Below are 143,834 nucleotides of genomic sequence, written 5' to 3' on the forward strand. Positions count from 1 at the left end.
CTTGCCAATATGAAGGAGAACTATGACAAAATGAAATCAGACCTGGCTGCTGCTGTGGCCAAGAAGAAAGAACTGGAAGAGAAGATGGTTTCTATTGTGCAAGAGAAGAATGACCTGCAGCTACAAGTGGCATCTGTTAGTAGACTCAATCGACAGCTTTATTTCTGAATTTAAACAGAGCTTATGTTGACATCCTCCATATTTATTCATTTTTTATTATTGTTTTTTTATGCTTATTTGTTAACTAGGAATCAGAGAATCTGTCAGATGCTGAGGAGAGATGTGAAGGATTTATCAAGAGCAAGATCCAACTGGAGGCTAAACTCAAAGACACAACCGAGAGGCTGGAGGATGAGGAGGAAATTAATGCTGAGCTGACTGCCAAGAAGAGGAAGTTGGAGGATGAATGCTCTGAGCTTAAGAAAGACATTGATGACCTGGAGCTTAACTTGGCCAAAGTGGAGAAGGAGAAACATGCCACCGAGAACAAGGTTCATGAGTGTCCATTTATTTTGCTAATATGTCAACCAGTATCAATAAGAATATAATAATCTATTTGTTAGGTGTCTTGAGCCGTCTAATAAATTCGATTTGATTTGATTTGCATATGTAGGTGAAGAACCTGACTGAAGAGATGGCCTCTCAGGATGAAAGCATTGCTAAGCTGACAAAGGAGAAGAAAGCCCTTCAAGAGGCACATCAACGGACTCTTGATGATCTGCAGGCAGAAGAAGATAAAGTCAATACTTTGACCAAATCCAAAACCAAGCTTGAGCAGCAAGTGGATGATGTGAGACTTTCAAAGTTTAATTAGGAATTAAGATTTTTAAAAGTGATGTGTCTGCTCTTGAAATTTAATTAAAAATATGTTAATTTGCAGCTTGAAGGTTCTCTGGAGCAAGAGAAGAAACTCCGCATGGACCTTGAGAGAGCAAAGAGAAAGCTCGAGGGTGATCTGAAACTGGCTCAAGAATCTATCATGGACCTTGAGAATGACAAACAGCAGTCTGACGAGAAACTGAAGAAGTAATTGTTTAAATAACAATTGTGGCTAAGATTTTGTAATATATTTAGAGTATACATTTTAGGATTAGAATCTTACAACTGATGTAACTTCAATTTATTCTTTAGGAAGGACTTTGAGACAAGCCAGCTTCTGAGTAAGATTGAGGATGAACGATCTTTGGGTGCTCAACAACAGAAGAAAATCAAGGAGCTCCAGGGTTTTTTTTTCAAGTTTTTAATAAACCTTGTTTTTCGTCTTTAAACCTTCCCTTATGTTACATGTAAAAGTTTATATTTTAATCCAATATTCATTTCAAAGGCTCGTATTGAGGAACTGGAGGAAGAAATTGAGGCTGAGCGTTCTGCTCGTGCCAAGGTTGAAAAACAGAGAGCTGACCTCTCCAGGGAACTTGAAGAGATCAGTGAGAGACTTGAGGAAGCTGGAGGAGCCACGGCTGCTCAGATTGAGATGAACAAGAAGCGTGAAGCTGAGTTCCAGAAGCTGCGTCGTGACCTTGAGGAGTCCACTTTGCAACATGAAGCAACTGCAGCTGCACTCCGCAAGAAGCAGGCTGACAGTGTTGCAGAGCTGGGAGAGCAGATCGACAACCTGCAGCGTGTCAAGCAGAAGCTTGAGAAGGAGAAGAGTGAATATAAGATTGAGATCGATGACCTCTCCAGCAACATGGAGGCTGTTGCAAAGACCAAGGCATAATGCTGTTCTTACATGAAAATTTTGTAAATGCAAATTTTAGAAAAAGCATAAAAAATGGGAATACCTTTCCTTGACTATTGCAATTTTAATTAACAGGGAAATCTTGAAAAGATGTTCCGCACACTTGAAGACCAGCTTAGTGAACTCAAAGCTAAGCATGATGAGACTGTTCGCCAGATAAATGATATAAGCAGTCAGAGGGCAAGGCTGATGACAGAGAATGGTAGGTATTGCCTCCAAACCTATTTTTACATTCATAAAAAGTGCAACAACAGGCTTTATTTTTTGTACATAAATTTAAGGATGGTATTTTTTTAAGAAATAATTATTCTGGGCCATACCAAAGGAAGTGTTTAAAATGTGCAAATTTCAAAAAGATTAATTTAACTTCCAACAGGTGAGTTTGGTCATCAGCTTGAAGAGAAAGAGGCTCTGGTCTCTCAGCTGACCAGAGGAAAACAGGCCTTCACACAGCAGATTGAAGAGTTTAAGAGACAGGTCGAGGAGGAGGTTAAGGTCAGTAATTATTTACACTTTAGATTTCATATGAACTTCATAGAGAATTATATGTTCTTAAATTGTTTGCTAAAAAAAACAAAAAACCTCATCTAGGCCAAGAATGCTCTTGCCCATGGTGTGCAATCTGCTCGCCATGACTGTGATCTTCTGAGGGAGCAGTTTGAAGAGGAGCAGGAGGCCAAGGCTGAGCTGCAGCATGGAATTTCTAAGGCTAACAGTGAAGTGGCCCAGTGGAGAACCAAGTATGAAACTGATGCTATCCAGCGCACTGAAGAGCTGGAGGAGTCTAAGTGAGTCAATTATTCATTTTCTCTTATTCATGTCGATTCATAATGTTTTTTATTTGACTTATTTTCTCTTATATACATGATTACTTTGACAATTGTTTAACAGGAAAAAGCTTGCCCAACGTCTCCAAGAGGCTGAGGAGCAGATCGAGGCTGTGAATTCCAATGTGCCTCTCTGGAGAAGACCAAACAGAGACTCCAGGGTGAAGTGGAGGACCTCATGATTGATGTGGAGAGAGCAAATGGTCTTGCTGCAAACCTTGACAAAAAGCAGAGAAACTTTGATAAGGTGTGATCATGTGTATCCCTATTCATGCTATAGCCACTGAAAGGAAAACTTTTAACTTACTAATTTTCCCACATTATCAAACAGGTCTTGGCAGAATGGAAACAGAAATATGAAGAGGGTCAGGCAGAGCTTGAAGGAGCTCAGAAAGAGGCTCGTTCTCTCAGCACTGAGCTGTTCAAGATGAAGAACTCCTATGAGGAGGCTCTTGACCAGCTGGAGACCGTGAAGCGTGAGAACAAGAACCTGCAACGTGAGTATTCACTATTATAAACATCAATTGTATTTGATATAACATTAGTGTATATTAGCCTGGATGAATGACATAACCTACACTTCAATGCTTAAAAATTCTAAACACATGTAACACACTGCAGAGGAGATCTCAGATCTGACTGAGCAGATTGGTGAGACTGGAAAGAGCATCCATGAGCTGGAGAAAATCCAAGAAGCAGGCGGAGACAGAAAAGTCTGAGATCCAGACAGCTCTTGAGGAGGCTGAGGTAAAATAATCATTAACTGGAAAGAGGTCAACATTTGCAATAGGCAGTGCTTTTTTTCTGAGTGAAATCTTCATATATAATAGCACAAGGAGGCAAATGGAACAACAAAAAAACATTCAAAAGTTAAGAAGGGCCCTACATTGACAATTCTAATGTTAGGGAACCCTGGAACATGAAGAGTCCAAGATTCTGCGTGTCCAGCTAGAACTCAATCAAATTAAGGGTGAGGTTGACAGAAAACTGGCGGAGAAGGATGAGGAGATGGAGAAAATCAAGAGGAACAGCCAGAGGGTGATTGACTCCATGCAAAGCACTCTGGACTCTGAGGTCAGGAGCAGGAATGATGCCCTGAGAATTAAGAAGAAGATGGAGGGAGACCTGAATGAGATGGAGATTTTTTTAACTATTTCCATCTCAAAATCTTCACACAAGGATGCCCAGTTGCACCTTGATGATGCTGTCAGAGCACAGGAGGATCTGAAGGAGCAGGCTGCCATGGTGGACTGTAGAAATGGTCTCATGGTGGCTGAAATTGAGGAGCTGAGGGCTGCTCTGGAACAGACAGAGAGAGGCCGCAAAGTGGCTGAACAAGAGCTGGTGGATGCTAGTGAACGTGTTGGTCTGTTGCACTCTCAGGTAAGCAAATCAACAAACTACTTCAACACTGATTTGGGGTGATACTTTATCCATGTTATTATCTGCATCTCATTGAGAATGTGTGTGTTTACAGTCATAAGTAAAATGATACTATTTCAGAATACAAGCCTTCTGAACACAAAGAAGAAGCTTGAGGCTGATCTCATTCAGGTCCAAAGTGAGGTGGATGACACTGTTCAGGAAGCCAGAAATGCAGAGGAGAAGGCTAAGAAGGCCATCACTGATGTAGGTTTACATTGTTTTTGTCAGAACCTTTGTTAGTCCGCAAGTGTGGAGGAGCACACATCACTTATAAAACTGTTAAATTAATAATGATTCATTTTTTTAGGCTGCTATGATAGCGGAGGAGCTGAAGAAAGAGCAGGATACAAGTTCTCACCTAGAGAGGATGAAGAAGAACGTGGAGGTCACTGTCAAGGACCTGCAGCATCGTCTAGATGAGGCTGAGAACCTGCCCATGAGGGGTGTCAAGAAGCAACTCCAGAAACTGGAATCTAGGGTAAGATAAAGCAAGAAAAAACACATGGTAAGATATGCATAGTTGAACTGATGAACGAACTGTGTTGTTAATGTCTAACTGTTCTCCATAGGTGCATGAGCTGGAAACAGAAATTGAGGCTGAACAGAGACGTGGAGGAGATGCTGTTAAGGGTGTTCGCAAATATGAGAGGAGGGTGAAGGAACTTACTTACCAGGTATACTATATTGCTCTCAGATTCAACCAATTAATTAACTGCAAAGCCACAATCGAATAAACTCTTACTTAAATGTAAAATCTCCCATTTACTTTAGACTGAAGAGGACAAAAAGAATGGTGCTAGGCTGCAGGATCTAGTAGACAAACTTCAGTTGAAAGTGAAGCCCTTCAAGAGGCAGGCTGAGGAAGCGGTAAGTTTTAATTTCAGGAACATAAAATTGTTCAAATCATATTTGAATTTAGATCATGTTATGTAACATCCATGTAATTCATAAACAATGCCATCTATGATGGGTTTATAGGGGGAACAGGCCAACTCTTACCTGTCCAAGTGCAGGAAGATTCAGCATGAACTGGAGGAGGCTGAGGAACGTGCTGACATCGCTGAGTCTCAAGTCAACAAACTGAGAGCTAAGAGTCGGGACTCTGGCAAGGTAAATGTGTGTAAGAGCATAACTGATAATCAGTCTGTGTGATATGGCATATAAGTTTCATTTACATAGCGACTAAATATCTTAATATATTCTATTTCTTTTTCCTTTACAGGGAAAAGAGGTTGCTGAATATATTTGCTGACTTTCTCTATTTTATGCCTTTTCTCATGAAGAATTCATAAAATATGAATTCTCTGTTGTCAATAAATGTTGCAGCTAAAATTATCTTGTTTCATTTGACTATTTAAGCATTTTTTAAATGTATCTGCTGTATTAGAGTCTTCAGTTAGTTGAAATTAGATATTAATATGATATGAATGATAATCAATTAAATGGTAGCCATCCATTTTAAGTCTAACTCAAGGCTTAAACCAATATACATAAAAGTGAAAAAATCAATGGCTTTTGAGATCATAGACATCTTTCATAAAATTCTTTGAATTAGGTTTTAAGCTCCACTTAAACATAGACTAATGGTTCAGGCTGAGATTTGTTGAATTTTATTTTAGGGTTTCCTATAAAATAAGATCGACAGTTGGATAAAGAACAATATGGTAAATATTACATTAGTTGTCTGCTTCCTTTTATTGCTCGCCGATTGCATTTAGAACTCATATCTCTTTATTCACTTAGCAAAGCAAATGTGAAGGAGTTGTTGGCATTGTGGCAGATATATTACACAATCGTGAGAACACACTTTACAGTACAGATCATTCCAACACACTATAGACCCTTATCGCGTGACGTACAAACTGCGTTGTAAACGAGGCAAACACGCAGAACGTGTGGCAAAACATAGTCGAGAAACAACGTGTGTACCTATGAAATTCACAGATGAAAACTTAAAATTAAATAGAGAAAAGTTAGAAATTTGGGAAAATAGAAATCCCAGAATATGTTGAAGGTCTAAGCAAGGACGACAGAAAGCATTAAAAGTTGAAACTTACACTAAGCCCTGGAGAAAAACTTCCCCATCCGTTTATGCTTGCTGAAGCTCAGTGGACGATTGATATCACGATGTTGCTAAACATCGGCTGGAGGGATGGGACTGAATACCTCATAGACACACCAAGTATATTTACGAAAGAATCAAAGAAGGCATACAAGTCTTTAGAAGCATATGGTTAATTTGTTGGTGGATATGGGGCTGGCCGACAAGGCCCAGGCCTAGGGCCCAAATTTCCGAGGGGGCCCAAAATTATGGGCTAAGGGGGGGGGGGTATATTTTAAAATAATTATTATTATTATTTTATTAGTGTAAACTACTAATAAGACCCGTTAGCTAGGCGGGTCTGGCCGGTTAGAGATGTCGCCTTGTGGTGCAGTACTCCCTGTATCGAATCCCGCACCGGGCAAGAAAATAACCGGTTACTTTAGTAGCATTTTTTTAACATATCAACAATTTCTATGACACTTGTGTTATGCTCGCGCACCAGAACCTGACCCGTGTGGCGAAACCCAAGACAGACAGACACGAGATGACTTCTAAGTCTACAAAGGGGGGTTTTATTGTGGGAGGGGAATGTATGGTGAAAAAAGGCGTTCTGTTAGTGGGATGTGTGAATAAACTATGTGTGGTGTCCCGTGATTTGCGTGTATAACTATGTGTGAGTGTTTTTAGCCAATGTGTGGTGCGGTATGTAAATGACCAGGAGGTGTTGAAGAAATGTGCGTGCACCTGGCGAGAAAGTCCAGTCCGTGATCCAAGAGGGGTTGTCCGAGAAAGTCCAGGTCCGAGATCCGGGAAGTCGAGTCCGAAAGGAGGGGTCCAGGTAGAGGGACAAGGGGGGAGATCGCAGGAGAGGGGAGAAATGTGAAGGTCGCTGGGGACGAGGGAGACGCGGGGAGCTGTGGAAATCGCAGAGGGAGAGTCTTGGGAGGAAACAGAGACACGAAGATAAGACACTGGGGAATAAACAGAAAGCAAGGAACGCTGGAGGGCTTGTCAGAACTTTACCGCAGGGTTCAGTACGTCGAAGCACTGAGAGACGTTCTGGGAGGCTTCTTGTAGAAGGCTGCCTGATTGCCACAGGTGTGCCTGATGGATGATGGCAAACACCTGGTGCAGTGCAGCGCTCGTCTCAGAGCGCGAGCCGAGCGCTCGGATGTTTCCGGCACGTCCGAGCTGGGGGAGTGGCTTGAACGTGCCGGGGAGGCAGCTCGGGGCGGTGTAACCACAACAGGACCCCCCCTCCTACGGGAGACACCGGGCGACCGTCCGATGGCGTTGGGGTGGGCCCGATAGAACTCCTCCAGGAGTGCGGGGTCGGCCAGGTAGGACCGGGGAACCCAGCTGCGGTCCTCGGGCCCATAGCCAACCCAGTCCACCAGGTATTGGTACCCACGCCCCCGGCGGCGTACGGCGAGCAGCTGGTCGACATCCCAGACCATGTCACCACCGTCGAGGACCCTGGGGGGTGGAGGAGCTTGGACAGAGGGAGACAGGGGGCTGGTGGCTACCGGTTTGAGGCGCGAGACATGGAAGACGGGATGGATCTTGAGTGAGGTAGGGAGATGGAGACGCACCGCCGAAGGGTTGACGATGCGGTCGATGGTGTAGGGACCGACGTAGCGGGGAGCCAGCTTCCGGTTGAGGGTAGGGAGGGGCAGGTCCCGGGCCAGGAGCCATACCCTCTGGCCAGGTCGATAAGCTGGGGCCGGCACTCTCCGCCGGTTGGCGCTGCGCCGGGCCCGCTCTGTAGCATAGCGGCCCGGGCGGTCTTCCAAACGCGCCGGCATCGGCGGAGATGGGCCCTCGTGGACGGGACCGCTACCTCCAACTCCTGATGGGGGAACAGAGGGGGTTGATAGCCCAGGGAACACTCGAAGGGGGACAAACCGGTAGCCGAACTCTCCATGGAGTTGAGCGAGTACTCCACCCAGGGCAGGTACTTGCTCCAGGAGGCGGGGTTGCTGGTGGTAACGCAACGCAAAGCCGCCTCCAGGGCTTGATTGGCCCGCTCTGGCTGCCCATTGGTCTGGGGGTGATACCCGGAGGAGAGGCTGACCGTGGCCCCAATCCCCTTACAGAAGGCCTGCCATACCTTCGAAGTGAACTGGGGACCACGGTCAGAGACAATGTCCAGGGGAATCCCATGAGGTCGGACGACGTGGGAGACGAGAAGGTCCGCCGTCTCGGCTGCAGAGGGGAGTTTGGTGAGGGCAACAAAATGGACGGCCTTGGAAAACCGGTCGACAATGGTCAGGATGGTGTCATTGCCTTGGGACACGGGGAGGCCAGTTACAAAGTCCAAGGCAATGTGGGACCAAGGTCGGCCGGGGACAGGAAGGGGGCGCAGGAGACCTGCTGGAGGGCGATGGAGAGCCTTGCTGCGGGCGCAGGTGGTGCAGGCTGCCACGAACTCTCTGGTGTCTGCCTCCATGGTGGGCCACCAGAAACCCCTGCGGATGAAGGCCGCCGTTCGGTAGACACCGGGGTGGCAGGCAAGATGGCTGGAATGGCCCCACTCCAGCACCTGGGGCCGGACAGAGGGAGGCACAAATAGCCGGTTCCGGGGTCCATTGCCTGGGTCGGGATGGGCGCGCTGGGCCCTTCTCACCACTGATTCGATGGCCCAGGTGACGGCGCCCACCACCCGGGCCGGGGGAAGGATGGTGTCTGGGGCGTCAGGGGACCCCTCGGGAAACAGACGGGAGAGGGCGTCTGCCCTGACGTTCTTGGTGCCCGGGCGGTAGGTGAGGGTGAAGTCGAACAGGCTGAAGAAGAGAGCCCAGCGCGCCTGCCTGGGGTTGAGCCTCTTAGCCGTCCGTACGTAGGTCAGGTTTTTGTGATCGGACCATACGATGAACGGCTGCCCTGCTCCCTCCAGCCAGTGTCTCCACTCCTCTAGGGCGGCGTGGACGGCCAGCAACTCCCTGTTGCCGATGTCATAATTCTTCTCCGCAGGACTGAAACGCCGGGAGAAGAAGGCGCACGGGTGGATCTTCTGGTCCTCCTCCGATCGCTGGGAGAGGACGGCTCCGATGCCCGTGTCCGATGCGTCCACCTCCACGATGAACTGTCTGCACGGGTCCGGGTGGGCGAGCACCGGAGCCGTTGTGAACAGCCTCTTCAGGGCCAAGAAGGCGGCTCCCGCCTCCGAGTTCCAGGAGAAAGGGCGGAGGTTGGAGGTGAGTGCAGTGAGGGGGGCGGCCACACGGCTGAACCCCCTGATGAAGCGCCGGTAGAAGTTTGCAAACCCCAGGAAGCGCTGGAGTTGCGTCCTGTTGGTGGGCCGTGCCCACTCCTCCACCGCTCGGGTCTTCCTGGGGTCAGTGCGGACGAGCCCCTTCTCCACGATGTGGCCAAGGAACTCCACGGAGGCGGAGTGGAACACGCACTTCTCGGCTTTCACGAAGAGCCTGTTCTCCAGCAGCCGTTGGAGGACCAGGCGGACATGCTGGTGGTGTTCCTCCTCAGTCCTGGAGAACACGAGTATGTCATCCAGGTACACCACCGCGAACGTGTTCAGCATGTCCCGGAGCACGTCATTGACCAATGCCTGGAAGACGGCCGGGGCGTTGGTGAGGCCGAAGGGCATAACGAGGTACTCGAAATGCCCTAGGTGGGTGTTGAAGGCCGTCTTCCATTCATCCCCTTCCCGGATGCGCACCAGGTGGTACGCGCTGCGCAGGTCCAGCTTCGTGAACACCGTGGCGTGAGTGAGTGGCTCGAACGTGGAACTCATAAGGGGGAGTGGGTATTTATTTTTCACCGTGATATTATTTAACATTCGATAATCTATGCAAGGCCTCAGGCTGCCCTCCTTCTTTGCCACAAAAAAGAAGCCCGCCGCCACCGGGGAAGACGAGGGCCTTATGATTCCTGAGGCCAGGGACTCTGTGATATAATTGCGCATAGCCTCCTTCTCTGGGACGGAGAGGTTATACAACCGACCGGTGGGAAGGGCGGCCCCGGGAAAGAGATCTATGGCACAATCATAGGGACGGTGAGGGGGGAGGGAAAGTGCACTTTCTTTACTAAATACAGGGGCTAAATCGTGATAAATGGAAGGAACACCAGTGAGATCCGTGGGAGGAGGCACGGGTCTGAGGCCGCTGGACGGGGAGTGGGCGGAGCGAAGGCAGTTGGCATGACACGCAACGCTCCAACCCAAAATCCGCCCAGTAGACCAAGAGATGTAGGGATCGTGCCGTTCCAACCACGGTCTTCCTAACACCAGGGGAGCTGTGGGGGCGTGCAAAACCAAGAAACGGATAGCTTCCACGTGATTACCCGAAAGAGTGAGGGTGAGGGAAGCAGTGCTGTGTGTGATTTTACCTAGTGAACGTCCATCTAGGGCTTGGGCTGTGAGGGGTTTGTCTAGGGGGACGAGTGGAATGCCGGCCTGCCGGGCCAGCGAGGTGTCCATCAAACACTCGTCCGCCCCCGAATCCAGGAGTGCACCAACAGACAGTGAGCGGTTACCCCAGGTGAGAGTGACCGGAAAGAGGTGGTTGTGCTCCTTCTTGGGCTGGGGCTGAGGAAGGGTCGTCAGACTCACTAGGACACCCCTCACTAGTGAGCCGGGTCTTTTTGGGCGAGTCGGGCAGGCCTTGATATAGTGGCCCGACCTCCCGCAGTAGAGGCAGAGGTGGCCATGCATCCTCTGCTCCCTAACTTCCAGCGGGAGCCGTGACCGACCCAACTGCATGGGCTCCTCCTCCGGCCTGGATCCAGAAGCCACCCAGGGTTGCGAGGTGGAGTGTGAGGGTGGAGAGAGCCCACGGGACGCTGACCCAGGGAAGGCACCGGTAGGACGGACGGGGGTTGGTCTATGGGAGGGGCCAGCGCGCGGGGCGCGTTCCTGGCGCCGCTCCCGCAGCCGTTCGTCCATCTGGAGGGCGAGGGTGACGAGCTCGTTGAAGGAGGCAGGGCGGTCCCGAACGATAAGATCTTTGATGGGCTCGCTCAGCCCCCTCCTGTACGCGCTCTTGAGCGCAGTGTCATCCCACCCACTGTCTGCCGCGAGTATCCCTACCTCCAGGGAATACTCTGTCACCGACCTGGCTCCCTGTTGGATGGAATGGAGGCGGCCGGCAGCGTCCTGGCCGTCAGCTGGGTGGTCGAACACCAGATTGAACTCGCGGCGGAAGGCACCATAGTCCGAGGCGAGCTGCTCGGTATGGCCTACCGCCGCTATGGCCCAGCTGAGGGCTTTGCCGGTGAGGAGGGACATGACAAGGGCTACCTTGGTCTCTCCTGTCCTATACCTAGCTGGCTGGTGTTTGAACAGGAGCTCACACTGACCAAGGAAACCCCTGCACAGCTCGAACTCCCCACCGAAGGCCTTGGGGCAGGGGAGGTTAGGCTCGCACCGGGGGTCCAGTGGGGGTTGACTCGGAGGGGGAACGTCGGGACCAGGAACGGGGAAACCGGAGGCCGAGCTGGGGGCAGAGACCGAGGCCAGGGCAGGGTGGTCGCTCATCCTGGAGACCGCTGTGGAGAGTGCAGCGATCTGCGCGGTGAGGGCATCTAACGTGCTCGTCGCGGCCTGGGAGCCGGACTGAAGATCGCTGATCTCTCCGGTGACACGGGTGAAGGCAGTAGTAAGCTCTGAGCAGAGAGAGGCAAGTTGGCAACTGTGACTTCTTACTACTGCCTCTAGGGGGACGGGGCTCAGGGGCGTCACAGGGACCGTCCGCTCCTTGGGTTTGCCTGGGTCCATAATGGCTTCGACGTTCTGTTATGCTCGCGCACCAGAACCTGACCCGTGTGGCGAAACCCAAGACAGACAGACACGAGATGACTTCTAAGTCTACAAAGGGGGGTTTTATTGTGGGAGGGGAATGTATGGTGAAAAAAGGCGTTCTGTTAGTGGGATGTGTGAATAAACTATGTGTGGTGTCCCGTGGTTTGCGTGTATAACTATGTGTGAGTGTTTTTAGCCAATGTGTGGTGCGGTATGTAAATGACCAGGAGGTGTTGAAGAAATGTGCGTGCACCTGGCGAGAAAGTCCAGTCCGTGATCCAAGAGGGGTTGTCCGAGAAAGTCCAGGTCCGAGATCCGGGAAGTCGAGTCCGAAAGGAGGGGTCCAGGTAGAGGGACAAGGGGGGAGATCGCAGGAGAGGGGAGAAACGTGAAGGTCACTGGGGACGAGGGAGACGCGGGGAGCCGTGGAAATCGCGGAGGGAGAGTCTTGGGAGGAAACAGAGACACGAAGATAAGACACTGGGGAATAAACAGAAAGCAAGGAACGCTGGAGGGCTTGTCAGAACTTTACCGCAGGGTTCAGTACGTCGAAGCACTGAGAGACGTTCTGGGAGGCTTCTTGTAGAAGGCTGCCTGATTGCCACAGGTGTGCCTGATGGATGATGGCAAACACCTGGTGCAGTGCAGCGCTCGTCTCAGAGCGCGAGCCGAGCGCTCGGATGTTTCCGGCACGTCCGAGCTGGGGGAGTGGCTTGAACGTGCCGGGGAGGCAGCTCGGGGCGGTGTAACCACAACAACTTGCATGCCAAATAAATATACGTCTATCAATCAGGAATAATTTTTACGCCATAAAAAGAAATAACACAAATGAAACCGTGCTATTGTTCGTCTAACTCCAAGAAGTACATCTCCCAGGAAGCCATACCGGATTTGCGTTCAACTTGTACGTTAATAGAAGTTACAGCAGAGAAACAGTATCCACGCAGATCCGTGCTTAATTTTGGAAAAGAGTTAGAGAATGCAGTCAGGTGCAGCAAAGCGTAATAAAAGAAAACAAGAAGAAGCAGAGGCTGAACGCCAAAGAGGGCTATTTGAAAAATATTTGCCTCCAGCACTGGTCTCGACACCTCCAAGGCCTGAAAGTGCTCCCGCCTCAACACAAATCTGTCCACCTCCACCGTTGCCTGGCTCAAGCGCCACGGAAGACTGCCCCCTGGTGGCAATAACGGTGCCGGAGTCCCCCCTTACCCCGGATGAGGAACATTCTATCGCCTGCGACCAAGATGTGACTTTGCAGTTGAAGGGCTACGGCAGGGACCCTGCTCAATGGACAGACATTAACGAAGAAATAGCATAATATTTCAGCCGGAAAAAGGCGGAGCAGAACCTTGGAGATTTTAGCGCATCAGAAGGGTATTGTAGCGAATTCGGGGGACAATGCAACCACCGGAACTGCCGCGGCCGGGACGCGAACCCGTATCGCCCGCACCGCAGGAGGCATCGCTAACCGCTAGACTAAAGGTTCAGATCCGCGAGCCAGCGGCCAGCGTGTCTTCTTATCCATGCACGTGTAACCCGCACATTGCGTTCGGCCGTCGTCTCCCTACACGCCCTGGGACTCTGCGTTGTGTTTGTTGTAGTATGATGTTTGCGTGGAAAAGGAAGGAGGCGGAGGCTTGGGATCGTGGCTGAGACCTGGACACTTTATTGGCACTCGCTTACACTTCACCTCTCATCAATCAGCTGGCCGCTGGCCTCATCATACTCGCAGCTTCCGGCAGAAGAAACAAAAAAAACATTTTTCTTTCTCAATAAAATTAAAATAAAAAGTGCAAATGTGCAAATAAACACATCTCATATCAAAATGCTACCTTACGGCAAAACCAAAGCAAATGTTATCCATTATAAATTAAATAAGGCACTTATTACCAATAAAATTAAACAAAAAACCATGGATAATCTGCTCAAATAATACTGCATCCTGCGTTATATGCCATGCTAATGCTCAACAGGCTAGCCAACACTTTTTGTCACATTTCTCTTGCCAAATACAATGTTCGACATCAAACTTTAACTAGGTTATAAGCAAACTTGTCTATTAACACCACAGAATAAACAGTTAGACAATATGTGCGATATAAATCAATATGTTTATGATAATGCAGACTGCCAGTAACACTGCTCACCTTCCGGCAGAAGAAACAAAAAAAACATTTGATCAACGTAGCCTTTTGCCCGGGACAAGAATTAGGGGTACGGTGTTGCAAAAGGGACAAACATCGCCATTTGCGGCATTCCCAGGGGAACATACAGCATAGCAGTGCCACCCTGTGGCGGATTTACATTACTACCTTACACACGTTACACTACCCCCCTCCTTCGGGAAGCGCGTCCCCGCGCTTAAGCATATCAGCTCCTTCACGCCTCAGGGCGCATGCGCTTCCGAAGGCCTTACGGTCGCTCCATCCCACTTCTGACACCAATGTAGCGAATTCGGGGGACAACGCGACCACAGGAACTGCCGCGGCCGGGAAGCGAACCCGTATCGCCCGCACCGCAGGAGGCATCGCTAACCGCTCGACTAAAGGGTCAGACCCGCGAGCCAGCGGCCAGCGTGTCTTCTTATCCGTGCACGTTACAGTATTTATGGCGACAAGGCGACTGAAAAATGAACACTTTTTCAGAAGTACACTGTAATATTTGCTAGTAATATTTTATTTGCTAATGTCCCTTACGGCTTTCCGTAGCGCCACAACAAAGTCACGTGATGTACGTAACAACGTCAGTGGGAATCCGGTCGGTGAATAAACGCCCAGCACGAGAGAAGTCGTCCTTGCTTTATTAATGTTATAAGTTAACATAGCCAGAGGGCACAGAACATTACATGGTGTCAGAGTAGCGGAGTTTAAATACCCAATATGGATTCGTACGGCGTTCCAGCTCCACGGATGGACTGGGAATCGGCGAACTTACCTGAAGCATGGAGACGATTTCGACAAACAACGGAGCTAATGTTCAAGGGCCCCCTGCGCGAGAAGAATGAAGAGGAGAAATGCAGCTACCTCCTGCTCTGGATAGGGGAAAAAGGGCGCGATGTGCACAACACTTGGACACTCAGCGGAGAACAAGCCAAGAAGCTAGAAACGTACTACGATAAGTACACCGAGTACATCACCCCCAAAGCAAACCCGATTTATGCCAGATATAAATTTCATGAAAAGATGCAGGGAGAGAGTGAATCCTTCGAACAATTTGTAACTGAGCTAAAGCTCCTAGTCAAAGACTGTGGCTACCCAAATGCCGACGAGATGGTCAGGGACCGCATCGTGTTTGCCACCAACTCACCCAGAGTGAGAGAAAAGCTACTTAGCCAGGGAGCTGAGCTAACGCTAGAAAAAGCCATAGATGTAGCCCGCTCACACGAGCTAGCAAAGCAGCAGCTAAAGTTTATGGGCCAGGGCAGCACACATGAAACGGTGCACGCAATAGGCAGAAAGACTTACAAACCGAACGCACCCAAAGCAGCTAACGCTAACTTCAGACAAAGGGAAGGTAACGTTAGCACCGCCGCTAGGGCATGTAGCTATTGTGGAGGGCTACACGGCGCTAAAGCCACTTGCCCAGCTAAGGGTAAACAATGCATTAAATGCAAGAAGCTCAATCATTTTGCTAAAGTATGCAAGTCTAGCTCCCAGGGACAGACAAAGTACTACCACGGCACAGTACATGCCGTCGGAGAGAACCCAGAAGAGTACACCACTGACAGAGAGCAGGAAGAACTGTACTTCGACAACATTACAGAGCTGTACATAGACTGCATCTCAATAGAGAACAACGGAAAAAGCAACGAGCAGGCTTACGTAGAGGTTGGAATTGGCACACCTCCACAGAAGGTAAAGTTTAAACTAGACACTGGGGACCTTATGGAGAATAACTGGCTCAATCCTATGTCCCCTGATGAGATTGATTTGGTTAGCCTCTCCACTGGCAACATGGCTCCACCTGATGTGACCGTAGATCTCTTGAGAGCTCTTGAGAAAGGAGAAGAGGCCTACCAAGCATTCCAGCAAACAAGGTTAGATGCAGACCCACCACCTGTGAAATTCCACGACAAGATGACCAAGCAAAGTCTGAAAACATTCTCCAATGTCAGCACAAAACAAGCTCATGGAAAGAAAGCACAGGATGTGGTTCTGAAGGCAGATAGAAACCTTTTCAGTCACATGATCCTGGTGGCTGAAAGCAGGAAGGTGAATCTGAAGGATGTCCTTGCCTACCCATTGGGCCCACTACCATGGGTACTGGCAAATGCTGATGGGTCCTTACGAAAAACAAACAAGGCTGCACTTGCCAGAGAGCTTGAAAAGAATGTATCTCCTGCAGAAGACATCCCAATCCCATCTACTTCCATCATTGATGGGATGAGCCTGGTCCAAAAAATGAATGGCAACAACAAAACCTTTGCACAGGTGGCAGAGTCAGCCTTGACCCAGGTCCTCCATGAGGGAGCACAGAGTGGGAGGATTGATGTTGTTTTTGATGTCTATCACCAGACTTCGATCAAAGATGCTGAACGACTGAACCGGGGTGGAGACATCACTCTCCAGTACAAGAATCTTGCAGGGGGACACCACGTCCAGCAGTGGAGAAAATTTCTGTGCAGTTCCTCCAACAAGACCAGTCTCATCAAGTTTCTGGTGGAAGAGTGGAAACTCCCACGATACAGAGCTATGCTGCATGGCAAGGTGTTGTACATGACCTGTGAGGAAACCTGCTACAAGTTGACAGAAGATGGGTGTGAGGAAGCAGCAGAACTGCACTCCACACATGAAGAAGCTGACACCCGTCTGCTCCTGCATGCATTGCATGCAGCAAATGCGGGCTCAAAGTCAGTTATCATCACAGCTGAGGACACTGATGTCATGGTGCTTTGTCTTGGCTTCCAGAAGGACATCACCTGTCCCATCTACCAGAAGTGTGGGACTCAGAACCGCACACGGTTTGTCGACATCACCAAACTGGCAAGTTCACTTGGAGACAGCATCTGTGACAGCCTAATTGGCTTACATGCCTTCACAGGCTGCGACACTGTCAGTGCATTCGCTGGTCGAGGGAAGCTGAATGCCCTGAAGATAGTGAGAAAGCACACTTCCTGCCAAGAGACTTTTAGTCAACTGGGACAGACATGGAATGTGAGTGATGAGCTGTTCCAGAAAATTGAGCAGTTCACCTGTCGGATGTATGTTGCTAATAGCAGCACTGCTGAGGTGAACAAACTGCGTTACCAGCTCTTCTGCACCAAAAGGGGAGAGGTTGAGTCCAGCCAGCTGCCACCTTGTAGAGACTGTCTCTTTATGCATGTTCAACGAGCCAACTATCAGGCAGCAATATGGAAGTGCTGTCTGCAGGCTAACCCTGTGGTGCCAAGCCCTACTGAGTATGGATGGACAGACGATGAAGGCAAGCTGGCCATTTACTGGATGCGCTCCCCACCTGCACCAGATGTGGTCTTGGAAATGCTAACATGCAAGTGTGTGCATTCATGCAAAATGCCAAGCTGCATGTGCCTGTCAAATGGACTTCCATGCACAGACATGTGCAGGTTACAGACCTGCAGTAACCAAAAACAGCAGGATGGTCCAGAACTGGACTTTGGACTTGGGGAGTCAGATGATGAGAGAAACGAGCAGTTTGATGAATGACAGTGTGATGATTCTGATGGTATTACTGTGGTAGTAGTCTATTGATGCACAGGATGTTGATTCTGGACTTGGTTACCCAGAGCTTGATAACAATAATGTAACCATATTCACATATACCCATTACCCTACCCATTACCATTACATATACCCACCAATGATATGGGATTACATGTATCATTGACTAAGTATATGTAAATGTCAATGTTGTTTAAAATATTAAAATAGTTCATTACCTCACTATGGTATTCCTTTGTATCATGTATTTTGATTGTGTATTTAAACAAATGTATAGAGACCAGTTTGTGACCTAACTGGCTTTGGTCTAGTTCTCATTTAAGGCTCACAATCACCTCACACAATGAAATAGTATGGGTATATTATACATTTCCTGAATCTTTACAGTCCTGTGAGTATTCCAGTTTTTGTGTTTTGTGTCCCTGATATTCCTAGATGCCACAGGGCTAAAAGAAAGTATATAGTTTAGGCGAACATTGCAGAAAGATGTGTGTTATTGACGGGTTGAAGAGCTCAAGTGACCTCTATATTTGTGAGAAATATCCACAACAGGGCTTGAATGAAAGCTAAGAAGGTCCCCTTTAAAATGATACCAAAGACAATATTATAGAACATTGAAAAATGTCCTGACCATGAGGCTAAACCAGGATATGCACCAGCGTCTAAAATGCAATTTACTTTAGGGGGTGGTTAACTTCATGAGCTGATAACTGTGATACAGCTGCCACTCAGGAATGGTTATCATACCAAAATATCATCTACAGACATGGATCCTTTCAAAAATTATAAGTAAGTTTTGCCACCTTGTGTGTACCGAAATATCGTCTGGCCCATGGACTAATATGAAGGATTGGACGGTGTGACGGCCATAGTGGACGACATACTAGTGTTCGGCAAGACTAAAGAGGAACATGACCAGCGTCTCAGAGCGATGCTGAAGCGCACAAGGGAGCGAGGGGTGAGGCTCAACCCCGACAAGTGTCACATATGCGTGTTCGAGGTAAGCTACTTCGGCCACACGCTCTCACACGAACGCATCAAACCAGACCCACACAAGGTGAAGGCGGTCAAGGACATGCAACCCCCACAGAACAAAGCAGAGCTGGAGACAGTCCTCGGGATGATCAACTACCTCGCCAGATTCGCTCCACACCTCTCACAGATAAACTCACCCCTCAGACAGCTTCTGAAACAGGACAGTGAGTTTGTGTGGGATGCAGTCCATGACAAGGCGTTCCAGGAGATGAAGAATCTCATTACACAGCACCCAGGTCCAGTACTCTCATATTTCGACCCGCAGAAAGAGCTGCGACTCCAAGTGGATGCATCCAAAAGTGGCCTTGGGGCTGTCATGCTCCAAGATGGCAAACCAATTGCCTATGCGTCCAAGTCACTCAACAGCACTGAAGAAAACTAGGCACAGATAGAGAAGGAGCTCTACGCTGTGGTCTTCGGCTGCAAGAGGTTCCACGAGTACATGTACGGACGAAAAGTGATTGTGGAGTCAGACCACAAGCCTCTGGAGGCAATACTAAAAAAGCCACTGGCAGCAGCACCACCCCGGCTGCAACGGATGATCCTGGCGCTCCAAAAATACGACATCCAAATCATCCACCGCCCCGGTAAGGACATACCGGTGGCCGACACACTGTCACGCAAGTCAATAGAACACCACGACAGTGACCTACAGGAAGGGATGGAGGCCCAAGTGCACACAGTCCTCAGCAACATCCCTGTGAGCGACACAAGACTCACAGAAATCAAGCAGGAAACAGCGCAAGATCCACAGCTCACCGCACTCAGACGAGCCACACTCACTGGCTGGCCAGGCACAAAGAAAAAGTGCCCGCCCAGCATCCAGGAATACTGGAACCACAGAGCAGAAATCTCAGAAATGGACGGTATCCTGTTCAAAGGTGAGAGAATCATTGTCCCCCAAAAGCTTCGCAAGGACATGATACAGCGCATCCATGCCAGCCACCTTGGCGTGGAAAAAAGCAAATGCCGAGCAAGAGACTTACTGTTCTGGCCTGGCATGGGGAAACAGATCGAGGATGCGGTAGCAGACTGCAGCATATGCCAAGAACGGCGCAGCGCAAATGCAAAGGAACCAATGATGTCACACGCCATACCCGAGCGGCCGTGGCAAGTGATAGGCACAGACCTTTTCACATGGAACTCACAGGACTTCATAGTCACTGTGGACTACTACTCCAGATTCTTCGAGCTAGAGAGACTTTACAGCTGCACCCTATCTGCCGTCATCATGAAGCTGAAAGCAGCAATGGCTCGACACGGAATCCCCGAGACTATCATCAGCGACAACGGTCCGTGCTACAGCTCTGGTGAGTTCCGCAACTTCTCACAGACATAGGGTTTCTCACACACCACCACAAGCCCCCACTACCCACAGAGCAACGGCCTCTCCGAGAAGACTGTCCATACGGCCAAACGCATCCTGGACAAAGCCAAAGCTGAGAACAAAGACCCCTACATGAGCTTACTGGAGTATCGCAACACACCGGTGGACAACCTGAAATCACCGGCACAGCTACTGATGAGTCGGAAGCTGCGGTCCATTCTCCCATCAACAGCAAAACACCTGCAGCCACAGATCGCCAGTCAGGATGATGTTCACAAAAGGAGAGAGGTATGTCAACAGCGCCAGCAGGCGTACTACAACCGAACAGCCAAACCTCTGCCCCACCTGCCCGCAGGCACACCAATCCGCTTCCGGCAGGAGGATGGATCCTGGAGACCTGCAACTGTGGAAAGACCAGCGAACACAGACAGGAGCTACCACATCCAAACCAAAGAAGGTCAGATCTACCAACGCAACCGTCAACACCTGCGACAAAGCAGAGTGAACACTCACACTACACACACACACACTTCACAGCAGACTGTTACCAGCGCTAACAACAACACACAAGCCCATCAGCAAGAGCATGCTGAACCTCCAGACACGAACAATCAGCGACAACCAGACACACAGCCTGGTTACACCACGAGGTCAGGTCGCACGATCAAACCAAGACAAATCCTTGACTTATGAATGTAAAAAAAGAGAGAATTTTACACCAACCTGTACTATACCAGCTATGGTTTGAAAAGAAATATTTACAGCGTTCACTTACCTTGTGTACCTACCTGCTGTTTGCAGTTACCAGTAATGAAATGAAAAAAAGATGAAATGTTATTACGGTGTCACATTTAGACAGTGAAGGAAATGTTTTACACTACTTTGTTGCAGTCCAGTTATATAAGAGTTCCACTTTCATATTCTTTCTTATTAAAATTGTATTCGCTTATAAACGTGCTCAACGTGGTCTGTATCTCTGCAGAGAAAGCAGCACTTTTCAGAAAAAGGGAGATGTAATATTTGCTAGTAATATTTGATTTGCTAATGTTCCTTACGGCTTTCCGTAGCGCCACAACAAAGTCACGTGATGTACGTAACAACGTCAGTGGGAATCCGGTCGGTGAATAAGCGCCCAGCACGAGAGAAGTCGTCCTTGCTTTATTAATGTTATAAGTTAACATAGCCAGAGGGCACAGATCATTACAGCTGTCTAGACCAGTTCGGCGGATGAGGACTGGAGGTCCTCCTTGGGGGCCGTCCTGAGCCCAAGCATGACCCAAGGCAGTTTGTCGACCCAGCGGTCGTCCTTGAGGGTAGCCCGCGGCCTTCATCGAGCGATGGAACCTCTCGACCAATCCATTCACTTGAGGGTGATACGCTGTGGTGCGATGGAGCCCCCCCCCCCCATACCCGCGGCGATCTCCTCCCAGAGCACTGACGTGAATTGTGGCCCTCTGTCCGAGGAGAGGTCAGATGGGGTGCCAAAGCGGGCGACCTAGGTTCCGATGAACGCTCGGGCAACCTCAGGCGCTGTTGTGGACGAAAGCGGGACGGCCTCTGGCCATCGCGTGGTCCTGTCGACCATGGTGAGCAGGTATGTGAAACCACGGGAGGGGGGTAGGGTGCCTACCAGGTCCACATGCACGTGGTCGAACCTCCTCTCAGGTACCGTGAAAGGTATCAGGGGCGCTTTGACGTGCCGGAGCACTTTGGCACTCCACACAGTCAGCCCAGTCCCTCACATCCTTTTTGAGTCCATGCCAGACAAGTTTTGCCGCCACCAACCTATGTGAAGGCTTTCTGCCAGGGTGAGACAGCCCATGGACTGCATCGAAGACCCACCGCCTCCAAGCAGTCGGAACGACGGGTTGGGGCTGACCCGTAGAGACGTCGCACAGGAGCGTGGCGCCGGCGTCGTCGAAAGCCACGTCCTCCAACTGCAGCCCTGTGACGGCGGTCCTGCATGCCTGCACTCCTGGGTCGGCGGCCTGGTCAGCCGCCATCTGGCTGTAGTCGAGTCCCAAATGGGCGGCACCAGCGATGGCCCGGGAGAGACAGTCGGCGACCGGGTTGGAATCCCCAGCAACATGCCTCACGTCGGTGGTAAACTCAGAGATGTAGGCCAACTGTCGCTGCTGGTGGGCCACCTTGGCCATCACAAACACCAGCGGTTTGTGATCGACGAAAGCCGTGAACTGACGGCCCTCCAGTAGGAAACGAAAGTGCCTAACAGCGAGGAAAAGGCCAAGCAGCTCACGATCAAAGGTGCTGTATTAGCGCTCTCTCAAGTTCAACTGCCGGCTGAAGAAGGCAAGCGGCTGCCACGCGCCGCTCACCCACTGCTCGTAAACCGCGCCGACAGCGTAGTCCGAAGCATCCGTCGTGATGGCGATGGGCGCTCCAGACACAGGGTGTGCCAGCATCGCCGCGTCAGCCAGGGCGGCCTTCACATCCTTAAAAGCCTTGTCCCTCTCTGCAGACCAGTCCACGGCGTGTTTGGGGGCTGTGCCCTTCAGAGCCTCATATAGGGGGCGGAGGAGATCGGCAGCCCGGGGGATGAACCGGTGGTAGAAGGACACTGTTATGTCTGCACACATCGACAGTGCTGCATTTGATTTGGTGCTGTTCTATTGTGCTGGGATCGATTGTTGATGCCTGCGGGCTCTGGGTTGTTTGATCAGGTCTGCCTTTGATGCTGTGTCAGTCTAAATAAAGAATGCCACGGAGAGGTTGTGTCGAGCGACAGCGCTGTGTCCTGAAGTGATTTAAAAATACAATATTGGCGACGAGGATGGCTGATATCTCTCTCCCACCACCTGCCCCCTTCCTGGCATTACCTGGCGAGCCTCCGGTACCATGGACTCGCTGGCTACATAGTTTTGAAAATTACATCATCGCCTCAGGGCTCGACGACGTGAGCCAGGCTAGGAAGACGGCTTTGTTGCTACACTGCTTGGGAGCAGAGGGTCATCGTGTGCTCGGGACTCTGGGGAACGTCACAAGCTTTGACGAAGCTGTGGGACTTATGAGCACCCATTTCGCTGCTCCACAGAGTGCCCTCCTTCGGCGATTTATATTCCGTCAGCGACACAAACTGCCTGGTGAGTCTGTGCGGCAGTACGTAGCTAATTTGCGAGGGCTAGCTAGCTCATGCAAGTTTGGCGCGCTTCAGGACGAGATGGTTCGCGACCAGCTAATCGAACACACCAACAACGCAAAGGTGCGTGAGACTCTCCTGCTGGAAAAAGACGATCTGCTGCTGTCCAGAGCAATTACCATCGCACTACAGGTTGAGGGAGCAGCTGAGTGTGCTGCTATGCTAAATACACAGCAAGTGGCCACCTCCAGTCAAGCTGCCAACGACTCCTCCCTCTACTCACGGCTGCCCCTCGGGACGCAACCCAGCCAGAGCGAGGCAGGCGCGGACTCCACTGGGGACGTCTTGCTACTGCAACGACGGCGTTCTCGGCCCCGCCCTCAACAGTCCTGTGGTAACTGTGGGTCTCGGTCTCATGTTTCAAGGGCTCAGAACTGCCCTGCCCGTGGCCAGACATGCCGTAGCTGCGGTAAGCACAATCACTTTGCCAACGTCTGTCGATCGTCCCCGGCTGGGTCAGAGGGCCACACCCCCCAGTCTTCAACCGCCGTCATTCACAAGATGAGCTCTGGGCCAGTGTCATTCAAATCATGCACAGTCAACATTAATGATGTGTGCATCCCCCTGCTGTTGGACACCAGTGCAAGTGTGTCTCTCCTGAATGTTGATACCTACAGTCAATTTTTCGGTTCACTGCCACTGTCCGCACCTTCAGCTGTCCTCTGTGGGTATGGTGACTCCAAAATCGATCTGGTTGGCTCTCTCCAAGTGACTGTCCGCTATGGAACCAAGCTGGTGCCCAATGCAGTTTTTCATGTGGCACGCCGTGGGGCCAACCTGATGGGCCTGGACCTGTTCTCCACTCTGGGGTTCTCCCTCTTAGACACAAGGGGGGCAGCAATCCTGACTGTTGCCACACCTTGGCAGCAGAAGTGGCCATCGCTGTTTATGGGGCTGGGCTGCCTCTCCGCCTTCACCCATCAACCTCTCCTCAACCCTGCTGTGAAATCTGTCATCCAACCACTGCGCCGCATCCCGTTGGCTCTCCGTGATGGGGTCTCCGCCGAGCTGCAACAACTGCTGGAAGCTGGCATCATTGAACCGGTGGACGCGTCACCTTGGGTCTCAAACCTCGTGGTGGCTAAGAAGAAGTCGGGGGGCCTGCGTGTCTGCGTCGATCTACGTGCAGTAAATAAGGCAGTGGTCCCTGATAAGTATCCACTGCCCACCTCAGAAGAACTCACTGCTCAGTTCTATGGCTCTGAGGTGTTCTCCAAGCTCGACCTCAGACAGGGGTACTTACAGGTGCCCCTCCACCCCAGCAGCCGAAACCTCACAGCCTTTGTGACACATGCAGGAGTGTTTCGCTACACCAGGATGCCTTTCGGTCTCAGCTCCGCCCCTAGCTGCTTCCAGAAAATCATGGTCTCCGTGCTGGCTGGCATACTGGGCGTGGCCATTTATCTGGACGATATAGTGGTACACGGGCCCACCAGTGAAATCCACGACAAGCGCCTCAACATGGTCTTCGCAGCCCTGTCCAAGCACAAGCTAACTCTCAATGCTGAGAAATGTGTCCTCTCTGTGCCAGCCATCGACTTCGTGGGGTTCCGGCTGTCAGCGAGCGGTGTAACTCCACTACGATCCAACGTGGATGCCATTCAGGCCATCCCTGAGCCCAGCTCGGCCGCCCAGGTCGCCTCCTTCCTGGGTATGACAAGTTACTACCTGAGGTTTCTTCCCCAGTACTCTGCGACCACAGCCCCCCTGTGCCAGCTGCTACGTAAGGACGAGCCATGGGTGTGGTCAAAGGCATGCAGTGACGCTGTGCGTGATCTCAAGACTCAACTGACTTCACCACCAGTGTTGGCTCACTTCGACATCTCCAGCTCCACCTTTGTGACCTGTGACGCATCAGCCACAGCGATAGGGGCTTTGCTGTCTCAAACCCAGAACGGTGTGGAGAAGCCCATTGCCTTCGCCTCCCGTGCCCTCAACCTGACTGAGCAGCGGTACTCCGTGGGTGAGCGTGAAGCGTTAGCCTGTATCTGGGCTTGTGAAAGGTGGCACCTCTACCTCTATGGCCGCTCCTTCACCCTCAGGACAGATCACCAGGCCCTGACTGCGCTGCTGTCCACATCTGGGACAGGCCACAAACCCCTGAGGCTGCACCGCTGGTCTGACCGCCTCCGCCAGTACAACTTCAGCCTGCAGTTCACCCCAGGCAGAGACAATGGTGTCGCCGACCTGCTCTCTCGCTCTGTCTCCACCCCAGCTCCACAGACGGACACTGACTGTGTGGAAAAGGACATTGTCCAAATGCTACACACACCCCTCCAGGCCACTGTCTCTCTGCAGGAGCTGAGGGCAGCCTCCGAACAGGACCCTGTCCTCTCCCAGCTCCGCACCTACATCCAGAACGGCTGGCCTCACAGGGTCCCAGAGGAGCTGGCTGCGTTCGCCCGAGTCAGACAGGAGCTCTCCTGCTGGAACGACACCTGCGTGGCACGTGGGTTTTGCACAATGGTCCCAGCTGCTCTCCGTGCACATGTTTTGAATACGGCGCATGAAGGCCACCTGGGCATTGTGAAACTGAAACAGCGCTGCCGAGACCTGGTGTGGTGGCCGGGGATAGACAGAGATATTGAGGCCCTGGTGAAGGACTGTTCTGCCTGCCTTGTGAGTGGCAAGACTGGCCACCAGGCTCCCCCACCCCTGCAACCTCTCGCCTGGCCCTCTCAGCCCTGGGAACACCTGCAGTTGGACATTTGTGGTGAGATCCATGGAGTTCCCCACCACCAACGCTTCATGGTGGTCGCCTACGATCTACACTCAAAATGGCCTGAACTCACCACTTCCGGCACTGTGACCTCACAGATCATCATCGACTTCCTGGACTCTCTTTTCTCTCGCTGGGGCCTCCCAAAGACCATCACCACTGACAACGGCCCTCAGCTGGTCTCTGCTGAGTTCACTGCTTATCTCGAAAGCAAGGGCATCCGTCATATACGCACTGCGTACTACCACCCCCAGGCCAATGGCGGCGTTGAACGTTTTCACCAGTCACTGAAGAACGGCCTCAGAGCACACATGGCCCAAGGGTGCTCTTTCACGCAGGCCATCCGTCACACTCTGCTGCACTATCGGGCCACACAGCACTCGACCACAGGCGTCTCCCCAGCCTCTCTCATGCTAGGCCGGGAACTGTGCATGCCCCTTGACAGGCTCCGCCCCTCCACACCTCAGGCACCTCCCTCTGGGGTCAGAGCCTCAGTCACTCGTCAGCAGACGCAGATGAAGCAACGGTTTGACCAGTCAAAACGAACCAGGGTGCCAGACATCAATGTGTCAGACTGGGTCAGGGTCCGCAGGCCCCACAGGGACAATAAAATGGCTTCATACTGGTCCTCTCCTCTCCAAGTCACCCGTCAGCTGGGCCCAGCCACTTACCTCCTCAGCAATGGCACTCGGTGGCACTCCAGTCGTCTACGGAAGGTGTCAGCTCCGCCACACACAGCTGGTGACACAACCATAGCCATTCCCTCAGCATGGCGAGACGCCCCGGGGCTTCATGCCGCTCCTACACGGGCCCCAGACATTCCTGGGCCTCAGCTTCCCCTGCCTTCTCCCTCCCCACCTCGGCCTGCCCAGCCTCAGGCCGCCCCGCGACCTGTTCGCACACGTTTACGCCCTGGCCACCTAGAGGACTTTGTGTCAACCTTTCATGTTTGAAATCCTGCCGGGGGGGGGGGGAATGTTATGTCTGCACACATCGACAGTGCTGCATTTGATTTGGTGCTGTTCTATTGTGCTGGGATCGATTGGTGATGCCTGCGGGCTCTGGGTTGTTTGATCGGGTCTGCCTTTGATGCTGTGTCAGTCTAAATAAAGAATGCCACGGAGAGGTTGTGTCGAGCGACAGCGCTGTGTCCTGAAGTGATTTAAAAATACGATAGACACCATGCCAATAAACTCCCGGAGGGACTGGGCCGTGTGTGGGCATGGAAAGTCTGCGACGGCCTCCACCTTAGCTGGAAGGGGGGCCGCCCTGTCCTTGGTGACCCGGTGGCCCAGGAAGTCGTTGGTGCTCAGACCAAACTGGCATTTGGCCGGGTTAACTATCAACCCGTGCAGGCTGAGCCTCTTGAAAAGGGCTCTGAGGTGGGACAAGTGCTCGGACACGGAGGTGCTAGCGACCAGGATGTCATCCAGGTACACAAAGAGAAAAGGCAGGTCCCGCAACACTGAGTCCATGAGGCGTTGGAAGGACTGCGCGGCGTTCTTGAGCCCAAACGGCATGCGCAGGAACTCGAACAGTCCGAACGGAGTTGTCACAGCCGTTTTGGGGACATCAGCGGGATGGACGGGCACCTGGTGGTATCCACGGACAAGGTCCACCTTGGAAAAGATCACTTTCCCAGCCAGGTGGGCGGAGAAATCTTGGATGTGAGGGACCGGGTAGCGGTCTGGTGTTGTTGCGTCATTGAGCCGATGGTAGTCACCACATGGACACCACCCACCGCCAGGCTTAGGCACTATGTGGAGGGGTGAAGCCCACGGACTGCTTGAGTGGCGGATGATGCCGAGGCACTCCATGTTCTCAAACTCCGCCTTGGCGACAGAGAGCTTGGTCGGGTCGAGGCGCCGAGCTCGGGCGTGCACCGGCAGGCCAGTGGTGACGATGTGGTGCTCAACCCCATGTTTGGTCGTAGATGACGAGAATATGGGCTGAGTGAGGTCAGGGAACTCAGAGAGAAGACGGAGAAACACGTCCTCGTTGGAAAGCATGCTGGACAGCCTGACGGAGCCTGTATCGCTGAGTGCACACGCGTGTGAAGCGAAGGTGACGGCGTCAATCAGGCGTCGATTCCTGACGTCCACCAGCAGCCCATGAGCACAAAGGAAATCTGCACCGAGGAGGGGAAATGCCACTTCGGTGGTGACAAAATCCCAGCTGAACCGCTGTCCGTTAAAACACATGTCAATGTGCCTCGTGCCGTACGTATGGTTAGAGCTGCCTTTAGCAGCTTCCATGGGAGGGCCGTGAGCGCCCGACAGGGCGTCCACCCTCGATGCAGGTACGACACTCCTCTGCGCCCCAGTGTCGCATAGGAAACGCCGCCCCGAAATGGAGTCTTGCAGGAAAGTAGCCTGTTGTGCTCCACGCCGACGCCCATGGCCACTAGTGAGCGCCGGCCTTGGTGTTTCCCGACGAGCTGAATTTGCACGGGGAGTTGCACTTTTTCGCCTTGGCCCCGAACTTTGCATGGTAAAAGCACAGGCCAGGCTCCTGTCGCTGACCGGGGGTTGCCGCGGCGACCACCATGGAGTCATCAGGTGGGGGTGGGCAGGGGTGAGCGCGGATGCGCAGTGCTGCTGTTGGCTGGCCAGGAAGAACTTGTCAGCTTCTTCAGCTAGCTTGCGGCAATCGGTAATGCTGGTGTTAGCCAAAGCGGCCCGCACCTGAGCAGGCAGTTGTCGCGGAAACAGTTGGACAAAGAGGAAATCAGGTGTGTGCCGGTCCCAGCAGATTCATCATTTTGTCCATGAGCTCGGATGGCTTGCTGTCACCCAAGCCTTGCAGAGAAAAGAGACGGTGGGCCCTCTCGGCATCAGAAAGTTCAAAAATGCAGTCGAACATCCGAGCGCCGATACCACGTAGTAGTATTTAGTAGCATCATCCGCTATTTTGCGGATAGCAAACTGCGCTTCCGCCTGGATGAACCATGTCATTGCCGATTACTCCCAGAACTCTGGCAATTTGAGAGAAACCGCGTTGATTTCGTCAACCATGTTTGTTCAAAAGATTGTCTCTGATAACTACCAAGAGACAAACGTCGGGGTCACCAGTGTAGAGAAGCTCAAGCAGGAGTCGTGACAACTTTCTCTTTCGGCTACACAACGTGCACCATTTATTCCTTCCACCATTACAACCACAACAAAAAACCCGCGCAGCGGAAGCGTGTCACTGTAAACCCGAACCGAGAAAACAGCAGCTGTAAACTAACGTTCCTACTAGCTCAATAAGGGGAATTATGTATCCCCATAACCACTACAGTATTTTGTTTTTTGTATATTTTCAACAAAAAACTTGAGCAGCTCTCGTATTAGGGGAATTAGAGACAGCCTGCCACTGTGTGAATTGACTGTGCCCCTTGCGACTTTTTTTTTTTTTTTTTTAGAATAAATGCAGATCCTGGTTCCTGGTGTGACTGGTGTTCTTCAGTCTGTGAGCAACCAACCATCTTATAGCTGCTACACTACGTCCCCCTGGCGAAACTCCTCACTGTCAGGTGAAAAGAAGCAGCTGGCGAAGTCATATGTATCGGAGGAGGCATGTGTTTAGTCTGCATCCCTTCCCGGATGGCGGAGGGGGTGGAGCAGCGACCGGGATGGCTCAGCAGAGTGGGGTAATTGGCTGGCTACAATGGGAAGGAAAACGGGGGAAACCCCCCCCCAAAAAGAATTATATATATATATATATATATATATATACAACTTTGTTAAATGAAACACTCAATGATAGAGAAAGTGCTCAACAAATAAGGAGCAAAATAATCCAGTGAGTCAAGTAAATTCTTTATGAGACAGTACAAGCCTGTTTCATGCCATAAGCAGTCATCAAATGGCATACATTTAGAAATGTATGCCATTGTAGCAGTGCCCTGGTCATTTATATGCTTTTTTAAAACAAGCCCCAGCCCCTTACCCATTGGTTGTAATGTTTTCTACCCCACCATTGGTTGCTGTGCCTACCTCATTTGTTGTAATAATTCAAATGTTTTCTCCTCAGATTGGTTGCTGTCTACCAAAATTAGGGGCGTGACGCGGGGCAACGTATACTGTGTGTTTTTTTTTGTTGAATCACATTAGCAGCTGATGAGTGCGCGATGCATGAAACAAGCTTGTACTGCTATGAATTAAGTTTTTTTCCTACATCTATATTGATATTCCGCTCCCCATTAGTTGAGCACTTTTATCAACACCATTGACGGTGTTGTAAGTGCTCAACTAATGAATAGTGGAGTATATATATGTACAGTGCATCCGGAAAGTATTCACACCCTGTCACTTTCCCCACATTTTTTTTATGTTACAGCCTTATTCCAAAATGGATTAAATTCCTTTTTTTCTCATCAATCTACACACAATACCCCATAATGACAAAGTGAAAAAGGTTTTGTAGAAATTTTTGCAAATTTATTAAAAATACAAAACTGAAATATTGCACGTACATAAGTATTCACACCCTTTACTCAATACTTGGTTGAGGCACCCTTGGCAGCGATTACAGCCTCAAGTCTTCTTGGGTATGAAGCTACAAGCTTGGCACACCTATATTTGGGGTATTTCTCCCATTCTTCTCTGCAGATCCTCTCGAGCTCTGTAAGGTTAGATGGGGAGCGTTGCTGCACAGCTATTTTCAGGTCTTTCCAGAGATGTTCAATGGGGTTCAAGTCTGGGCTCTGGCTGGGCCACTCAAGGACATTCACAGACTTGTCCCTAAGCCACTCCTTTGTTGTCTTGGCTGTGTGCTTCGGGTCGTTGTCGTGTTGAAAGGTAAACCTTCGCCCCAGTCTGAGGTCCTGAGCGCTCTGGAGCAGGTTTTCATCAAGGATCTCTCTGTACTTTGCTCCATTCATCTTTCCCTCGATCCTGACTAGTCTCCCAGCAAGGTGATGAGAGGTGCCTGGTTTCCTCCAGACCTGGCGTTTGGCATTCAGGCCAAAGAGTTCAATCTTGGTTTCATCAGACCAGAGAATCTTGTTTCTCATGTTCTGAGAGTCCTTTAGGTGCTTTCTGGCAAACTCCAAGCGGGCTGTCATGTGCCTTTACTGGGCAGAGGCTTCCGTCTGGCCACTCTACCATAAAGGCCTGATTGGTGGAGTGCTGCAGAGATGGTTGTCCTTCTGGAAGGTTCTCCCATCTCCACAGAGGAACGCTGGAGCTCTGTCAGCGTGACCATCGGGTTCTTGGTCACCTCCCTGACCAAGGCCCTTCTCCCCCGATTGCTCTGTTTGGCTGGGCGGCCAGCTCTAGGAAGAATCGTGGTGGATCCAAACTTCTTCCATTTATGAATGATGGAGACCACTGTGCTCTTCGGGACCTTCAAAGCTGTAGAAATTTTTTGTACCCTTCCCCAGATCTGTGCCTCGATACAAACCTGTCTCGGAGGTCCACAGACAATTCCTTTGACTTCATGGCTTGGTTTCTGCTCTGACATGCACTGTCAACAGTGGGACCTCATATAGACAGGTGTGTGCCTTTCCAAATCATGTCCAATCAATTGAATTTACTACGGGTGGACTCCAATCAAGATGTAGAAACATCTCAAGGATGATCAGTGGAAACAAGATGAACCTGAGCTCAATTTTGAGTGTCATAGCAAAGAGTGTGAATACTTATGTACATGCAATATTTCAGTTTTTTATTTTTAATAAATTTGCAAAAATTTCTGCAAAACCTTTTTCACTTTGTCATTATGGGGTATTGTGTGTAGATTGATGAGAAAAAAAAATGAATTTAATCCATTTTGGAATAAGGCTGTAACATAACAAAATGTGGGGAAAGTGAAGGGGTGTGAATACTTTCCGGGTGCACTGTATATGTGTGTGTGTGTGTGTGTGTGTGTGTGTGTGTGTGTGTTATTTAATGATTTTTTTTACAGTATATGACCAAAAAAAAATGTCAATAAGTCATCTTACCTTTCCCTCAAATAGCAAGTTGGTTGTCAGTTTCTTGTAAGTAATCTGACATCATTCAGAACTCAACTCTTGTTATTCACTTACCACAGTATATATGAAGGAATTTGTGATATTGTTGAAGGTATATTTTTCACATATGTCTGTGCTAACAATTTACAGTATTATTTCAAAACATTGGGATGGGGTCACCAGGTCATCACATGAAGGTACCAGTATCACACATATGATATTAAAGTAAAGCCTCCAGAGACTGTATTTTTATTCTTAAACGTTCAAGTCTCATCAGTTGCTGTTATTAAAGAACCTAGTTTGTTTTTTGTTTTTTAGTTCAGTGTTACTATCCTACATTTCATGATGCACAGTGGTTTTTTTGTTGTTTTTTCCTTTCGTGGAGTGAGATGTAAAAATCACTCGCTTCTGTCTCTTTGTTGGGATTACTAATTTTTAATATTCACAGACAGTTGAATCAGTTCATCTGGACACAACGTTTATTGAGAGAGAAACATTTCATCATTCAGCTAAGTGACCTCTGACTGCAGGTATCCCTACCCTTATAAACAAAACAGTGGTATAACAACCTAAATCAATGATCGGTTTCATATGCATATTGCCACAACCATTAAAGTTACAATGGGTCATGTGTACTAGTTACTATTCACAGAGGACTGGGGATTGGGTGCAATCACAGTATTGTAAAATGGCGATAGATTTACTCTTAGCCCCCCACCCCTTTTGTGTGAGCTTCTTACCTGGATAATTCAGCAAGTATAGTGACAATTGTTAAGGTTGTCATTAATTCTATCAAATAAAAATTTACGAGATTAATCTCTTACTGACAGTTGTTTAGGTTGTGATTATTTCTATAGGAGAAGTAAGAGATTACTCTCTTACTAAGTTTTTCTTGTTTTAGAGAACGTCAAGGAGATTTGGATAATGGATGGATGGATGATGGATAGGGAGATTGGTCTTCATTCAGAGCAAGAGACTAGAATTTTAGGTTAAAGGTTTTTGTTTTGAAAAAAGCAAAAACCTGTCAGCATTGTTGAAGGTGCGAGACAATGTTTGAACAATTGAACAAAGTGAGATGGCAAGATGAAATCAAATGACACCATTCCTTCACAATAAGCCATCAAGGAGCCTGAAAGACAAATTCTGAAACTAATATGTAAATGTAATCATCCATCAATCAATTTTATATCATTTAATCCAATTCAAGGGTTTGGGAGGGCTGAACCTTGTCCCAGCAGGCATTGGTTGGAAGGCAGTGAGAAACCCTTGACAGGTCCTCAGCAAAACACACACACACACACACACACACACACACACACACACACACACACACACACACACACACACACACACACACACACACACACACACACACACACATTATTCAAACCTATTACACAATTTAGGGACTCCACACACCTGACATTTGTGCCTTTCGACTGTGGTTCTAAACTGACACAAGTTGGGGAGAACATGAAAACTTTACACTGATGGGATGTAATCAAACCCAGGTCTCTCTTCCTGTGACCACAGGAAAAGTTTTAAGCCACTTATGCTTAAATGGACTAAACCTCCAAATATATTGATCTCTGGAAAATATGGCTGACACAAATAAAACATATTTTGGTAAGAGAGCAGAAAGATAAGGCAAATAACAGCTTCAGATAAGGCAATACCACTGTTGTTTCACTTTTAAAAATGTCTTACATTAAGATCAAATGCTTCTCTGTGATATCAACAGCATCTTGAATTATATCACGATAGCTCTTAATTTATTTTGTTCACAAAATAATAATTCACATCGCAGAATCACGTAAAGCTATCTCTTCCTAATTAAGATAGATGGAATATTAATCATGTTCATTACAGAATAAAACAGGTTGATGAGGTTGATGAACATGAAACGCAGTGACTTAAATGCAACTGAAACCTTTTATAAATATGTGAAACGCAACACCAACATGTCCCTGAATGAATGTGTTTCCTTGGCTTAAGTCGTGACGGTTTTATAAGCATTAAGCGTGCCAAAAAAGGGCTGCCAATTATGGTTGTAATGTGGCAGGCACCACTATTAAACATTGAGCTGATCTATTTATACATTTTGATTTGCTAGACATGTCCGATTAAATTATGAAAACATGAATGGAAAATTTAAAAAGATATTTTACTATTAAATCTCAGTATTTACATAAATATTGTTGTGTATAAAATCTTAAAGTCTTGATAGCATTTTCATTACTCATGTGGCTAAAATAATATATAAAGTGTTTATATAAAATATATGATTTTTTTTAAAATAATGGTTCACTGTAGCACACACTGGGTGTATGTGAAAGGTACATTTTCAACTCTTCAGGGTGTGAAACAGAAAAGTTTAAAGACAATCAAATACATGAGAGCCTTTTAAAGAAATGTCCATATTTAGTTTCTGCTTGCTTGGCAGATTGACCTTGATATAAGGGGGCTCATCATGAGATGAAGAAGCTGCAGGGGATTTCAGACTCTTCCAACCTGTGGTAAGTCAGACTGATGGCTTCAGTTGCATTAGAGAAGAACGTTGATTCAGACTGTTTCTTAAAATGATATAACCAAAGTCTGATGTGAGGTGTTTGATTGCTTGAATTAAAAAGTCATTACTAAAATACATGGTTTAGATAATCCAATGACAGTGTTTAAAAAAGATGAAAATAATACAATTTTGTATATTAATGCTTTCATAATTGATTATTTAGAAAGAGCAAATTCAAAGAAATCATTGTGAAATAATCAAATTAATAAATAATTGTGGCATGTGTGTATATTAACTTTTATTTGGTATGGACAATTACTATATTGCTTAAAATCTAAATGATGGCAAATGATTGTTCACGTTTAGGGTCGACACTTGGGTAAAATTTCTCAGTGATTGGGTAGAAGAAAAAGGTGAGGTACACAAATGTCATAATTCACTGAATCCCTTTGCCATGTCTAGAATACAAAGCAAAAACAAATATTTATGAAATAGGAGAGGAATTCATTTCAGTGGTCTGTCTACAGAAAACTACCACCATGAGTACGGATGCGGAGATGGCCATTTATGGCAAGGCTGCCATTTATCTCCGTAAGCCTGAGAAAGAGAGGATTGAGGCTCAAAGCAAACCTTTTGATGCCAAAAGTGCTGCATATGTGACTGATGTTAAGGAGCTGTACCTCAAATGTACAATCCTGAAGAGAGACGGTGGCAAAGTCACCGTTAAAGTGCTTGACACCCAGGACGTAGGTGAAAGTTCATTTGAAAGAATTAATTAAAGTAATACTTGCAGAACTTTTTTCAAGACAAACTCTCTTTCCATGCTTTAGGAGAAAACAGTTAAGGAGGATGATGTGACCCCAATGAACCCTCCCAAGTTCGACAAAATTGAGGACATGGCCATGATGACCCATCTCAATGAAGCCTCTGTGCTGTATAACCTCAAAGAGCGTTATGCCGCATGGATGATTTACGTGAGAAAGTGTATTGGCTAAAGAACAATATTCATCTAGGACCCATGGACAGCATATGGTAAATGTTCATCTGTCTCTCATCTCTCTTAGACCTACTCTGGGCTCTTCTGTGCCACCGTGAACCCCTACAAGTGGCTCCCGGTGTACGATTCTGAGGTTGTTAATGCCTACAGAGGCAAAAAACGTATGGAGGCTCCACCCCATATCTTCTCTGTCTCTGACAATGGCTATCAAAACATGCTTACTGGTACGTCCTAGTCATAAAAATATATTAATTGACATTGCAATGAATATCTTCTATTTAAATGAAAAACACATTTCTTTCCTTTTCCTTTAACAGACAGGGAGAACCAGTCTATCTTGATCACGTACGTTTCACATTTATTGGCCCTCTATAATACCAACATGATCAAAGACATTGAGTAAATTCTATTAATCTGTGTATTTATAAATCTTTACCCAGTGGAGAATCTGGTGCTGGAAAGACTGTGAACACTAAGCGTGTCATTCAGTACTTTGCCACAATCTCTGTGGGTGGAGACAAGAAGAAGGAGCAAACTCCTGGGAAGATGCAGGTATATTTACTCAAGTAGTTTTCAAACAAATTAGAAACATTCCTGAGGTTAAATATGTGCTGACATCAACATTATATGTAAAACTCCACTTGTAGGGCTCACTGGAGGATCAGATTATTGCAGCCAATCCCTTGCTGGAGGCCTACGGTAATGCCAAGACTGTGAGGAATGACAACTCCTCTCGTTTTGTAAGTGTGGATAACCATAAATATATATTGATTGTTCTGGATTGTATAATGCTTCTGTAGTGGGATGCTAAAAATTATTCTTTTCCTGACAGGGTAAATTCATCAGAATCCATTTTGGCACTTCTGGTAAACTGGCTAGTGCTGATATTGAGACCTGTAAGTATCAATCACATGTGCTAAATTTAAACAATAGAATATAAAACAGAGTTTGTTATCGTGAATATTATCACAGAAACGTTTCATCACTTATCTAAGTGATGAAACGTTTCTCTCTCAATAAACATTGTGTCCAGATCAACTGATTCAATTTTCTGTGATTATTAAAATGAATAAGAGTAAACATGTATTTAATGACAACATTAGTCAAAAATGCAAGCTACGTTGCTTCATTTAATGAAATAATTGTTTGGGTAAATCTTAATCATTACACTGATGTCCATTGTGTAGTTAGAGAAAGTGTGTGTGTAGGATCTTTATCACATTATAGTTTTATTCATTGGTCTTCTCCAATTGAAGCCAATCCATCAAAAATAAGAATAAGTCAACATTAAACCAAAATGGATAATTTGATACATATCCATTGCTGACACAGTCACTTGATGACAACCGCTGACATCAGCTGTTGGTGAAATCAGCCATTACACGCAGAATAGAGGTGAAGTGATACAGTAACTGTGATGTTATTGTAAATAACACATAGATCTCGGCCAATCAGATTGCTTGATCACAATCCACTGTTGTATAAATTATTACAATATTGGTTAGGTAGAGTTTTAAACATGAATAACACTTACAGATCTGCTGGAGAAGTCCAGAGTGACATTCCAGCTTCCAGATGAGAGAGGCTACCACATCTTCTACCAGATGATGACCAACCACAAACCTGAGCTGATTGGTGAGCTGAATAACAGCAAGTAGAAAATGACTACAAACCAAGTAGTTAATTGCTTTAACATTCCACTTAATAATCCCTTCAATCTTTCCAAATTTATAGAAATGACGCTCATCACCACCAACCCATATGATTTCCCCATGTGCAGCCAGGGTCAGATCACTGTGGCTAGCATTGATGACAAAGAAGAGTTGGTTGCTACTGATGTTAGTGATCTTCACTTTAACATCCAAACAGCATTTTTTTCATCTATTTTCTTTTGAGTATTTAACTGTAGGTATCCTGTGAAATAAGATGTCTAATTTTTATTTTTTTATTAAATGTCACTACCTGTTGTAAATGCAGACAGCCATTGATATCCTGGGCTTCAGCAATGAGGAGAAGATGTACATCTATAAGCTGACAGGTGCTGTGCTTCACCATGGTAACATGAAGTTCAAGCAGAAGCAGCGTGAGGAGCAGGCTGAGCCAGATGGCAATGAGGGTGAGTATTACATTTATTCTGGATGCGGATAAGTTCAAAATGATGACATTTCATTAATATTGAAGGTTTTATTTTCCTTGTTGACAAATTTAACAATTAATGTCACAACAATTATTGTTGGGTTAATAGTCCTGCCATAAAATAATGTCTTACCCCGGGTAATACACTGTGGCTTCCCACTGCTCCCACGTAGTTAGGATGGAGAGGACTTATTTCCCCACAGAGATCAACAAAGTCATATTAATAAACCTTAACCATTTAAATGTATTTTATGTCATATTTTAGATGCTGACAAGATTGCTTATCTGCTGGGCATTAACTCTGCTGACATGCTGAAGGCTCTGTGCTACCCCAGAGTAAAGGTGGGAAATGAGTATGTCACAAAAGGACAAACTGTGGCTCAGGTGAGTGCTGTGCCTTTATATGTGCCTGTGCCAATCTGTTGTTGAACTGATTTTAATAATTATCTGTCTCTCATGTTCAAAGATTCCAATTATGTTTAATCATATCACTGGGTTCCATAGGTTCATAACTCAGTGAGTGCCTTGGCTAAGTCTATCTATGAGAGGATGTTCTTGTGGATGGTCATCCGTATCAACCAGATGCTGGATACCAAGCAAGCAAGGCAGTTCTTCATTGGGGTCCTGGACATTGCTGGTTTTGAGATCTTTGATGTAAGTTTAAATTACTCATCTTTCACCTTTAATAGGTAATTTAGTTTCATGATATCAATCTTTACTCTTTAACTATTAACTTATAACAACTAACCATTTCTCGGTTACAGTTCAACAGCATGGAGCAACTGTGCATCAACTTCACCAATGAGAAGCTGCAGCAGTTCTTCAATCACCATATGTTTGTTCTGGAGCAAGAAGAGTACAAGAAGGAGGGTATCATCTGGGAGTTTATTGACTTTGGCATGGACTTAGCTGCCTGTATTGAGCTTATTGAGAAGGTAAACAATCATCCTTGTATTTCAGGCAATGGATATTTCAGTAATGTAATTAATCTTAGTATGCATAGGGCCAAGAATTATCTTATTTTCTCCTTTCATACACTGTAGCCCATGGGTATCTTCTCCATCCTTGAAGAGGAGTGCATGTTCCCCAAGGCTTCAGACACAACCTTCAAAAACAAACTGTATGACCAGCATCTTGGAAAAACCAAAGCTTTTGAAAAGCCAAAACCTGCCAAGGGCAAGGCTGAGGCCGACTTCTCTCTGGTGCACTATGCTGGGACTGTGGACTACAATGTCAGGGGGTGGCTGGACAAGAATAAGGATCCTCTGAATGACTCGGTTGTGCAGCTGTATCAGAAGTCTGGAGTTAAATTGCTGCCTGTTTTGTATCCCCCTGTTGTTGAAGGTACCATATCAGCAAATGGAATTGCTATTTTACATTTTTAACAAATGTTTTCCTTTTTTAACATAGGGTTTTCTTCTTTTTTTTAATTGTAAGACTCCTCTAAGTAATCTGTTTTGTGAGTGATACATTGCATTATTAAATGTATGTATTAAAATCATCCTTATGATGACCTTAAAACATTTTTATCGATGATGAAATTAAACAACACTCATCATAAAAGCTTGTGATATTTAATAACAGAGGTTGGAGGTAGCAAGGGAGGCAAGAAGAAGAAGGGTGGTTCCATGCAGACTGTGTCTTCACAGTTCAGGGTAAGATTTAAAAACTGTTGTTATAGTTAATAATTTGCATACACAAACACACTCCTAGATAGATAGATATTACACAATATGTCTTTATTTTCTGTATGCAGGAAAACTTGGGAAAGCTGATGACTAACTTGAGGAGCACCCATCCTCACTTTGTGCGTTGCCTGATCCCAAACGAGTCAAAAACTCCAGGTATTTTAATTATGATAAATGCTTTTGTCACTGTAGGGTACGGTAGCTTACCATTTTAATAACACTTAAGGGAAAGATGGAATTATGCTTTTATATTTTTTACAGGTCTGATGGAGAACTTCTTGGTTATCCACCAGCTGAGGTGTAACGGTGTACTGGAGGGTATCAGAATTTGCAGAAAAGGTTTCCCCAGCCGAATCCTTTATGGTGACTTCAAGCAGAGGTAATCATTGACATTTCAGTGGTAAGGTTTATTAAGCACAAAAAAGTAAAAAGCATTACCAAGACATTGTCATGAACTGTCTTACAAAAGGTACAAAGTGCTGAATGCCAGTGTTATCCCTGAGGGGCAGTTCATTGACAACAAGAAGGCTTCTGAGAAGCTTCTTGGGTCAATTGATGTTGATCACGAGCAGTACAAGTTTGGACATACCAAGGTAAACATTACTGTCTTATATCATGATGAGGCAATTAAATTGAATTCCATTCATAGCTGAAAAACAGTCGAATATGATATTTGTTTTACCCTCCTCAGGTGTTCTTCAAAGCTGGTCTGCTGGGTACTCTCGAGGAGATGCGAGATGAGAAGCTTGCTAAATTGGTCACCATGACTCAGGCCCTCTGCCGTGCTTACCTAATGAGAAAGGAATTTGTTAAAATGATGGAGCGGAGGTATGTTCCAAGAAATAAATTCAAAAATACAAATTCATGAAATATGCAGTCTCAGAATGATGTTGTCCATAACAATAATATATTCATTCCTTAGGGAAGCCATTTACACCATCCAGTACAACGTCCGTTCTTTCATGAATGTCAAACACTGGCCATGGATGAAGGTGTACTACAAGATCAAGCCTCTTTTGAAGACTGCTGAAACTGAGAAGGAGCTTGCTAATATGAAGGAGAACTATGACAAAATGAAATCAGACCTGGCTACTGCTCTGGCCAAGAAGAAAGAACTGGAAGAGAAGATGGTTTCTATTGTGCAAGAGAAGAATGACCTGCAGCTACAAGTGGCATCTGTTAGTAGACTCAATCGACAGCTTTATTTCTGAATTTAAACAGAGCTTATGTTGACATCCTCCATGTTTTGTTGTTTTTATTGTTGTTTTTTATGCTTATTTGTTAACTAGGAATCAGAGAATCTGTCAGATGCTGAGGAGAGATGTGAAGGACTTATCAAGAGCAAGATCCAACTGGAGGCTAAACTCAAAGACACAACGGAGAGGCTGGAGGATGAGGAGGAAATTAATGCTGAGCTGACTGCCAAGAAGAGGAAGTTGGAGGATGAATGCTCTGAGCTTAAGAAAGACATTGATGACCTGGAGCTTACCTTGGCCAAAGTGGAGAAGGAGAAACATGCCACCGAGAACAAGGTTCATGAGTGTCCATTTATTTTGCTAATATGTCAACCAGTATCAATAAGAATATAATAATCTGCTATTTATTATCTGTCTTGATCCATTGAATACATTTTATTTCATTTGATTTGCATATGTAGGTGAAGAACCTCACTGAGGAGATGGCCTCTCAGGATGAAAGCATTGCTAAGCTGACAAAGGAGAAGAAAGCCCTTCAAGAGGCACATCAACAGACTCTTGATGATCTGCAGGCAGAAGAAGATAAAGTCAATACTTTGACCAAATCCAAAACCAAGCTTGAGCAGCAAGTGGATGATGTGAGACTTTTAAAAGTGTAATTAGGCACTAAGATTTTTAAAAGTGATGTGTCTGCTCTTGAAATTTAATTAAAAATATGTTAATTTGCAGCTTGAAGGTTCTCTGGAGCAAGAGAAGAAACTCCGCATGGACCTTGAGAGAGCCAAGAGAAAGCTCGAGGGTGATCTGAAACTGGCTCAAGAATCTATCATGGACCTTGAGAATGACAAACAGCAGTCTGATGAGAAACTGAAGAAGTAATTGTTTAAATAACAATTGTGGCTAAGATTTTATAATACATTCAGAGTATACATTTTAGGATTAGAATCTTACAAATGATGTAACTTGAATTTATTCTTTAGGAAGGACTTTGAGACAAGCCAGCTTCTGAGTAAGATTGAGGATGAACAATCTTTGGGTGCTCAACTACAGAAGAAAATCAAGGAGCTCCAGGTTTTTTTTTCCAAGTTTTAATAAACCTTGTTTTTCGTCTTTAAACATACCCTGTGTTACATGTAAAAGTTTATATTTTAATCCAATATTCATTTCAAAGGCTCGTATTGAGGAACTGGAGGAAGAAATTGAGGCTGAGCGTTCTGCTCGTGCCAAGGTTGAAAAACAGAGAGCTGACCTCTCCAGGGAACTTGAAGAGATCAGTGAGAGACTTGAGGAGGCTGGAGGAGCCACTGCTGCTCAGATTGAGATGAACAAGAAGCGTGAAGCTGAGTTGCAGAAGCTGCGTCGTGACCTTGAGGAGTCCACTTTGCAACATGAAGCAACTGCGGCTGCACTCCGCAAGAAGCAGGCTGACACTGTTGCAGAGCTGGGAGAGCAGATCGACAACCTGCAGCGTGTCAAGCAGAAGCTTGAGAAAGAGAAGAGTGAATACAAGATGGAGATCGATGACCTCTCCAGCAACATGGAGGCTGTTGCAAAGACCAAGGCATAATGCTGTTCTTACATGAACATTTTGTAAATGCAAATTTTAGAAAAAGCATAAAAAATGGGAATACCTTTTCTTGACAATTGCAATTTTAATTAACAGGGAAATCTTGAAAAGATGTGCCGCACACTTGAAGACCAGCTTAGTGAACTCAAAGCTAAGCATGATGAGACTGTTCGCCAGATAAATGATATAAGCAGTCAGAGGGCAAGGCTGATGACAGAGAATGGTAGGTATTGCCTCCAAACCTATTTTTACATTCATAAAAAGTGCCAACAACAGGCTTTGGTTTTTGTACATAAGTTTAAGGATGGTATTTGTTTAAGAAATAATTATTCTGGGCCATACAAAAGGAAGTTTTTAAAATGTGCAAATTTCAAAAAGATTAATTTAATTTCCAACAGGTGAGTTTGGTCGTCAGCTTGAAGAGAAAGAGGCTCTGGTCTCCCAGCTGACCAGAGGAAAACAGGCCTTCACACAGCAGATTGAAGAGTTTAAGAGACAGGTCGAGGAGGAGGTTAAGGTCAGTAATGATTTACACTTTAGATTTCATATGAACTTCATAGAGAATTGTAAGACTCTGGAAATGGGTTATAAAGCAAACTGTGCTAAATAATCTAAAATAGGCTGGGCTAAAGAGGAATTGGAAAAGTATATTATTCAGACAACAGTATTATAAAAGAGAAACATGGCCGGCATTTATTAAACATAGTAATATCAACACAAGTGCACTTTGAATGGTCAATAAGAAAAAAATAATAAAGAATAAGGGTCAAACCCCTTTTGTCTGTCTGTAATGTCTTTTCAGTGTGTGGACTCAGAGCTCAAGTCTCTACTCTCTAAAGCACCAGATCTGGAATATTTGAATCAATCTTTCACATTCCCAAATAATAGAATTAGGAAACAAAACGAAGATAGTGAAGGTCATTGCAGCTAACAAGTACAAATCACAGCAGAATCATATCAAATTTCACATTCATATTAAGCTATAGGATATAGGCTATCTAAAAATCCTACGATTGGTTTTTGTAATGAAATGTTCTAGGTTCTCTTCAGTTCTAGGCCTAACAGGCCTACACATTATAAAACAACTACTATGCTACTACAGTGCATGGATAGAAAAAGACAAACAACATGGCTAAACTAGCACATAGTTAGCTACTGTAGAAACTGTAGAATCCGGGCAAAGAAAGAAAACAGGTCTCCAAGCAAGCAATCCTCTCCAATCCAAACGGCATCGATTAACTTAAACTGGTAAACTTAAATGAGTAAGGGTAACAAGGACATAAATGTTGTATCTCTGTTCCAGCTTCTACGAGTTGGGCTTTTGTTCATTCGTCTGCAGCTCAAGAAAAGTCTGCAGTTAATCTGTCACTCTCGTTCTGATCTGACAAGGCCTGGTAATTTTCCATTTGGACAGGCTTCTAGCGCCCTCTACAGGGGACCTCTGGAACATGCAGAGACATTCGTTAACTCTTTCTAGGGCAGCTAAAATCATGGGGGTTACAGAATGTTATGTTCTTAAAATTGTTTGCTAAAAAAAAAAAACTTTATCTAGGCCAAGAATGCTCTTGCCCATGGTGTGCAATCTGCTCGCCATGACTGTGATCTTCTGAGGGAGCAGTTTGAAGAGGAGCAGGAGGCCAAGGCTGAGCTGCAGCGTGGAATGTCTAAGGCTAACAGTGAAGTGGCCCAGTGGAGAACCAAGTATGAAACTGATGCTATCCAGCGCACTGAGGAGCTGGAGGAGTCTAAGTGAGTCAATTATTCATTTTCTCTTATTCATTTCGATTCATAATGTTTTTTATTTGACTTATTTTATCTTATATACATGATTACTTTGACAATTGTTTAACAGGAAAAAGCTTGCCCAGCGTCTCCAAGAGGCTGAGGAGCAGATCGAGGCTGTGAATTCCAAGTGTGCCTCTCTGGAGAAGACCAAACAGAGACTCCAGGGTGAAGTGGAGGACCTCATGATTGATGTGGAGAGAGCAAATGGTCTTGCTGCAAACCTTGACAAAAAGCAGAGAAACTTTGATAAGGTGTGATCATGTGTATCCCTATTCATGCTATAGCCACTGAAAGGAGAACTTTTTACCTTACTAATTTTCGCACAATTATCAAACAGGTCTTGGCAGAATGGAAACAGAAATATGAAGAGGGTCAGGCAGAGCTTGAAGGAGCTCAGAAAGAGGCTCGTTCTCTCAGCACTGAGCTGTTCAAGATGAAGAACTCCTATGAGGAGGCTCTTGACCAGCTGGAGACCATGAAGCGTGAGAACAAGAACCTGCAACGTGAGTATTCACTATTATAAACATCAATTATATTTGATATAACATTAGTGTATATTAGCCTGGATTAATGACATAACCTACACTTCAATGCTTAAAAATACTAAACACATGTAACACACTGCAGAGGAGATCTCGGATCTGACTGAGCAGATTGGTGAGACTGGAAAGAGCATCCATGAGCTGGAGAAATCCAAGAAGCAGGCAGAGACAGAAAAGTCTGAGATCCAGACAGCTCTTGAGGAGGCTGAGGTAAAATAATCATTAACTGGAAAGAGGTCAACATTTGCAATGGGCAGTGCTTTTTTTCTGAGTGAAATCTTCATATATAATAGAACAAGGAGGCAAATGAAAAAAAAAAAAATTAAAAGTTAAGAAGGGCCCTACATTAACAATTCTAATTTTAGGGAACCCTGGAACATGAAGAGTCCAAGATTCTGCGTGTCCAGCTGGAACTCAACCAAATTAAGGGAGAGGTTGACAGGAAACTGGCGGAGAAGGATGAGGAGATGGAGCAAATCAAGAGGAACAGCCAGAGGGTGGTTGACTCCATGCAGAGCACTCTGGACTCTGAGGTCAGGAGCAGGAATGATGCCCTGAGAATTAAGAAGAAGATGGAGGGAGACCTGAATGAGATGGAGATTCAGCTGAGCCATGCTAACCGCCAGGCTGCTGAGGCTCAGAAGCAGCTGAGGAATGTTCAAGGACAATTTAAGGTACATGACATAACAACTGTACAATCAACCACTGTATATTACCTTATCAGATATTTTTTTTAACTATTTCCATCTCAAAATCTTCACACAAGGATGCCCAGTTGCACCTTGATGATGCTGTCAGAGCACAGGAGGATCTGAAGGAGCAGGCTGCCATGGTGGACCGTAGAAATGGTCTCATGGTGGCTGAAATTGAGGAGCTGCGGGCTGCTCTGGAACAGACAGAGAGAGGCCGCAAAGTGGCTGAACAAGAGCTGGTGGATGCTAGTGAACGTGTTGGTCTGTTGCACTCTCAGGTAAGCAAATAAACAAACTACTTCAACACTGATTTGGGGTGATACTTTATCCATGTCATTATCTGCATCTCATTGAGAATGTGTGTTTACAGTCATAAGTAAAATGATACCATTCTTTCAGAATACAAGCCTTCTGAACACAAAGAAGAAAATTGAGGCTGAACTCATTCAGGTCCAAAGTGAAGTGGATGACACTGTTCAGGAAGCCAGAAATGCAGAGGAGAAGGCTAAGAAGGCCATCACTGATGTAGGTTTACATTCTTTTTGTCAGAGCCTTTGTTAGTCCACAAGTCTGGAGGAGAACACATCACTTATAAAACTGTTAAATTAATAATGATTCATTTTTTTAGGCTGCTATGATGGCGGAGGAGCTGAAGAAAGAGCAGGATACAAGTGCTCACCTAGAGAGGATGAAGAAGAACCTGGAGGTCACTGTCAAGGACCTGCAGCATCGTCTAGATGAGGCTGAGAACCTGGCCATGAAGGGTGGCAAGAAGCAACTCCAGAAACTGGAATCTAGGGTAAGATAAAGCAAGAAAAACCACATGGTAAAACATACATAGTTGAACCGACGAACAAACTTTCGAGCATAAACTGTGTTGTTAATGTCTAACTGTTCTCCATAGGTGCGGGAGCTGGAAACAGAAGTTGAGGCTGAACAGAGACGTGGAGGAGATGCTGTTAAGGGTGTTCGCAAATATGAGAGGAGGGTGAAGGAACTTACATACCAGGTATACTATATTCCTCTCAGATTCAACCAATTAACTAACTGCAACGCCACAATCAAATAAACTCTTACTTAAATGTAAAATTTCCTATTTACTTTAGACTGAGGAGGACAAAAAGAATGTCAGTAGGCTGCAGGATCTAGTAGACAAACTTCAGTTGAAAGTGAAGTCCTACAAGAGGCAGGCTGAGGAAGCGGTAAGTTTTAATTTCAGGAACATAAAATTGTTCAAATCATATTTGAATTTAGGTAATGTTATGTAACATCCATGTAATTCATAAACAATGCCATCTATGATGGGTTTACAGGAGGAACAGGCAAACTCTTACCTGTCCAAGTGCAGGAAGATTCAGCATGAACTGGAGGAGGCTGAGGAACGTGCTGACATCTCTGAGTCTCAAGTCAACAAACTGAGAGCTAAGAGTCGGGACTCTGGCAAGGTAAATGTGTGTAAGAGCATAACTGATAATCAGTCTGTGTGATATGACATATAAGTTTCATTTACATAGTGACTAAATATCTTAATATATTCTATTTCTTTTTTCTTTACAGGGAAAAGAGGCTGCTGAATAGATTTGCTGACTTTCTCTATTTTATGCCTTTTCTTATGAAGAATTCATAAAATATGAATTCTTTGTTGTCAATAAATGTTGCTGCTAAAATTATCTTGTTTCATTTGACTAATCAAGCGTTTTTTAAATGTATCTGCTGTATTAGTCTCCAGTAAGTTGAAATTAGATATTCATATGATATGAATGATAATCAATTAAAAGGTAGCCATCCATTTTAAGTCTAACTCAAGGCATAAACCAATATACATAAAAATGGAAGAAAACAAAACAAACAAACAAAAAAAACAATGGATTTTGAGATCATAGACATCTTTCATAATATTCTTTGAATAAGCTCCACTTAAACATAGACTAATGGTTCAGGCTTAGATTTCTTAAGTTATCTTATTTTAGGGTTTCCTATAATATATAATCGACATGTGGATAAAGAACAACATGGTAAATAAGTATTACATTAGTTGTCTATATTTCCTTTTATTGCTCTCTGATTGCATTTAGAACTCAAATCTCTTTATTCACTTAGCAAAGCAAATGTGAGGGAGTTGGTGGCATTGTTGCAGATATATATCGTCACCTTCTTAAAATAATGGCCTAAGTCATATTTTCAAGTTTTTCAAAAAACAGAATAAACTGACAAATTTTGTTTCAGTTTCAGTTTATTCTGTTTTTTAAAAAACTTGAAAATATCACTTAGGCCATTATTTTAAGAAGGTGATGATATTACACATTCATGAGAACACAGTTTACAGTACGTGTTATTCCAACACACTTTAGACCCCTTAACATATGACGTAAAAGCTGTGTTGTAAATAAGACGCGCTTAGAACGTGTGGCAAAACATGGCCAAGAAACAACGTGCATACCTATGAAACTCACAGATGAAAGCATATAAAACTGGAAATCTCAGAATATGTTGAAGGTCTAAGCAAGGAAGACAAAAACCATTACGATTCGAAATTTACGCTAAGCACTGGAGAAAAACTTCCCGATCCGTTTATGCTTGCTGAAGCTCAGTGGACAAGTGATATCATGAAGTTGCCAAACATCTGCTGGAGGGATGTGACTGAATACCTCATAGACACACCAAGTATATTTGTGAAAGAATCAATGAAAGCATACAAGAAGCATACGATTACCTTGTAGGTGGACATGTCCAAGACTACTTTGACCATCCGTTATTGAAGGAAAAGCTTTGCTTCATTAAATCAAAGGTAAGTCCTTGTAGTTTCATTGTTTGTACGGTTGAATTGTTTATATTCAACAAAAGTTGAATTGGGGTGCATGGGAGTTGACCAGCCAGTCTACATGTGTTTTGTGGACTTGGAGAAGGCTTACGACTGTGTATCCCGGGGCACTCTGTGGGGGGTACTGCGGGAGTATGGGGTACTGTTGCAGTTACTGCAAGCCATCCGGTCCTTGTATAACCAAAGTCTGAGCTGTGTCTGCATTCTCGGCACAAAGTCAAACACGTTTTCGGTGGGTGTCGGACTCCGCCAAGGTTGTTCCTTATCTCTGATTCTGTTTGTGATATTCATGGACAGGATCTCAAGGCGCAGCCAAAGTGAGGAGTGTGTCCATTTTGGGAACCTCAGAATTGCATCTCTGCTCTTTGCAGATGATGTGGTTTTGTTGGCTTCATCAAAATGCGACCTCCAGCATGCACTGGGGGGGGGGGGGGGTTGCAGCTGAGTGTGAAATGGCCGGTATGAGAGTCAGCACCTCAAAATCTGAGGCATGGTTCTCTACCTGAAAATGGTGGCTTGCTCCTTCCAGGTTGGGGATGAGTTGTTACCTCAAGTGAAAGAGTTCAAGTATCTCGGGGTCTTGTTCACAATTGTGCGGGAGATTGACAGGCGGATTGGTGCAGCATTAGCAATAATGCGGACATTGTACCGGACTGTTGTGATGAAGAGGGCGCTGAGCTGGAAGGCAAAGCTCTCAATTACCTAACCTCACACCCTCTTACCTAAGTACAGGTGCTCCTCAGGGCTGTGTTCTCTCCCCCTGGCTCTTCTCACTTTACACCACCCACCTCACATCCACAGACAGTTCTGTTAGAATAATAAAATACGCAGATGATACAACCATTGTAGGCCTCATCTCCAACAATGGTGAAACCCAGTACTGCACTAAAGTAGACCAAGCTGTCACTTGGTGCACAAACAACAATCTTCTGCTTAATACAGCCAAAACCCAAGAACTCAATATTGACTTCCGTTGCATGCCGAATCCTAAAACACCCATACAAATGAACGGAGACGCCGTCATCACCATGACTCTTTTAAATTCCAAGGAACATACATCAGCAATAACCTGAAGTGGAAAATTAACACTGAACACATCATTGCAAAAGCTCAACAACGACTTTAATTTCTTAGGCAGCTTAAAAAATAACGGATCAAACATCAATTTCTCGTTCTGTTTTACTCAGCCATTATCGAGTCCATCATAACATCTTCTATTACAGTAGGGTACGGCGGCACGGACAGTCAAACATGGAAAAAAACTGCAGCGGATTGTCAACAAGGCATCCAAAATCATAAACAACCCACTCCCCTCAGTTGAAACTCTACATACTAACCGGACTGTAAAGCGAGCACGGAAGATCACCTCTGACCCCTCACATCCTGCTCATCACCTCTTCCAGCTCCTTCCCTCAGGGAGGCGCTACAGCTCACTGTCAACTAAAACTTGGTGGTGCGGTAAGATGGCGGACCGGGTGCAGCGAAAGGTTTGAGCTCCGTCTGTTTGTCCCAATTTTATACTAACTTAACCACCCAACCCTGACCATTTGGACGTTTTGAACTGTTTTAACGCCCTCCAGTATTAAAACGAAAAACACTGAAAAAGAACTGCACTCTGACGACGAAGGGTCGTCATAGTGCAGTTATTTTTTGTTGGGTTTTTTACTTTCGTGGGGTGAGATGTAAAAATCAAATACTCGCTTCTGTCTCTTTGTCGGGATTACTAATTTTCAGTATTCACAGACAGTTGAATCAGTTCGTCTGGACACAACGTTTATTGAGAGAGAAACATTTCATCATTCAGCTAAGTGACCTCTGACTGCAGGTATGACTACCCTTATAAACAAAACAGTGGCACAACGACCTAAAACAATGATCAGTGTCATATGTATATTGACACAACCATTAAAGTTACAATGGGTCATGTGTACTATTTACTATTCACAGAGGATTGGGGCTTGGGTGCAATCACAGCATTGTAAAATGGCGATAGATGTACTCTTAGCCCCCTCCCCCACCCCGCCCCACCCCACCCCACCCCGGAAGATGTCCAGATGAACTGATTCAACTTTGTGTGAGCTTCTTACCTGGATTATTGAGCAAAGATAATGGCAATTGTTTAGGTCGTGATTATTTCTATAGGAGAAGTAAGAGATTACTCTCTCATACTAAGTTTTTCTTATTTTATAGAAAAGTAGGGAAATGGATAGGGAGATTGCTCTTCATTCAGAGTAAGGGAGTAGAATTTTAGGTTAAAGGTTCCTTACCCATTGTTAAATTTGTTCTGGAAAAAAAGCAAAAACCTGTCAGCATTGTTGAAGGTGCAAGACAATGTTTGAACAATTGAACAAAGTGAGATGGCAAGATGAAATCAAATGGCACCATTCCTTCACAACAAGTCATCAAGGAGCCTGAAAGACAGAAATTCTGAAACTAATGTGTAAATGTAGTCATCCATCAATCCATTTTTTATATCACTTAATCCAATTCAAGGGTTTGGGGGAGCGGGGCGGGGGGGGGGGGGCTGAACCCTATCTCAGCAGACATTGGTTGGAAGGCAGTGAGACATCCTAGACAGGTCCTCAGCAAAACACACACACACACACACACACATTATTCAAACCTATTACACAATTTAAGGACTCCAAACACCTGACATTTGTTTCTTTGGACTGTGGTTCTAAACCAGTGGTGGGCAATCTTATCCAGAAAGGGCCAGTGTGGGTGAAGGTTTGTGTTCCAATCAAGCAATTATACACCTGTGTCACCTAAACAAGTTCCTCATCAAAGAGTCTACTAGTTGATTAGTGGGATCAGGCGTGTAACTGCTTGGTTGGAACACAAACTTTCACACACACTGGCCCTCCTGGATAAGATTGCCCAACCCTGGAAACTGACACAAGTTGGGGAGAACATGAAAACTTTACACTGATGGGATGTAATCAAACCCATGACTCTCTTCCTGTGACCACAGAAAAAGTTTTAATCCACTTATGTTTAAATGGACTAAACTTCCAAATATATTGGTCTCTGGAAAATGTGGCTGACACAAACAAAACATATTTTGGTAAGAGAGCAGAAAGATAAGGCAAATAACAGCTTCATTTAAGGCAATACCACTGATGTTTCACTTTTAAAAATGTCTTACATTAAGATCAAATGCTCCTCTGTGATATCAACAGCATCTTGAATTATATTATGATAGCTCTTGATTTATTTTGTTCACAGAATGACACAAAATCAAGTAAAGCTATGTCTTCCTAATTAAGATAGATGGAATATTAATAATTTCCATTACAGAATAAAACAGGTTGATGAGGTTGATGAACATGAAACGCAGTGACTTAAATGCAATCGAAACCTTTTATAAATATGTGAAACACAACACCAACATGTCCCTGAATGAATATCTTTCCTTGGCTTAAGTCATAAATGTTTATAAGCGTAAGCGTGCCAAAAAAGGGCTGCCAATTATGGTTGTAATGTGGCAGGCACCACTATTAAACATTGAGCTGATCTATTTATACATTTTGATTTGCTAGACATGTCCGATTAAATTATCTGATTTCAAAACATGAATAGAAAATTTAAAAATATATTACATTTCATATTTTACTATTAAATCTCAGTATTTACATAAATATTGTTGCGTATGAAATCTAAAAGGCTTGATAGCATTTTCATTACTCAGGTGGCTATAAATAATGTGATAAAGTGTTTATATAAAATATATGATTTTTTTAAATAATGGTTCACTGTAGCACACACTGGGTGTATGTGAAAGGTACATTTTCAACTCTTCAGGGTGTGAAACAGAAAAGTTTAAAGACAATCAAATACATGAGAGCCTTTTAAAGAAATGTCCATATTTAGTCTCTGCTTGCTTGGCAGATTGACCTTGATATAAGGGGGCTCATCGTGAGATGAAGAGGCTTCAGGGGATTTCAGACTCTTCCAACCTGTAGTAAGTCAGACCAATGGCTTTAGTTGCATTAGAAAAGAACGTTGATTCAGACTGTTTCTTAAAATGATATAACCAAAGTCTGATGTGAGGTGTTTGATTGCTTGAATTAAGAAGTCATTACTAAAATACATGGTTTAGATAATCCAATGACAGTGTTTAAAAAAGATGAAAATAATACAATTTTGTATATTAACGCTGTCATATTTGATCATTTAGAAAGAGCAAATTCAAATAAATAATTGTGAAATCTAATTAATAAATAATTGTGGCATGTGTGTATATTAACTTTTATTTGGTATGGACAATTACTATATTACTTAAAATCTAAATGATCGCAAATGATTGTTCACGTTTAGGGTCGACACTTGGGTAAAATTTCTCAGTGATTGGGTAGAAGAAAAAGGTGAGGTACACAAATGTCATAATTCACTGAATCCCTTTGCCATGTCTAGAATACAAAGCAAAAACAAATATTTATGAAACAGGAGAGGAATTCATTTCAATGGTCTGTCTACAGAAAACTACCACCATGAGTACGGACGTGGAGATAGCCCTTTATGGCAAGGCTGCCATTTATCTCCGTAAGCCTGAGAAAGAGAGGCTTGAGGCTCAAAACAAACCTTTTGATGCCAAAACTGCTGCATATGTGACTGATGTTAAGGAGCTGTACCTCAAATGTCCAATCCTGAAGAAAGACGGTAGCAAAGTCACCGTTAAAGTGCTTGACACCCAGGAGGTAGGTGAAAGTTCATTTGAAAGAATTAGTTAGAATAATACTTGCAGAACTTTTTCAAGACAAACAAACTCTCTTTCCATGTGTAGCCCGTGGAATTAGATACCACACAGGACACAATTACTTCCGGGGTTCTTGTAGCTTTAATTTTATTGTTTGAACCTTCGAATGCAGATCATTTTACTGAGTGCATAAATTCCTGTGTCTTTCGAGCAAACAGCTCATAAATGTTCACAGATGTGGCAAGTTTAACAGAAAAGATTATAAAAGGAAAATACAAGATACAAAATACAAAATATGGTGCAAAATACGGCAGTGGACTATGTATGTTAAACAGGGTTTAACAAAGACGTGGAACTTCCTGAAGATTGCGCAACTTCTCATTCTGTCAGTTACCTTTAAACAGAATTAAAATGCATATAAAACCTTTACATTTCTCTTACTACCCAAATACAATGGCATGGTGTGGCTTTATGCACGCCAACATTACCTTGTCATGCCTGCAATGGCGAACAGTGGTCGACGGCTTGCGCCCAAAATCACCGAACATCAACTCCAGTAGCGCCTAAATCAAACCATCGTGTCAAATTACCGACATACAATATTGTTTGGAATAATGTTACAGGTATATTTCACAAGATATTTACACCTACTTACTACGGAGTCAGAGCACCGTCACACCGCAATCTTCAGGTGGTTCACACAAGAAAAAAGAAAGAATACCCAAGATGCACTTGGATAACTTGCAGAAAGAGTACCCAAGATGCACTTGGATAACTTGCACGGAGTTACAATAAAAGTCCGCAACACTGCCACTTACTGGTCAAAACATGCAATGACAACCAAAACTATAAAAATACACTCACAATCTGCTTCACAATTTAAATACATCAAATGACATTTTACATGGCTTGACAGTGTAACAGTTACATATATTAACAGTTAAACTATACTAAATTTAAGTGGAAAATCATTTAACATATTTAACAGATTTACCACCCGGCTACATACTCCCCTGCAAATATAGTCAACGTCCTCGGTGACTATGAAACATGAACTGACTCAAATACTCCCTGCAAGTCCTTTTCAAAGAAAGCAGCACCCAGGCTTGTCAAAACCTTAGAGACCATGTCTGTGCTGACTGAGACTGCATTACAGGCTGACTTTGGCAGATGAAATGGGTTTGAATGAGATCCAGCCATTTCCCGCTTGCTTTTCCTAATGGCAGGTTTAGGTGCATAGGTTCTACGTCCTGCTCCACCAGCATCATCTGTTAGTGCGGGCCTGTCCCTATTTTCAATAATGGGCAAGTCACTGTCGCTAACGTCTGGATGCACATCATTAACACATTCTGTTTCTGTGCCACAATTTCTCATATCTGAATAACCTTCCTCAGGTCCTTCACCGTCACTCTCATCTGTGGGTGCTGTCACATGTAAACTAACACTTTCTGCTGCAAGAGGCAGGTTAGGTACTTGCACAAGCCGGCGAGGGATGACTTCCTCAACAATAACAAAATCAGCCTCGGGTGACTCAGGCTCATCCTCAGCTACAGGCTGTGTAGTGGTCTGTAACCTAGTTCTAGTTCTTGGTTTGGAAACTGGTTTTGCACAAGGTCGCAACTCTGACCTATGAACTCTTTTAATGGGACCTCCCTCAAAAGGGCCAACGGTGTGTGTGGTACCCTGGATGTCAACTACCTTGTAGACTGTTGAGGTCCATGTGGCCTGAATCTTATGTCTACCTGGGGGTCTGTGACGTAGGAAAACCAACTGACCAATGTCAACAGGAGGACAATACACCTTCTCATTTTGCAGTGAGATCCTCTCAGCTGCCTTCTGCTCTGAGTACTCTCTGGCTCTCTCGTGTGCCTGTCTGAGTCTCTCCTGATGAACAGACAACCAATCCTGTTTCCTGTCTGACACACACTCACGCCCTAATAAAGCATCTACTGGGAGATGTGGCTGTACCCCGAAAAGCAAATAATAAGGCGAGTACCCTGTGGTGGAATGAGGAGTGACATTATAGGCATATACTACTTCAGACAGATGCTCTGGCCAACGCTTTTTTTTCTCTGGTGGGAGTGTCCTTAACAAGTCATGGAGTGTGCGATTGTATCTTTCACACTGACCATTTACCTGTGGCCCGTGTCTTTTTAACCCCATAGAGTTTTCACAGCTCTGCTATAATTTCACTCTCGAAATTTCGACCTTGGTCTGAGTGCAGTCTCTCTGGGACCCCATATTTCATGAACCACTCCCTGAGCAAAACTTTAGCTGTAGTGTCAGCCTTCTGGTCTTTGGTAGCATACGCTTGTGTGAACTTTGTAAACACATCGGTCACAACAAGGACATTTTCACGGCCATCTGAAGCTGCCTCCAACACTGTAAAATCAACAGCCACCACTTCTAGAGGTCGGGAGGCCAGGAATGCCTGAACTGGAGCATGGATTTTTGGCTGAGGCATCTTGGTCAAAATGCACCGCTCGCAGTTTTAACCCAGCTTTCAACATCCTCACATAGCCCTACCCAAAAACACCTCCCTCTTAGCAAGTTTACAGTGCGCTCTATGCCCTGATGTCCCATGTTGTTATGTACATTTTCTAGAACTTGGTCCCTCAAACAACTAGGCACGAGTAACTGCCACACTTCTCCATGACGTGGGTCTGTGATAACCCTGTACAACAACCCTTCTCGTTGTTGTATGCATATCCATTGTTTCAACAATCTTTTCACTTGACTAGACAGGGCTGCTCTCTCTCTGGGACATGGCCTCCTCCCCCGATCCCAAAATGCCCTAAACTCTTTTAGGGTGGGGTCACCGGCCTGAAAACCTACCAGCTCCTCTGTGGTATAACCTGGCAGTGTGGGGGTGTTGCCCTGTTTAGTACCTGTCTCACCAGACCTCGACTCCCCAGCACGGATCTGTCTCACTTTGTAACACTCCAGACCTCTAGAGACAAGACCAGGATCCAGAACTGTTCCTCGCTCAATCAGGTTACACACAGCGATACAGTTGTCAAAATCCGAGTCAGGGTCTGTTTCAGGCTCCCCTGCAAACTCCTGCCTAGAGAGAGCATCTGCGGCAGCATTACTGCAACCAGGACGGTACTTAACCTCGAAATCAAAAACAGACAGTAGGGCTACCCACCTCTGCTCTATAGCACCTAACTTGGCTGTCTTGAGGTGGCAGAGGGGATTGTTATCAGTCAGGACAACAAACTTTGAACCAAGCAAGTAACCCCTGAATTTTTCAGCAACTGCCCATTTTAAGGCAAGCAACTCCAACTTCATGCTACTATAATTACGGTCATTCTTCTCAGCCTGGCGTAGTCTGCGGCTAGCATATGCTATGACACGTCTGGTGTCACCTTGCTGCTGACACAATACAGCACCTAATCCATGCTGACTAGCATCTGTCTCAACTACGAATGGTTGTGTGAAGTCGGCAAAACCCAAAATGGGAGCAGAGGTAAGTTTTTCCTTTAACTGCTCAAAGGAAGAGTCACACTCTGGTGTCCACATGTTACAAAACTGGTGACCTACTTTCCCTGTTTTTTTCACACCTGAACATTTGTTGACTAGGTCATGCAGTGGCCCGGCAATCTGTGAGAAGCCTCGAATGAATCTCCTGTAGTAAGTAACTACAGAAACCCAAGAATGACTGCAGCTCTTTGGCAGTGGTTGGGACCTTCCAGTTCTTAACAGCAGAGACCTTGGAGGGGTCAGTTCCTATACCTTCTGCTGACACCTGATGACCCAAAAACTTTACTGACTGTTGTAGAAAAGCACACTTCTGCAACTTCACCTTAAGGCCCGTCTCTGCCAGTCTCTTAAACACAGTCTCAAGTCTCTCCAAATGCTGCTCAAATGTCTCTGAAAAAACCAAGATGTCATCTAGGTAGACCAGGAGTATCTGAAAAATGAGATCATTCATAGTAACTTGCATAAGTCTCTGAAATGTAGCTGGACCGTTACAAACACCAAAAGGCATTCTCACATACTCAGACAGACCAAACGGTGTAGTAAATGCAGTCTTAGTCCGATCTCTCTCATGCATAGCTACCTGGTGGTATCCGCTCGCCAGATCTATGGTCGAAAAGAACTTTGCCCCTCTCAGCGCATCAAAACTCTCATCAATTCTCGGGAGCAGGAATGCATCACGTCTTGTCTTTGAGTTGAGTTTCCTGTAATCGACACATAGCCTCAGACTACCATCTGCCTTTCTCACTAGTACTATGGGCGAAGCATAAGCACTGGAGCTTTCTTGAATGACCCCTTTTTTTAGCAGCTTGCCAATATGTTCCCTGACTTCACTGTACTGTGTGGGTGGGATTCGTCTGTATGGCTGTGTTACAGGTATGTCATCTGTCAGATGGATCTCATGTTGTACTTTGTCAGTGTGGCCTAGATCTTCATCTTCTGTTGCAAACACAAAAGAGTACTTCTCCAGTAACAAAGTCAGCTGTGCTTGCTGTTCTGGGCTACCACAAAAATTGAGCTTGCTGAGAATTTCCTGCACATCTGTCGGTGTTTCAGGGTGTTCACTGATACTCACTTGTTCAGTGTCTGCTGAGATTCTCTGGAACTGTACCTCACAAAGCTCATCACTTTTCACACAGTCTACCTGAGTCAAAACCCCTAGCCTAGTTCGTGGCCCTAGCCAGATATCTTCATCAGACATGTTCATGAATCGGACTGGAAAAATGTGATTGCCCGATGAAACCAAAGTAGGCACAACAACCAAACCTCCAGGAACGGGGACACCCACAGACTCCAGCAACAAAAAAGAACCATCCTCTTTCACGGTCCTGAGTCCCCTAGCCATAACTGTAGCAGCAGATGAAGCAGGTATATGAACTACATCCTTACCAGCTACCCTAGCGAAAGAGAGTCTGTCTGTTGCATGTACTGCATGAAGATGATTAAAAGCCTCTCTCCAGTTTGAGTCAAACCTCTCCTGCAGTGTGGTGTCAAACTCAGTGTGTGCTAGCTCTCTGCATTTTTTGACAATGTTCATCCCTATTAGACCTGGAACAGAGGAAGAGTGTTCAGAATCTTTAACTATCAGAAAACCTCGCTCTGGGATAGTCAGACCCATGGCTTCTACATCAAGCTCCACATAGCCCATATAGGGTATGTCTAATCAATTAGCTGCAGTGATCTTTAACCACTCAAATGCCGGGTGAATGTCTTCGCCTTTCACTGACAGGTGTTCCCTGAAAAAACTCTCAGAAATTGTACTGACCTGGCTACCAGTGTCAAGTAAGCAGGACACTGTAACACCTCGTAGTTTCACCTCAACAGTTTTACATTCTCCGACTGTACGCTCTAAGATCCTGCTTCTGTCTGGTGTCTCTTTTGGTGAGCCAGCTTCCTCCCCTCGAGTTGTGTGGCTCATGACAACTGAGGGTGCGAGTTTTCCTGCACTACAAAAAAACTAGGTGTTGCATCCCCTTGACCCCCTCTGGCCTGTGGGCATTTTCTTGCAATGTGACCTATGCCTCTACACTTGAAACAGATAGGCTGACCATCTGGTGTGAACTTTGGCTGGGGTCTAGGTCGTGGCTTGGGCTCTAGGAATGTCTGTTGAGTGCTGCGCTTACTCAGTTCACCTACAGCAAAGGCTAGATCAGTGAGTTTTTTGCCTAACTCTTCTAGCTGTTTTTCCTGATGGGCTACTGCTCTCCGAACATCATTTAATGCAGTACCTTGGTCATTGTTTGTTTTAATAGTAGAGAACTGGGTTTCTGGAACCTCTGATGTAACTTGGTTGCTCTTTATGACCCTGGGACGATGAGACCTGCTGTCCTCCATCTCCCACAGGAGGGCCTCGTTCCTCACATCTAGAAGACTGCTCTCTGGTTTGTCCCTAACCATTTTCCTGAGTTCACGCCTGAGTGCTGCTTCTCTTAAACCCTCAATAAACCGGTCTCTGAGCACAGTTTTCTCATTAGGTATTACATCTGTGGACTGTTTCACTACAGAGCTCAAAATCTGGGATAGTGCATGGGAGTAGTCACGGAGGTCTTCTCCATCAGTTTGGTTACGGTTGTAAAAGGTCTGCAAAAGCTGTGTGGAACTGCGCTTTTCCCCAAATGCATTGCTCAGGTAAGAGTATAAATCACTGGGTCCCACTGACTGACCCCTCATGCATAGTCTCACCTCTTCTAATGCAGGGCCACGCAATAGAGATAGTATATAGTCACATTGTTCTTCTGTTGTTTGCTCTCTGTATCTTAAAACCCTTTCAACCTCTTCAATAAACTCTTCGACAGATCTCCTGTCTGTACCACACTCCCCACTAAATGCTTGGATCTGGCGTTCTCTTGGAACGTAGATGTATGAACGTGTGGGTGCACTGTTATCACTTGCTCTCTGAGCCCTTGCTTCACCATTTAACCTGGTGAGCTCATCTCGCAGTCTGGCGAGCTCTTGCATGGTGGTCTGCATTTCTTCTGTAGCACCTTCACCTACACTCACCGGCCACTTTATTAGGCACACCTGTCCAACTGCTCGTTAACGCAAATTTCTAATCAGCCAATCACATGGCAGCAACTCAATGCATTTAGGCATGTAGACATGGTCAAGACGATCTGCTGCAGTTCAAACCGAGCATCAGAATGGGGAAGAAAGGTGATTTAAGTGACTTTGAACGTGGCATGGTTGTTGGTGCCAGACGGGCTGGTCTGAGTATTTCAGAAACTGCTGATCTACTGGGATTTTCACGCACAACCATCTCTAGGCTTTACAGAGAATGGTCCGAAAAAGAGAAAATATCCAGTGAGCGGCAGTTCTGTGGGCGAAAATGCCTTGTTGATGCCGGAGGTCAGAGGAGAATGGCCAGACTGGTTCGAGTTGACAGAAAGGCAACAGTAACTCAAATAACCACTCATTACAACCGAAGTATGCAGAAGAGCATCTCTGAACGCACAACACGTCGAACCTTGAGGCAGATGGGCTACGGCAGCAGAAGACCACACCGGGTGCCACTCCTGTCAGCTAAGAACAGGAAACTGAGGCTACAATTCGCACAGGCTCACCAAAATTGGACAACAGAAGATTGGAAAAACGTTGCCTGGTCTGATGAGTCTCGATTTCTGCTGCGACATTCAGATGGTAGGGTCAGAATTTGGCGTCAACAACATGAAAGCATGGATCCATCCTGCCTTTTATCAACGGTTCAGGCTGTTGGTGGTTGTGTAATGGTGTGGGGGACATTTTCTTGGCACACTTTGGGCCCCTTAGTACCAATTGAGCATCGTGTCAACGCCAAAGCCTACCTGAGTATTGTTGCTGACCATGTCCATCCCTTTATGACCACAGTGTTCCCATCTTCTGATGGCTACTTCCAGCAGGATAACGCGCCATGTCATAAATCTCGAATCATCTCAGACTGGTTTCTTGAACATGACAATGAGTTCACTGTACTCAAATGGCCTCCACAGTCACCAGATCTCAATCCAATAGAGCACCTTTGGGATGTGGTGGACTGGGAGATTCGCATCATGGATGTGCAGCCGACAAATCTGCAGCAACTGCGTGATGCTATCATGTCAATATGGACCGAACTCTCTGAGGAATGTTTCCAGTACCTTGTTGAATCTATGCCACAAAGGATTAAGGCAGTTCTGAAGGCAAAAGGGGGTCCAACCCGGTACTAGCAAGGGGTACCTAATAAAGTGGCCAGTGAGTGTATACCCGTTATGCCACCTGAGGTGTGGCCATTATCATTACGTGAACTCCCTTCATCACCAGAATCACTAGACATAATGATATATTAATCTTTACTCAGTCCAGTATAAATGAGGATATTTAGTTCAAAACCTGGTTCAAGGATACTACAAGGACAGTCTTTAACTTGGAGCCTTGCTGGATCTAGGTCTTTGTAGCTGAAGTTAGCACTGGAGTCCTCTGCGCTGGTACGGCTGAGTCGTGTGAAACAGGAAGCACCAGAACCTCGTAGAGCCCCTCACGTCGTCTCTCGCTGGTCACCACCTCCACAGCAGGATGGCTTCAGACTCAACACCAACGGACGTCATCAGCAATCTTCACCACTGCCGTATTTTTTATTTATTTTTTTAAGTAAAAATAAGCCACTCTGTTGCCAATTTAAAAAAAAAAATGTTTTAGCTACAACCCACTCCTGGTACCAAAATTATGTAGCCCGTGGAATTAGATACCACACAGGACACAATTACTTCCGGGGTTCTTGTAGCTTCAATTTTATTGTTTGAACCTTCGAATGCAGATCATTTTACTGAGTGCATAAATTCCTGTGTCTTTCGAGCAAACAGCTCATAAATGTTCACAGATGTGGCAAGTTTAACAGAAAAGATTATAAAAGGAAAATACAAGATACAAAATACGGTGCAAAATACGGCAGTGGACTATGTATGTTAAACAGGGTTTAACAAAGACATGTGGAACTTCCTGAAGATTGCGCAACTTCTCACTGTCAGTTACCTTTAAACAGAATTAAAATGCATATAAAACCTTTACATTTCCCTTACTACCCAAATACAATGGCATGGTGTGGCTTTATGCACGCCAACATTACCTTGTCATGCCTGCAATGGCGAACAGTGGTCGACGGCTTGCGCCCAAAATCACCGAACATCAACTCCAGTAGCGTCTAAATCAAACCATCATGTCCAATTACCGACATACAATATTGTTTGGAATAATGTTACAGGTATATTTCACAAGATATTTACACCTACTTACTACGGAGTCAGATCACCGTCACACCGCAATCTTCAGGTGGTTCACACAAGAAAAAAGAAAGAATACCCAAGATGCACTTGGATAACTTGCAGAAAGAGTACCCAAGATGCACTTGGATAACTTGCACGGAGTTACAATAAAAGTCCGCAACACTGCCACTTACTGGTCAAAACATGCAATGACAACCAAAACTATAAAAATACACTCACAATCTGCTTCACAATTTAAATACATCAAATTACATTTTACATGGCTTGAAAGTGTAACAATTACATATATTAACAGTTAAACTATACTAAATTTAAGTGGAAAATAATTTAACATATTTAACAGATTTACCACCCGGCTACACATGCTTTAGGAGAAAACAGTTAAGGAGGATGATGTGACCCCAATGAACCCTCCCAAGTTCGACAAAATTGAGGACATGGCCATGATGACCCATTTCAATGAAGCCTCTGTGCTGTATAACCTCAGAGCGTTATGCCGCATAGATGATTTACGTGAGAAAGCGTACTGGCTAAAGAACAATATTCATCTAGGACCCATGGACAGCATGTGATAAATGTTCATCTGTCTCTCATCTCTCTTAGACCTACTCTGGGCTCTTCTGTGCCACCGTGAACCCCTACAAGTGGCTCCCAGTGTATGATTCTGAGGTTGTTGCTGCCTACAGAGGCAAAAAACGTATGGAGGCTCCACCCCATATCTTCTCTGTCTCTGACAATGCCTATCAGAACATGCTCACTGGTACGTCCTAGTCATAAAAATATATTAATTGACATTGCAATGAATTTCTTCTACATAAATGAAAAACACATTTATTTCCTTTTCCTTTAACAGACAGGGAGAACCAGTCTATCTTGATCACGTACGTTTCACATTTGTTGACCCTCTATAATACCAACATGATCAAAGACATTGAGTAAATTCTATTAATCTGTGTATTTATAAATCTTTACCCAGTGGAGAATTTGGTGCTGGAAAGACTGTGAACACTAAGTGTGTCATTCAGTACTTTGCCACAATCTCTGTGGGTGGAGACAAGAAGAAGGTCCAAACTTCTGGGAAGATGCAGGTATATATTCTCAAGTACTTTTCAAACAAATTAGAAACATTCCTGGAGTTAAATATGTGCTGACATCAACATTATATGTAAAACTCCACTTGTAGGGCTCACTGGAGGATCAGATTATTGCAGCCAATCCCTTGCTGGAGGCTTACGGTAATGCCAAGAATGTGAGGAATGACAACTCCTCTCGCTTTGTAAGTGTGGATAACCATAAATGTATATTGAATGTTCTGGATTGTATAATGCTTCTGTAGTGGGATGCTAAAAATTATCCTTTCCCTAACAGGGTAAATTCATCAGAATCCATTTCGGCACTTCTGGTATTGAGACTTGTAAGTATCAATCATATGTGCTAAACTTAAACAATAGAATATAAGACAGAGTTTGTGACCTTGAATAACATCATGGGCTGTGATTTGCTTGCAGGCAAAAACCGAGGGATGGTACTGCACAGTTATCACAGCCATGATTTTATTGCAATAACACACAACATTAAGTGTTATATTTTATTTTCACAACTGTTCAACACAGTTAATAACATAAACCCAGCAATATCGTTTTAGGTGCTATGGGCAATTTATTCCACTAAAAAAGTAGCTCCACCACAAGTCGCAGAAATTGCAATGCAACATGGTTCAAGCAATGCAGTGGGAAAAATATCACTAGACAATAATATCACTACTTGCAATTTAACAAATAACATACATTATTAAAATGACTATTATGCATGTTCAGTAGGTAAGAAAAGGTAGGTAAGAAGGTTTGTAGGTAAGAAAATCATAGAAAGCTGAATCAGTTGATCTGGACACAATGTTTATTGAGAGAGAAATGTTACATCACTTATCTAAGTGACCTCTTCAGTCTCAACTGAAAACTACAAACCAAGTTATTAATTGCTTTATCATTCCACTTAATCCCTTCAGTCTTATAAGGGTAGAGATACCTTCAATCAGTTGAGATTTAAGAGGTCACTTAGATAAATAATGAAACGTTTCTCTCTCAATAAACATTGTGTCCAGATCAACTGATTCAATTTTCTGTGATTATTAAAATTAATAAGAGTAAACATGTATTTAATGACAACATTAGTAAAAAATGCAAACTACGTTGCTTCATTTAATGAAATAATTGCTTTGGTAAATCTTAATCATTACACTGATGTCCATTGTGTAGATAGAGAAAGTGAGTGTGTAGGATCGTTATCACATTATAGTTTTATTAACTGGTCTTCTCCAACTGAAGCGAATCCATCAAAAATTAGGGTAAATCAACATTAAACCAAAATTGATAATTTGATACATATCCATTGTTGACACAGTCACTTGATGACAACCGCTGACATCGGCTGTTGGTGAAATCAGCCATTACAAGCAGAATAGAGGTGAAGTGATACAGTAACTGTGATGTTATCGTAAATAACACATAGATCTCGGCCAATCAGATTGCTTGATCACAATCCACTGTTGTATAAATTATTACAATATTGGTTAGGTAGAGTTTTAAACATGAATAACACTTACAGATCTGCTGGAGAAGTCCAGAGTGACATTCCAGCTTCCAGATGAGAGAGGCTACCACATCTTCTACCAGATGATGACCAACCACAAACCTGAGCTGATTGGTAAGCTGAATAACAGCAAGTAGAAAATGACTACAAACCAAGTAGTTAATTGCTTTAACATTCCACTTAATAATCCCTTCAATCTTTCCAAATTTATAGAAATGACGCTCATCACCACCAACCCATATGATTTCCCCATGTGCAGCCAGGGTCAGATCAGTGTGGCTAGCATTGATGACAAAGAAGAGTTGCTTGCTACTGATGTTAGTGATCTTCACTTTAACATCCAAACAGCATTTTTTTCATCTATTTTCTTTTGAGTATTTAACTGTAGGTATCCTGTGAAATACGATGTCTAATTTAGATTTTTTTATTAAATGTCACTACCTGTTGTAAATGCAGACAGCCATTGATATCCTGGGCTTCACCAATGATGAGAAGATGTACATCTATAAGCTGACAGGTGCTGTGCTTCACCATGGTAACATGAAGTTCAAGCAGAAGCAGCGTGAGGAGCAAGCTGAGCCAGATGGCAATGAGGGTGAGTATTACATTTATTCTGGATGCGGATAAGTTCAAAATGATGACATTTCATTAACATTGAAGGTTTTATTTTCCTTGATGACAAATTTAACAATGTCAAAACAATTATTGTTAGGTTAATAGTCCTGCCATAAAAGAATGTCTTACCCTGGGTAATGCACTGTGGCTTCCCACTGCTCCCACGTAGTTAGGATGGAGAGGACTTATTTCCCCACAGAGATCAACAAAGTCATATTAATAAACCTTAATCATTTAAGATTGCTTATCTGCTGGGCCTTAACTCTGCTGACATGCTGAAGGCTCTGTGCTACCCCAGAGTAAAGGTCGGAAATGAGTATGTCACAGACTGCGGCTCAGGTGATCAATTGATGTTGATCACGAGCAGTACAAGTTTGGACATACCAAGGTAAACATTACTGTCACATTATGATGAAGCAATAAAATTGAATTCCATTCATAGCTGAAAAACAGTCGAATATGATATTTGTTTTACCCTCCTCAGGTGTTCTTCAAAGCTGGTCTGCTGGGTACTCTTGAGGAGATGCAAGATGAGAAGCTTGCTTCTCTGGTCACCATGACTCAGGCCCTCTGCCGTGCTTACCTAATGATAAAGGAGTTTGCTAAAATGATGGAGTGGAGGTATGTTCCAAGAAATAAATTCAAAAATACAAATTCATGAAATATGCAGTCTCAGAATTATGTTGTCCATAATAATAATATATTCATCCCTTAGGGAAGCCATTTACACCCTCCAGTACAACGTCCGTTCTTTTATGAATGTCAAACACTGGCCACGGATGAAGGTGTACTACAAGATCAAGCCTCTTTTGAAGACTGCTGAAACTGAGAAGGAGCTTGCCAGTATGAAGGAGAACTATGACAAAATGAAATCAGACCTGGCTGCTGCTGTGGCCAAGAAGAAAGAACTGGAAGAGAAGATGGTTTCTGTTGTGCAAGAGAAGAATGACCTGCAGCTACAAGTGGCATCTGTTAGTAGATTCAATCGACAGCTTTATTTCTGAATTTAAACAGAGCTTATGTTGACATCCTCCATATTTATTTATTTTTTATTATTGTTTTTTTATGCTTATTTGTTAACTAGGAATCAGAGAATCTGTCAGATGCTGAGGAGAGATGTGAAGGATTTATCAAGAGCAAGATCCAACTGGAGGCTAAACTCAAAGACACAACCGAGAGGCTGGAGGATGAGGAGGAAATTAATGCTGAGCTGACTGCCAAGAAGAGGAAGTTGGAGGATGAATGCTCTGAGCTTAAGAAAGACATTGATGACCTGGAGCTTACCTTGGCCAAAGTGGAGAAGGAGAAACATGCCACCGAGAACAAGGTTCATGAGTGTCCATTTATTTTGCTAATATGTCAACCAGTATCAATAAGAATATAATAATCTATTTGTTAGGTGTCTTGAGCCGTCTAATAAATTCGATTTGATTTGATTTGCATATGTAGGTGAAGAACCTGACTGAAGAGATGGCCTCTCAGGATGAAAGCATTGCTAAGCTGACAAAGGAGAAGAAAGCCCTTCAAGAGGCACATCAACGGACTCTTGATGATCTGCAGGCAGAAGAAGATAAAGTCAATACTTTGACCAAATCCAAAACCAAGCTTGAGCAGCAAGTGGATGATGTGAGACTTTCAAAGTTTAATTAGGAATTAAGATTTTTAAAAGTGATGTGTCTGATCTTGAAATTTAATTAAAAATATGTTAATTTGCAGCTTGAAGGTTCTCTGGAGCAAGAGAAGAAACTCCGCATGGACCTTGAGAGAGCCAAGAGAAAGCTCGAGGGTGATCTGAAACTGGCTCAAGAATCTATCATGGACCTTGAGAATGACAAACAGCAGTCTGACGAGAAACTGAAGAAGTAATTGTTTAAATAACAATTGTGGCTAAGATTTTATAATATATTTAGAGTATACATTTTAGGATTAGAATCTTACAACTGATGTAACTTCAATTTATTCTTTAGGAAGGACTTTGAGACAAGCCAGCTTCTGAGTAAGATTGAGGATGAACGATCTTGATGAACGAAGAAAATCAAGGAGCTCCAGGTTTTTTTTTTCAAGTTTTTAATAAACCTTGTTTTTCGTCTTTAAACCTTCCCTTATGTTACATGTAAAAGTTTATATTTTAAACCAATATACATAAAAGTGAAAAAATCAATGGCTTTTGAGATCATAGACATCTTTCATAAAATTCTTTGAATTAGGTTTTAAGCTCCACTTAAACATAGACTAATGGTTCAGGCTGAGATTTGTTGAATTTTATTTTAGGGTTTCCTATAAAATAAGATCGACAGCCCTACCCAAAAACACCTCCCTCTTAGCAAGTTTACAGTGCGCTCTATGCCCTGATGTCCCATGTTGTTATGTACATTTTCTAGAACTTGGTCCCTCAAACAACTAGGCACGAGTAACTGCCACACTTCTCCATGACGTGGGTCTGTGATAACCCTGTACAACAACCCTTCTCATTGTTGTATGCATATCCATTGTTTCAACAATCTTTTCACTTGACTAGACAGGGCTGCTCTCTCTCTGGGACATGGCCTCCTCCCCCGATCCCAAAATGCCCTAAACTCTTTTAGGGTGGGGTCACCGGCCTGAAAACCTACCAGCTCCTCTGTGGTATAACCTGGCAGTGTGGGGGTGTTGCCCTGTTTAGTACCTGTCTCACCAGACCTCGACTCCCCAGCACGGATCTGTCTCACTTTGTAACACTCCAGACCTCTAGAGACAAGACCAGGATCCAGAACTGTTCCTCGCTCAATCAGGTTACACACAGCGATACAGTTGTCAAAATCCGAGTCAGGGTCTGTTTCAGGCTCCCCTGCAAACTCCTGCCTAGAGAGAGCATCTGCGGCAGCATTACTGCAACCAGGACGGTACTTAACCTCGAAATCAAAAACAGACAGTAGGGCTACCCACCTCTGCTCTATAGCACCTAACTTGGCTGTCTTGAGGTGGCAGAGGGGATTGTTATCAGTCAGGACAACAAACTTTGAACCAAGCAAGTAACCCCTGAATTTTTCAGCAACTGCCCATTTTAAGGCAAGCAACTCCAACTTCATGCTACTATAATTACGGTCATTCTTCTCAGCCTGGCGTAGTCTGTGGCTAGCATATGCTATGACACGTCTGGTGTCACCTTGCTGCTGACACAATACAGCACCTAATCCATGCTGACTAGCATCTGTCTCAACTACGAATGGTTGTGTGAAGTCGGCAAAACCCAAAATGGGAGCAGAGGTAAGTTTTTCCTTTAACTGCTCAAAGGAAGAGTCACACTCTGGTGTCCACATGTTACAAAACTGGTGACCTACTTTCCCTGTTTTTTTCACACCTGAACATTTGTTGACTAGGTCATGCAGTGGCCCGGCAATCTGTGAGAAGCCTCGAATGAATCTCCTGTAGTAAGTAACTACAGAAACCCAAGAATGACTGCAGCTCTTTGGCAGTGGTTGGGACCTTCCAGTTCTTAACAGCAGAGACCTTGGAGGGGTCAGTTCCTATACCTTCTGCTGACACCTGATGACCCAAAAACTTTACTGACTGTTGTAGAAAAGCACACTTCTGCAACTTCACCTTAAGGCCCGTCTCTGCCAGTCTCTTAAACACAGTCTCAAGTCTCTCCAAATGCTGCTCAAATGTCTCTGAAAAAACCAAGATGTCATCTAGGTAGACCAGGAGTATCTGAAAAATGAGATCATTCATAGTAACTTGCATAAGTCTCTGAAATGTAGCTGGACCGTTACAAACACCAAAAGGCATTCTCACATACTCAGACAGACCAAACGGTGTAGTAAATGCAGTCTTAGTCCGATCTCTCTCATGCATAGCTACCTGGTGGTATCCGCTCGCCAGATCTATGGTCGAAAAGAACTTTGCCCCTCTCAGCGCATCAAAACTCTCATCAATTCTCGGGAGCAGGAATGCATCACGTCTTGTCTTTGAGTTGAGTTTCCTGTAATCGACACATAGCCTCAGACTACCATCTGCCTTTCTCACTAGTACTATGGGCGAAGCATAAGCACTGGAGCTTTCTTGAATGACCCCTTTTTTTAGCAGCTTGCCAATATGTTCCCTGACTTCACTGTACTGTGTGGGTGGGATTCGTCTGTATGGCTGTGTTACAGGTATGTCATCTGTCAGATGGATCTCATGTTGTACTTTGTCAGTGTGGCCTAGATCTTCATCTTCTGTTGCAAACACAAAAGAGTACTTCTCCAGTAACAAAGTCAGCTGTGCTTGCTGTTCTGGGCTACCACAAAAATTGAGCTTGCTGAGAATTTCCTGCACATCTGTCGGTGTTTCAGGGTGTTCACTGATACTCACTTGTTCAGTGTCTGCTGAGATTCTCTGGAACTGTACCTCACAAAGCTCATCACTTTTCACACAGTCTACCTGAGTCAAAACCCCTAGCCTAGTTCGTGGCCCTAGCCAGATATCTTCATCAGACATGTTCATGAATCGGACTGGAAAAATGTGATTGCCCGATGAAACCAAAGTAGGCACAACAACCAAACCTCCAGGAACGGGGACACCCACAGACTCCAGCAACAAAAAAGAACCATCCTCTTTCACGGTCCTGAGTCCCCTAGCCATAACTGTAGCAGCAGATGAAGCAGGTATATGAACTACATCCTTACCAGCTACCCTAGCGAAAGAGAGTCTGTCTGTTGCATGTACTGCATGAAGATGATTAAAAGCCTCTCTCCAGTTTGAGTCAAACCTCTCCTGCAGTGTGGTGTCAAACTCAGTGTGTGCTAGCTCTCTGCATTTTTTGACAATGTTCATCCCTATTAGACCTGGAACAGAGGAAGAGTGTTCAGAATCTTTAACTATCAGAAAACCTCGCTCTGGGATAGTCAGACCCATGGCTTCTACATAGCCCATATAGGGTATGTCTAATCCATTAGCTGCAGTGATCTTTAACCACTCAAATGCCGGGTGAATGTCTTCGCCTTTCACTGACAGGTGTTCCCTGAAAAAACTCTCAGAAATTGTACTGACCTGGCTACCAGTGTCAAGTAAGCAGGACACTGTAACACCTCGTAGTTTCACCTCAACAGTTTTACATTCTCCGACTGTACGCTCTAAGATCCTGCTTCTGTCTGGTGTCTCTTTTGGTGAGCCAGCTTCCTCCCCTCGAGTTGTGTGGCTCATGACAACTGAGGGTGCGAGTTTTCCTGCACTACAAAAAAACTAGGTGTTGCATCCCCTTGACCCCCTCTGGCCTGTGGGCATTTTCTTGCAATGTGACCTATGCCTCTACACTTGAAACAGATAGGCTGACCATCTGGTGTGAACTTTGGCTGGGGTCTAGGTCGTGGCTTGGGCTCTAGGAATGTCTGTTGAGTGCTGCGCTTACTCAGTTCACCTACAGCAAAGGCTAGATCAGTGAGTTTTTTGCCTAACTCTTCTAGCTGTTTTTCCTGATGGGCTACTGCTCTCCGAACATCATTTAATGCAGTACCTTGGTCATTGTTTGTTTTAATAGTAGAGAACTGGGTTTCTGGAACCTCTGATGTAACTTGGTTGCTCTTTATGACCCTGGGACGATGAGACCTGCTGTCCTCCATCTCCCACAGGAGGGCCTCGTTCCTCACATCTAGAAGACTGCTCTCTGGTTTGTCCCTAACCATTTTCCTGAGTTCACGCCTGAGTGCTGCTTCTCTTAAACCCTCAATAAACCGGTCTCTGAGCACAGTTTTCTCATTAGGTATTACATCTGTGGACTGTTTCACTACAGAGCTCAAAATCTGGGATAGTGCATGGGAGTAGTCACGGAGGTCTTCTCCATCAGTTTGGTTACGGTTGTAAAAGGTCTGCAAAAGCTGTGTGGAACTGCGCTTTTCCCCAAATGCATTGCTCAGGTAAGAGTATAAATCACTGGGCCCCACTGACTGACCCCTCATGCATAGTCTCACCTCTTCTAATGCAGGGCCACGCAATAGAGATAGTATATAGTCACATTGTTCTTCTGTTGTTTGCTCTCTGTATCTTAAAACCCTTTCAACCTCTTCAATAAACTCTTCGACAGATCTCCTGTCTGTACCACACTCCCCACTAAATGCTTGGATCTGGCGTTCTCTTGGAACGTAGATGTATGAACGTGTGGGTGCACTGTTATCACTTGCTCTCTGAGCCCTTGCTTCACCATTTAACCTGGTGAGCTCATCTCGCAGTCTGGCGAGCTCTTGCATGGTGGTCTGCATTTCTTCTGTAGCACCTTCACCTACACTCACCGGCCACTTTATTAGGCACACCTGTCCAACTGCTCGTTAACGCAAATTTCTAATCAGCCAATCACATGGCAGCAACTCAATGCATTTAGGCATGTAGACATGGTCAAGACGATCTGCTGCAGTTCAAACCGAGCATCAGAATGGGGAAGAAAGGTGATTTAAGTGACTTTGAACGTGGCATGGTTGTTGGTGCCAGACGGGCTGGTCTGAGTATTTCAGAAACTGCTGATCTACTGGGATTTTCACGCACAACCATCTCTAGGCTTTACAGAGAATGGTCCGAAAAAGAGAAAATATCCAGTGAGCGGCAGTTCTGTGGGCGAAAATGCCTTGTTGATGCCGGAGGTCAGAGGAGAATGGCCAGACTGGTTCGAGTTGACAGAAAGGCAACAGTAACTCAAATAACCACTCATTACAACCGAAGTATGCAGAAGAGCATCTCTGAACGCACAACACGTCGAACCTTGAGGCAGATGGGCTACGGCAGCAGAAGACCACACCGGGTGCCACTCCTGTCAGCTAAGAACAGGAAACGGAGGCTACAATTCGCACAGGCTCACCAAAATTGGACAACAGAAGATTGGAAAAACGTTGCCTGGTCTGATGAGTCTCGATTTCTGCTGCGACATTCAGATGGTAGGGTCAGAATTTGGCGTCAACAACATGAAAGCATGGATCCATCCTGCCTTTTATCAACGGTTCAGGCTGTTGGTGGTTGTGTAATGGTGTGGGGGACATTTTCTTGGCACACTTTGGGCCCCTTAGTACCAATTGAGCATCGTGTCAACGCCAAAGCCTACCTGAGTATTGTTGCTGACCATGTCCATCCCTTTATGACCACAGTGTTCCCATCTTCTGATGGCTACTTCCAGCAGGATAACGCGCCATGTCATAAATCTCGAATCATCTCAGACTGGTTTCTTGAACATGACAATGAGTTCACTGTACTCAAATGGCCTCCACAGTCACCAGATCTCAATCCAATAGAGCACCTTTGGGATGTGGTGGACTGGGAGATTCGCATCATGGATGTGCAGCCGACAAATCTGCAGCAACTGCGTGATGCTATCATGTCAATATGGACCGAACTCTCTGAGGAATGTTTCCAGTACCTTGTTGAATCTATGCCACAAAGGATTAAGGCAGTTCTGAAGGCAAAAGGGGGTCCAACCCGGTACTAGCAAGGGGTACCTAATAAAGTGGCCAGTGAGTGTATACCCGTTATGCCACCTGAGGTGTGGCCATTATCATTACGTGAACTCCCTTCATCACCAGAATCACTAGACATAATGATATATTAATCTTTACTCAGTCCAGTATAAATGAGGATATTTAGTTCAAAACCTGGTTCAAGGATACTACAAGGACAGTCTTTAACTTGGAGCCTTGCTGGATCTAGGTCTTTGTAGCTGAAGTTAGCACTGGAGTCCTCTGCGCTGGTACGGCTGAGTCGTGTGAAACAGGAAGCACCAGAACCTCGTAGAGCCCCTCACGTCGTCTCTCGCTGGTCACCACCTCCACAGCAGGATGGCTTCAGACTCAACACCAACGGACGTCATCAGCAATCTTCACCACTGCCGTATTTTTTATTTATTTTTTTAAGTAAAAATAAGCCACTCTGTTGCCAATTTAAAAAAAAAAATGTTTTAGCTACAACCCACTCCTGGTACCAAAATTATGTAGCCCGTGGAATTAGATACCACACAGGACACAATTACTTCCGGGGTTCTTGTAGCTTCAATTTTATTGTTTGAACCTTCGAATGCAGATCATTTTACTGAGTGCATAAATTCCTGTGTCTTTCGAGCAAACAGCTCATAAATGTTCACAGATGTGGCAAGTTTAACAGAAAAGATTATAAAAGGAAAATACAAGATACAAAATACGGTGCAAAATACGGCAGTGGACTATGTATGTTAAACAGGGTTTAACAAAGACATGTGGAACTTCCTGAAGATTGCGCAACTTCTCACTGTCAGTTACCTTTAAACAGAATTAAAATGCATATAAAACCTTTACATTTCCCTTACTACCCAAATACAATGGCATGGTGTGGCTTTATGCACGCCAACATTACCTTGTCATGCCTGCAATGGCGAACAGTGGTCGACGGCTTGCGCCCAAAATCACCGAACATCAACTCCAGTAGCGTCTAAATCAAACCATCATGTCCAATTACCGACATACAATATTGTTTGGAATAATGTTACAGGTATATTTCACAAGATATTTACACCTACTTACTACGGAGTCAGATCACCGTCACACCGCAATCTTCAGGTGGTTCACACAAGAAAAAAGAAAGAATACCCAAGATGCACTTGGATAACTTGCAGAAAGAGTACCCAAGATGCACTTGGATAACTTGCACGGAGTTACAATAAAAGTCCGCAACACTGCCACTTACTGGTCAAAACATGCAATGACAACCAAAACTATAAAAATACACTCACAATCTGCTTCACAATTTAAATACATCAAATTACATTTTACATGGCTTGAAAGTGTAACAATTACATATATTAACAGTTAAACTATACTAAATTTAAGTGGAAAATAATTTAACATATTTAACAGATTTACCACCCGGCTACACATGCTTTAGGAGAAAACAGTTAAGGAGGATGATGTGACCCCAATGAACCCTCCCAAGTTCGACAAAATTGAGGACATGGCCATGATGACCCATTTCAATGAAGCCTCTGTGCTGTATAACCTCAGAGCGTTATGCCGCATAGATGATTTACGTGAGAAAGCGTACTGGCTAAAGAACAATATTCATCTAGGACCCATGGACAGCATGTGATAAATGTTCATCTGTCTCTCATCTCTCTTAGACCTACTCTGGGCTCTTCTGTGCCACCGTGAACCCCTACAAGTGGCTCCCAGTGTATGATTCTGAGGTTGTTGCTGCCTACAGAGGCAAAAAACGTATGGAGGCTCCACCCCATATCTTCTCTGTCTCTGACAATGCCTATCAGAACATGCTCACTGGTACGTCCTAGTCATAAAAATATATTAATTGACATTGCAATGAATTTCTTCTACATAAATAAAAAACACATTTATTTCCTTTTCCTTTAACAGACAGGGAGAACCAGTCTATCTTGATCACGTACGTTTCACATTTGTTGACCCTCTATAATACCAACATGATCAAAGACATTGAGTAAATTCTATTAATCTGTGTATTTATAAATCTTTACCCAGTGGAGAATTTGGTGCTGGAAAGACTGTGAACACTAAGTGTGTCATTCAGTACTTTGCCACAATCTCTGTGGGTGGAGACAAGAAGAAGGTCCAAACTTCTGGGAAGATGCAGGTATATATTCTCAAGTACTTTTCAAACAAATTAGAAACATTCCTGGAGTTAAATATGTGCTGACATCAACATTATATGTAAAACTCCACTTGTAGGGCTCACTGGAGGATCAGATTATTGCAGCCAATCCCTTGCTGGAGGCTTACGGTAATGCCAAGAATGTGAGGAATGACAACTCCTCTCGCTTTGTAAGTGTGGATAACCATAAATGTATATTGAATGTTCTGGATTGTATAATGCTTCTGTAGTGGGATGCTAAAAATTATCCTTTCCCTAACAGGGTAAATTCATCAGAATCCATTTCGGCACTTCTGGTATTGAGACTTGTAAGTATCAATCATATGTGCTAAACTTAAACAATAGAATATAAGACAGAGTTTGTGACCTTGAATAACATCATGGGCTGTGATTTGCTTGCAGGCAAAAACCGAGGGATGGTACTGCACAGTTATCACAGCCATGATTTTATTGCAATAACACACAACATTAAGTGTTATATTTTATTTTCACAACTGTTCAACACAGTTAATAACATAAACCCAGCAATATCGTTTTAGGTGCTATGGGCAATTTATTCCACTAAAAAAGTAGCTCCACCACAAGTCGCAGAAATTGCAATGCAACATGGTTCAAGCAATGCAGTGGGAAAAATATCACTAGACAATAATATCACTACTTGCAATTTAACAAATAACATACATTATTAAAATGACTATTATGCATGTTCAGTAGGTAAGAAAAGGTAGGTAAGAAGGTTTGTAGGTAAGAAAATCATAGAAAGCTGAATCAGTTGATCTGGACACAATGTTTATTGAGAGAGAAATGTTACATCACTTATCTAAGTGACCTCTTCAGTCTCAACTGAAAACTACAAACCAAGTTATTAATTGCTTTATCATTCCACTTAATCCCTTCAGTCTTATAAGGGTAGAGATACCTTCAATCAGTTGAGATTTAAGAGGTCACTTAGATAAATAATGAAACGTTTCTCTCTCAATAAACATTGTGTCCAGATCAACTGATTCAATTTTCTGTGATTATTAAAATTAATAAGAGTAAACATGTATTTAATGACAACATTAGTAAAAAATGCAAACTACGTTGCTTCATTTAATGAAATAATTGCTTTGGTAAATCTTAATCATTACACTGATGTCCATTGTGTAGATAGAGAAAGTGAGTGTGTAGGATCGTTATCACATTATAGTTTTATTAACTGGTCTTCTCCAACTGAAGCGAATCCATCAAAAATTAGGGTAAATCAACATTAAACCAAAATTGATAATTTGATACATATCCATTGTTGACACAGTCACTTGATGACAACCGCTGACATCGGCTGTTGGTGAAATCAGCCATTACAAGCAGAATAGAGGTGAAGTGATACAGTAACTGTGATGTTATCGTAAATAACACATAGATCTCGGCCAATCAGATTGCTTGATCACAATCCACTGTTGTATAAATTATTACAATATTGGTTAGGTAGAGTTTTAAACATGAATAACACTTACAGATCTGCTGGAGAAGTCCAGAGTGACATTCCAGCTTCCAGATGAGAGAGGCTACCACATCTTCTACCAGATGATGACCAACCACAAACCTGAGCTGATTGGTAAGCTGAATAACAGCAAGTAGAAAATGACTACAAACCAAGTAGTTAATTGCTTTAACATTCCACTTAATAATCCCTTCAATCTTTCCAAATTTATAGAAATGACGCTCATCACCACCAACCCATATGATTTCCCCATGTGCAGCCAGGGTCAGATCAGTGTGGCTAGCATTGATGACAAAGAAGAGTTGCTTGCTACTGATGTTAGTGATCTTCACTTTAACATCCAAACAGCATTTTTTTCATCTATTTTCTTTTGAGTATTTAACTGTAGGTATCCTGTGAAATACGATGTCTAATTTAGATTTTTTTATTAAATGTCACTACCTGTTGTAAATGCAGACAGCCATTGATATCCTGGGCTTCACCAATGATGAGAAGATGTACATCTATAAGCTGACAGGTGCTGTGCTTCACCATGGTAACATGAAGTTCAAGCAGAAGCAGCGTGAGGAGCAAGCTGAGCCAGATGGCAATGAGGGTGAGTATTACATTTATTCTGGATGCGGATAAGTTCAAAATGATGACATTTCATTAACATTGAAGGTTTTATTTTCCTTGATGACAAATTTAACAATGTCAAAACAATTATTGTTAGGTTAATAGTCCTGCCATAAAAGAATGTCTTACCCTGGGTAATGCACTGTGGCTTCCCACTGCTCCCACGTAGTTAGGATGGAGAGGACTTATTTCCCCACAGAGATCAACAAAGTCATATTAATAAACCTTAATCATTTAAGATTGCTTATCTGCTGGGCCTTAACTCTGCTGACATGCTGAAGGCTCTGTGCTACCCCAGAGTAAAGGTCGGAAATGAGTATGTCACAGACTGCGGCTCAGGTGATCAATTGATGTTGATCACGAGCAGTACAAGTTTGGACATACCAAGGTAAACATTACTGTCACATTATGATGAAGCAATAAAATTGAATTCCATTCATAGCTGAAAAACAGTCGAATATGATATTTGTTTTACCCTCCTCAGGTGTTCTTCAAAGCTGGTCTGCTGGGTACTCTTGAGGAGATGCAAGATGAGAAGCTTGCTTCTCTGGTCACCATGACTCAGGCCCTCTGCCGTGCTTACCTAATGATAAAGGAGTTTGCTAAAATGATGGAGTGGAGGTATGTTCCAAGAAATAAATTCAAAAATACAAATTCATGAAATATGCAGTCTCAGAATTATGTTGTCCATAATAATAATATATTCATCCCTTAGGGAAGCCATTTACACCCTCCAGTACAACGTCCGTTCTTTTATGAATGTCAAACACTGGCCACGGATGAAGGTGTACTACAAGATCAAGCCTCTTTTGAAGACTGCTGAAACTGAGAAGGAGCTTGCCAGTATGAAGGAGAACTATGACAAAATGAAATCAGACCTGGCTGCTGCTGTGGCCAAGAAGAAAGAACTGGAAGAGAAGATGGTTTCTGTTGTGCAAGAGAAGAATGACCTGCAGCTACAAGTGGCATCTGTTAGTAGATTCAATCGACAGCTTTATTTCTGAATTTAAACAGAGCTTATGTTGACATCCTCCATATTTATTTATTTTTTATTATTGTTTTTTTATGCTTATTTGTTAACTAGGAATCAGAGAATCTGTCAGATGCTGAGGAGAGATGTGAAGGATTTATCAAGAGCAAGATCCAACTGGAGGCTAAACTCAAAGACACAACCGAGAGGCTGGAGGATGAGGAGGAAATTAATGCTGAGCTGACTGCCAAGAAGAGGAAGTTGGAGGATGAATGCTCTGAGCTTAAGAAAGACATTGATGACCTGGAGCTTACCTTGGCCAAAGTGGAGAAGGAGAAACATGCCACCGAGAACAAGGTTCATGAGTGTCCATTTATTTTGCTAATATGTCAACCAGTATCAATAAGAATATAATAATCTATTTGTTAGGTGTCTTGAGCCGTCTAATAAATTCGATTTGATTTGATTTGCATATGTAGGTGAAGAACCTGACTGAAGAGATGGCCTCTCAGGATGAAAGCATTGCTAAGCTGACAAAGGAGAAGAAAGCCCTTCAAGAGGCACATCAACGGACTCTTGATGATCTGCAGGCAGAAGAAGATAAAGTCAATACTTTGACCAAATCCAAAACCAAGCTTGAGCAGCAAGTGGATGATGTGAGACTTTCAAAGTTTAATTAGGAATTAAGATTTTTAAAAGTGATGTGTCTGATCTTGAAATTTAATTAAAAATATGTTAATTTGCAGCTTGAAGGTTCTCTGGAGCAAGAGAAGAAACTCCGCATGGACCTTGAGAGAGCCAAGAGAAAGCTCGAGGGTGATCTGAAACTGGCTCAAGAATCTATCATGGACCTTGAGAATGACAAACAGCAGTCTGACGAGAAACTGAAGAAGTAATTGTTTAAATAACAATTGTGGCTAAGATTTTATAATATATTTAGAGTATACATTTTAGGATTAGAATCTTACAACTGATGTAACTTCAATTTATTCTTTAGGAAGGACTTTGAGACAAGCCAGCTTCTGAGTAAGATTGAGGATGAACGATCTTGATGAACGAAGAAAATCAAGGAGCTCCAGGTTTTTTTTTTCAAGTTTTTAATAAACCTTGTTTTTCGTCTTTAAACCTTCCCTTATGTTACATGTAAAAGTTTATATTTTAAACCAATATACATAAAAGTGAAAAAATCAATGGCTTTTGAGATCATAGACATCTTTCATAAAATTCTTTGAATTAGGTTTTAAGCTCCACTTAAACATAGACTAATGGTTCAGGCTGAGATTTGTTGAATTTTATTTTAGGGTTTCCTATAAAATAAGATCGACAGTTGGATAAAGAACAATATGGTAAATATTACATTAGTTGTCTGTTTCCTTTTATTGCTCGCCAATTGCATTTAGAGCTCATATCTCTTTATTCACTTAGCAAAGCAAATGTGAAGGAGTTGTTGGCATTGTGGCAGATATATTACACAATCGTGAGAACACACTTTACAGAACAGATTATTCCAACACACTATAGACCCTTATCGCGTGACGTACAAACTGCGTTGTAAACGAGGCAAACGCGCAGAACGTGTGGCAAAACATAGTCGAGAAACAACGTGTGTACCTATGAAATTCACAGATGAAAACTTAAAATTAAATAGAGAAAAGTTAGAAATTTGGGAAAATAGAAATCCCAGAATATGTTGAAGGTCTAAGCAAGGACGACAGAAAGCATTAAAAGTTGAAACTTACACTAAGCCCTGGAGAAAAACTTCCCCATCCGTTTATGCTTGCTGAAGCTCAGTGGACGATTGATATCACGATGTTGCCAAACATCGGCTGGAGGGATGGGACTGAATACCTCATAGACACACCAAGTATATTTACGAAAGAATCAAAGAAGCCATACAAGTCTTTAGAAGCATATGGTTAATTTGTTGGTGGACACGGGGCTGGTCGACAAGGCCCAGGCCTAGAGCCCAAATTTCCGAGGGGGCCCAAAATTATGGGGTAAGGGGGGGGTATATTTTAAAATTATTATTATTATTATTTTATTAGTGTAAACTACTAATAAGACCCGTTAGCCCCTAGCTAACGGGTCTGGCCCTTTAGCCGAGCGGTTAGTGATGTCGCCTTGTGGTGCAGTACTCCCTGTATCGAATCCCGCACCGGGCAAGAAAATAACCGGTTACTTTAGTAGCATTTTTTTAACATATCAACAATTTCTATGACACTTGCATGCCAAATAAATATACGTCTATCAATCAGGAATAATGTTTACGCCATAAAAAGAAATAACACAAATGAAACCGTGCTATTGTTCGTCTAACTCCAAGAAGTACATCTCCCAGGAAGCCATACCGGATTTGCGTTCAACTTGTACGTTAATAGAAGTTGCAGCAGAGAAACAGTATCCACGCAGATTAATTTTGGAAAAGAGTTAGAGAATGCAGTCAGGTGCAGCAAAGCGTAATAAAAGAAAACAAGAAGAAGCAGAGGCTGAACGCCAAAGAGGGCTATTTGAAAAATATTTGCCTCCAGCACTGGTCTCGACACCTCCAAGGCCTGAAAGTGCTCCCGCCTCAACACAAGTCTGTCCACCTCCACCGTTGCCTGGCTCAAGCGCCACGGAAGACTGCCCCCTGGTGGCAATAACGGTGTGACTTTGCAGTTGAAGGGCTACGGCAGGGACCCTGCTCAATGGACAGACATTAACGAAGAAATAGCATAATATTTCAGCCGGAAAAAGGCGGAGCAGAACCTTGGAGATTTTAGTGCATCAGAAGGGTATTGTAGCGAATTCGGGGGACAATGCAACCACAGGAACTGCCGCGGCCGGGACGCGAACACGTATCGCCCGCACTGCAGGAGGCATCGCTAACCGCTAGACTTAAGGGTCAGATCCGCGTGCCAGCGGCCAGCGTGTCTTCTTATCCATGCACGTGTAACCCGCACTTTGCGTTCGGCCGTCGTCTCCCTACACGCCCTGGGACTCTGCGTTGTGTTTGTTGTAGTATGATGTTTGCGTGGAAAAGGAAGGAGGCGGAGGCTTGGGATCGTGGCTGAGACCTGGACACTTTATTGGCACTCGCTTACACTTCACCTCTCATCAATCAGCTGGCCGCTGGCCTCATCATACTCACAGCTTCCGGCAGAAGAAACAAAAAAAACATTTTTCTTTCTCAATAAAATTAAAATAAAAAGTGCAAATGTGCAAATAAACACATCTCATATCAAAATGCTACCTTACGGCAAAACCAAAGCAAATGTTATCCATTATAAATTAAATAAGGCACCTATTACCCATAAAATTAAACAAAAAACCATGGATAATCTGCTCAAATAATACTGCATCCTGCGTTATATGCCATGCTAATGCTCAACAGGCTAGCCAACACTTTTTGTCACATTTCTCTTGCCAAATACAATGTTCGACATCAAACTTTAACTAGGTTATAAGCAAACTTGTCTATTAACACCACAGAATAAACAGTTAGACAATATGTGCGATATAAATCAATATGTTTATGATAATGCAGACCGCCAGTAACACTGCTCACCTTCCGGCAGAAGAAACAAAAAAAACATTTGATCAACGTAGCCTTTTGCCCGGGACAAGAACTAGGGGTACGGTGTTGCAAAAGGGACAAACATCGCCATTTGCGGCATTCCCAGGGGAACATACAGCGTAACAGTGCCACCCTGTGGCGGATTTACATTACTACCTTACACACGTTACACTACCCCCCTCCTTCGGGAAGCGCGTCCCCGCGCTTAAGCATATCAGCTCCTTCACGCCTCAGGGCGCATGCGCTTCCGATGGCCTTACGGTCGCTCCCTCCCACTTCTGACACCAATGTAGCGAATTCGGGGGACAACGCGACCACAGGAACTGCCGCGGCCGGGAAGCGAACCCGTATCGCCCGCACCGCAGGAGGCATCGCTAACCGCTCGACTAAAGGGTCAGACCCGCGAGCCAGCGGCCAGCGTGTCTTCTTATCCGTGCACGTTACAGTATTTATGGCGACAAGGCGACTGAAAAATGAACACTTTTTCAGAAGTACACAACATGGTGAGTTGCTAGCTAGAGAGTGGTTTGTTTACTCGCAATCTACCGGTGACGTGTTCTGTTACGTTTGCAAACTATTCATTATCTTTAACCGCTTATTCTGCTCTCAGGGTTGCGGGGATGCTGGAGCCTATTCCAGCAGTCATTGGGCGGCAGGCCCGTGGAGACACCCTGGACGGGCCGCCAGGCCATCACAGGGCTATTTGCAAACTATTCAAGAAATCCAGTGCCCTCACATCAGGGTATAATGACTGGAAAAATGCCACTTCCCGTTGGTGTGAACATGACAGTTCGGCTGATCACCTTAAAGCAATCCTCTGGGGTTTCTTCCTATTTTTTTCTCCCTGTTAAAGAGTTTTATTTTTAGGGAGTTGTTCCTTATCCGATGTGAGGATGTTGTATTGCTGTAATGCCCCCTCAAGCAAATTTGTAATTTGTGACATTGGGCTAAACAAATAAAATTGACTTGGTTTGACTTGACAGCCTCCGAGAGAGAGATCTGTCTTCTGGATGGGGAATAGTGAAAATGCATCATAGACAAATGTCGTAATCTTATTGCAAATTAGAAACGGAGTTGGTGAGATAAAATGTGCAAGATAAAGTTTATGTAGCCTCGGAAATTTATTTTCTTAATTGCTCCAGTACCGATAGCAGAACCATTAATTCCAGAGCTTATCAATACTACGGTCTTTAATAATCTAGCCCGTTTAATAACGGGTTTCGGTACCCATCCCAATTGCCTATGCAAATTCGGTGTTTGGCCCTTTAAAATAATGGCTCGTGAGATTGTAGACAGCTTTCATAATATTCCCTGAATTGAGTTGAAAGCTTCACTCAAACATATACTAACCGTGCAGGCACGAATACTATGTTAGCTTGTTTCATGATTTTTTTTATTTTTTTACAGAATCTGGCCAAAAGATGTCAACGAGTCATCTCACCTCTCCCTCCAAAGGCAAGTTAGTTGTCAGTAAGTTTCTTCCAATGAATATCAGGTCATCTAATTAATTAACATCATTAAGAACTCAGATATTCTTATTGACTTACCACAGTAAATATGAAGGAGTTGGTAGTATTGTTGAAGATATATATATTACACATATGTGTGTATTAACAATTTACAGTATAATTCCAAACCATTGAGATAGGGTCACCAGGTCATCACATGAAGGTACCAGTATCACACATATGATATTTAAGTAACGCTGCCAGAGAAATTATTTTTATCTTGGAATGTTAAAGTCTAATCAGTTATTAAAGAGCCAATTTTTTTTTGTTCAATGTTACTATCCTATATTTCATGACATTGAGAGCATAGTGGTTTTTATTGGTTTTTTTTTTGTTTTTTTTTGTTTTTTGTGGGGAAGTTGTAAACAACTCTCTTCTTCTGACTCTGTGTTGGGATGACTAATTATTTAGATTGTAATTATTTCTATAAAGTGAGAAAAAAATAGGAAGAGAGTAAGTAGGAAGACTGCTCTTCATTCAGAACAAGAGAGTATAATTTTAGGTAAATGGTTACTTACCCATTGTTAAATTTTTTTGAAAATAGATTCAAAACCTTTCAGGGTTACAGCATTGTGGAACGTGCCACAAGTCACATCCTGGCAAGATGAAACCAAATGGCACCATTCCTTCACAACAAGTCATCAAGGAGCCTAAAAGAACTGAAACTCCGGAGCGCATGTTTAAATGTATTCTTCGATCAGTCCATTTTTTATACCACTTAATCCAATTCAAGGGTTTGGGGTGCTGAGCCCTGTCCCAGCAGGCAGTGGTTGGAAGGCAGGGAGACATCCTGTACAGGTCCTCAGCAAAACACACTTGCTTGCTTGCTGGTTGTCCATCGTGCCCGATGATGACCATCTTCTTCTATTTGTGGGTCCTTTGGTGGCTGAATAGTCCGATCCTGGATGCACAGTTATGGTTGCAGACCGGGCATGTAAAAGTGGTGCTGGAGGGGGTAGGGGTAGCTTTGCGAGCATGCCTCTTCGCACGCTTTGCTACACGGTGTTGTGTGCGCTGGTTTTCCATGTACTTCACTCCCTTTGAGATGTGAGAGCGCCAGGTTGTGCGGCAGAAAGCAAGTTCCTCCAAAGAAGAGGGGTTGATCTGACATCTTTTTAGTGTGGTCTTCATTTGGTCTTTGAACCGCTTCTTCTGCCCACCAGCGGTGCGTTGGCCAAGGCGTAGTTGGCCGTAGAAGACTTTTCATGGGAGTCGTTCGCTGGGCATGCGGATAACATGCCCAAGCCACCTTAGTTGATGGTGTTTTAGGGTAGACTCCACGCTGCAGCTGCCTGCCCGCTCCAACACCTGTGTGTGTGGCACTCTGTCCTCCCAAGTAATGCCGAGGATCCTCTGGAGACATTTTACATGGAAGGCCTCCAGGCTTCTGAGATGGTGGCTGTAGATGGTCCATGCCTCACATCCATAGAGTAGTGTGGAGAGGCACACTGCTCTGTAAACAAGCACTTTGGTGTGGAGATTGAGGTTGCTGTTTTGGAAAACCCTTCTCCTTAGACGGCCAAAAGATGTTGAGGCTTGTTTGAGGCGGTGCTGAATCTCATCGTCTATTGTGCAGGTGTCGGATAGCATACTTCCCAGATATTTGAAGGCAGGAACAGTGGCCAGTTGTTGCCCTTCTGCTGTGAAGGTTGTTGGGTGGTTTGGGAGGCCGGCAGTCAACTGACAGATTACCTCTGTCTTTTGGGTGTTAATAATCAGTCCCATTCAGCTGTATGCAGTTACAACTGCCGACAGAGTGTTTTGTAGAGCTTCTGGTGTGTGAGCTACCAGGGCACAATCGTCGGCATACTGTAGCTCAATAATGGTCTCAGAGGTCACCTTGGTGGTTGCCTGAAACCTCCTGATGTTGAATAGGTTTCCATCGAGCCTGAAGTCAATGGTAACTCCAGCCTGCTTCTCCAGCCTCCTTCGTAACAGTGTTGTAACAGAGACTAAGAAGATATTGAACAGGACTGGGGCTAGCACACAGCCTTGTCTGACTCCAGTCTGCACACTACCACTCGGGCCATCATTCCTGAGTGAAACTGTCCAAGGATGGTAAGAAACTTGGGTGGACATCCAAATTTCTTCAGGACTTGCCACAGCAGGGCCCAGTTAACTGTATCAATTGCCTTTGAGAGGTCTATGAATGCTATGTATAGATCCTTGTGCTGTTCTCTGCATTTCTCCTGGAGCTGGCGTGTCACAAAGATCATGTCAACGGTCCCTCTATCCTTTCGGAAGCCGCATTGTGACTCTGGTATGACCTGTTCGGCTATTGCGAGTGTTAGTCTGCGGAGCATGAGCTTGGCTAGAGCCTTTCCAGCAAAACACACACACACACACACACACACACACACACACACACACACACACACACACACACACACACACACACACACACACACACACACACACACACACACACACACACACACACACACACACTATTCAAACCTATTATACAATTTAGAGACTCCAGACACCTGACATTTGTGACTTTGGACTGTGGGACCAGAGGAAGAGGTTTAAGCCATTTATGCTTAAATTGACTAAACTTGCAAATATATTCGTCTCTGCAAAAATATGGCTGTGTTGCTTCACTTTTAAAAATGTCTTACATTAATATCAAACACTCCTCTGTGATATCTTGAATTATCTTGAATTATATTATGTTAACTCTTAATTTATTTTGTTCACGGAATGATAATTCATGTAGCGGAATCAAGTAAAGCTATCTCTTCCTAATTAATAAAGGTTGCATCGGTTGGTCGCTCCTGCAGATTTCTCCTCCATAACATCGGGAGGATTCGCCCATTCTTCACCGACGAGACGGCACAGGGCCTCATCCAGTCTCCGGTCATCTCCCGGCTGGACTACGGCAGCTCCCTCCTTGCTGGCGCCCCGGCGTCGGCCATCAGACCTCTGGAGCTTGTTCATAAAGCTGCAGCTCGTCTGGTGTCCAACCACCCTAAGTTCTCCCGCACAACTCCCCTTCTCATGTCCCTACACTGGCTCCCAGTAGCTGCTCGCATCCAGTTTAAGACTCTGGTGCTAGCCTACACGGCAGTGAAAGGAACAGCTCCTTCCTATATCCAGGCCATGGTCAAGCCCTACACCCCCGCCCGACCACTTCGCTCTGCTGCCTCGGGACGCCTGGTTGCCCCGTCGCTCAGAGGCCCCTGCTGCCGATCAACCTGGTCACGGCTCTTTTCTGTCCTGGCCCCACAGTGGTGGGATGAACTCCCCACTGATGTCAGGACAGCGGAGTCGCTGCCCATCTTTCGGCGCAGGTTGAAAACTCACCTCTTCGAGAACTACTGCCCTGTTACTTGCTCTTAGCACTTATTGTATTCACTCATTTAAAAAAAAAATCTCTTTCTTGTGCTTTTACTTTAACACTGGTTTTGCTCTTAGATGCTTGTTTAGAGAGAAGATGCACTTATGACCTCTGATGGCTAGTAGTTCTCCTGATTTCCTACGTTAAATGCACTTATTGAAAGTCACTTTGGATAAAAGCGTCGGCTAAATGACTGTAATGTAATGTAATCTCATCATCAGCCACTTCTCCGAGGTCAGGTGGTGGTGGCAGCAAGCTAAGTAGGACACTCCAGACATCCCTCTCCCCAGCAACGCCCTCAATCTCCTCCTGGGGATCCCAAGGCGTTCCCAGGCCAGATTGGACATGTAGTCACTCTAGCGAGTTCTGGGTCTACCCCGGGGTCTCCCCCCATTAAGAAAGATAAAATATTAATTACTGTCATTACAGAATACATCAGGTTGATGAACATGCAGTGACAGAAATGCAATCCAAAACTTTATATAAATACATGAAACACAACACCAACTATCAGCATGTGCCTGAATGGATATGGTGCCCTGGCTGAAGTCTTAAAAGGTTTATAAGCATTAGGCGTGCCAAAAAAGGGCTGCCAATTATGGTTGTAATGTGGCAGGCACTACTTTTTAACATTGAGCTGATCTATTTATACATTTTGATTTGTTAGACATGTCAGATTAATTATCTGATTTAAAAGTATTAATGGTGTGTGTTTTCTCTGCTGGATGCAGTTAGTGGGTTCTGGCAGATACCATTAGACACAGAGAATGCTAAACTGACCACATTTATTACACCATTCAGAAGATATTTTTTCAATAGACCTCTCACTACAAGACCTATGCCGACTAAAGCGGCCTACGTCCTGGTTTAACAATGATACACGTGCTTTTAAGCAGGCCTGCAAGAGACTAGAATTTAAAAGGCGAAGATCAGAAGTGGAAGTTTTTTTTACTTATCTTATCATGAGTGTTTATTTAAATACAAACATGCTTTATCTGCTGCGAAAGCAGGGGGTCTCTTCCACTTTATCAATATTAATAAACATAATCCCAGATTTCTCTTTGACACTGCAGCTAAATTTCCTAAAAAGTAGCCATCTATTAGCTGCTCACCATTCACCGCCTATGAGTCGTCCCGGGTCGTCCTCTATGTGGAGTTTGCATGTTCTCCCCGTGTCTGCGTGGGTTTCCTCTGGGGGCTCCGGTTTCCTCCCACAGTCCAAAGACATGTAGGTCAGGTGAATCGGCCGTACTAAATTGTCCCTAGGTATGAGTGTGTGTGTGTGTGTGTGTGTGTGTGTGTGTGTGTGTGTGTGTGTGTGTGTGTGTGTGTGTGTGTGTGTGTGTGTGTGTGTGTGAGAGAGAGTGTGAGTGTGTGTGTGTGAGTGTGTGTGTGTGAGTGTGTGAGTGTGAGTGTGTGTGTGTGTGTGTGTGTGTGAGTGTGTGTGGGCCCTGTGACAGCCTGGTGGTCTGTCCCGGGTTTCTCCCCGCCTTCCGCCCAATGACTGCTGGAATAGGCTCCAGCATCCCCGCGACCTTGAGAGCAGAATAAGCGGTTAAGATAATGGATGGATGGATGGATGGATGGATGGATGGATGGATGGATGGATGGATGGATGGATGGATGGATGGATGGATGGGTATAAACTCTGTTAAAAGAAGCACTCAGCGGTAGGGAAAGTGCTCAACAAATAAGGAGCAAAATAATCCAGTGAGTCAAGTAAATTCTTTATGAGACAATACAAGCCTGTTTCATAAGCAATCATCAGCTGTCAATAAAGCTACTCGTGAAAGAACATACCATTTACTGCCTCGTCATGCAGATCACGTGCATGAAGTCCAATGGAGAAGGGAGAGGTGCGATGTTAAAAAATTCAAAAACACCATCGCTAACGCTCCAATCGGGGGTTGGTATTTGTCTATTGGCATGATTTATTTATAATTACAAAATAGTTGCACCTATTTATATTATATATATATATACAATGAGTCAATGACAGTCCCTGTTATTACAGCTTTTGAGACTGTCTCTCTTGATACTTGGACTAAGCTTGTGAGCTTGTGTAAGCTTCTAAATCAAACACTTGTCTACTTGACGCTTTACCAGTGAAACATTTTAAAGACCTCCGGCCTTTCTTGTGACCTGCAGTGCTAGAAACTGTTAAATGCTCGACACTGTTGATTTATCATTTACTACTGGCATTGTTCCCAGCAGTTTTAAGACAGCTGTGGTCAGACCTCTACTTAAGAAACCGCATCTTTGTCCAGTCGCTTAATTACTATCAACTAATCTTTAATCATCCATTCTTTTTTAAACTACTAGAGAGAGTTTTGGGGGATGCCTGATTATTTAGATTGTAATTATTTCTATAAAATGAGAAAAATTTAAGAAGAGAGTAAGTAGGGAGATTGCTCTTCACTCAGAGCAAGAGAGCAGAATTTTAGGTTAATATAATTTTAAATAATTGTAGGTTTAAAAGAATGTCAGACGTGTGTGTGACATCTTTGTGTAAGAAGTGGGGTTGTTGTGAAGCGTCCAGTGTGTTGGTGTAGTGTTCTGTGCCTGTCACGTCTCACTCTCAACCTTCACCAAAGGCCACAGGAGAGCCAAGCACGTAAGTCTCTCCCTACCAGTACACAGCCTCTCCAACAGCAAGCCCTATGTAGTGCCTCCTCGTGGCGACACACGGTAACTGTGTACACCTTGGACCCTGGCTGAAGTACAAGGGACTTGGAGGATGTCTGACCCCGAGACATGCAGTAGGCAGGCCCACTGGTGTGTGGCTATTCACTGATGCCCACGAACCAGCCCCCCCAGCTGTGGGTTAAACAGTGCCACTGCCTAGTGGATACCCCGGGAGAGGAATAGGCTACGGGAGTAAGGCCCTACAGAAAATCAACGTCTGGAGTGCTGTTGTTTTTTGTTTTTCTTGCCCTTTTGTATCTGTTTTAAGTCGGAGAGTACTGCTGGCGTCATGTGTGGCTACTTCTCCCTCTCGTTGCCCCCCGTTCCCATCCACCCCTGTATGTCTGTGTTGTGTTTATCTTTTGTCTTGTTTCAACCTGTTTATGTAAAGCGACTTTGAGTGTTAGGAAAGCGCTATATACGTTTGATTTATTTATTTATTTTATTGTTATTAATGGTTTCTTAACCATTGTTAAATTTGTTTTGAAAATAGAATCAAAGTCTGTCAGGGTGACAGCATTATTGAACTTGCCACAAAGTCAATTGGCAACAGGTCACATCCTGGCAAGCTGAAACCAAATGGCACAATTCCTTCACAACAAGCCATCAAGGAGCCTAAAAGAACGGAAACTCTGGAACAAATTTTTAAATGTAGTCGTCCATCAGTCCATTTTTTCTACCACTTAATCCAATTCAAGGGTTTGGGGGGCTGAACCCTGTCCCAGCAGGCAGTGGTTGGAAGGCATGAAGAAATCCTGGACAGGTCCTCAGCAAAAAAAACAAAAACAAAACACACACACACAAACAACACCCACTATTCAAACCTATTGCACAATTTACAGGATCCAAACACCTGATATTTGTGTCTTTGGACTGTGGGACCAGAGAAAGAGGTTTAAGCCACTTGGGCTTAAATGGACTAAACTTGCAAATATATTGGTCTCTGGAAAATATGGCTGAAACGGACGGAAAATATATTGGTAAGCGAGCAGAAAGAAAACGCATATAAGAGCCTCAAATAAGGCAATACCACTGTGTTGCTTCACTTTTAAAAATGTCTTACATTAATATCAAATGCTCCTCTGTGATATCAACAGCACCTTGAATTATATTATGTTAACTCTTAATTTATTTCGTTCACTGAATGATAATTCACATAGCGGAATCAAGTAAAGCTATCTCTTCCTAATTAATAAAGATGTCATCTCATCATCAGCCACTTCTCCGGGGTCAGGTGGTGGTGGCAGCAAGCTAAGTAGGACACTCCAAACAACCCTCTCCCCAGCAACACCCTCCAGCTCCTCCTGGGGGATCCCAAGGAGTTCCCAGGCCAGATTGGATTTGTAGTCCCTCCAGCGAGTTCTGGGTCTACCCCGGGGTCTCCTCCCATTAAGAAAGATAGAATATTAATTCTTTTCATTACAGAATACATCAGGTTGATGAACATGAAACATGTAGTGACAGAAATGTAATCCAAAACTTTATATAAATATGTGAAACACAACACCAACTATCAGCATGTCCCTGAATGGATATGGTGCCCTGGCTGAAGTCTTAAAGGTTTATAAGCATTAACCGTGCCAAAAAAGGGCTGCCAATTATGGTTGTAATGTGGCAGGCACTACTCTTTAACATTGAGCTGATCTATTTATACAGTTTGATTTGTTAGACATGTCAGATTAATTATGTGATTTAAAACTACTAATGGAAACTTTAAAAATATAATGTGTTTCATATTTTACTATTGAATCTCAGTATTTACATTAATATCATAATGAAAAAATAAAACCTTGAAGTCACGATGGCATTTTCATTAAATGTTGTTGCTAAAACAAAATAATATGAAGTGTTTGTATAAAATATGTGAATGTTTAATAATGGCTCACTGTAGCACACACTGGATGTATGTGAAAGGTACATTTTTCAACTCTTCATGGAGTGTACCAGAGAAAAATTAAAGAAAATCAAATACACAACAGCCTTTTAAAGACAGGTCCATATTTAGTTTCTGCTTGCTTGGCAGATTTACCTCAATATAAGGGGGCTCATCATGAGATGAAGAGGCTGCAGGGGATTTCAGACTCTTCCAACCTGTGGTAAGTCAGACTGATGGCTTCAGTTGCATTAGAGAAGAACTTTGATTCAGACTGTTTCTTAAAGTGATATAACCAAAGTCTGATGTGAGGCGTTTGATTGCTTGACTCAAGAAGTCATTAATAAAATGAATCCAATGACAGAGTTTAAAAAGATCAAAATAATCCAATTTTGTAAATTAATGCTTTGATATTTGATCATTTAGAAAGAGCAAATTGAAATAAATAATTGTGAAATAATCTAGTATTAATCTAGAAATTGTGGCATGTGTATATTTTTTGTATAGTATGGGCATTTACTATATATCTTAAAATCTAAATAATCGCAAATTATTGTTCACATTTAGGGTCAACAGTCGGGAAAATTTTCTCAGTGATTGGGTAGAAGAAAAAGGTGAGTTACACAAATGTCATAATTCACTGAATCCCTTTGCTAAGTTTAGAATACAAAGCAAAAATATGTATTTGTGAAATAGGAGAGGAATTCATTTTAATGGTCTCCCTACAGAAAACTACCACCATGAGTACGGACGCGGAGATGGCCATTTATGGCAAGGCTGCCATTTATCTCCGTAAGCCTGAGAAAGAGAGGATTGAGGCTCAAAGCAAACCTTTTGATGCCAAGAGTGCTGCATATGTGACTGATGTTAAGGAGCTGTACCTCAAATGTACAATCCTGAAGAAAGACGGTGGCAAAGTCACCGTTAAAGTGCTTGACACCCAGGAGGTAGGTGAAAGTTCATTTGAAAGAATTAGTTAGAATAATACTTGCAGAACTTTCTTCAAGACAAACTCTCTTTCCATGCTTTAGGAGAAAACAGTTAAGGAGGATGATGTGACCCCAATGAACCCTCCCAAGTTCGACAAAATTGAGGACATGGCCATGATGACCCATCTCAATGAAGCCTCTGTGCTTTATAACCTCAAAGAGCGTTATGCCGCATGGATGATTTACGTGAGAACGTGTACTGGCTAAAGAACAATATTCATCTAGGACCCATGGACAGCATATGGTAAATGTTCATCTGTCTCTCATCTCTCTTAGACCTACTCTGGGCTCTTCTGTGCCACCGTGAACCCCTACAAGTGGCTCCCAGTGTACGATTCTGAGGTTGTTGCTGCCTACAGAGGCAAAAAGCGTATGGAGGCTCCACCCCATATCTTCTCTGTCTCTGACAATGCCTATCAGAACATGCTTACTGGTACGTCCTAGTCATAAAAATATATTAATAGACATTGCAATGAATATCTAAATTAAAAACACATTTCCTTCCTTTTCCTTTAACAGACAGGGAGAACCAGTCTATCTTGATCACGTATGTTTCACTTTTATTGGCCCTCTATAATACCAACATGATCAAAGACATTGAGTGAATTCTATTAAACTGTGTATTTATAAATCTTTACCCAGTGGAGAATCTGGTGCTGGAAAGACTGTGAACACTAAGCGTGTCATTCAGTACTTTGCCACAATCTCTGTGGGTGGAGACAAGAAGAAGGACCAAACTTCTGGGAAGATGCAGGTATATTTACTCAAGTACTTTTCAAACAAATTAGAAACATTCCTGGAGTTAAATATGTGCTAATATAAATATTATATCTAAAACTTCACTTGTAGGGCTCACTGGAGGATCAGATTATTGCAGCCAATCCCTTGCTGGAGGCCTACGGTAATGCCAAGACTGTGAGGAATGACAACTCCTCTCGCTTTGTAAGTGTGGATAGCCATAAATGTATATTGAATGTTCTGGATTGTATAATGCTTCTATAGTGGGATGCTAAACATTATCCTTTTCCTGACAGGGTAAATTCATCAGAATCCATTTTGGCACTTCTGGTAAACTGTCTAGTGCCGATATTGAAACTTGTAAGTATCAATCATATGTGCTAAATTTAAACAATAGAATATAAGACGGAGTTTGTTACCGTGAATAACATCATGGGCTGTGATTTGCTTGCAGGCAAAAACCAAGGGATGGTACTGCACAGTTATCACAGCCATGATGTTACTGCAGTAACACACACCATTAAGTGTTCTATTTTATTTTCACAACTGTTCAACACAGTGAATAAAATAAACCCAGCAATATCGTTTTAATTTTTTTTTAATATGGGCAATTTATTCCACTAAAAAAGTAGCTACACCACAAGTTGCAGAAATTGCAATGCAACATAGTTCAAGCAATGTTGTGGAGAAAATATCATGAGATAATAATGTCACTACTTACAATCCAACAAATAACATATATTATTAAAATAACTTATACGCATGCATCCAGGTAAGAAAATCATTGAAAGTTGAATCAGTTCATCTGGACACAAAGTTTACGGAGAGAAATGTTTCATCACTGATATAAGTGACCTGTTCAGCCTCAACCGAAGACTACAAACAAAGTTGTTAATTGTTTTAACATTCCACTTAATCCCCTCAATCTCATAAGGGTGGGAATACCTGCAGTCAGTTGAGACTGAAGAAAGCACTTAGAAATCAATTGTTCCAAGCAGAATAATAGAGGTGAAGTGATACGGCACCTGTGATGTTATCGTAAATAACACATAGATCTCCGCCAATGAGATCGCTTGAGGACAATCCAGTGTTGTATAAATTATTACAATGTTGGTTAGCTAGAGTTTTAACCATGAGTAACACTTACAGATCTGCTGGAAAAGTCCAGAGTGACATTCCAGCTTCCAGATGAGAGAGGCTACCACATCTTCTACCAGATGATGACCAACCACAAACCTGAGCTGATTGGTGAGCTGAATAACAGCAAGTAGAAAATGATTGCAAACAAAGTTGTTAAATGTTTTCATGTGTCACTTAATCCCTTCAACCTTTTCAAATTCACAGAAATGACGCTCATCACCACCAACCCATATGATTTCCCCATGTGCAGCCAGGGTCAGATCACTGTGGCTAGCATTGATGACGTTGAAGAGTTGATTGCTACTGATGTTAGTGATCTTCCCTTTAAAATCCAATATATGTTTTCTTATCTTTTTGTCTTTTCAGTATGTGACCACAATTTACTGTAAATTATTATCTCTAAAAGGATTTCTGTACAAAATGTCAACATTTGTTGTAAATACAGACAGCCATTGATATCCTGGGCTTCACCAATGAAGAGAAGATGTACATCTATAAGCTGACAGGTGCTGTGCTTCACCATGGTAACATGAAGTTCAAGCAGAAGCAGCGTGAGGAGCAAGCTGAGCCAGATGGCACAGAGGGTGAGTACTACATTTATTCTTGGACGTGATATGTTCAAAATGATGGCATTTCATTCATGTTCAAGGTTTTATTTTCTTTGATTAAATTTTTAACAATTAATGTCACAACAATTATTGGTAGGTAAATAGTCCTGCCATTGCCCTTGACCAGGGCACTGGCCATAAAGGAATGTCTTACCCCGGGTAATGCACTGTGGCTTCCCACTGCTCCTACACAGTTTGGATGGGTCAATGCAGAGAACTTATACCCCCACAGAGATCAATAAAGTCATATTAATGAACCTTAATCATTTAAATGTATTTTGTGTAACTTTTTAGATGCTGACAAGGTTGCTTATCTGCTGGGCATTAACTCTGCTGACATGCTGAAGGCTCTGTGCTACCCCAGAGTAAAGGTCGGAAATGAGTATGTCACAAAAGGACAGACTGTGAATCAGGTGAGCTCTGTGCCTTTTTATGTGCCTGTGCCAATCTGTTGTTAAACAGATTTTAATAATTGTCTCTCTCTCTCATGTTTAAAGGTTCCAATTATGTTTAATCATATCACGGGTTTCTGTAGGTTCATAACTCAGTGAGTGCCCTGGCTAAGTCTATCTATGAGAGGATGTTCTTGTGGATGGTCATCCGTATCAATCAGATGCTGGACACCAAGCAGCCAAGGCAGTTCTTCATTGGTGTCCTGGACATTGCTGGTTTTGAAATCTTTGATGTAAGTTTGAATTACTCATCTTTCACCTTAAAAAGGTAGTTTAGTTTCATGATATCAATCTTTACTCTTTAACTATTAACTTATAACAACTAACCATTTCTCGGTTCCAGTTCAACAGCATGGAGCAACTGTGCATCAACTTCACCAATGAGAAGCTGCAGCAGTTCTTCAATCACCATATGTTTGTTCTGGAGCAAGAAGAGTACAAGAAGGAGGGCATCATCTGGGAATTTATTGACTTTGGCATGGACTTAGCTGCCTGTATTGAGCTTATTGAGAAGGTAAACAATCATCCTTGTATTTCAGGCAATGGATATTTCTATAATACAATTAATCTTACTATGCGTAGTGTCAAGAATTATCTAATTTTATCCTTTCGTATACTGTAGCCCATGGGTATCTTCTCCATCCTTGAAGAGGAGTGCATGTTCCCCAAGGCTTCAGACATAACCTTCAAAAACAAACTGTATGACCAGCATCTTGGAAAAACCAAAGCTTTTGAAAAGCCAAAACCTGCCAAGGGCAAGGCTGAGGCCCACTTCTCTCTGGTGCACTATGCTGGAACTGTGGACTACAATGTCAGTGGGTGGCTGGACAAGAATAAGGATCCTCTGAACGACTCAGTTGTGCAGCTGTATCAGAAGTCTGGAGTAAAATTGCTGCCTGTTTTGTATCCCCCTGTTGTTGAAGGTACCATATCAGCAAATGGAATTGCAATTTTACATTTTTAACGGGTGTTTTACTTTTTTTAACAGAGAGTTTTTTATTTTTCAATTCTAAGGCTCCTCATAGAAATATATTTTGTGAGTAATGTATTGCATTATTGAATTATGTATTCAAATCTTTAGGTTGACATAAAAACATTTTCCTCATAAACGAAATTAAACAACACTCATCATAAGAGCTTGTGATATTTAATAACAGAGGTTGGAGGTGGCAAGAAGGGAGGCAAGAAGAAGGGTGGCTCGATGCAGACTGTGTCTTCACAGTTCAGGGTAAGATTTTAAAATTGTATAGTTATAGTTCATAACTATATATACTGTTGTTATAGTTAATAATTTGCATACACAAACACACTCCTAGATAGATAGATAGATAGATAGATAGATAGATAGATAGATAGATAGATAGATAGATAGATAGATAGATAGATAGATAGATAGATAGATAGATAGATAGATATTAAACGTCATGTCTTTATTTTCTATATGCAGGAAAATTTGGGAAAGCTGATGACTAACTTGAGGAGCACCCATCCTCACTTTGTGCGTTGCCTGATCCCCAATGAGTCAAAAACTCCAGGTATCTAAACTGGGACAAATGCTTTTGTCACTGTAGGGTATGGTAGCTTACCATTTTAATAAAACTTGAGGGAAAGATGAAATTATCCTTTTGTATTTTTTACAGGTCTGATGGAGAACTTCTTGGTTATCCACCAGCTGAGGTGTAACGGTGTGCTGGAGGGTATCAGAATTTGCAGAAAAGGTTTCCCCAGCAGAATCGTCTATGGGGACTTCAAGCAGAGGTAATCACAGACATTTCAGTGGTAAGGAGGGTTTATTAAGCACAAAAAAGTAAAAAGATTTAACAAGACATTGTCATGAACTGTCTTACAAAAGGTACAAAGTGCTGAATGCCAGTGTCATCCCTGAGGGCCAGTTCATTGACAACAAGAAGGCTTCTGAGAAGCTTCTTGGGTCAATTGATGTTGATCACGAGCAGTACAAGTTTGGACACACCAAGGTGAAAATTACTGTCACATCATGATGAAGCAATGAAATTGAATATAATTTCATAGCTGAAAAACAGCCGAGTATGATATTTATTTCATCCTCCTCAGGTGTTCTTCAAAGCTGGTCTGCTGGGTACTCTTGAGGAGATGCGAGATGAGAAGCTTGCTAAACTAGTCACCATGACTCAGGCCCTCTGTCGTGCTTACCTAATGAGAAAGGAGTTTGTTAAAATGATGGAACGCAGGTATGTTCCAAGAAATAAATTCAAAAATCCAAATTCATGAAATATTCAGTCTCAGAATAGTTTTGTTCACAACAGTAATTTATTCATCCCTTAGGGAAGCCATTTACACCATCCAGTACAATGTCCGCTCTTTCATGAATGTCAAACACTGGCCATGGATGAAGGTGTACTACAAGATCAAGCCTCTTTTGAAGACTGCTGAAACTGAGAAGGAGCTTGCCAATATGAAGGAGAACTATGACAAAATGAAAGCAGACCTGGCTGCTGCTCTGGCCAAGAAGAAAGAACTGGAAGAGAAGATGGTTTCTATTGTGCAAGAGAAGAATGACCTGCAGCTACAAGTGGCATCTGTTAGTAGATTCAATCGACAGCTTTATTTCTGAATTTAAACAGAGCTGGTGTTGACATCCTCCATATTTATTTATTTTTATTATTTTTTTTATGCTTATTTGTTAACTAGGAATCAGAGAATCTGTCAGATGCTGAGGAGAGATGTGAAGGACTTATCAAGAGCAAGATCCAACTGGAGGCTAAACTCAAAGAGACAACTGAGAGACTGGAGGATGAGGAGGAAATCAATGCTGAGCTGACTGCCAAGAAGAGGAAGTTGGAGGATGAATGCTCTGAACTTAAGAAAGATATTGATGACCTGGAGCTTACCTTGGCCAAAGTGGAGAAGGAGAAACATGCCACCGAGAACAAGGTTCAGGAGTGTCCATTTATTTTGCTAATATATCATCCAATATGAATAAAAATAGAATAATCTATTTATTAGGTGTCTTGAGCCGTCTAATAAATTTGATTTGATTCGATTTGCATATGTAGGTGAAGAACCTGACTGAAGAGATGGCCTCTCAGGATGAAAGCATTGCTAAGCTGACAAAAGAGAAGAAAGCCCTTCAAGAGGCACATCAACAGACTCTTGATGATCTGCAGGCAGAAGAAGATAAAGTCAATACTTTGACCAAATCCAAAACCAAGCTTGAGCAGCAAGTGGATGATGTGAGGCTTTTGATAGTTTCATTAGGCACTAAGATTTTTAAAAGACGTGTGCTTGCTCTTGAAATTTAATTGAAAAATATGTTATTTTGCAGCTTGAAGGTTCTCTGGAGCAAGAGAAGAAGCTCCGCATGGACCTTGAGAGAGCCAAGAGAAAGCTTGAGGGTGATCTGAAACTGGCTCAGGAATCCATCATGGATCTTGAGAATGACAAACAGCAGTCTGACGAGAAACTGAAGAAGTAATTGTTTAAATAACAATTGTGACTAAGATTTTATAATACATCTAAAGTATACATTTTAGGATTAGAATCTTACAAATGAGCTAACTAAAATTTATTCATTAGGAAGGACTTTGAGACAAGCCAGCTTCTGAGTAAGATTGAGGATGAACAATCTTTGGGTGCTCAACTACAGAAGAAAATCAAGGAGCTCCAGGTTTTTTTTTTAAAAGTTTTTAATAAACCTTGTTTTTCTTCTTAAGGCATACCCTGTGTTACATGTAAAAGTTTATATTTTAATCCAATATTCATTTCAAAGGCTCGTATTGAGGAATTGGAGGAAGAAATTGAGGCGGAGCGTTCTGCTCGTGCCAAGGTTGAAAAACAGAGAGCTGACCTCTCCAGGGAACTTGAAGAGATCAGTGAGAGACTTGAGGAGGCTGGAGGAGCCACTGCTTCTCAGATTGAGATGAACAAGAAGCGTGAAGCTGAGTTCCAGAAGCTGCGTCGTGACCTTGAGGAGTCCACTTTGCAACATGAAGCAACTGCTGCTGCACTTCGCAAGAAGCAGGCTGACAGTGTTGCAGAGCTGGGAGAGCAGATCGACAACCTGCAGCGTGTCAAGCAGAAGCTTGAGAAAGAGAAGAGTGAATATAAGATGGAGATCGATGACCTCTCCAGCAACATGGAGGCTGTTGCAAAGACCAAGGTATAATGCTGTTCTTACATGCAAATTCTGTAAATGCAAGTTGTTGAAAAAAAGTCTGAAAAACTGGACTACCTTTCCTTGACTATTGCAATTTTAATTAACAGGGAAATCTTGAAAAGATGTGCCGCACACTTGAAGACCAGCTTAGTGAACTCAAATCTAAGAATGATGAGAATGTTCGCCAGATAAATGATATAAGCAGTCAGAGGGCAAGGCTGATGACAGAGAATGGTAGGTACTGCCTTCAAAACGTATTTTTACATTCAAAAAAAAGGTTCAACAACAGGCTTTATTTTTGTACATAAGTTTAAAGATGGTATTTATTTAAGAAATAAATATTCTGGACCATACCAAAGGAATTTTTTAAAATGTTTAAATTTTAAAAAGATGAATTTAATTTCCAACCAGGTGAGTTTGGTCGTCAGCTTGAAGAGAAAGAGGCTCTGGTCTCCCAGCTGACCAGAGGAAAACAGGCCTTCACACAGCAGACTGAAGAGCTAAAGAGACAGATTGAGGAGGAGGTTAAGGTCGGTAATGATTTACACTTTAGATTTCATATGAACTTCATAGTTCGTTTAAATTGTTTGCTAAAAAAAACAAAAAACCTCATCTAGGCCAAGAATGCTCTTGCCCATGGTGTGCAATCTGCTCGCCATGACTGTGATCTTCTGAGGGAGCAGTTTGAAGAGGAGCAGGAGGCCAAGGCTGAGCTGCAGCGTGGAATGTCTAAGGCTAACAGTGAAGTGGCCCAGTGGAGAACCAAGTATGAAACTGATGCTATCCAGCGCACTGAGGAGCTGGAGGAGTCTAAGTGAGTCAATCATTAATTTTCTCTTATTCACTTCGATTTCATAATGTTTTTTATTTGACTTATTTTCTCATATATACATGATTACTTTGACAATTGTTTAACAGGAAAAAGCTTGCCCAGCGTCTCCAGGAAGCTGAAGAGCAGATTGAGGCTGTGAATTCCAAGTGTGCCTCTCTGGAGAAGACCAAACAGAGACTCCAGGGTGAAGTGGAGGACCTCATGATTGATGTGGAGAGAGCAAATGGTCTTGCTGCAAACCTTGACAAAAAGCAGAGAAACTTTGATAAGGTGTGATCATGTGTATCCCTATACATGCTATAGCCACTGAAAGGAGAACTTTTTACCCTACTAATTTTCCCACAATTATCAAACAGGTCTTGGCAGAATGGAAACAGAAATATGAAGAGGGTCAAGCAGAGCTTGAAGGAGCTCAGAAAGAGGCTCGTTCTCTCAGCACTGAGCTGTTCAAGATGAAGAACTCCTATGAGGAGGCTCTTGACCAGCTGGAGACCATGAAGCGTGAGAACAAGAACCTGCAACGTGAGTATTCACTATTATAAACATCAATTATATTTGATATAACATTAGTGTATATTAGCCTGGATGAATGACATAACCTACACTTCAATGCTTAAAAATACTAAACACATGTAACACACTGCAGAGGAGATCTCAGATCTGACTGAGCAGATTGGTGAGACTGGAAAGAGCATCCATGAGCTGGAGAAATCCAAGAAGCAGGCGGAGACAGAAAAGTCTGAGATCCAGACAGCTCTTGAGGAGGCTGAGGTAAAATAATCATTAACTGGAAAGAGGTCAACATTTGCAATAGGCAGTGCTTTTTTTCTGAGTGAAATCTTCATATATAGTAGAACAAGGCGGCAAATGAACAAAAAAAAATCAAAAGTTAAGAAGGGCCCTACATTAATAATTCTAATTTTAGGGAACTCTGGAACATGAAGAGTCCAAGATTCTGCGTGTCCAGCTGGAACTCAACCAAATTAAGGGAGAGGTTGACAGGAAATTGGCAGAGAAGGATGAGGAGATGGAGCAAATCAAGAGGAACAGCCAGAGGGTTACTGACTCCATGCAGAGCACTCTGGACTCTGAGGTGAGGAGCAGGAATGATGCCCTGAGAATTAAGAAGAAGATGGAGGGAGACCTGAATGAGATGGAGATTCAGCTGAGCCATGCTAACCGCCAGGCTGCTGAGGCCCAGAAGCAGCTGAGGAATGTTCAGGGACAACTTAAGGTACATGACATAACAACTGTACAAACAACCACTGTATATTACCCGATCTGATATTTTTTTAACTATTTCCATCTCAAAATCTTCACACAAGGATGCCCAGTTGCACCTTGATGATGCTGTCAGAGCACAGGAGGATCTGAAGGAGCAGGCTGCCATGGTGGACCGTAGAAATGGTCTCATGGTGGCTGAAATTGAGGAGCTGAGGGCTGCTCTGGAACAGACAGAGAGAGGCCGCAAAGTGGCTGAACAAGAGCTGGTGGATGCTAGTGAACGTGTTGGACTGTTGCACTCTCAGGTGAGCAAACAAACTTTCTTCATGCATGCTCAGTAATCCAAGTAAGAAAATCACAGAAAGTTGAATCAGTTCATCTGGATCCATGCTAGTGAACGTGTTGGTCTGTTGCACTCTCAGGTAAGCGAATAAACAAACTACTTCAACACTGATTTGGGGTGATACTTTGTCCATTTCATTATCTGCATCTTATTGAGAATGTGTGTGTGTTTTTACAGTCATATGTAAAATGATACCATTCTTTCAGAATACAAGCCTTCTGAACACAAAGAAGAAGCTTGAGGCTGATCTCATTCAGGTCCAAAGTGAAGTGGATGACACTGTTCAGGAAGCCAGAAATGCAGAGGAGAAGGCTAAGAAGGCCATCACTGATGTAGGTTTACATTGTTTTTGTCAGAGCCTTTGTTAGTCCGCAAGTCTGGAGGAGCACACATCATTTATAAAACTGTTAAATTCATAACGATTCATTTTTTTAGGCTGCTATGATGGCAGAGGAGCTGAAGAAAGAACAGGATACAAGTTCTCACCTAGAGAGGATGAAGAAGAACCTGGAGGTCACTGTCAAGGACCTGCAGCATCGTCTAGATGAGGCTGAGAACCTGGCCATGAAGGGTGGCAAGAAGCAACTCCAGAAACTGGAATCTAGGGTAAGATAAAGCAAGAAAACCACATGGTAAGATATACACAGTGGAACCCCCAGAAATGTTTCATAGGGGTGGCCAAATGGGGCCACTGAAAAGCTTGGGGTGGCACACCAAAACCAAAAGCCATGACTGAATTTCAGGAATTCAATTTTGCTGTTGTAGTATACTGTATAGACTAGTTGAAAACTGTCAATATGAGAGTTAAGTTAAGCTGCTGTCAGAGGCAGACTGTGCATGAGGGAGGGAGTGTGACGCAGTGACGGCTGGCTGCCTCGCTATGCATTTGTTATTTCCTTTGACATGAATTATTATGAAAAATATACATTATTGATTTAAATGAACAGCACCTAATGTAAAATATCAGATAGAAGCATATTATGCATAATCAGAAGCATATTCTACGTATGCCACTCGTGGCTGGGGGGGGCAGCGGGGGGGCCAGGGATAGTATCAGGGTAGCCCTGGCCACCCCTTGGGGGCGCCACTGGATATACATAGTTGAACTGATGAACGAACATTCGAGCATAAACTGTGTTGTTAATATCTAACTGTTCTCCATAGGTGCGTGAGCTGGAAACAGAAGTTGAGGCTGAACAGAGACGTGGAGGAGATGCTGTTAAGGGTGTTCGCAAATATGAGAGGAGGGTGAAGGAACTTACATACCAGGTATATTATCTTCATCTCAGATTCAACCTATCAATTAACTGCATTGCTACAATCAAATGAACTCTTGCTCAAAACTCAAATTCCCCATTTACTTTAGACTGAAGAGGACAAAAAGAATGGTGCTAGGCTGCAGGATCTAGTAGACAAACTTCAGCTGAAGGTGAAAGCCTATAAGAGGCAGGCTGAGGAAGCGGTAAGTTTTAATTTCAGTAACATAACATTGTTCAAATCATGTTTGAATTTAGATCATGTTATGTTTCATCCATGTAATTCATAACCAATGCCATCTATGATGGGTTTACAGGAGGAACAGGCCAACTCTTACCTGTCCAAGTGCAGGAAGATTCAGCATGAACTGGAGGAGGCTGAGGAACGTGCTGACATCGCTGAGTCTCAAGTCAACAAACTGAGAGCTAAGAGTCGGGACTCTGGCAAGGTAAATGTGTGTAAGAACATAACTGATAATCAGTCTGTGTGATATGGCATATAAGTTTCATTTGCATAGTGACTAAATATCTTAATATATTTTATTTCTTTATTCTTTACAGGGAAAAGAGGCTGCTGAATAGATTTGCTGACTTTCTCTGTTTTATGCCTTTTCTTATGAAGAATTCATAAAATATGAATTCTCTGTTATCAATAAATGTTGCAGCTAAAATTATCTTGTTTCATTTGACTAATTAAGCATTTTTTATTGTATCTGCTGTATTAGAGTCTCCAATTAGTTGAAATTAGATATTAATATGATATGAATGATAATCAATTAAAAGGTAGCCATCCATTTTAAGTCTAACTCAAGGCTTAAACCAATATACATAAAAGTGAAAAAAGCAATGGCTTTTGAGATCATAGACATCTTTCATAATATTCTTTGAATTAGGTTTTAAGCTCCATAGACTAATGGTTCAGGCTGAGATTTGCTGAATTTTATTTTAGGGTTTCCTATAATATATGATCGACAGTTGGATAAAGAACAATATGTTAAATAAGTATTACATTAGTTGTCTATGTTTCCTTTTATTGCTCTCCGATTGCATTTAGAACTCAAATTTCTTTATTCACTTAGCAAAGCAAATGTGAAGGAGTTGTTGGCATTGTTTCAGAGATATATTATACATTCATGAGAACACAGTTTACAGTACAGATTATTCCAATACACTATAGACCCTTATCGCGTGACGTACAAACTGCGTTGTAAACGAGACACGCGCGCAGAACTTGTGGCAAAACATGGCCGAGAAACAACGTGCGTGCCTATGAAATTCACGGATGAATACTTAAAATTAAACGGAGAAAAGTTAGAAATTTGAATATGTTGAAGGTCTAAGCAAGGACGACAGAAAGCATTGTGAGTCGAAATTTACAATAAGGCCCAGTGCCGGCCCTAGCCATTTTGGTGCCCTAGGCGAGATTATGGTGTGGCGCCCCCCGCCCCCTCTCCTGCCCAATCGGCCAACATTTTTCACGTTATTTTACAGAAAACTATGCATTTTAACGTCATTTAACGCCACCAATGTTCATACACTCACACAGAAACTGCATAGCTTCCTGCCTTTGAGATTTTCTAAAGAAGTGACATAAAACGAATTATCAATACAACAATAAGCTATTGCACAAAACCAGTGCAGACATAATAGAATAAAAATAAGAGCATTGCACAAAAAAAACAGCTGTATTACAAAAACCTCAGTACGATATACATAATGTAGCATTGTTGTACAGCACACATGGTCAAATATAGCTCAATTTTATATGCATCAAAACAGCAAAAAATAAAAAACAGTATTCAAAAACAAGTGACACAAAATGAATTACAATATAAATAAGATATTGCAAAAACAGGATATAACAGAACCCAGTGCAGACATAACAAATTATAAATATAATAAAATAAGAGTATTGGACAAAAAACTACGTACAATATGCATAATATAGCGTTGTTCTACAATAAACATGGGGCCATATATACAAAATACACTGGAGGCAGCATTTTGTTAATGAATGTCAGTTGAGGCAAATGACTGAACCTGTACAGTCCATTCCATCAGAGGGTGCTGTCCACATTCGGAGTGGTCTTAAGGGCTCAAGTTGACTCTTGCTACTGCAGTTCTACAGCCTTACTCGCCTTGCCTTTCTTGCAGTAAAGTCATCTATGACATCATCATAAGACAGCTGTTGTGAGACCACATGATTTATACTTATGATGGGAAGTCCACTGAGACGTTCTTGCACCATAGTAGATCTCAATTAAATTTTAATGAGTTTGAGCTTTGAGAAGCTCCTTTCAGCGGCAGCCACTGTAACGAGTAGAGTGGCAGAGATTCTCGGAGCTACCCACATATTGGGGTAAATTTATGTCAGCTTCTTCTCATGCAAGAAGGTCAAGAGTTCCATGTTTGTCATTTTTCTTGATGGCAAATGTGGAATATTTTGCATTACCAGAGCAAGTTCCCTGCCACAATATCTGGCTGTCCATCATGGGTTAGAGCAGTGTTTGAGGTTTGACAGTGCTCCAGCAGCTCTTCTTTTGGCATGTTGGTGAAGTTGAGGAGCATTCCAAATGTGTCATTCACCTCTCCCAGGTTCTGAAATTTCTCATCAAGTGAAGAGGGCTGTATCCACTACCACATTAAAAAAATGTGGTTTCCATTCTTTGAAGTGCATCATCAATAGGCTCATCTAGAGACTCATAACCAAAGTGCCTCATGGTTCTCAATCGCTTTTGTTTAAGAACAGCCTCCACATTCATCTCCTCACACATCTCCTTTGCAGTTGTCTGTGCACCAGAAAATCCAGTGTTTCTGTAGTGGGTGAGGGAATCTCTGGTTTTCTTCAGCAAGTGGATAGCCACATCTAGCTGCATAGGGGTGAGTGCATCAGTTTACTCACATGCTGGATGTTGTTAAGGATGACATACCATGCAAATGGAAAACAGGTAGGATCCAACCTCCTCAGCCAAAGACTGGGCTTCAGCTTTCACTACAGGGTCTGCAGTAGTTTCCCTCACTTCCAGAAGAGCCTGTCTGACTTGCCTAGCTTGGTACCTCACTGCCTCGATGCTTTTTATCCTGCTTTCCCACCTGGTCTCTGACCATGATTTCAGGGTGGTTTTGACATGTTTCAGGAGGCTATCCCATCTATGGGTGGAGGCTGAGAAGCGTTTGAATAACTTGGTGAAATATCCAAAGTAGCCAATGGCATCTGGTGAGCTCTTAGTAGCATCAGCTACCACCAGATTTAAAGTGTGGGCACCTAATGGGACAAAAAAAGGCTCTTGAGTTCTGTTGAAGCAGCCTAGCCTGAACACCGTTATTCTGTCCCTTCATGTTGGCCCCGTTGTCATAAGACTGTCTTCTGCAGTCATCAAAGGGGATGTTAAGCTCCTTCAGCCTTTTGAGGATGAGAAATGACAAACTTTCCCCTGTTGAAAAGAAAGAAGAAAACCCATGAAATGTTCTTTAATTTGTGGCATGTCTTCTTGTGATGCAATCCTGACAATGACAGAGAGCCGTTCCTTATGACTCAGATCAGGGGTGCAATCTAAAATAATGGAGAACTACTTTGATGTTTTGATCTCTTCAACCATTTTCCCACTATTTTTGCGCTGATGGTGTCTACCAATTCATTTTTAGATTATTTTGCCCAGGTAATGTGTGTGACTGCCAGCTCCACTTTCCACCCTATGAACATGCTGCTTCATTACAGGATCAAATTTGGCCATAAGCTCTACCTCTTTGAGAAAATTGCCATTGTCTGGTTTGTTTAAAGTGTCTGTGGACCCCTTTAAAGCCATGTTTCTTTCAGCTAAGGACTTAATTATTGCCACCAATCTAGTGAGAACTTCATGCCACCTATTTCTCTCAGCCTCAGCAAGTGCCATCTCCTGAGGTAGAGGTGTCTGCAGGTGGCCCAGAATTGAAATATTTCAGAAGTGCATCTGAAAAGAGAAGATGAGTATATATAACCATTGGGTATTGCATTATATTAATTAAATAGCTGTCGATGGTGAAACCCAGCCAATAATAGCAATCAAGCCACATTAAGCCTGCCTTATAGCATTCTAAACACAAACAGCAAGAGTAGGCCGAGGGAAATTGTAACATCTCAAATTGCACCAATCTGAAAATTGAAAAACATAGGCTATTCAATGAGCACATCTCTCACATGATGCATGCTGTTCATGCTGTTTGCTATAGATATAAGACTAATCAATAATGCAAATGCAAGGCTTACAACTGTTAATTAAAAAAGGGGTGGGTGGAAAAGGAAAAACATTTTAACTGACTATTACAAGTAGGGCTGGGCAATATATCAATATTATCTTGATATTGTGATATGAGACTAGATATAGTCTTAGATTTTGAATACCATCATACTGTGATATGGCATAAGTGTTGTCTTTTCCTGGTTTTAAAGGCTACATTAGGCTACAGTAAAGTGGTGTAACTTTTCTGAACTTACCAGACTGGTCTAGCAGTTTTATTATTTGCCTTAAATCCACATTACTGATTATTATTTATCAAAAGTGTCATTGTGTAAATATGTTGTGAAATCACCAATAGTCAGGGAAGGTAACTCTGTCTTTGCATTTTATTTTGATCATGGTCTTGTTTCAATAAAAGTGCTTGTGACATGATGACTTAACCCAGGGGTTCTCAACCTTTTGTAACTCAAGGCCCACTTGGGTATGTGTCAAGAAAGTCAGGGCCCACATACCGAAATAAATGTAAAACCCTATAGATAAATAAATAAATAAAGGGGTATTCTGACCTGTAAACGATTGCTATGTCACTGTAAGCTGCAATGATTGAATTAAATATTCTACTTGCCCAAAGTGAGATACTTGGGGTTGCCTATGAGAAAGGATCACATCAAGCCGGGGTGGGTGGGTGAGAGGCTAATTCACAGAGTAGCATTCAAAGTTACTTGCAGTATGTTCCTAGCCTTTGATTTTGTGACAGTCACAATGGAAAACCCTGACTCACACAGGTATGTTGTGGTGAAAGGCAAAAGAAATGTGATTGTCCATTGTGACAGAGAGGGATATTCATTGGCAGCCAATATCCAGAATGAAGCAAGGTCAACTTGTGTGAGTTGAAGCTTCAGGCTGCTGTCAGCTGATAGTTCCATCAGCTGGTTTTCCAACACAGTGGACAGGGCCATGTCTTCAGATGCAAGATCCACTGAGAACGGGTCTAAACCCCAAAGATTTCCATTCCAGGGGTCTTCTGGGAAGTAATCTGAAAATTTATTTGACAACTGAGTTAAATGCTGGGTGACAACATTGGAAATGTTAACAGGAGGAGAACCTTCCAAAGTTTCACTCAGGAGTGGGAACATGTCCATTCGTCCCTCTTTGACTCTCCTGTTCCAAAGGATGAGTTTTTTCTTGAACTCCTCAATTTTGTCTGAAACCAAAAACACGGTGCTGTTTCTTCCTTGCATTGACATATTCATATATATATATATATATATATATATATATATATATATATATATATACACTACCGTTCAAAAGTTTGGGATCACCCAAACAATTTCGTGTTTTCCATGAAAAGTCACACTTATTCACCACCATATGTTGTGAAATGAATAGAAAATAGAGTCAAGACATTGACAAGGTTAGAAATAATGATTTGTATTTGAAATAAGATTTTTTTTACATCAAACTTTGCTTTCGTCAAAGAATCCTCCATTTGCAGCAATTACAGCATTGCAGACCTTTGGCATTCTAGCTGTTAATTTGTTGAGGTAATCTGGAGAAATTGCACCCCACGCTTCCAGAAGCAGCTCCCACAAGTTGGATTGGTTGGATGGGCACTTCTTTGAGCAGATTGAGTTTCTGGAGCATCACATTTGTGGGGTCAATTAAACGCTCAAAATGGCCAGAAAAAGAGAACTTTCATCTGAAACTCGACAGTCTATTCTTGTTCTTAGAAATGAAGGCTATTCCATGCGAGAAATTGCTAAGAAATTGAAGATTTCCTACACCGGTGTGTACTACTCCCTTCAGAGGACAGCACAAACAGGCTCTAACCAGAGTAGAAAAAGAAGTGGGAGGCCGCGTTGCACAACTGAGCAAGAAGATAAGTACATTAGAGTCTCTAGTTTGAGAAACAGACGCCTCACAGGTCCCCAACTGGCATCTTCATTAAATAGTACCTGTTACAGCCTGTTTGAAATTGTTTGGGTGATCCCAAACTTTTGAACGGTAGTGTATATATTGTATATATCAGCGTTTCTCAAACTGTATGCCGCGGCACCCTGGTATGCCGTCTGACAGCGTCAGGGGTGCCGTGAAAACATTTGCAAATCTAACATTTTTCATATCAATTATCAAAAATTAAAATAGTAATTTATTTTACAAAATGTTACTGAATAAATGTGTAGCGCTATCTATCCTTTTTAACTGTCAAGGACAACGCTCCTGAGTTCTCTATACAACTCGGTATCCAATAAACTATTGAAGTATGTTAACTTCGCTTTTTATGTGTTTAAAGTATGTTCTAAAGGCTCTAAATGTCTTACAGTGTCATCTGGTAACTCCAACTAAAAAGTTGACTACCCCTTTAAGGCGCTCAAATATGGCATATGACCTCTTTAAGGCAATCTAACATGGTCTAGACACCACAGGAATAAACACATGAATAATCCACACTCACACAGGTACATAGAATTATATATACAAATGTATTATGAGTAATAATTATTAGAATGAATGAAAGTGATAAGCCTCAATTTCTAATGAGCCTCTGCATTCAGATATACACAAATTAATCAGACTAACACATTAGCATACAGCTCAATAACCCTATAACTAAGCCGGCAATAAGATAAAAGAAAGTCAACCCCCACTTGCAGGCCTGTTTCTTTATCGGGTACGTTGGGACCCTAAACAGCCCTCTTCGCTCCCCTTGGAAGCCCGCACATCCAGCTTGTACTCACAAAGAATGAATGAATGCAGCAAATGTCAGGCCGGCAGCCCTCCTAGCTAACTGGCTAGTTAGCCGTTAGCCGTTAGCACCATCTCACGGTCGAACCGTGCGCTCGCCTCGGCAGACCACCACGGTAACAGACGACTCCTTCTGCGTTCCTCGATGGTCGCATGAACCCACCACTACACTGTACTGATAACGTTACTTCGCTAAACTAGAAGACGGCCCGACTCACTGTGGGGAGAGCCCCTCTCCGCATCCAGTCCATTCGCCCATCTTGCTGTGCTAACAACGGACACCGACTGGCTAGCTCGCTCTGTAATGTCGCTGGGTCCCCATATGGGACTGACGAGTAGTCAGTTTCTCCCAAATCCACACAAACCGTTCCCGGGATGGGTCTCGGTCAGACACCCGCACACATCACTGTTCACTAAACTCCAATTACATTTCCCTCGCCGCAAAATAGCATATAACAACTCGACATCAAACTGCTCCGTTTCGCTCACACAAGGGACGAGAGACCTCCTCCTCCCCGTCCAGTCTGCTCGTGCTGACGTTTTCCGCTGCCCTCTCAACCAATCACAAAATGGTAAGTTTCCACTAAAGCAAATGCATTTCACATTGGTAAACAACTGTTTTGCAGAACAATATCAACAATATAATATAATCATATTCAAAAGGTATACAAAATAACAAACATAGGCCAAACTCTTATCTAATAGTGCAATGTAATATATCTAAGGCCTATAATTTAACCACAGGGTTACACCCTCCCCCTACTGAACGTGTGAATGCCCTCATTCACCTAAATCTAACTAGTAAGATCTCTGAACATCTGAGGGTATAAACTAAGTGTGGTGCACTAACTCTTTCCTATCCTGATAGTGACACCTCTGTGTACTATAGTTATAGGCATATCGCTGGCTTTTCCTGGCTCATCATAGGTAAGTCTTACGACTGGCTTTACTAACCTCTTCGGCCTACCTACTGGTTGTCTTTGGGGACTAGCTTCCTCATCTACGCTGCTAGCTTGGCCCTCATCTATGTCAGACTCTGACTCTTGAGCTAACTCTTCTTCAGCCTCATTCTCCCTCTCTTCTTCTTCTTCACTTTGGTCTTCGTCATTGTTGTCATCATTTGGGTCTTCGTCATTATTCTCTTCAGTTCTAGCACCAAGAGGTTCCTCTTCCTCCTGAGGGATAACTGCTTGTTCCCGTGCAGCTCTACGCTTGTTCAAGACATCTTCCGGGTAAGTGCTGTAGGGTCTTGGTATCGGTCTCTCGTACTCAGACTCTGTAGATGAGTCGGTCAAGCCCCCTTCACTATCCTCTTCTTCTGTACTGACTGTTTGAGACTGTTTGGTTTGTTGCTTCTTTCTTGTCTTTGGCTTTGGTGGTGGTCTGTGGTCGCTCTCTTCTCTTTGCATTCTGACTTGCTGCCCGATAGGTAAGATATGATCTCGGTGCAATGTTCTGATTCCTCCGTTTCCATCCTCCTGCTTCACTCTGTAGACAGGTAAGTTTGGCATCTGACTCACAACCACATGAGGAATCTCTTTCCAGCGGCTTTGGAGTTTGTGCTTGCCTTTGAGTCCGAGATTCTTCACCAACACTCTGTCGCCAGGTTCCAGGGTTTGTGATCCCACCCTGCTGTCATGGGCTATCTTGTTCCTCTGGTGTGTTTTGTCGGCTGTGGCAGAGGCCAGTTGGTATGCCTTCTGCAGATCTTCTTTGAGTCTAGCCACATAGCGTGAGTGGTGACCGACATCATAGCCATCGGGAGACGTCCCGAAACACACATCCACGGCCAGCCTTGCCTCTCTCCCGTATAGTAAGTAGTAGGGCGAGTAGCCGGTTGCATCAGACCTACTGGCATTGTAGGCATGCACAACGTGGGGCACTTGCTCACTCCACCGCCTCCTCTTCTCTGGATTCAGTGTGCCTAGCATGGACAGCAGGGTACGGTTGAACCGTTCTGGTTGTGGATCTCCTTGTGGGTGGTAGGGAGAGGTCCTGGACTTTCGTATCTCCATCACTTTCAGCATTTCTCTGATTGTCTGGCTTTCGAAGTCTCGGCCTTGGTCTGAATGGATCCTTGCTGGCAGACCATAGTTTACGAAGAACTTCTCGTTGAGAACTTTTGCGACTGTGAGCGCCTTCTGGTTCTTCGTTGGGTAGGCTTGTGCATAGCGGGTAAAGTGATCAGTGACCACTAGCACGTTGCCAATACCCTTGCAGTCTGGCTCCACGGAGAGGAAGTCTATACAGACTAAGTCCATTGGCCCATTGCTCCGGATCTGGTGGAGCGGCGCAGCTCTCTGACAGGGACTCTTCCGTGAGACACACTTCCCGCAGTTTTTGACATACTGCTCTGTCTCTCCTGCCATTCTCAGCCAGTAGAATCTTGCCTTCAGCAGGTCAGTTGTTCTCTCGATGCCTAGATGTCCCATATCATCGTGTAAGGACTTTAGCACGACACCTCTGAACACGGCAGGCATCACCAGCTGAGAGGACTCTTCTCCTGATGGTCTCTTGCTAATGCGATGGAGTAGGCCATCTCTCAGTTGTAGTCTTCCCAGCTCCCTTTTCATCTGGCTCACATCTGGATTGGCTTCCAGATCCTCTGGCCATTGGCCGTGTTTCAGAGCTTGGATCGTCAGTCCTATCACAGGATCCTCTTTCTGTGCGGCTTTAAGCTCGGACCTGGACATCTGTCCTAGCGCACTCACATCCACGCGCGTGGGGAAGGCGTAGAGCTCAGGGACACTTTCAGGACGAGCTCCTAGCTGTTCAGCATATCTCGGAGATGTCTTTGGGGAGCTCAGAACGCTTACTCGTCGACAGATTGACTGCACGCCAGCTTGTGAGATGGTCTCCCAGTCTCTTTGCCTCTCTTCACCCCTCTCTTGCCTCGACAGCAGGTCGGCGTCGATGTTGCTTTTCCCAGGTCGGTAGCGGATGTCGAACTCATAGGTAGACAGATCGACCAGCCACCGATGCCCTGTGGCGTTGAGCTTGGCTGTAGTGAGTACGTACTTGAGGGGATTGTTATCAGTTCGTACTGTGAATCTGGCTCCGTAGAGGTAATCATGGAACTTGCTCACCACTGCCCATTTGAGGGACAGGAACTCCAGTTGATGGATGGGATAGTTCATCTCAGATGCGGACAGCTTCCTGCTAGCAAACGCCACCGGCCTCAACCCCTCTGGGTACTCCTGGTACAGGACGGCTCCCAATCCCGTTAGACTGGCGTCCACATGAAGGACATAGGGCTTGTTGGGATCAGCAAACGCCAAGACGGGCGCGTGGGTGAGACAAGTGATGATCTGGTGGAATGCTGCAGTGCAGGCCAGGTCCCATCGCTCTCCGAAGGGTTCAGACTCCTTCAGGTAGAATTTCTTGGAGTCCTTCGCAGCTTTCTTTCCGTGCTGTTTTGGGGCGTATCCTTTTGTCAGCTCGGTCAGGGGCCTGACGATGGAGGAGTAGTTGGCGATGAACCGTCTGTAGTATCCGCAGAAGCCGAGGAAGGATCGCAGAGTCTTCAGGTCAGTAGGCTGGGGCCAGGTGGTGACTGTTTCGATCTTGGCTGGATCAGTGGCGACACCGTTAGCAGATACGATGTGCCCGACGTACTTGACTTTGCTCTGGCCAAACTGACACTTGTCCAGAGAGATCTTCAGCCCCGCCTCTTGCAGCCTGTCGAGGACTTTGACGAGCCTCTCCTCATGTTCCTCCAAGGTCCTTCCGAAGACTATCAAGTCATCGAGGTAGACGAGCACTTCCAGGAGATTCATGTCACCCACGGCTTTCTCCATGAGCCGCTGGAACGTGGCTGGAGCTCCGGTGATCCCCTGGGGCATTCTCTCGAATTGGTAGAACCCCAGTGGGCAGATGAACGCCGTCTTCTCCTTGTCTTCCTCCTTCATGGCGATTTGATAGTATCCGCTTCTTAGATCCAGTACGCTGAACCACTGGCTTCCGGACAGGCAGTCCAGTGCATCGTCAATACGAGGGGTTGTGTACTGATCGGGGATGGTTCGACTGTTCAAGGTGCGGTAGTCAGTGCACATCTTCACTTTCCCATTCTTCTTCCGCGCAATCACTATGGGTGACGCGTAGGGGCTTCGGGACTCCTTGCTAATGCCTGCCGCTATCAGCTCTTGCATATGTCGTCTCACATCATCAATGTCAGCTGGGGCGAGGCGTCTGGACCGCTCACGGAATGGTCGCTCATCCGACATCCTGATACTGTGCTCCACGCCTTTGGCCAAGCCAACATCCCATTCGTGTAGGGATAAGACATCCGCATGTTGTGTGAGCTTCGTGCGGAGTCGCTCCTTCCACTCCTGAGGTAGTGGCGAGTCACCGAAGTCAATCTCGCTGGCATCCCACTCCACTGAATTTGGTTCTTTTTTGTGGGTGGAGGTAACGACATCTGTGGCATACACGTGACCCAGTACTGCTCCAGCAGGTATGTTGGCTTCTTTGAGTGACTCATTCCGCAGATGGACTGTGAACTGGTTGGGGTCAACGTCATAGCTGGGCACTACTATTGACGTCAGTAGCACGCCGGCAGGGAGGGGTTTGGTAGGAGAGTCATCCATCATCAGGATCTCTTTCTCCACTGGCTGGGTGAACTCTACTTTGCAGCTGGCCGCACGGCTGGCCCCAGGCGGTAGAATGAGCGAGCCTGGACCTAGCCACTTCACATATCCCACTCCCTCGTCTCCATCTTCCGTATCGTGTAGCGGGAGGTTTGGTCCGGTCTTTGTCCGAGCATCCGTCTTCTTGACTCCAATGGTTTGGGCGAGGTGCACACCCACCATTTCGCCATACAGACGTGCGAGACGCTTGGGTAGATTGGCCTTGGCGTTGGTCCCCACAATTATTGGTGTTTGCTCTGGGCCTCTCGGTGTCGGGCAGATCAGGGCGAGCGCGGAGATCGTCTCAGGGGCACCAGTGACTTTCTGGGGGAATTCCATCTCCACCACAACGTATCCTCTGTAGGGGTAGCTGGACTCACTCAAACCCCAGATGTCTAGGCCGTCTACTGGGTAGATGGGTACATCAGGTATGTACTTCTTGTACCAGCCTTCGAAGATTATGGTGACCTGAGAGCCACTGCCTAGTAGGGCAGTAGACAGATGTCCGTTCACCTTCACTGGCTCGAAGGATGGGGCTCCGATTAAGCCTGTTGGCAGGTTTGGACCTCGCTGTACGTCAACGGCACTTTTCTTGGACGTGACAGTCACATTACCAGTAGAACTATCACTGGGAGGCTTCTGGCTCGTGACTTGGCCTCTCTTCCGTGACTGGATCAGCTTCTGAATCACCTTGCTCTGGTTCTCAGCGTTTCGACATTTAACAGCGAAATGGCCGCTTTCACCACACCGGTAACAGAAGTGTTCATCGGCGCCACTGCGAGGCCCTTGGGGCCTGTGACGTACAGGGCGTGTCGTCTCCACTGTCATAACTGCTGCTTGGTTCTATAGGGGACTGACTTGTCGGTGTGAGAGTTTATGCTGCATCTGGTTGACTTGCTTCTTTAGGGCTGACACTTCAGGGTCCTGCCAGTGTTCCTGTTTGGCTCTGGCGACGTTAACCTCTTCAGTGACAGAGGGGCCCTTTGTTGACATGGTAGCGAACATTGACCTTAGCTCCTTGATCTCGGCTTTCAGGTTCTGGATCTCGTCCGGCTTGCTATCATCATGTTTGGCGTGGATAGTCTGCACTGAGGGGTTCAGTTTACTCCGAGAGGCTTCATACTCTTCCGCACTGCGGATTTCGCTGAGCAGATCCACGAAGTTGGGAGGCTTGTCCGTCCTTTCTCTCAGTCTGAGCCGGATGAGCATCAGATCAGCCTCGATCCCGCCTCGAAGTAGCTGCTCTACACGGGCACGGTCAGCCCGGTCGGCTAAATACTAATTTATTTTACAAAATGTTACTGAATAAATGTGTAGCGCTATCTATCCTTTTTAACTGTCAAGGACAACGCTCCTGAGTTCTCTATACAACTCAGTATCCAATAAAACTATTGAAGTATGTTAACTTCGCTTTTTATGTGTTTAAAGTATGTTCTAAAGGCTCTAAATGTCTTACAGTGTCATCTGGTAACTCCAACTAAAACGTTGACTACCCCTTTAAGGCGCTCAAATATGGCATATGACCTCTTTAAGGCAATCTAACATGGTCTAGACACCACAGGAATAAACACACATGAATAATCCACACTCAGACAGGTACATAGAATTATATATACAAATGTATTATGAGTAATAACTATTAGAATGAATGAAAGTGATAAGCCTCAATGGCTAATGAGCCTCTGCATTCAGATATACACAAATGAATCAGACTAACACATTAGCATACAGCTCAATAACCCTATAACTAAGCCGGCAATAAAATAAAAGAAAGTCAACCCCCACTTGCAGGCCTGTTTCTTTATCGGGTACGTTGGGACCCTAAACAGCCCTCTTCGCTCCCCTTGGAAGCCCGCACATCCAGCTTGTACTCACAAAGAATGAATGCTCCTCTTCATCTCGCGTTTCCCACCGCAGCAAATGTCAGGCCGGCAGCCCTCCTAGCTAACTGGCTAGTTAGCCGTTAGCCGTTAGCACCATCTCACGGTCGAACCGTGCGCTCGCCTTGGCAGACCACCACGGCAACAGACGACTCCTTCTGCGTTTCTCGATGGTCGCATGAACCCACCACTACACTGTACTGATAACGTTACTTCGCTAAATTAGAAGACGGCCCGACTCACTGTGGGGAGAGCCCCTCACCGCATCCAGTCCATTCGCCCATCTTGCTGTGCTAACAACGGACACCGACTGGCTAGCTCGCTCTGTAATGTCGCTGGGTCCCCATATGGGACTGACGAGTAGTCAGTTTGTCTCCCAAATCCACACAAACCGTTCCCGGGATGGGTCTCGGTCAGACACCCGCACACATCACTGTTCACTAAACTCCAATTACATTTCCCTCGCCGCAAAATAGCATATAACAACTCGACATCAAACTGCTCCGTTTCGCTCACACAAGGGACGAGTGACCTCCTCCTCCCCGTCCAGTCTGCTCGTGCTGACGTTTTCCGCTGCCCTCTCAACCAATCACAAAATGGTAAGTTACAAATGAATGGATGAATAAATAAATGGATAAATAAATTCATTTCAGATAAATAAATAGCCTACATACTCATGAGAAACTGTCTCGCGTGCCCATTTCCCCTCCCACGTTACATACGGGTCAGTGCAGTGCGCGGTCACGTAAGGTCAGGGCATCGTTGTTATCATTTTACACGTCCTGACATTTTGATGCCGCTAAAACCCAAAACCAAGCCATGGATCGTTTCCTAAAAAGAAAAGTCCCACTAGAAGCTCCAACAGATGGGGATACTTCAACAGACACTGACAGTGAACCGGAGCCTTCTTCTAGCAACAACCGGCTTTTATCCTCCAGTTCGGAGTCGTCTGCACCCGTCGTACCACCGGGAGATGCTAATGTTAGTAAGGGCAAGGCTACTAGCAAGGGCAAGGCTAAAAAGACAAAGACAAAGATTTTGCGATACCACGACAGCTACATTGCACTTGGCTTCATTAGTACCGATGATGCATGCCCTCTCCCGCTCTGCCTCGTATGTGGAAAGACACTGGCAAACCAAACTATGGTTCCCAACAAACTCAAACGACATCTGAAGCAAAAACACCCACACCTTAAAAACAAGGGGAAGGAGTACTTTGTTCGCCTTCAAACCCAGCAATCGCGGCAAGAGAAAGTCATGTGTAAAGCTGCCAAAGTATCCGAGAAGGCTCTGGAGGCCAGCTACCTCGTAGCAGAAATTGTAGCGAAAGCCAAGAAGCCCCACACAATCGCAGAGTCCATCATAATACCTGCTTGCACGGCAATCGTTACCAAAATGCTTGGCCAACAAGCTGCCAAAGAAGTAGCCAAGGTCCCGCTGTCAGACTGCACAATAGCGAGGCGAATCAATAGCATGTCTGCCGATATTGAAGATGTCGTTTTGGATAAAATCAAGGCCAGTGGACATTTCTCCTTACAACTCGACGAGTCAACTGATGTGAGCGGGCACGCTCAGCTTTTAGCAAATGTTCGCTTTGTTGATGGGGGCCGTATTAGAGAGAACTTTTTATTTTGCAAACTGCTACCCAACAACACTACAGGAGAAGAAATCTTCCGTGTGACAACTGAGTATCTTGACAAGGGTGGTTTGAGCTGGAAGAACTGTATCAGTATTTGCACCGACGGCGCGGCTGCAATGACGGGCAGTGCCAAAGGTTTCATTACCAGGGCCAAAGCGCGAAACCCTGATATACGAACAACCCACTGCTTCCTTCACCGAGAGGCACTTGTTGCTAAGACGCTACCAAAAGAACTTTCCGACGTACTGATCAACGCAGTGGACATGGTTAATTACATCAAGGCGCGCCCGTTAAAGAGCCGCCTTTTTTCCATTCTTTGCGAGGAAATGGGAGCAAAGCATCAAAGCTTGTTGTTACACACGGCTGTCCGCTGGCTTTCACGGGGTAAAGTTTTGACCCGAGTGTACGAGTTAAGAGAAGAATTGAGGGCCTTCGTGATAGACGAGAAACCTGCATTTGCAGAGCTACTCGCAGACGAGCAGTGGTGCGCAAAACTCGCGTATATGGCTGACATATTTAAGCCCATAAACGAGCAGAATATCAAAATGCAAGGTAGACAAGAAACCCTCCTCTCCTCATCTGACAAACTACGCGGCTTCAGGTCCAAGCTCACACTCTGGCGTTCCTTTGTAGACCAGGGCAGGCTGGATATGTTTCCCCTGTGCAATATGCATACAAACAACAACACAGTTGGGCTTGCCTCAAAGGGCAAAACTACTGTGGGCCCCTCATGGCCTAACCCACAGAGGGCCCATGTGGGATTAGTGTGGGCAAGCCCCTCATGGGCAAAACTACTGTGGGTCCCGCATGGGCTAACCACGTAGGGCCCACATAGCTGCCCAAAGGGCAAAACTACTGTGGGCCCCGCATGGGCTAACCACGTAGGGCCCAGTAAGCCCAAATAGGTGCCTCAAAGGGCAAAACTGCTGTGGGCCCCACATGGGCTGACCCACAGAAGGCCCATGTGGGCTTATTGTGGGCAAGCCCCTCATGGGCAAAACTACTGTGGGCCCCGCATGGGCTAACCACGTAGGGCCAACATACGGGCCTCAAAGGGCAAAACTGCTGTGGGCCCCGCATGGGCTAACCACGTAGGGCCCACATAGGTGCCTCAAAGGGCAAAACTGCTGTGGGACCCGCAAGGGCAAAACTGCTGTGGGACCCGCAAGGGCAAAACTGCTGTGGGCCCCGCATGGCTAACCCACAGAGGGCCCATGTGGGATTAGTGTGGGCAAGCCCCTCATGGGCAAAACTACTGTGGGCCCCGCATGGGCTAACCACATAGGGCCCACATAGATGCCTCAAAGGGCGAAACTGCTGTGGGCCCCACATGGGCTGACACACAGAGGGACCATGTGGTTTTACTGTGGGCAAGCCCCTCATGGGTAAAACTACTGTGGGCCCCGCATGGGCTAACCCACAGAGAGCCCACATAGGGCAAAACTGCTTTGGGCCCCGCATTGGCTAACCCACAGAGGGCCAATGTGGGATTAGTGTGGGCAAGCCCCTCATGGGCTGATCCACAGGGGGCAATGTGGGCTTACTGTGGGCTTGCCCACATGGGCTAACACACAGAGGGCCCATGTTGGCTTACTGTGGGCAAGCCCGCAGTTGGGCTTGCCTCAAAGGGCAACACTACTGTGGGCCCCGGATGGGCTAACCACATAGGGCCCACATAGGTGCCTCAAAGGGCAAAACTGCTGTGGGCCCCGCATGAGCTAACCACATAGGGCCCACATAGGTGCCTCAAAGGGCAAAACTGCTGTGGGCCCCGAATGGGCTGACCCAGGGGCTGACCAACAGAGGGCCCATGTGGGCTTACTGTGGGCAAGCCCCTCATGGGCAAAACTACTGTGGGCCCCGCATGGGCTAACCCACAGAGGGCTCACATAGGGCAAAACTGCTTTGGGCCCCGAATGGGCAAACCCACAGAGGAACCATGTTGGCTTACTGTGGGCAAGACCACAGTTGGGCTTGCCTCAAAGGGCAAAACTGCTGTGGGCCCCACATGGTCTAACCACATACAGCCCACATAGGTGCCACATGGGCAAAACTACTTAGGGCCCCGCATGGGGTAACCCAAAGAGGGCCCATGTGGGATTAGTGTGGGCAAGCCCCTCATGGGCAAAACTACTGTGGGCCCCGCATGGGCTAACCACATACGGCCCACATAGGTGCCTCAAAGGGCAAAACTGCTGTGGGCCCCGCATGAGCTGACCCATGGGCTGACCAACAGAGGGCCCATTGGGCTTACTGTGGGCAAGCCCCTCATGGGCAAAACTACTGTGGGCCCCGCATGGGCTAACCCACAGAGGGCTCACATAGGGCAAAACTGCTTTGGGCCCCGAATGGGCTAACCCACAGAATGGGCTAACCCAGGGCACACATAGGGCAAAACTGCTGTGGGCCCCGCATGGGCTAACCACATAGGGCCCACATAGGTGCCTCAAAGGGCAAAACTGCTGTGGGCCCCGCATTGGCTAACCCACAGAGGGCCAATGTGGGATTAGTGTGGGCAAGCCCCTCATGGGCTGACCCACACTAACCACAACCATATACGGCCCACATAGGTGCCTCAAAGGGCAAAACTGCTGTGGGCGCCGCATGGGCTGACCCATGGGCTGACCCACAGAGGGCCCATGTAGGCTTACTGTGGGCGAACCCCTCATGGGCAAAACTACTGTGGGCCCCGCATGGGCTAACCCACAGAGGGCCAATCTGGGATTATTGTGGGCAAGCCCCTCATGGGCTGACCCACAGGGAGCCATGCGGGCTTACTGTGGGGGCTTGCCTCAAAGGGCAAAACTACTGTGGGCCCCGCATGAGCTGACCCACAGAGGGCCCATGTGGGCTTATTGTGGGCAAGCCCCTCATGGGCAAAACTACTGTGGGCCCCGCATGGGCTAACCACATACGGCCCACATAGGTGCCTCAAAGGGCAAAACTGCTGTGGGCGCCGCATGGGCTGACCCATGGGCTGACCCACAGAGGGCCCATGTAGGCTTACTGTGGGCCCATGTAGGCTTACTGTGGGCGAGCCCCTCATGGGCAAAACTGCTGTGGGCCCCGCATGGGCTAACCACATACGGCCCACATAGGTGCCTCAAAGGGCAAAACTGCTGTGGGCGCCGCATGGGCTGACCCATGGGCTGACCCACAGAGGGCCCATGTAGGCTTACTGTGGGCCCATGTTGGCTTACTGTGGGGGCTTGCCTCATAGGGCAAAATTACTGTGGGCCCCGCATGGTTGGGTGGCTGACCCACAGATGGCCCATGTGGGCTTACTGTGGGCAAGACCGCAGTTGGGCTTGCCTCAAAGGGCAAAACTACTGTGGGCCCCCTATGGGCTAACCACGTAGGGCCAACATAGGTGCCTCAAAGGGCAAAACTGCTGTGGGCCCCGCATGGGCTAACCATATAGGGCCCACATAGGTGCCTCAAAGGGCAAAACTGCTGTGGGCCCCGCATGGTGGTATGGTTTGGTGGTATGGTTAGCAAGCCCCTCATGGGCTGACCCACAGAGGGCCCATGCTGGCTTACTGTGGGGGTTGCCTCAAAGGGCAAAACTGCTGTGGGCCCCACATGGGCTGACCCACAGAGGGCCCATGTGGGCTTATTGTGGGCAAGCCCCTCATGGGCAAAACTAGTGTGGGCCCCGCATGGGGTAACCCAAAGAGGGCCCATGTGGGATTAGTGTGGGCAAGCCCCTCATGGGCAAAACTAGTGTGGGCCCCGCATGGGCTAACCACATACGGCCCACATAGGTGCCTCAAAGAGCAAAACTGCGGACCCAGCATTGGCTAACCACATAGGGCCCACATAGGTTTCTCAAAGGGCAAAACTGCTGTGGGCCCCGCATGGGCTGTGGGCCCCGCATGGGCTGACCCACCGCATGGGCTGACCAACAGAGGGCCCATGTGGGCTTACTGTGGGAAAGCTCCTCATGGGCAAAACTACAGTGGGCCCCGCATGGGCTAACCCACAGAGGGCCCACATAGGGCAAAACTGCTGTGGGCCCCGCATGGGCTAATCCACAGAGGAACCATGTTGGCTTACTCTGGGCAAGACCGCAGTTGGGCTTGCCTCAAAGGGCAAAAGTACTGTGGGCCCCGCATGGGCTAACCACGTAGGGCCAACATAGGTGCCTCAAAGGGCAAAACTGCTGTGGGCCCCGCATGGGCTAACTCACAGAGGGCCCATGTTGGTTTACTGTGGGGGCTTGCCTCAAAGGGCAAATCTGCTCTGGGCCCCGCATGGGCCCACATAGGTGGTATGGTTAGCAAGCCCCTCATGGGCTGACCCAAAGGGGGCCATGTGGGCTTACTGTGGGGGTTGCCTCAAAGGGCAAAACTACTGTGGGCCCCGCATGGGCTAACCACGTCGGGCCCAGTAAGCCCAAATAGGTGCCTCAAAGGGCAAAACTGTTGTGGGCTCCACATGGGCTGACCCGCAGAGGGCCCATGTGGGCTTATTGTGGGCAAGCCCCTCATGGGCAAAACTGCTGTGGGCCCCGCATGGGCTAACCACATAGGGCCCACATAGGTGCCTCAAAGGGCGAAACTGCTGTGGGCCCCGCATGGGCTGACACACAGAGGGACCATGTGGTTTTACTGTGGGCAAGCCCCTCATGGGTAAAACTACTGTGGGCCCCGCATTGGCTAACCCACAGAGGGCCAATGTGGGATAAGTGTGGGCAAGCCCCTCATGGGCTGACCCACAGGGGGCCATGTGGGCTTACTGTGGGCTTGCCCACATGGGCTAACACACAGAAGGCCCATGTTGGCTTACTGTGGGCAAGACCGCAGTTGGGCTTGCCTCAAAGGGCAACACTACTGTGGGCCCCGCATGGGCTAACCACGTAGGGCCAACATAGGTGCCTCAAAGGGCAAAACTGCTGTGGGCCCCGCATGGGCTAACCATATAGGGCCCACATAGGTGACTCAAAGTAAAAACTGCTGTGGGCCCTGCATGGGCCCACATAGGTGGATGGTTAGCAAGGCCCTCATGGGCTGACCCAAAGGGGGCCATGTGGGCTTACTGTGGGCTTGCCCACATGGGCTAACCCACAGAGGGCCCATGTTGGCTTACTGTGGGGGTTGCCTCAAAGGGCAAAACTACTGTGGGTCCCACATGGGCTAACCACGTCGGGCCCAGTAAGCCCAAATAGGTGCCTCAAAGGGCAAAACTGCTGTGGGCCCCACATGGGCTGACCCACAGAGGGCCAATGTGGGCTTATTGTGGGCAAGCCCCTCATGGGCAAAACTACTGTGGGCCCCGCATGAGCTAACCACATAGGTGCCTCAAAGGGCAAAACTGCTGTGGGCCCCACATGGGCTAACCACATACGGCCCACATAGGTGCCACATGGGCAAAACTACTTAGGGACCCGCATGGGGTAACCCAAAGAGGGCCCATGTGGGATTAGTTTGGCTAAGCCCCTCATGGGCAAAACTACTGTGGGCCCCACATGGGCTAACTACATACGGCCCACATAGGTGCCTCAAAGGGCAAAACTGCTTTGGGCCCCGAATGGGCTGACCCAGGGGCTGACCAACAGAGGGCCCATGTGGGCTTACTGTGGGCAAGCCCCTCATGGGCAAAACTACTGTGGGCCCCGCATGGGCTAACCCACAGAGGGCTCACATAGGGCAAAACTGCTTTGGGCCCCGAATGGGCAAACCCACAGAGGAACCATGTTGGCTTACTGTGGGCAAGACCACAGTTGGGCTTGCCTCAAAGGGCAAAACTGCTGTGGGCCCCACATGGGCTAACCACATACGGCCCACATAGGTGCCACATGGGCAAAACTACTTAGGGCCCCGCATGGGGTAACCCAAAGAGGGCCCATGTGGGATTAGTGTGGGCAAGCCCCTCATGGGCAAAACTACTGTGGGCCCCGCATGGGCTAACCACATACGGCCCACATAGGTGCCTCAAAGGGCAAAACTGCTGTGGGCCCCGCATGAGCTAACCACATAGGGCCCACATAGGTGCCTCAAAGGGCAAAACTGCTGTGGGCCCCGCATGGGCTGACCCATGGGCTGACCCAAAGAGGGCCCATGTGGGCTTACTGTGGGAAAGCTCCTCATGGGCAAAACTACAGTGGGCCCCGCATGGGCTAACCCACAGAGGGCCCACATAGGGCAAAACTGCTGTGGGCCCCGCATGGGCTAATCCACAGAGGAACCATGTTGGCTTACTCTGGGCAAGACCGCAGTTGGGCTTGCCTCAAAGGGCAAAAGTACTGTGGGCCCCGCATGGGCTAACCACGTAGGGCCAACATAGGTGCCTCAAAGGGCAAAACTGCTGTGGGCCCCGCATGGGCTGACCCACAGAGGGCCCATGTGGGATTAGTGTGGGCTTGCCCATGTGGGATTAGTGTGGGCTTGCCCACATGGGCTAACTCACAGAGGGCCTATGTTGGTTTACTGTGGGGGCTTGCCTCAAAGGGCAAATCTGCTCTGGGCCCCGCATGGGCCCACATAGGTGGTATGGTTAGCAAGCCCCTCATGGGCTGACCCAAAGGGGGCCATGTGGGCTTACTGTGGGGGTTGCCTCAAAGGGCAAAACTACTGTGGGCCCCGCATGGGCTAACCACGTCGGGCCCAGTAAGCCCAAATAGGTGCCTCAAAGGGCAAAACTACTGTGGGCCCCGCATGGGCTAACCACATACGGCCCACATAGGTGCCTCAAAGGGCAAAACTGTTGTGGGCCCCTTATGGGCTGACCCATGGGCTGACCCACAGAGGGCCCATGTGGGCTTACTGTGGGCAAGCCCCTCATGGGCAAAACTACTGTGGGCCACGAATGGCCTAACCCACAGAGGAACCATGTTGGCTTACTGTGGGCAAGACCACAGTTGGGCTTGCCTCAAAGGGCAAAACTGCTGTGGGCCCCACATGGGCTAACCACATAGGGCCCACATGGGTGCCTCAAAGGGCAAAACTGCTGTGGGCAAAGCCCCGCATGGGCTGACACACAGAGGGCCCATGTGGTTTTACTGTGGGCAAGCCCCTCATGGGCAAAAGTACTGTGGGCCCCGCATGGGCTTACCCACAGAGGGCCCAAATAGGGCAAAACTGCTTTGGGCCCCGCATGGGCAAACCCACAGAGGAACCATGTTGGCTTACTGTGGGCAAGACCACAGTTGGGCTTGCCTCAAAGGGCAAAACTGCTGTGGGCCCCACATGGGCTAACCACATACGGCCCACATAGGTGCCTCAAAGGGCAAAACTGCTGTGGGCCCCGCATGAGCTAACCACATAGGGCCCACATAGGTGCCTCAAAGGGCAAAACTGCTGTGGGCCCCGCATGGGCTGACCCATGGGCTGACCCACAGAGGCCCCATGTGGGCTTACTGTGGGCAAGCTCCTCATGGGCAAAACTACAGTGGGCCCCGCATGGGCTAACCCACAGAGGGCCCACATAGGGCAAAACTGCTTTGGGCCCCGCATGGGCTAATCCACAGAGGAACCATGTTGGCTTACTCTGGGCAAGACCGCAGTTGGGCTTGCCTCAAAGGGCAAAAGTACTGTGGGCCCCGCATGGGCTAACCACGTAGGGCCAACATAGGTGCCTCAAAGGGCAAAACTGCTGTGGGCCCCGCATGGGCTGACCCACAGAGGGCCCATGTGGGATTAGTGTGGGCTTGCCCATGTGGGATTAGTGTGGGCTTGCCCACATGGGCTAACTCACAGAGGGCCCATGTTGGTTTACTGTGGGGGCTTGCCTCAAAGGGCAAATCTGCTCTGGGCCCCGCATGGGCCCACATAGGTGGTATGGTTAGCAAGCCCCTCATGGGCTGACCCAAAGGGGGCCATGTGGGCTTACTGTGGGGGTTGCCTCAAAGGGCAAAACTACTGTGGGCCCCGCATGGGCTAACCACGTCGGGCCCAGTAAGCCCAAATAGGTGCCTCAAAGGGCAAAACTACTGTGGGCCCCGCATGGGCTAACCACATACGGCCCACATAGGTGCCTCAAAGGGCAAAACTGCTGTGGGCCCCGCATGGGCTGACCCACAGAGGGCCCATGTGGGATTAGTGTGGGCTTGCCCATGTGGGATTAGTGTGGGCTTGCCCACATGGGCTAACTCACAGAGGGCCCAAATAGGGCAAACTGCTTTGGGCCCCGCATGGGCAAACCCACAGAGGAACCATGTTGGCTTACTGTGGGCAAGACCACAGTTGGGCTTGCCTCAAAGGGCAAAACTGCTGTGGGCCCCACATGGGCTAACCACATACGGCCCACATAGGTGCCACATGGGCAAAACTACTTAGGGTCCCGCATGGGGTAACCCAAAGAGGGCCCATGTGGGATTAGTGTGGGCAAGCCAACTACTGTGGGCCCCGCATGGGCTAACCACATACGGCCCACATAGGTGCCTCAAAGGGCAAAACTGCTGTGGGCCCCGCATGAGCTAACCACATAGGGCCCACATAGGTGCCTCAAAGGGCAAAACTGCTGTGGGCCCCGCATGGGCTGACCCATGGGCTGACCCACAGAGGGCCCATGTGGGCTTACTGTGGGAAAGCTCCTCATGGGCAAAACTACAGTGGGCCCCGCATGGGCTAACCCACAGAGGGCCCACATAGGGCAAAACTGCTGTGGGCCCCGCATGGGCTAATCCACAGAGGAACCATGTTGGTTTACTCTGGGCAAGACCGCAGTTGGGCTTGCCTCAAAGGGCAAAAGTACTGTGGGCCCCGCATGGGCTAACCACGTAGGGCCAACATAGGTGCCTCAAAGGGCAAAACTGCTGTGGGCCCCGCATGGGCTGACCCACAGAGGGCCCATGTGGGATTAGTGTGGGCTTGCCCATGTGGGATTAGTGTGGGCTTGCCCACATGGGCTAACTCACAGAGGGCCCATGTTGGTTTACTGTGGGGGCTTGCCTCAAAGGGCAAATCTGCTCTGGGCCCCGCATGGGCCCACATAGGTGGTATGGTTAGCAAGCCCCTCATGGGCTGACCCAAAGGGGGCCATGTGGGCTTACTGTGGGGGTTGCCTCAAAGGGCAAAACTACTGTGGGCCCCGCATGGGCTAACCACGTCGGGCCCAGTAAGCCCAAATAGGTGCCTCAAAGGGCAAAACTACTGTGGGCCCCGCATGGGCTAACCACATACGGCCCACATAGGTGCCTCAAAGGGCAAAACTGTTGTGGGCCCCTTATGGGCTGACCCATGGGCTGACCCACAGAGGGCCCATGTGGGCTTACTGTGGGCAAGCCCCTCATGGGCAAAACTACTGTGGGCCACGAATGGCCTAACCCACAGAGGAACCATGTTGGCTTACTGTGGGCAAGACCACAGTTGGGCTTGCCTCAAAGGGCAAAACTGCTGTGGGCCCCACATGGGCTAACCACATAGGGCCCACATAGGTGCCTCAAAGGGCAAAACTGCTGTGGGCCCCGCATGGGCTGACCCATGGGCTGACCCACAGAGGGCCCATGTGGGCTTACTGTGGGAAAGCTCCTCATGGGCAAAACTACAGTGGGCCCCGCATGGGCTAACCCACAGAGGGCCCACATAGGGCAAAACTGCTGTGGGCCCCGCATGGGCTAATCCACAGAGGAACCATGTTGGCTTACTCTGGGCAAGACCGCAGTTGGGCTTGCCTCAAAGGGCAAAAGTACTGTGGGCCCCGCATGGGCTAACCACGTAGGGCCAACATAGGTGCCTCAAAGGGCAAAACTGCTGTGGGCCCCGCATGGGCTGACCCACAGAGGGCCCATGTGGGATTAGTGTGGGCTTGCCCATGTGGGATTAGTGTGGGCTTGCCCACATGGGCTAACTCACAGAGGGCCCATGTTGGTTTACTGTGGGGGCTTGCCTCAAAGGGCAAATCTGCTCTGGGCCCCGCATGGGCCCACATAGGTGGTATGGTTAGCAAGCCCCTCATGGGCTGACCCAAAGGGGGCCATGTGGGCTTACTGTGGGGGTTGCCTCAAAGGGCAAAACTACTGTGGGCCCCGCATGGGCTAACCACGTCGGGCCCAGTAAGCCCAAATAGGTGCCTCAAAGGGCAAAACTACTGTGGGCCCCGCATGGGCTAACCACATACGGCCCACATAGGTGCCTCAAAGGGCAAAACTGTTGTGGGCCCCTTATGGGCTGACCCATGGGCTGACCCACAGAGGGCCCATGTGGGCTTACTGTGGGCAAGCCCCTCATGGGCAAAACTACTGTGGGCCACGAATGGCCTAACCCACAGAGGAACCATGTTGGCTTACTGTGGGCAAGACCACAGTTGGGCTTGCCTCAAAGGGCAAAACTGCTGTGGGCCCCACATGGGCTAACCACATAGGGCCCACATGGGTGCCTCAAAGGGCAAAACTGCTGTGGGCAAAGCCCCGCATGGGCTGACACACAGAGGGCCCATGTGGTTTTACTGTGGGCAAGCCCCTCATGGGCAAAACTACTGTGGGCCCCGCATGGGCTAACCCACAGAGGGCCCAAATAGGGCAAAACTGCTTTGGGCCCCGCATGGGCTAACCCACAGAGGGCCCATGTGGGATTAGTGTGGGCAAGCCCCTCATGGGCAAAACTACTGTGGGCCCCACATGGGCTAACCACGTAGGGCCCACATAGGTGCCTCAAAGGGCAAAACTGCTGTGGGCCCCGCATGGGCCCACATAGGTGGTATGGTTAGCAAGCCCCTCATGGGCTGACCCACAGGGGGCCATGTGGACTTACTGTGGGGGTTGCCTCAAAGGGCAAAACTGCTGTGGGCCCCACATGGGCTGACCCACAGAGGGCCCATGTGGGCTTATTGTGGGCAAGCCCCTCATGGGCAAAACTACTGTGGGCCCCGCATGGGCTAACCACATACGGCCCACATAGGTGCCTCAAAGGGCAAAACTGCTGTGGGCCCCGCATGGGCTAACCACATACGGCCCACATAGGTGCCTCATGGGCAAAACTACTTAGGGCCCGGCATGGGGTAACCCAAAGAGGGCCCATGTGGGATTAGTGTGGGCAAGCCCCTCATGGGCAAAACTACTGTGGGCCCCGCATGGGCTAACCACATACGGCCCACTTAGGTGCCTCAAAGGGCAAAACTGCTGTGGGCCCCGCATGAGCTAACCACATAGGGCCCACATAGGTGCGTCAAAGGGCAAAACTGCTGTGGGCCCCGCATGGGCTGACCCAGGGGCTGACCAACAGAGGGGCCCATGTGGGCTTACTGTGGGCAAGCCCCTCATGGGCAAAACTACTGTGGGCCCCGCATGGGCTAACCCACAGAGGGCTCACATAGGGCAAAACTGCTTTGGGCCCCGAATGGGCTAACCCACAGAGGAACCATGTTGGCTTACTGTGGGCAAGACCACAGTTGGGCTTGCCTCAAAGGGCAAAACTGCTGTGGGCCCCACATGGGCTAACCACATACGGCCCACATAGGTGCCATATGGGCAAAACTACTTAGGGCCCCGCATGGGGTAACCCAAAGAGGGCCCATGTGGGATTAGTGTGGGCAAGCCCCTCATGGGCAAAACTACTGTGGACCCCGCATGGGCTAACCACATACGGCCCACATAGGTGCCTCAAAGGGCAAAACTGCTGTGGGCCCCGCATGGGCTGACCCAGGGGCTGACCAACAGAGGGCCCATGTGGGCTTACTGTGGGAAAGCTCCTCATGGGCAAAACTACAGTGGGCCCCGCATGGGCTAACCCACAGAGGGCCCACATAGGGCAAAACTGCTGTGGGCCCCGCATGGGCTAATCCACAGAGGAACCATGTTGGCTTACTCTGGGCAAGACCGCAGTTGGGCTTGCCTCAAAGGGCAAAAGTACTGTGGGCCCCGCATGGGCTAACCACGTAGGGCCAACATAGGTGCCTCAAAGGGCAAAACTGCTGTGGGCCCCGCATGGGCTAACTCACAGAGGGCCCATGTTGGTTTACTGTGGGGGCTTGCCTCAAAGGGCAAATCTGCTCTGGGCCCCGCATGGGCCCACATAGGTGGTATGGTTAGCAAGCCCCTCATGGGCTGACCCAAAGGGGGCCATGTGGGCTTACTGTGGGGGTTGCCTCAAGGGGCAAAACTACTGTGGGCCCCGCATGGGCTAACCACGTCGGGCCCAGTAAGCCCAAATAGGTGCCTCAAAGGGCAAAACTGTTGTGGGCTCCACATGGGCTGACCCGCAGAGGGCCCATGTGGGCTTATTGTGGGCAAGCCCCTCATGGGCAAAACTACTGTGGGCCCCGCATGGGCTAACCACATACGGCCCACATAGGTGCCCCAAAGCGCAAAACTGCTGTGGGCCCCGCATGGGCTAACCGCATAGGGCCCACATAGGTGCCTCAAAGGGCGAAACTGCTGTGGGCCCCGCATGGGCTGACACACAGAGGGACCATGTGGTTTTACTGTGGGCAAGCCCCTCATGGGTAAAACTACTGTGGGCCCCGCATTGGCTAACCCACAGAGGGCCAATGTGGGATAAGTGTGGGCAAGCCCCTCATGGGCTGACCCACAGGGGGCCATGTGGGCTTACTGTGGGCTTGCCCACATGGGCTAACACACAGAAGGCCCATGTTGGCTTACTGTGGGCAAGACCGCAGTTGGGCTTGCCTCAAAGGGCAACACTACTGTGGGCCCCGCATGGGCTAACCACGTAGGGCCAACATAGGTGCCTCAAAGGGCAAAACTGCTGTGGGCCCCGCATGGGCTAACCATATAGGGCCCACATAGGTGCCTCAAAGAAAAAACTGCTGTGGGCCCTGCATGGGCCCACATAGGTGGATGGTTAGCAAGGCCCTCATGGGCTGACCCAAAGGGGGCCATGTGGGCTTACTGTGGGCTTGCCCACATGGGCTAACCCACAGAGGGCCCATGTTGGCTTACTGTGGGGGTTGCCTCAAAGGGCAAAACTACTGTGGGTCCCACATGGGCTAACCACGTCGGGCCCAGTAAGCCCAAATAGGTGCCTCAAAGGGCAAAACTGCTGTGGGCCCCACATGGGCTGACCCACAGAGGGCCAATGTGGGCTTATTGTGGGCAAGCCCCTCATGGGCAAAACTACTGTGGGCCCCGCATGAGCTAACCACATAGGTGCCTCAAAGGGCAAAACTGCTGTGGGCCCCACATGGGCTAACCACATACGGCCCACATAGGTGCCACATGGGCAAAACTACTTAGGGACCCGCATGGGGTAACCCAAAGAGGGCCCATGTGGGATTAGTTTGGCTAAGCCCCTCATGGGCAAAACTACTGTGGGCCCCACATGGGCTAACTACATACGGCCCACATAGGTGCCTCAAAGGGCAAAACTGCTTTGGGCCCCGAATGGGCTGACCCAGGGGCTGACCAACAGAGGGCCCATGTGGGCTTACTGTGGGCAAGCCCCTCATGGGCAAAACTACTGTGGGCCCCGCATGGGCTAACCCACAGAGGGCTCACATAGGGCAAAACTGCTTTGGGCCCCGAATGGGCAAACCCACAGAGGAACCATGTTGGCTTACTGTGGGCAAGACCACAGTTGGGCTTGCCTCAAAGGGCAAAACTGCTGTGGGCCCCACATGGGCTAACCACATACGGCCCACATAGGTGCCACATGGGCAAAACTACTTAGGGCCCCGCATGGGGTAACCCAAAGAGGGCCCATGTGGGATTAGTGTGGGCAAGCCCCTCATGGGCAAAACTACTGTGGGCCCCGCATGGGCTAACCACATACGGCCCACATAGGTGCCTCAAAGGGCAAAACTGCTGTGGGCCCCGCATGAGCTAACCACATAGGGCCCACATAGGTGCCTCAAAGGGCAAAACTGCTGTGGGCCCCGCATGGGCTGACCCATGGGCTGACCCAAAGAGGGCCCATGTGGGCTTACTGTGGGAAAGCTCCTCATGGGCAAAACTACAGTGGGCCCCGCATGGGCTAACCCACAGAGGGCCCACATAGGGCAAAACTGCTGTGGGCCCCGCATGGGCTAATCCACAGAGGAACCATGTTGGCTTACTCTGGGCAAGACCGCAGTTGGGCTTGCCTCAAAGGGCAAAAGTACTGTGGGCCCCGCATGGGCTAACCACGTAGGGCCAACATAGGTGCCTCAAAGGGCAAAACTGCTGTGGGCCCCGCATGGGCTGACCCACAGAGGGCCCATGTGGGATTAGTGTGGGCTTGCCCATGTGGGATTAGTGTGGGCTTGCCCACATGGGCTAACTCACAGAGGGCCTATGTTGGTTTACTGTGGGGGCTTGCCTCAAAGGGCAAATCTGCTCTGGGCCCCGCATGGGCCCACATAGGTGGTATGGTTAGCAAGCCCCTCATGGGCTGACCCAAAGGGGGCCATGTGGGCTTACTGTGGGGGTTGCCTCAAAGGGCAAAACTACTGTGGGCCCCGCATGGGCTAACCACGTCGGGCCCAGTAAGCCCAAATAGGTGCCTCAAAGGGCAAAACTACTGTGGGCCACGCATGGGCTAACCACATACGGCCCACATAGGTGCCTCAAAGGGCAAAACTGTTGTGGGCCCCTTATGGGCTGACCCATGGGCTGACCCACAGAGGGCCCATGTGGGCTTACTGTGGGCAAGCCCCTCATGGGCAAAACTACTGTGGGCCACGAATGGCCTAACCCACAGAGGAACCATGTTGGCTTACTGTGGGCAAGACCACAGTTGGGCTTGCCTCAAAGGGCAAAACTGCTGTGGGCCCCACATGGGCTAACCACATAGGGCCCACATGGGTGCCTCAAAGGGCAAAACTGCTGTGGGCAAAGCCCCGCATGGGCTGACACACAGAGGGCCCATGTGGTTTTACTGTGGGCAAGCCCCTCATGGGCAAAAGTACTGTGGGCCCCGCATGGGCTTACCCACAGAGGGCCCAAATAGGGCAAAACTGCTTTGGGCCCCGCATGGGCAAACCCACAGAGGAACCATGTTGGCTTACTGTGGGCAAGACCACAGTTGGGCTTGCCTCAAAGGGCAAAACTGCTGTGGGCCCCACATGGGCTAACCACATACGGCCCACATAGGTGCCTCAAAGGGCAAAACTGCTGTGGGCCCCGCATGAGCTAACCACATAGGGCCCACATAGGTGCCTCAAAGGGCAAAACTGCTGTGGGCCCCGCATGGGCTGACCCATGGGCTGACCCACAGAGGCCCCATGTGGGCTTACTGTGGGCAAGCTCCTCATGGGCAAAACTACAGTGGGCCCCGCATGGGCTAACCCACAGAGGGCCCACATAGGGCAAAACTGCTTTGGGCCCCGCATGGGCTAATCCACAGAGGAACCATGTTGGCTTACTCTGGGCAAGACCGCAGTTGGGCTTGCCTCAAAGGGCAAGTACTGTGGGCCCCGCATGGGCTAACCACGTAGGGCCAACATAGGTGCCTCAAAGGGCAAAACTGCTGTGGGCCCCGCATGGGCTGACCCACAGAGGGCCCATGTGGGATTAGTGTGGGCTTGCCCATGTGGGATTAGTGTGGGCTTGCCCACATGGGCTAACTCACAGAGGGCCCATGTTGGTTTACTGTGGGGGCTTGCCTCAAAGGGCAAATCTGCTCTGGGCCCCGCATGGGCCCACATAGGTGGTATGGTTAGCAAGCCCCTCATGGGCTGACCCAAAGGGGGCCATGTGGGCTTACTGTGGGGGTTGCCTCAAAGGGCAAAACTACTGTGGGCCCCGCATGGGCTAACCACGTCGGGCCCAGTAAGCCCAAATAGGTGCCTCAAAGGGCAAAACTACTGTGGGCCCCGCATGGGCTAACCACATACGGCCCACATAGGTGCCTCAAAGGGCAAAACTGTTGTGGGCCCCTTATGGGCTGACCCATGGGCTGACCCACAGAGGGCCCATGTGGGCTTACTGTGGGCAAGCCCCTCATGGGCAAAACTACTGTGGGCCACGAATGGCCTAACCCACAGAGGAACCATGTTGGCTTACTGTGGGCAAGACCACAGTTGGGCTCGCCTCAAAGGGCAAAACTGCTGTGGGCCCCACATGGGCTAACCACATAGGGCCCACATGGGTGCCTCAAAGGGCAAAACTGCTGTGGGCAAAGCCCCGCATGGGCTGACACACAGAGGGCCCATGTGGTTTTACTGTGGGCAAGCCCCTCGTGGGCAAAACTACTGTGGGCCCCGCATGGGCTAACCCACAGAGGGCCCAAATAGGGCAAAACTGCTTTGGGCCCCGCATGGGCAAACCCACAGAGGAACCATGTTGGCTTACTGTGGGCAAGACCACAGTTGGGCTTGCCTCAAAGGGCAAAACTGCTGTGGGCCCCACATGGGCTAACCACATACGGCCCACATAGGTGCCTCAAAGGGCAAAACTGCTGTGGGCCCCGCATGAGCTAACCACATAGGGCCCACATAGGTGCCTCAAAGGGCAAAACTGCTGTGGGCCCCGCATGGGCTGACCCATGGGCTGACCCACAGAGGGCCCATGTGGGCTTACTGTGGGCAAGCTCCTCATGGGCAAAACTACAGTGGGCCCCGCATGGGCTAACCCACAGAGGGCCCACATAGGGCAAAACTGCTGTGGGCCCCGCATGGGCTAATCCACAGAGGAACCATGTTGGCTTACTCTGGGCAAGACCGCAGTTGGGCTTGCCTCAAAGGGCAAAAGTACTGTGGGCCCCGCATGGGCTAACCACGTAGGGCCAACATAGGTGCCTCAAAGGGCAAAACTGCTGTGGGCCCCGCATGGGCTGACCCACAGAGGGCCCATGTGGGATTAGTGTGGGCTTGCCCATGTGGGATTAGTGTGGGCTTGCCCACATGGGCTAACTCACAGAGGGCCCATGTTGGTTTACTGTGGGGGCTTGCCTCAAAGGGCAAATCTGCTCTGGGCCCCGCATGGGCCCACATAGGTGGTATGGTTAGCAAGCCCCTCATGGGCTGACCCAAAGGGGGCCATGTGGGCTTACTGTGGGGGTTGCCTCAAAGGGCAAAACTACTGTGGGCCCCGCATGGGCTAACCACGTCGGGCCCAGTAAGCCCAAATAGGTGCCTCAAAGGGCAAAACTACTGTGGGCCCCGCATGGGCTAACCACATACGGCCCACATAGGTGCCTCAAAGGGCAAAACTGTTGTGGGCCCCTTATGGGCTGACCCATGGGCTGACCCACAGAGGGCCCATGTGGGCTTACTGTGGGCAAGCCCCTCATGGGCAAAACTACTGTGGGTCACGAATGGCCTAACCCACAGAGGAACCATGTTGGCTTACTGTGGGCAAGACCACAGTTGGGCTTGCCTCAAAGGGCAAAACTGCTGTGGGCCCCACATGGGCTAACCACATAGGGCCCACATGGGTGCCTCAAAGGGCAAAACTGCTGTGGGCAAAGCCCCGCATGGGCTGACACACAGAGGGCCCATGTGGTTTTACTGTGGGCAAGCCCCTCATGGGCAAAACTACTGTGGGCCCCGCATGGGCTAACCCACAGAGGGCCCAAATAGGGCAAACTGCTTTGGGCCCCGCATGGGCAAACCCACAGAGGAACCATGTTGGCTTACTGTGGGCAAGACCACAGTTGGGCTTGCCTCAAAGGGCAAAACTGCTGTGGGCCCCACATGGGCTAACCACATACGGCCCACATAGGTGCCACATGGGCAAAACTACTTAGGGTCCCGCATAGGGTAACCCAAAGAGGGCCCATGTGGGATTAGTGTGGGCAAGCCCCTCATGGGCAAAACTACTGTGGGCCCCGCATGGGCTAACCACATACGGCCCACATAGGTGCCTCAAAGGGCAAAACTGCTGTGGGCCCCGCATGAGCTAACCACATAGGGCCCACATAGGTGCCTCAAAGGGCAAAACTGCTGTGGGCCCCGCATGGGCTGACCCATGGGCTGACCCACAGAGGGCCCATGTGGGCTTACTGTGGGAAAGCTCCTCATGGGCAAAACTACAGTGGGCCCCGCATGGGCTAACCCACAGAGGGCCCACATAGGGCAAAACTGCTGTGGGCCCCGCATGGGCTAATCCACAGAGGAACCATGTTGGCTTACTCTGGGCAAGACCGCAGTTGGGCTTGCCTCAAAGGGCAAAAGTACTGTGGGCCCCGCATGGGCTAACCACGTAGGGCCAACATAGGTGCCTCAAAGGGCAAAACTGCTGTGGGCCCCGCATGGGCTGACCCACAGAGGGCCCATGTGGGATTAGTGTGGGCTTGCCCATGTGGGATTAGTGTGGGCTTGCCCACATGGGCTAACTCACAGAGGGCCCATGTTGGTTTACTGTGGGGGCTTGCCTCAAAGGGCAAATCTGCTCTGGGCCCCGCATGGGCCCACATAGGTGGTATGGTTAGCAAGCCCCTCATGGGCTGACCCAAAGGGGGCCATGTGGGCTTACTGTGGGGGTTGCCTCAAAGGGCAAAACTACTGTGGGCCCCGCATGGGCTAACCACGTCGGGCCCAGTAAGCCCAAATAGGTGCCTCAAAGGGCAAAACTACTGTGGGCCCCGCATGGGCTAACCACATACGGCCCACATAGGTGCCTCAAAGGGCAAAACTGTTGTGGGCCCCTTATGGGCTGACCCATGGGCTGACCCACAGAGGGCCCATGTGGGCTTACTGTGGGCAAGCCCCTCATGGGCAAAACTACTGTGGGCCACGAATGGCCTAACCCACAGAGGAACCATGTTGGCTTACTGTGGGCAAGACCACAGTTGGGCTTGCCTCAAAGGGCAAAACTGCTGTGGGCCCCACATGGGCTAACCACATAGGGCCCACATAGGTGCCTCAAAGGGCAAAACTGCTGTGGGCCCCGCATGGGCTGACCCATGGGCTGACCCACAGAGGGCCCATGTGGGCTTACTGTGGGAAAGCTCCTCATGGGCAAAACTACAGTGGGCCCCGCATGGGCTAACCCACAGAGGGCCCACATAGGGCAAAACTGCTGTGGGCCCCGCATGGGCTAATCCACAGAGGAACCATGTTGGCTTACTCTGGGCAAGACCGCAGTTGGGCTTGCCTCAAAGGGCAAAAGTACTGTGGGCCCCGCATGGGCTAACCACGTAGGGCCAACATAGGTGCCTCAAAGGGCAAAACTGCTGTGGGCCCCGCATGGGCTGACCCACAGAGGGCCCATGTGGGATTAGTGTGGGCTTGCCCATGTGGGATTAGTGTGGGCTTGCCCACATGGGCTAACTCACAGAGGGCCCATGTTGGTTTACTGTGGGGGCTTGCCTCAAAGGGCAAATCTGCTCTGGGCCCCGCATGGGCCCACATAGGTGGTATGGTTAGCAAGCCCCTCATGGGCTGACCCAAAGGGGGCCATGTGGGCTTACTGTGGGGGTTGCCTCAAAGGGCAAAACTACTGTGGGCCCCGCATGGGCTAACCACGTCGGGCCCAGTAAGCCCAAATAGGTGCCTCAAAGGGCAAAACTACTGTGGGCCCCGCATGGGCTAACCACATACGGCCCACATAGGTGCCTCAAAGGGCAAAACTGTTGTGGGCCCCTTATGGGCTGACCCATGGGCTGACCCACAGAGGGCCCATGTGGGCTTACTGTGGGCAAGCCCCTCATGGGCAAAACTACTGTGGGCCACGAATGGCCTAACCCACAGAGGAACCATGTTGGCTTACTGTGGGCAAGACCACAGTTGGGCTTGCCTCAAAGGGCAAAACTGCTGTGGGCCCCACATGGGCTAACCACATAGGGCCCACATGGGTGCCTCAAAGGGCAAAACTGCTGTGGGCAAAGCCTCGCATGGGCTGACACACAGAGGGCCCATGTGGTTTTACTGTGGGCAAGCCCCTCATGGGCAAAACTACTGTGGGCCCCGCATGGGCTAACCCACAGAGGGCCCAAATAGGGCAAAACTGCTTTGGGCCCCGCATGGGCTAACCCACAGAGGGCCCATGTGGGATTAGTGTGGGCAAGCCCCTCATGGGCAAAACTACTGTGGGCCCCACATGGGCTAACCACGTAGGGCCCACATAGGTGCCTCAAAGGGCAAAACTGCTGTGGGCCCCGCATGGGCCCACATAGGTGGTATGGTTAGCAAGCCCCTCATGGGCTGACCCACAGGGGGCCATGTGGACTTACTGTGGGGGTTGCCTCAAAGGGCAAAACTGCTGTGGGCCCCACATGGGCTGACCCACAGAGGGCCCATGTGGGCTTATTGTGGGCAAGCCCCTCATGGGCAAAACTACTGTGGGCCCCGCATGGGCTAACCACATACGGCCCACATAGGTGCCTCAAAGGGCAAAACTGCTGTGGGCCCCGCATGGGCTAACCACATACGGCCCACATAGGTGCCTCATGGGCAAAACTACTTAGGGCCCGGCATGGGGTAACCCAAAGAGGGCCCATGTGGGATTAGTGTGGGCAAGCCCCTCATGGGCAAAACTACTGTGGGCCCCGCATGGGCTAACCACATACGGCCCACTTAGGTGCCTCAAAGGGCAAAACTGCTGTGGGCCCCGCATGAGCTAACCACATAGGGCCCACATAGGTGCGTCAAAGGGCAAAACTGCTGTGGGCCCCGCATGGGCTGACCCAGGGGCTGACCAACAGAGGGGCCCATGTGGGCTTACTGTGGGCAAGCCCCTCATGGGCAAAACTACTGTGGGCCCCGCACGGGCTAACCCACAGAGGGCTCACATAGGGCAAAACTGCTTTGGGCCCCGAATGGGCTAACCCACAGAGGAACCATGTTGGCTTACTGTGGGCAAGACCACAGTTGGGCTTGCCTCAAAGGGCAAAACTGCTGTGGGCCCCACATGGGCTAACCACATACGGCCCACATAGGTGCCATATGGGCAAAACTACTTAGGGCCCCGCATGGGGTAACCCAAAGAGGGCCCATGTGGGATTAGTGTGGGCAAGCCCCTCATGGGCAAAACTACTGTGGACCCCGCATGGGCTAACCACATACGGCCCACATAGGTGCCTCAAAGGGCAAAACTGCTGTGGGCCCCGCATGGGCTGACCCAGGGGCTGACCAACAGAGGGCCCATGTGGGCTTAGTGTGGGCAAGCCCCTCATGGGCAAAACTACTGTGCGCCCCGCATGGGCTAACCCACAGAGGGCCCACATAGGGCAAAACTGCTGTGGGCCCCGCATGGGCTAACCCAGCGTTTCTCAAACTGTATGCCGCGGCACCCTGGTATGCTGTATGACAGCGTCAGGGGTGCCGTGAAAACATTTGCAAATCTAATATTTTTCATATCACTTATCAATAATCAAAATACTAATTTATTTTACAAAATGTTACTGAATAAATGTGTAGCGCTATCTATCCTTTTTAACTGTCAAGGACAATGCTCCTGAGTTCTCTATACAACCCGGTATCCAATAAACTGTTGAAGTATGTTAACTTCGCTTTTTATGTGTTTAAAGTATGTTCTAAAGGCTCTAAATGTCTTACAGTGTCATCTGGTAACTCCAACTAAAAAGTTGACTACCCCTTTAAGGCGCTCAAATATGGCATATGACCTCTTTAAGGCAATCTAACATGGTCTAGACACCACAGGAATAAACACACATGAATAATCCACACTCACACAGGTACATAGAATTATATATACAAATGTATTATGAGTAATAATTATTAGAATGAATGAAAGTGATAAGCCTCAATTTCTAATGAGCCTCTGCATTCAGATATACACAAATTAATCAGACTAACACATTAGCATACAGCTCAATAACCCTATAACTAAGCCGGCAATAAGATAAAAGAAAGTCAACCCCCACTTGCAGGCCTGTTTCTTTATCGGGTACGTTGGGACCCTAAACAGCCCTCTTCGCTCCCCTTGGAAGCCCGCACATCCAGCTTGTACTCACAAAGAATGAATGCTCCTCTTCGTCTCGCGTTTCCCACCGCAGCAAATGTCAGGCCGGCAGCCCTCCTAGCTAACTGGCTAGTTAGCCGTTAGCCGTTAGCACCATCTCACGGTCGAACCGTGCGCTCGCCTCGGCAGACCACCACGGCAACAGACGACTCCTTCTGCCTTCCTCGATGGTCGCATGAACCCACCACTACACTGTACTGATAACGTTACTTCGCTAAACTAGAAGACGGCCCGACTCACTGTGGGGAGAGCCCCTCACCGCATCCAGTCCATTCGCCCATCTTGCTGTGCTAACAACGGACACCGACTGGCTAGCTCTCTCTGTAATGTCGCTGGGTCCCCATATGGGACTGACGAGTAGTCAGTTTGTCTCCCAAATCCACACAAACCGTTCCCGGGATGGGTCTCGGTCAGACACCCGCACACATCACTGTTCACTAAACTCCAATTACATTTCCCTCGCCGCAAAATAGCATATAACAACTCGACATCAAACTGCTCCGTTTCGCTCACACAAGGGACGAGAGACCCCCTCCTCCCCGTCCAGTCTGCTCGTGCTGACGTTTTCCGCTGCCCTCTCAACCAATCACAAAATGGTAAGTTACAAATGAATGGATGAATAAATTCATTTCAGATAAATAAATAGCCTACATACTGTTGATTGATATTACATATAACCCGAGTGTATTTGTATCACTATGTATGTAACCAAGGTATTATTTGTATTACTCTGTATGTAACCAATGTGTGTAACCAGAACAGAGGGTGAAGGAAGACACATTCATGTCGATGAAATATATTACATGCCTCGCACGGAATGTGGGGGGTTGCCGTCCTCTGAGGCCTTGGGAGAGATACCGTGTCTGGTGCAAGGAGGGCCCCCGCTTAAGAGTTGCAGGTCCAGACAGGATGAGCACTCCCTAAAGCTCAACCATGAAAGGGAGCATTGACCAAACATAGTGGACAGGAAAATCAAGGTCATGTGTGATGAATGAACAAAGGAGGTTTTGTAGAGCCGAAGGAACGGAGAAGACCGTAGGTTCACACTTTAGCCGTGTAGGCAACTTTCTTTAATCCACGGTAAATCAGAGAGCAACCAAACCACAGCTCGACTGAGCGGAGGTGGCAAGAATAATCAGAAAACTGGCTGGACAACCATAACTTAACCCTGCGTTAACCTGCCAGGGCAACCATGACTTAACCCTTAGTTCCTGGGTTGAATTCTGTCCCCAATACGTGTCCACCACATGAGCCCCCCCAGAATTCGCCCTAGTAATCGAAGTCAGGCAGGCGCGGGGGGACAACAGGCCGTCCGCGGCGGCTCCGGATAACAGGGGCCGGAGTGTCTCTGGGAGGCATTGACGCGGGCCTGTGGAGGTCGGCCTGAGGAGCAGAAGAGGCAGCTCGGGCCTCCACGGGGGGAGGAGGCGGAGCCGGGGGACGACCGCGACGAGGAGGTTGGGCTAACTCCAACGGCTGCGTCAAGTCCAGGTGTGCGGGTTTAACTCGGTCCACTGAAACATGCTCGGCCGTGCCCCCAAAATCCACCACCAGGTGCTTAGTTCCCCGTTCCAGGACGCGGAAGGGGCCGTCATAAGGGGGTTGCAGAGGGGGGCGGTGTGCGTCGTGACGGATGAACACGTAGTCCGCTGACTGCAGACCTGGGGGCACCTGGGACACCGGCGCGCCGTGTTGGGCGGTAGGGACGGGTGTGAAAGCTCTGACCCCGTCCAGCAAGGAGGCTCGTTGGTCCACAGCTGACCAGGGACGCGTTGCATTGGGCATGAAATCGCCTGGGACTCGCAGCGGCGTGCCGTACACCAGCTCCGCAGAGGAGGCTTGTAGGTCTTCCTTCGGGGCGGTCCGCAGGCCCAGCATGACCCATGGGAGCTTGTCGACCCAGTTGCAGTCCTTGAGAGTAGCCCGAAGCGCAGCCTTCATGGACCGGTGGAAGCGCTCACATAGGCCGTTCGCCTGAGGGTGGTAGGCGGTAGTGCGATGAAGCTTGACGCCCAGAGCCTCACCCACAGCACTCCATAGCTCTGAGGTAAACTGTGGCCCGCGGTCAGATGAAAGGTCGGAAGGCGTACCGAAACGTGAGACCCACGACCCAATAAAAGCCCGGGCCACATCAGCAGACGTCGTGGATGCCAGGGGAACAGCTTCAGGCCAGCGCGTAGTCCTGTCCACCACAGTGAAGAGGTAGGTGAACCCATGGGAGGGGGGTAGGGGACCAACCAGGTCGACGTGGACATGGTCAAATCGTCTCTCCGGCACTGCGAAGCGTTCCAGGGGCGCCTTAATGTGGCGGTGTATCTTAGCCCGCTGACAGGCAACACACGAGTCGGCCCACGCTTTCACGTCTCTCTTAAGTCCCTCCCACACAAACTTAGCAGAGGTCAGGCGCACGGATGGCTTACCGCCTGGATGAGAGAGGCCGTGCACAGCTTCAAATACGGGGCGTCTCCAGCTGTGCGGGACGATGGGCCTGGGCTGTCCTGTGGAGACGTCACACAGGAGGGTGGCACCTGTGTCGCTGAAAGGAACGTCCTGCAGGCGGAGCCCCGTGTCGGAGGCCCGGAGACGGAGGATGCTCGGGTCCGTGGCCTGGTCAACGGCCATCTGTGCATAGTCAAGGCCTAGGTGGACCGCTCCAATCACTGCCCTAGAGAGGCAGTCAGCTACCTGGTTAGACTTACCAGCGACGTGCTGGATGTCGGTAGTGAATTCCGAAATGTAGGAGAGTTGTCGCTGCTGGCGAGCGGACCATGGCTCGGCCGTCTTGGACATGGCAAACGTGAGGGGCTTGTGGTCCACGTACGCAGTAAACTCGCGGCCCTCTAGCAGGAAACGGAAATGCCGGACGGCGAGCCAGAGACCGAGGAGTTCCCTGTCAAAAGTACTATACTTGCGCTCTCGGGGTGTAAGCTGGCGACTGAAAAAGGCCAAAGGCTGCCAAGCCCCCCCCACCCACTGTTCGTGAACCGCACCAACAGCATAGTCCGATGCATCCGTGGTTATGGAAATAGGCGCTGTAGGTGAAGGATGCGCTAGCAGGGTAGCCTGGGAGAGCGCAGCTTTAGTCTCGGTGAACGCACGGTCCCGCTCTGCTGTCCAGTCGACCGCCTGGTTGGGGGACATGCCTTTCAGCGCCTCGTACAGTGGCCGGATGATAAAGGCGGCTCGGGGAATGAAGCGGTGGTAGAATGTCACCATCCCAATGAACTCCCTGAGCGCACGAGCTGTTTGGGGGCGCGGAAAGGCCGCCACCGCTTCCACCTTTGAGGGCAGGGGGACTGCCCCGTCCCCAGTGATGCGATGCCCGAGGAAATCAATGGCTGTCAGCCCGAACCGGCACTTCGCTGGGTTGACGATCAGCCCATGCTGGCTGAGGCGTGTGAAGAGGGCATGAAGATGGGACAGGTGTTCTTCCTTGGAGGCGCTGGCGATGAGTATGTCGTCCAAATAGACGAAGAGGAAAGGAAGGCCACGGAGCACTGAATCCATCAGCCGCTGAAAGGACTGGGCCGCGTTTTTGAGTCCAAATGGCATTCGTAGGAATTCAAATAGGCCGAATGGGGTAGTCACCGCTGTCTTGGGGATGTCTGAGGGGTGCACGGGAACTTGATGATAACCACGGACCAGGTCGACTTTTGAGAAGACGCATTTGCCAGACAGGTTTGCAGAAAAGTCCTGGATATGCGGGACAGGATAGCGGTCGGGCGTGGTGGCGTCATTTAGTCGGCGGTAGTCCCCGCATGGGCGCCAACCTCCATCAGGCTTAGCGACGATGTGGAGTGGGGACGCCCACGGGCTGTCAGAGCGGCGGATGATCCCCATGCGTTCCAGGTGCTCGAACTCAGACTTGGCAATGGCGAGTTTGGCGGGGTCGAGACGCCTGGCTCTGGCGTAGACCGGGGGCCCCTTCGTAGCAATGTGATGCTCCACCCCATGCTTAGCGGTGGGTGCAGAGAAGGTAGGCTGGGTGAGGTCAGGGAACTCAGCGAGGAGGCGGGTGAACTTGTCTGCCTCTGAGAGAGAGTTGGCTAGACCTGCATAGGCCGCTTCCCTCCGCGTACATGCGAAGGAGGAGAAGGTTAAGGCATCGACCAGACGGCTGTTCTGAATGTCCACTAGCAAACCGTAAGCGCACAAAAAATCAGCTCCGAGGAGGGGAAGCGTTACATTGGCCATGACGAACTCCCACGTGAAACGTTGTCCACCAAAACACAGTTCTACAGACCGCACGCCGTAGGTGTGGATAGGGCTGCCGTCAGCCGTCGCCAACTGGGGGCCCCGCTCCCCGCCCATGATGTCGACGTCAGTAGCAGGGAGCACGCTTCTCTGTGCGCCCGTGTCACAAAGAAATCGCCGACCGGAGATGGTGTCGAGGATGAAGAGTAGCCTGCTCGTATCGCCAACACTCATGGCCACTACTGAGTGTTGGCCCTCTCGTTTCCCGTCGGCCTGTAGTTGCAGGGGGAACGGCACCGTTTAGCTTTCGCACCAAATCGAGCGTGGTACATACAGAGTCCAGAGGGCTTGTAGCGGTCTGATGCTGTGGCGCCACCGTCGGGCCACGCCCGCGATGTCGGCGGGGGGCCAGTGAAGGTAGGAGCCAGCACCCCGGCATGGGAGGAACGTTGTGTAGCGACGAAGAATCGGTCAGCCTCCTTTGCCAGCTCACGGGGATCAGTGATGGTGGAGTTAGCGAGCGCAGTCTGGACGTGGGGCGGCATGTTGCGCAGAAACAGCTCCATAAACAGGAAACATGGCTTTTCTTGACCCAGTAGGTTTAACATCCTGCTCATTAGCTCCGATGGTTTGCCATCTCCCAAGCCCTGAATTGCGAAGAGGCGACGTGCTCTCTCCGTTGTTGACAGTTCAAAAGTTTCAAGGAGGAGATGTTTAAGTGCGGCGTATTTACCATCGGCCGGTGGGTTGGTTATGAAACCGCTTATCCTGGAAGCCGTAGCGCACCCCAGCGCTGCCAATACGTAGTAGTACCTGGTCTCGTCTGCTGTTATGTCTCTGAGCGCGAACTGTGCCTCAGCCTGCGCGAACCATGTAGCCGCGGAAGACTCCCAAAACTCCGGCAGTTTAATTGCAACGGCGTTCGTAGCCATAATGTGTGTGGTTTCAGAAAACTTATCCGAAAACCGACGTCGGGGTCACCAGTGTAGAGCCGAAGGAACGGAGAAGACCGTAGGTTCACACTTTAGCCGTGTAGGCAACTTTCTTTAATCCACGGTAAATCAGAGAGCAACCAAACCACAGCTCGACTGAGCGGAGGTGGCAAGAATAATCAGAAAACTGGCTGGACAACCATAACTTAACCCTGCGTTAACCTGCCAGGGCAACCATGACTTAACCCTTAGTTCCTGGGTTGAATTCTGTCCCCAATACGTGTCCACCACAGTTTAGCATATAAAGAAGCTGACACACAAAGAAAGTCAGA

At 46.7% G+C, this 143,834-nt stretch overlaps 5 protein-coding genes and 2 pseudogenes across 5 annotated transcripts; all 7 read left to right on the forward strand.

Annotated features, from left to right (window-relative positions):
- LOC130121587 (myosin heavy chain, fast skeletal muscle-like) overlaps nt 1-5,245 on the forward strand; it is a 20,006-nt pseudogene extending 14,761 nt beyond the window's left edge.
- A 29,449-nt stretch (nt 5,246-34,694) lies between these two features.
- Nucleotides 34,695-46,336, forward strand: LOC130121441 (myosin heavy chain, fast skeletal muscle-like). Its single transcript, XM_056290226.1, has 39 exons — nt 34,695-34,901; nt 34,986-35,129; nt 35,220-35,376; nt 35,470-35,497; nt 35,593-35,704; nt 35,800-35,892; nt 35,985-36,048; nt 36,689-36,787; nt 36,887-36,990; nt 37,130-37,268; nt 37,554-37,672; nt 37,793-37,942; nt 38,053-38,223; nt 38,332-38,632; nt 38,873-38,943; nt 39,045-39,132; nt 39,238-39,355; nt 39,446-39,569; nt 39,668-39,804; nt 39,899-40,154; nt 40,266-40,508; nt 40,634-40,810; nt 40,902-41,047; nt 41,153-41,243; nt 41,344-41,733; nt 41,836-41,962; nt 42,138-42,256; nt 43,292-43,488; nt 43,592-43,775; nt 43,862-44,027; nt 44,152-44,276; nt 44,432-44,740; nt 44,833-45,036; nt 45,158-45,283; nt 45,387-45,557; nt 45,663-45,767; nt 45,865-45,960; nt 46,072-46,203; nt 46,316-46,336. The coding sequence occupies exons 1-39, from the start codon at nt 34,695-34,697 to the stop codon at nt 46,334-46,336; spliced, it is 5,811 nt and encodes a 1,936-aa protein (XP_056146201.1).
- A 5,736-nt stretch (nt 46,337-52,072) lies between these two features.
- LOC130121588 (myosin-2-like) lies at nt 52,073-64,499 on the forward strand (annotated as a pseudogene).
- Nucleotides 64,500-64,508: 9 nt separating this feature from the next.
- LOC130121589 (myosin heavy chain, fast skeletal muscle-like) lies at nt 64,509-66,218 on the forward strand. Its single transcript, XM_056290432.1, has 7 exons — nt 64,509-64,535; nt 64,681-64,817; nt 64,912-65,167; nt 65,281-65,523; nt 65,646-65,822; nt 65,913-66,058; nt 66,164-66,218. Exons 1-7 carry the CDS (start codon nt 64,509-64,511, stop codon nt 66,216-66,218), a joined length of 1,041 nt encoding a protein of 346 aa, XP_056146407.1.
- Nucleotides 66,219-73,079: 6,861 nt separating this feature from the next.
- LOC130121590 (myosin-2-like) lies at nt 73,080-76,182 on the forward strand. The gene is made up of 10 exons (XM_056290433.1): nt 73,080-73,145; nt 73,279-73,435; nt 73,529-73,556; nt 73,652-73,763; nt 73,859-73,951; nt 74,044-74,089; nt 75,280-75,378; nt 75,478-75,581; nt 75,721-75,859; nt 76,178-76,182. Exons 1-10 carry the CDS (start codon nt 73,080-73,082, stop codon nt 76,180-76,182), a joined length of 849 nt encoding a protein of 282 aa, XP_056146408.1.
- A 9-nt stretch (nt 76,183-76,191) lies between these two features.
- On the forward strand, nt 76,192-77,901 carry LOC130121591 (myosin heavy chain, fast skeletal muscle-like). Its single transcript, XM_056290435.1, has 7 exons — nt 76,192-76,218; nt 76,364-76,500; nt 76,595-76,850; nt 76,964-77,206; nt 77,329-77,505; nt 77,596-77,741; nt 77,847-77,901. The coding sequence occupies exons 1-7, from the start codon at nt 76,192-76,194 to the stop codon at nt 77,899-77,901; spliced, it is 1,041 nt and encodes a 346-aa protein (XP_056146410.1).
- A 12,650-nt stretch (nt 77,902-90,551) lies between these two features.
- Nucleotides 90,552-102,110, forward strand: LOC130121450 (myosin heavy chain, fast skeletal muscle-like). Its single transcript, XM_056290238.1, has 39 exons — nt 90,552-90,758; nt 90,843-90,986; nt 91,077-91,233; nt 91,320-91,347; nt 91,443-91,554; nt 91,650-91,742; nt 91,835-91,898; nt 92,688-92,786; nt 92,883-92,986; nt 93,124-93,262; nt 93,581-93,699; nt 93,822-93,971; nt 94,082-94,252; nt 94,361-94,661; nt 94,896-94,966; nt 95,186-95,273; nt 95,379-95,496; nt 95,591-95,714; nt 95,812-95,948; nt 96,043-96,298; nt 96,409-96,651; nt 96,774-96,950; nt 97,043-97,188; nt 97,294-97,384; nt 97,487-97,876; nt 97,981-98,107; nt 98,285-98,403; nt 98,491-98,687; nt 98,792-98,975; nt 99,062-99,227; nt 99,352-99,476; nt 99,631-99,939; nt 100,031-100,234; nt 100,479-100,604; nt 100,708-100,878; nt 101,437-101,541; nt 101,639-101,734; nt 101,846-101,977; nt 102,090-102,110. Exons 1-39 carry the CDS (start codon nt 90,552-90,554, stop codon nt 102,108-102,110), a joined length of 5,811 nt encoding a protein of 1,936 aa, XP_056146213.1.
- Nucleotides 102,111-143,834: the final 41,724 nt, after the last annotated feature.

This window comes from Lampris incognitus, chromosome 12, assembly GCF_029633865.1.
Source record: "Lampris incognitus isolate fLamInc1 chromosome 12, fLamInc1.hap2, whole genome shotgun sequence".
Lineage (NCBI taxonomy): Eukaryota > Metazoa > Chordata > Actinopteri > Lampriformes > Lampridae > Lampris > Lampris incognitus.

Bases quoted from the DNA above. Each gene is read 5' to 3' on its own strand.
- LOC130121441 (XM_056290226.1), top strand. From the start codon at position 34,695: ATGAGTACGGATGCGGAGATGGCCATTTATGGCAAGGCTGCCATTTAT. The intron at 36,788-36,886 runs GTGAGCTGAATA...CCAAATTTATAG, and splicing joins CCACAAACCTGAGCTGATTG to AAATGACGCTCATCACCACC. The intron at 45,558-45,662 runs GTAAGATAAAGC...TGTTCTCCATAG, and splicing joins TCCAGAAACTGGAATCTAGG to GTGCGGGAGCTGGAAACAGA.
- LOC130121589 (XM_056290432.1), top strand. From the start codon at position 64,509: ATGAGTATGTCACAGACTGCGGCTCAG. The intron at 65,823-65,912 runs GTGAGACTTTCA...GTTAATTTGCAG, and splicing joins TTGAGCAGCAAGTGGATGAT to CTTGAAGGTTCTCTGGAGCA. The intron at 66,059-66,163 runs GTAATTGTTTAA...TTTATTCTTTAG, and splicing joins TCTGACGAGAAACTGAAGAA to GAAGGACTTTGAGACAAGCC.
- LOC130121590 (XM_056290433.1), top strand. From the start codon at position 73,080: ATGAACCCTCCCAAGTTCGACAAAATTGAGGACATGGCCATGATGACC. The intron at 73,557-73,651 runs GTACGTTTCACA...ATCTTTACCCAG, and splicing joins AACCAGTCTATCTTGATCAC to TGGAGAATTTGGTGCTGGAA. The intron at 75,379-75,477 runs GTAAGCTGAATA...CCAAATTTATAG, and splicing joins CCACAAACCTGAGCTGATTG to AAATGACGCTCATCACCACC.
- LOC130121591 (XM_056290435.1), top strand. From the start codon at position 76,192: ATGAGTATGTCACAGACTGCGGCTCAG. The intron at 76,851-76,963 runs GTTAGTAGATTC...TTTGTTAACTAG, and splicing joins TGCAGCTACAAGTGGCATCT to GAATCAGAGAATCTGTCAGA. The intron at 77,742-77,846 runs GTAATTGTTTAA...TTTATTCTTTAG, and splicing joins TCTGACGAGAAACTGAAGAA to GAAGGACTTTGAGACAAGCC.
- LOC130121450 (XM_056290238.1), top strand. From the start codon at position 90,552: ATGAGTACGGACGCGGAGATGGCCATTTATGGCAAGGCTGCCATTTAT. The intron at 95,497-95,590 runs GTAATCACAGAC...GTCTTACAAAAG, and splicing joins TATGGGGACTTCAAGCAGAG to GTACAAAGTGCTGAATGCCA. The intron at 100,879-101,436 runs GTAAGATAAAGC...TGTTCTCCATAG, and splicing joins TCCAGAAACTGGAATCTAGG to GTGCGTGAGCTGGAAACAGA.